At 50.4% G+C, this 126,440-nt stretch overlaps 7 protein-coding genes across 9 annotated transcripts; 6 read left to right on the top strand and 1 right to left on the bottom strand.

Moving 5' to 3' along the window:
* Positions 1-22,387: 22,387 nt before the first annotated feature.
* Positions 22,388-27,418, bottom strand: UTP11 (UTP11 small subunit processome component). The gene is made up of 8 exons (XM_071576667.1): positions 27,209-27,418; positions 26,793-26,854; positions 26,537-26,639; positions 26,179-26,292; positions 24,997-25,090; positions 24,645-24,775; positions 23,325-23,435; positions 22,388-22,667 (listed from the first exon to the last, which is right to left on the bottom strand). Exons 1-8 carry the CDS (start codon positions 27,269-27,271, stop codon positions 22,584-22,586), a joined length of 762 nt encoding a protein of 253 aa, XP_071432768.1. The 5' UTR covers positions 27,272-27,418; the 3' UTR covers positions 22,388-22,583.
* Positions 27,419-27,517: 99 nt separating this feature from the next.
* On the top strand, positions 27,518-52,491 carry FHL3 (four and a half LIM domains 3). 2 transcript variants are annotated; one of them, XM_071576666.1, is made up of 6 exons: positions 27,518-27,875; positions 47,599-47,783; positions 47,859-48,033; positions 48,669-48,838; positions 48,989-49,175; positions 50,091-52,491. In XM_071576666.1, the coding sequence occupies exons 2-6, from the start codon at positions 47,628-47,630 to the stop codon at positions 50,240-50,242; spliced, it is 840 nt and encodes a 279-aa protein (XP_071432767.1). In that variant the 5' UTR covers positions 27,518-27,875; positions 47,599-47,627; the 3' UTR covers positions 50,243-52,491. The 2 variants fall into 2 exon arrangements, with proteins under 2 accessions (XP_071432767.1, XP_071432766.1); XM_071576665.1 differs by having other exon boundaries at positions 27,800-27,875; positions 47,602-47,783.
* Positions 52,492-54,293: 1,802 nt separating this feature from the next.
* SF3A3 (splicing factor 3a subunit 3) lies at positions 54,294-60,984 on the top strand. Its single transcript, XM_071576913.1, has 17 exons — positions 54,294-54,431; positions 54,523-54,570; positions 54,884-54,936; positions 55,438-55,543; positions 55,923-55,995; positions 56,355-56,446; positions 56,583-56,665; positions 57,021-57,159; positions 57,491-57,559; positions 57,907-57,974; positions 58,316-58,423; positions 58,615-58,684; positions 59,119-59,283; positions 59,395-59,505; positions 59,895-59,985; positions 60,288-60,343; positions 60,685-60,984. The coding sequence occupies exons 1-17, from the start codon at positions 54,336-54,338 to the stop codon at positions 60,760-60,762; spliced, it is 1,506 nt and encodes a 501-aa protein (XP_071433014.1). The 5' UTR covers positions 54,294-54,335; the 3' UTR covers positions 60,763-60,984.
* Positions 60,985-61,950: 966 nt separating this feature from the next.
* On the top strand, positions 61,951-65,387 carry LOC139682284 (uncharacterized). The gene is made up of 7 exons (XM_071576467.1): positions 61,951-61,993; positions 62,853-62,912; positions 63,375-64,324; positions 64,542-64,640; positions 64,825-64,978; positions 65,169-65,233; positions 65,340-65,387. Exons 1-7 carry the CDS (start codon positions 61,951-61,953, stop codon positions 65,385-65,387), a joined length of 1,419 nt encoding a protein of 472 aa, XP_071432568.1.
* Positions 65,388-68,029: 2,642 nt separating this feature from the next.
* INPP5B (inositol polyphosphate-5-phosphatase B) lies at positions 68,030-83,626 on the top strand. Of its 2 annotated transcripts, XM_071576585.1 has the most exons (22): positions 68,030-68,359; positions 68,758-68,837; positions 69,324-69,421; positions 69,791-69,820; positions 70,284-70,394; positions 72,963-73,056; positions 74,355-74,525; positions 75,234-75,335; positions 75,701-75,815; positions 76,446-76,562; positions 76,889-77,076; positions 77,559-77,670; positions 77,825-77,934; positions 78,791-78,926; positions 79,438-79,548; positions 80,187-80,349; positions 80,506-80,741; positions 80,920-81,039; positions 81,376-81,460; positions 82,077-82,204; positions 82,459-82,570; positions 83,236-83,626. In XM_071576585.1, exons 1-22 carry the CDS (start codon positions 68,303-68,305, stop codon positions 83,358-83,360), a joined length of 2,601 nt encoding a protein of 866 aa, XP_071432686.1. In that variant the 5' UTR covers positions 68,030-68,302; the 3' UTR covers positions 83,361-83,626. The 2 variants fall into 2 exon arrangements, with proteins under 2 accessions (XP_071432686.1, XP_071432688.1); XM_071576587.1 differs by lacking the exons at positions 68,030-68,359; positions 68,758-68,837; positions 69,324-69,421; positions 69,791-69,820; positions 70,284-70,394 and adding an exon at positions 70,655-70,727.
* A 1,189-nt stretch (positions 83,627-84,815) lies between these two features.
* MTF1 (metal regulatory transcription factor 1) lies at positions 84,816-101,082 on the top strand. The gene is made up of 11 exons (XM_071576719.1): positions 84,816-84,884; positions 85,129-85,593; positions 90,226-90,464; positions 91,016-91,147; positions 91,675-91,748; positions 92,273-92,406; positions 92,956-93,033; positions 93,685-93,787; positions 94,324-94,880; positions 95,706-95,772; positions 95,869-101,082. Exons 2-11 carry the CDS (start codon positions 85,180-85,182, stop codon positions 96,261-96,263), a joined length of 2,193 nt encoding a protein of 730 aa, XP_071432820.1. The 5' UTR covers positions 84,816-84,884; positions 85,129-85,179; the 3' UTR covers positions 96,264-101,082.
* Positions 101,083-102,622: 1,540 nt separating this feature from the next.
* Positions 102,623-105,193, top strand: YRDC (yrdC N6-threonylcarbamoyltransferase domain containing). Its single transcript, XM_071576715.1, has 6 exons — positions 102,623-102,769; positions 103,065-103,260; positions 103,427-103,541; positions 103,847-103,966; positions 104,138-104,280; positions 104,582-105,193. Exons 1-6 carry the CDS (start codon positions 102,658-102,660, stop codon positions 104,643-104,645), a joined length of 750 nt encoding a protein of 249 aa, XP_071432816.1. The 5' UTR covers positions 102,623-102,657; the 3' UTR covers positions 104,646-105,193.
* Positions 105,194-126,440: the final 21,247 nt, after the last annotated feature.

Here is a 126,440-nt window from a genome sequence, read left to right on the forward strand (position 1 = left end):
TTAATACATAGAAAAATTTCTAACATCTCATATGTAACTCACTCTTAAAAATTTATACTTAAATTCTTCACTGTGGTTTGATTTTGTTGCATTGTGTGCCTTGGGTGGGGGTGAATATTATTCGTCTAAGCAATGATGCATTTGCCATTGATAATGTTATAACTTAACTGCATTCTCAGTGTCTCTTAAAATGTAGCTATTCTACATTGGCTAAATAAGACTATCAAGTTCTCATTCAAAATTCTAGTAAAGTAATTTTTGAGATTTTAAAATAAAGTCACTTTGAGCAGTTATTTCACCAAGTACTCTGTAAAGAAATGCTTCACTTTGTGGTACAAACAAGCTAGCAGATGCTGTGGGTCAGGTTATTAATAACTTCCCTTGTCACGCAGAGCATAATAAGAAATCTGAGAATTCAGTGTTTAGTTTGTATTTCACAGCTTTCGTTACAGGCTCAGCTTCCACTTTTGTAATGAGACTGGTTTTTGTAGAAGAGCACAGAATTGCAGGACTGTTGTAGAGATCCTGAATTCAGAAAGTTTTGCTGTTTTTACTGAATATTTACTAATTTCCAAATAGCTGAGCAGATGCAGTAGTAGCTTTTTACCTTCCAGTAAAAGGGTAAAGGAGGATGATGATTCAAGGGTTTGAGTCAACGTATGATGATGGCATTTTAATTAATTTCCAACTCTGAAAATTGTCCTTAGCTGTTCTTTTGTGTGTTCCCCACACATTTACCATTGTGTTTAGTGTTTTGTGATGCTGTAACTGCAGCCTTTGGTTAAGAATTTCTGTGTGACAGAAGGGAAGAAGAAACAAAATCATAAATGAACAACAGAGGGTTTTTTTATTTCCTTGCTTCTTAAAGAAAACAAACTCTTGTTACCATTGAATTATTAATTGTGCTGCTTTTCTATACTAGGAGTCTTTTCAGTAGCCTCTTCATTCTGAACTAACCTGGATGGCAAACAGGATTTATACTCAGAAGGGAAGGGTCAGTTTTCACATTGCGTTCTCCTAATGGATGAGATGTGCTGTGAGTGCTGGGGAGGACGAGCACCCTTGGGTTGTTCGATGTGTCAGGTTCTATAAGGCACTGGCAGCCCCACTGCATTTGCTCTTTCGTGCTGTTGAACAGCAAAAATAAAATACTCTGTATATCTCATTTCTGCAGTGCCGCAGTGCCCAGCTGTTCTAAAAATCGAATGCCCCAAAGGTTTGCCTCTCTTAGAATAACTTGTTAGTTTTCCTGGTCAGGGATTAAATAGCAATTACCCGAGGGAGACTTTCTTTTTTTTAGCTGGTTATTTCTCACTAAGGTAAAAAGTGTGAGCTCATACTGCTACAACAGTACTAAAGCACAGGGAAGGGAGAACTGTGGTGTTGCTGTATTAAAGAAAAGCAGGTGTACAAATACTTAACAATGCTCAAACAAAATGAATAGTCAGTATAGAAAGTGTAGATAAGGGATCGGAGTTGAGTGCATTGTCATTGTGAGAGGGGTTTAGATCTGTGCTGATGGGAAATCCTTGCTCTAACCCAGGAGCAGTGCCTGGCCCCAGCAGATGCTCCTCAGAGCAGCTTTTGCTCTTTCATTCAGGCTATGGTTAGTCCCACAGTGGCACTGGGCTGTGCTCACCGTGCTTGGGGCAGGTGCTCCTCCGGCGTGTCATCCATCACCAGGGGCTGGGGTGACCTGCTTGCATGGCCCACAGTTCAGAGGGGCTGGTGCCTGGCTGCTGACCTGGAGTTCACAGCTCAGGCTGGTGGTGGTGAGCAAGGGGTCTCTGGCCAGTTGGGGCGGTTGGCGCCAGGCAAAAGCATCCCCGGTGTGGGCTCAGCTCTTCTCATGCTCACAGAAGGGCACAAGCTGTGCTGTGCCACCTTTCCTGGGTTAGAGAGCCTGCCTGTGTGCTCCGGGTGTGTGGGAGGGCAGCCACACTTCCCAAATGCTGTCATCTTAAAAATTGGTCACTGGCAGTTTTAGGACGCTGCCATTTTCTGTAAGGCAGACAATATTCAGCAGGGTACCACTTCTTCCCCTTTTATTTTTAAAAAGGTGGATGTTGCTGCTCAGCTTTGCTGTGTGCTTAGGAAAAGATTGTGCTGTTGCAGTATCCAACTTCTTTCCAGATTTCTTGTCTTAGACTATTATTGCTGCCACTTGGAAGAGCGGGGAGTGCTTGCTGTAGAGCAACTGCAGAACTGACTACAGCACAGCAGTTTGCCTGATGAGGCACAGTCACTCGTAATTAGTGATGCCGTGTTCATCTTGCACTTTCCACTGAATCTGGTTTCTTCTGCCTGCTGCCCAGCCAGAGCTGGAGCCTGATCCCATCACAGTGCCACAATGTGACTGTCCCCTAATGAGCTAAAGCAGCAGCTGAAACGCTATAATCTCTTTATGTGAAAATTCGGAGCATCAGTGTTCACACTGTGGAGTCTTGTTCCCAATTCTGCTCTCCCCTGCTTGCTCTGTCTTCCAGAAGGAGAGATTTCAGTACCGTCTGGTTAAGCAAATCTTTTAATTCCATGCTAATGTTGTTTGCATATATTTGACTTTTATGCTAATTCTACCATTGGTTGGTTGGAGCTGGATCAGACCCAGGACAGCTCAGAGTTGTCATCTCACAGGTACTGCAAGCAGGTTTGGGTTCTGCCCCAGGGCAGAAGTCCACAACTCGAAGTGCTCCTCCTTAGCTGCCTTGTATTTTTCTTACAGTTGTTTGAAAGGAGCACATCCTGGCTGGTGACTTGGAGCTGGTCCTTGTGTGCTGAGGATGGGCACGTGGTTCCTGTGGGCTGCTGCTCCCTTTACTCTGGGCACAGATCAGCCCAGACAGGGGCAGGAGAAAGCTGAGGTGGGCTGGGGGATGCTCTGGCTTTTAACTGCTGCTAAATGTCCATAGATGACAGTGTCTGGTCCTGCTGGGCTTTATATTGCTGCTCAGGAAGACCTGGCCCAACACACCTTCCTGAAATGAGAGAAGCTCCAAGGAGCAGGTTTTCTCCAGGCTTACACCAGCTCTGAGTAGCAGCATCCCTGTTTTATATGTATGTGCCTACAGAGGAAAAACACAGGCAAGGAGCTCGTTAAAGTCTCTCATGTGAACCCCCACTGCACATTGCTGAGCTGATTTATGGATGTTCAGCTTCGCTCCCTCTTGTGATTTGTTGTGAGTGTAGGTGTGCATGTGTGCACACACAGCTCTTGCATGGGCAAAGCACTAGAGGTACAGCCAACTGCACTTCCTCAGGTGTTCTGCTGAGTTTTCCAAGGAAGCTCTGCCTGTAGAAGTCCCCCCTGCTTTCCGTTTGAACTAACAAGACCCAGCGACCATGCCGTGTGTGGGGATTACAAGGTTGCAAAGGCAGTGTTAAAGCATATGATGCTGTACACAAGGTCTAATGTGCATGTTGGATCAGGCCTCATGAATATTTCATGTTCCTTGATATCACATTATTTTTGGTGTTGGGCAGATCAAGTGTTATTTCTTGTAAGTCTTGCAAAGGTGTTCTGGTTACATGGGTACCGTGGCTCGTACACTGCTGAGAGTACTTGCTGCAATGAAGAATGCTGTTCATGCCAAACTTTAAAGGCATTTCTTTATTTTACTCTCTCCTACATTTCTTCTGGAGCATTCTGCCTGATTGAGGCATCTGTGGAGCACCACCAGCACCCAGGCTCTGTTTCCTCCTGGAGATTGGCTTCTCTCAGCTCCACAGGGGCAATCTGCTTTCCATCACTGCCAGATTCTCTAGGGCCAAAATGCTCAGCAGTCACCACAGCCACAGAACAGTATTTCCTCCAGAGTGTGTCCAAGCTGGCTCCTCTGTCAGCATGTTTGAGGAAGCTGGATGGCTCATGGAAGCCACTCGGCTCTCTCAGGAGCTGCACCTCAAACAGCTGCATCCTTCAAAGTAAATGAATGAACAAATGCACAGAAATCTTCCTGCAAATGTCACATATATACACAGGAGTGGTCAGGTCCCCTGTGGAAATGCCTGCTCTGCACTCTGGGATCTGTAGAAGGTATGAGACAGCCAGTGGGCAAATAGACATCATCTTATTTCACTGTTGTTTGTTGGGTTTCTTTGGGTTTGTTTTTTTTCTGTGGAAATTTGTCCTTTTTTCATCACCTGGAGCTCGCTGTGTAGTACCTTTCACACAAAAGGCTGTGCGACTTCAAGATTATGCTGAATCATAAATCTGTAGCCAGACAAAACTTTGGAAAATGAATGTACACATTTGCAGGACTGGTTTTAAATAGTCAGACCATTACATCAGATGTCTTTATGTTTTGAGGATTTTTTTTAATATATAATAAGTTTTAAATTGGAGATTATTTTTTAATCATGTTTAAGACTAACCTAGTGACAGACAAAAAAAAAACCCAGACGGGTGAGCAGCAGGGAACTGAAGTGCATGAGGGCATTTATCAGATGTGCTACAATGGAGACTTTCCTCTAAAATCCTACCAGAGCTCCTGAATTTTACTCCCAGGTCCCATATTAATTTTCTTGAGGACTATGAGAATTGTTTTGGGTTTTTTTCCCCGGTGTTTTTACATCTCTTGAAGTGATGTCATAAATCTTTCCTTAAGTTGCAAGGGTTAATTTGCATGGATTGTTGAGGGACCTCAGCAAAAAGAGCTGCAGCAGTGTGAGATGCTGCCTGTGCACACAGTGAGGGATGCAGAGGGATTTCTCTGTCTCGCTGGCGGGAAGAACATTCCTGTGTGCCAGGCTCGGTGGTGCAGGCAGAGCTGTGTGTGCTGCAGGGACCGAGGGCTGCTCCTCTGCTCACCCCTCTTGCTGCTCAGTCTATGGGTGTGTTCCTGGTCTGGGAAAAGTGCTCCTGTCCCTGCTGCCCAGGGGTGTGGAGAGCGGGACAGGCTGCTCTGTGTGTTGAGGATGAGTGCTGTGGGTGATGGTCTGTGGGAGCTGCGGATCTCCATCCTTTGCCGGCAAGCACAGCCGAGCAGGTCTCTGCAGTTCCCACAGACTTGCAGCAGCACGGGCTATTTTTGTGCACATGGCCCCTGGTGTGAATCTGGCAGAGCTGTGTGGAGGAGCACCAACTTGCCAGGGTGGCCGGATATTGTCCCCTGCCCTCAGCCCTGCCAGGTAAGGGTCAGGATACAACGCGGAATTTCTCTTCTTTAGGACGAAGGTCCGTGTCCCTTGTGCCTTAGTGCCCTCAGCAGAGCTGGGATTGCCAGGAGCTCGTGAATACTCAGCGTTCAGGATGGTTTTCATCACATCTTTTCCCATGCCTTGGCATGGGCTCAGGTGTCAGAGCATTTGGGAGCAAAGGGATTAAAACTTGCCAAACCTGACCTCACATGTTGCTTCCCTTGTCATCCCCCCACAGTTCTCCCATCGATGAGTCCAGGCCTGCACTGCAGGTCACAGGATGCAGCAACCATTTGGACACAGGGAGCAGCTTGGACCTGACAGCTGAAAGCTGCCTGTCCCAGAGCACTGAGCAGTTCTCCACCTTCTGCCTGGGGCTCTGCTGGTTCTGCCTTGAGGAGAGCTCTCTCCTCCCCAACCCTGGCTTGGGGGGCAACCTTAGAGGTTGGTCCAGCCTTGAAGGTGTTGGCGACAGGCACAGGTCAGTGTCATTAAGAGGGAGAGAATTGAATCAATACCTGGAATGTTTGATATTCTGCCCAGTGGAACACTTGTTATGTCTTTAATTACTATTTCTAAAAGCACCATGGAATGGAAAGCAAAAGGCAGAAATAAATAGCAAGGTGTGATCAATTGGGCATGAAACCCTTGTTATTGATCACCTTTAACCTCTGCTTAAACTAATGACAGAGCTACCATTTAACTGTCCCCAGGCACAAAGCACATCAATTGTACAAGTGCCACATAAATCATGGTGGGCTGTGGCGCATCGTGAGTGGCCCCTGGGGCCAACCTGCCCCTGGGGAGGGCAGTGTCCCCCCAGGGCTGCAGGGGGGCACTGCCAGGGCCAGGCTGTGCTGCTGGGGCACCCTCGACAGGTGTGCTCAGGTGAGCTGCTGCTCCATGAACTGATGTTTCGCACAAAAAAACTTCAAGGGCAGTGCTGCATCACAGCTCTGAGGGCAGCGCAGGGCTGGAGAAATTACAGTGTTTCCCCTCCATACCTCTTTCCCTATGGAGCTAAAATATTTATGCTATTAAAGATCCCCTTGATGCCTGCTCGTGACCTCTGAGTACCACAGCTGGGACAGACAGTTTGCAGAAAGAAAAGACAGAAACAACAAACCCATCTCAGCAAGTGTTGGAAGCAGCAGAGTTTGGGAAAGGGCTAACATAGGCACAGAGGGGATCACCTCTTCCCATATGCCTTCAGCTGGCTTCCTGACTCATCACCTGTGCTGGAATTGTCCATTCTTCTTGTTATAGGGGTAAAAAAAAATAAAAATCAAGATATGCAATGGGCAGCAGCGTGAAGTCAGCACAGCCTTTGGAGATAACAACAATAATAATCATTAAAATTCAATCTATAAATTATCCCTTGAAACCCCAGTCTGGAGACTTGCCAGTTCTTGACACACATTGATGTTGTGTGATAGTTTCCAGCACAACAACATTTCCAAGGCTGTGCTGGACATACGGCACCCCAGAGCCATCAGCTGTATGTCCCACCATGCCCAGGGGAAGGGCTGTCTGTGCCTGCCTTTTGAGGGGAATGTTTGTTTCTCTTTAAAACAGAATGCCTCTTCTGCAAATTCAGTTCCCCAAAGAATTAGGAGGGGTTCTTTTTCTTGGTGTTCCCTACTCTTCGTTTTGGTGAAAGCAGAGGGCTTTTGAGGCAGCCTTTGAAAAGCTGTTTGTTTCCAGACCTGTTTAGGAGACATTTGCACTGAGCCCTGGGGAGGGAAGCAGGGGGGAAAACCTCAGCATTTTGGAGGAGTCCCACTGAGAAACATGTCTGTCTGTTCGTCCCTCTTGGAGTGCTCTGAGGATCACTCCTGTCTCTGCAGGAACAAGGATAAGGTCCTGTCTCGTCTGCTGTTAAATCGGCTGCATGATGCTGAGCACATCCTCTGCCTGTGCCTGGCATGGCTGTGCACATCCCTGGAGGATTTTCTCAGGAGGCCCTGGATTAATACACACTTTGCCTTTGTGCTGCCATTTGGAGGGTTTCTACTGAAACCTTAAAAATCATTTGGGTGTCCTCATCCATCAGCTATTGGAAACATTATTGATAATACAATCATTCCTCCTCTGGTCACTCTGTTTCACTTTTTTTTCCCTGCTGCACATCCTGTAATTTGTCACTGCTGCTCCCCTGAAATGTTGAGAGATGATTGGATTCTGCCCAGGTGCAGCACAGGAACATCACAGAGGCAGCCCAGGGAGGGGAGTCCTCCTGCCTCCCTCACCACTCACACCCACAGCTGAGGGACAGTCTGACACAGCCCTGGCTCAATGTCTCCTCAAGTTCTGGTCGAGGCTGGGGCTCTGGTCTGTGCTAGGGGCCCCCCACTCTGCAGTGTCACTAGTTTGAGTCTCTGAAGCACCTTGTTCCCTCAGCTCCAGGTATTTTACAGAGACCTGGATGATAGTTCCCCAGCTGGTCTCCTGACCCAGGAATGGGGCTGCTGTGGCAGAAGTGAGAGCCAGCAGAACTCCAGCTGGCATTGCCCTCGTAGCCTCCAGGGATGGTGACTCCACCTCTGCCCTGGGCACCCTGTGCCAGGGCTTGTATTGATACGGGCAGTGCTGCTGCTCCTCTGTGAAGGAATAAGGCATAGGTCCCACTACCTTTAGGGTGGAAGTTGCTTCCACTCTCTAGGGGCTCCTAAGGAATCTCAGAACAGAGGGACAGTGAGTGCTGTCTCTCAGAACCCACACTGGGCACTGCTTCTGCCACAGAGGATTCACCCAGATGCTTGTGGTGGCCACAGGGGACACCAGTGGCTGCTCATCTAGCAGAGGGAGCATCTTGGTGCACAATAAAATCTTCTTCCATGTCAGTCCAGGGGGGCAGAGCTCTCCCACTGACAGCAGCTGCACTGAGAGCTTGGCATGGATTTGCATAGATGAAATGATTTCTCCTGCCATTCATTCAGTCTTTCTGTCTGCCAGCTTCCCTGCTCCTCTCTGGAATCTGGGGTCCACACAGGGAGCATTCAGCTGGCCACAGCTCTCTACTGAGCGTTGCTTTGCACAGATGTCCCCAAGCAATTCCATGAATTGTTGCTCTATAGTCACTAAGTTGTTTGGGAAAACATTTCAGATAACTGTCCTACGCATTGGGGTGACTGAATTAATGGCATTTGAATGGTCAAAAAGATAGTGTGAATTGGAAACAATGCTGTCCCTGTCACAGGCAGCAGGAGAATTCCAGCTGGTATTTTCATTGTTAATGAGCAAGCCCAGGGCGCTGTGTGGCCTCAATACCTTGGAAGGGGCTGGAGAAATGCACAAAACAGCCTGTCACTTCCCCTTCTGGACTTTCCAAATGCCAGGGAAGGAATGCTTTTCAAATTGTCTTTTCAGATTCCCACAAGTGAGACACTGTACCTCATCTGCAGGAAGGGAAGGAAAGGGACAGTGGTGGTGGTAGCCCAGGTGTGTGTTACCAGAGAACCGTGATGTTCACCAAGTTCAGAACTCACCCACCCTTGGGTGCCAAGGTAGCGCCTCTGCCTGAGGATGGACCCAAAGGTGGGAGCAAACAACCAGTGTGGTGGCAGGCACTGCTTCAAGAGGTGCTTGGCAGTCAGGAGAGCTGTGCTGCATTTGGGCTTGGCAGAGCACAGCCATCCCAACCATACATCATCCAGAGGAACGGGCACTTGGGTAACACATTAGAATAATACATCATTAGAGCACTGTTGCTATGGTGATGTATTAGGGCAATACATCATTAGATACCTTCCATTGATGATGTATTACTCCAAACGTGGCTCCTGCCAGCACCAGCACAAGGGCCACAGGGGAAGTCTTGTCTTTTTGCAAAAACTCTACCCTTTCCCTAAGGAAAAAAATCCAAGTGTAATGGCTTCATTGAGGGGACATGGGGCAGGGGCTGGCCCCTCTCTCCTGAGGCCCTTTACTGTCACTTGCTCCATGCTGAGCCTTATGCTGTTTTCTGGGGACCCACTACCTGCATTTTAGTGCATGTGGGCAAAAGAACCTGCCAGTGCCTGCCAGGCAGAGGGACTGGATTGTCCCAGGCCCTGCTGAGCTACAGGGCCTGAGGCATTCATGGATGTCTCCTGCATGGAGAGTGAGCCCCTCTGGCAAGGGGGCTGCTCTGGGTCTGTGCTCCCCATGCCCATCACACTGTGCTCTCAGCAGGGACTGGATCTGTATGGAGCCAAAACACACTCAAAGGAAAATTGTTCTCCCCTGCTGCCCAAGCAGTCAGACATGCTGGTGTCATGTGCTGGTGCCCAGGCTCACGGCAGAGGAGACAGATGGACCCAAAATGGAGCCCAGGGCACGGGTGACTGCTGCTGCTCACCTTCCCATGGGCTGCACTGTGTGCCATCAGCTGGGCTCGGTTCCCTTGGGATCACTTTCCCCATGCTCTTCCCCTCAGCCCTGGGGCCCCCAGCCTGGAATGACACCAAAAACTTGAGCCCAGGAAAGGTTCCAGCCAGCTGGGTCCTCAGCACCCCTGGGGTCTTTGCAGGGCTGCACTTTTTTCAGCTCAGCGGGCTAAATAAATTGCTTCAGAGAGCAGATTGGGAAAGCAGGTTGCTTTCACTGCAAAGTATGCAGTGTGCATCAGATATAATTTGATTTTAATTAGTGGACAAGAAAGTAGCATAGTTAATAAAGTATGCACTGCCTTTTGCAGGGATGCCAGTGCTGAACGCCTGGGAAATGCAACTCAATCAGAAAGACCAGCACAAGGTGTGCCAAGGCTGACTGTGCCTGGGCAGTGGTGTTGTAAACAGAGTGCCAGGAGAGATCCCCAACCCCTGTGATGTCCCATGGTCAGGATCACAACTGAAGTGTAGTTTGTGGAGCTCATGCTGTTATTTGGTGTGGAGACGCCCCAGCAGCCTCAGTCAAAGTTGTGTGGCATCTGCACCCAGGGGTTTTCATCTGGGTGCTAAGGAAGCATTGGCTCCCCTGCCTGCTCTGAGCTCAGGCACTGGGAAAGGTGCAGGTGCCCATTGCTTCTCTCCCTGTCTTTTCTGTGCCTTGGGGGATCTCAGTGCCTGCACTCTTTCCTTCATAGGGGACAGCTGTGACAGGGCTGCTGCTGGATCTTCCCATCCCCAGCTCTGCTTGGGGGGACACAGGTTCACAAGCAGCCTTGGATGCAGCTGCTCACACACACAAGCTTGTGTTTGGGCAGCAGGTCTTCTGGGCTGCGTTCCCAGCAGTGTGGGCTCGTGGTTAGACCACTTAAGAGCCAGGCTGCCCCCACATCACCCTGCAGATGCACACTTCCTTCCCCTGAAATCTCTGTGGGAGCAGAGTCTGCCCACTGAGGGCAGAGGGGCAAGAATAAGAGGTTGGTTGTGCAGACTTGAAGAATGATAAATAATATCCCCTTGAACTGCCTTGCTGCTGGTTCCCAGTCACCATAACAATGTGTGAGACAGTTTAGGAAAGCAAGCCTGTGCCTGCCCTTGATGCCAATGCTTTTAAGGGTTCAGTGTACTGCCCTGCTCCCAGGCACCATCTGCAGTGCTCTAAGCCAGGGCTGCTTTTAGCTTCTCAATCAATTGGATTCAATTAAGTGATAACGTGAGCCTATGGGTACAGCAGTGATTGCTTAGCCCTTAATCAGCACATTCTTCCCAGGTAGGGCAGAAGGGTTTGTGTCCCCCTGGGTGGGAGGTGGGGTGTGATCTGGTGAACCCTCTTCTACTGGGGCTCCCAGGAGAGGGGACGAGCCCGAGGTGGGGCTGGCTGGAGCAGCCACCCCAGGAGGCCAAAGTACTGTTTTTAAAGCACTGTTTTCACACATCTGGGAGCGAGTGTTTCAGGGAGGCTGTGGGCAACTTAGAGAAGCGGAGCTGGCTCTGCCGCTCTCCCCCTGCTCCGCAGCCCTGCACGGGGGCACCTCGGCTCTCTGAGGCCAGACCTGGCTGTGAGGGATTTCAGACATCAATAAACATCACTGTCAAAAAGGACAGGAAAAGGTTGTTTATCAGAAAGCAGGCCAAAAAGTAAGATTGCAGCAGGGGTGACGTGTGCTGTGGCCACGCTGCCAGGGCTGCAGCCCGTGGGGGCTCAGAGGGGTCAGAGCCAGCGCTGCATCCCCACACCACTGATCAGCACAGCTCGGCTCTGCAGCCCCACGCTGTGCCCGGGGCCAGGCTGGTGCCACCAGCCATCACAGCAGCCCGAGATTTCTCTCGCTTCCCCCGGTGCAATTAGGACTCTGTAGGAGTGACAGTCTCCTCGGAGCGAGCCAGGCTGAGGTTTCAAAGCAAGCGCAGCTGTCCTGGAGTGTTCCCACAACTGCTGGGCTCCTGGGCTCGGGGAGCTGTTGTCTCTGCAGAAACCAGGGGCTCTTTGTCTGCTGGGGCTGCAGGAAACTCTGTGTGTGTGTGTGAGCGTGTGTGTGTGCGACGTGGGGGGATTGGGGAACAGCGTTTTACAAAACGAGATCAGCCAAGGTTATTAATTTTCAAGGTAGCACCAAGAGGAATACTGAGTTGCTGTTGAATCATTTTCTGGTGGCTGTAGTAAAGATGTTCATGTGCCACGTTCACTTGTGGCCTCATGTACCTGCTCCACTGCCATGGGTGATGCGCAGGCAGTGCCAGGGCAGTGTGTGGGGCTGGCTGCAGCCTCACTGGTCTCAGCTGGGCTGAAAACGGTGGGTGGGGGAACAAGATGCCCCAGTGCAACAGACCTGGGCTCAGGAACAGTGCAGGGGACAGGCACAGCATGTCTGGTGGTACTCCTGATGCCAAGGCACATAAGGAAGAAGCACATAATGCACCAAGGCCTCAGGGATGCCCTCAGCACATGCCTGGCACAGCTGGGAGGTTTTGCATCCTTCAAACCTGTCCTGACGCTACAGTTCAAGGTACAACCCTAGTGCTCTACCCTCCCTCTCCCATCACCTACCTCTGATTAGAGTCCTCAGAACAAACCTGCTAATGCCTTTCCCAAGCTCTCGCCCCCACAGTTTTGCCATATAAATCACTATAATTAAAGTGTTTGGAAAATGCTTTGGGAGCCCAGACAAGCATCCCCACATGCTACACACCCAGCTCGGCAAGCCTGACTTCCTGCTGCACCCACCCCGCTGCCCCGGGCACTGCATCCCTTCCCTCCCAAAACACCCAGCAGGACAGGACACAGGACCGTTCCCAGGCTGTGCTCCCTCGAGGCTGCCTTCGGCTCAGCACCTGGCCAAGGCAGTGCACTGAGCAGAGAGGGACCAGAGAGATGGGACAGAACCCCTGGCACCCCCTGGCACCACAAGGCAAGGCTGTCTGTGAGGCGAGACAAGGGTGCTGGTACTCCTGGGGAATCACTGCTGTTCATGTCTCTGTCACCAGCTCAGAGAACCAGTGCTCTCTACTGGCTGCTGGCACACGGGTGTAGAGAAACCCAAGGAGAAAGCCCTGTCAAGAGGGCATGAAGGGCACAGCACACTTCACCTGGCACCAGCCCTTCTGCCAATCACAGGGGAATGAGCCCCCAGGCCCGCCCACAGCCCCCTTCTCGCTGATGCAGAGGAAACAGCAGAGGTGAGCCCTGGTGGAGCAGGCACGGCTGGTAGAGCCCGGACAGGAGGGCAGGGCTGCTCGGGGGACTGGCAAAGCCTGCCAGAATGGCCTGGGCACCATGATGTGGTCACAGCTTCACCATCCTGTCGTGCCCTGAACTGAGGAATGAGGAGCCCAAGAGGTTTTTGCCCATCTGTTTAACGTGGAGCAGAACAGTCCTTCAGGAGCTGGTGCAAGCCACCACCTGGGGAAGAAAAGCCATTTTTCAAGCCATGGGCAGCAACATCCATGAAACATTAATTTTTAACAGTGAGCCCCTGGAGTGAAGATCAAAGCAATTACGTGAGGAGACAAAGGCAAAAGCAAAGGGAAGGAGCGGAGCAGCAGGCAAGGAGACAGCAAGAGCTGCCTGTGTAGGAGCATCACGGGCATGCAGTGGCTCTCATGAGCCCCAGGTTGGGGCCAAGCAGGCACAGTGGCCCAAGCAGAGCAGTTCCTCCCACTCTGTTACACTGGCACCAGCTGTGCCCTGTGCCAGGAATATTTGAGTCACCTGGACTTTTCCTGTTTGTTCCCAAGAGCCCCACTGCTCTCCAGGTGCCAGACTGCAGTGAGGGCACCTTCCCACCCAACACCCTGGACACTGCAGCTTGTTGAGGGTGGGGAGCTGAGCACCCAGGGTTCAGCTCCAGAGACAGTGCCAGTTCCCGTCCAGCCCTGTGCTGCCTGGCAGTAGCTCGTGGCTGGGCTGCAGGCAGAACCTTCTGGCATGTGGCTGCAGTCCCAGGAGTGGCAGATGATCACCCCAGCCCCTGCCCACCTGCACCAGGATGGCTGTGCAGGGCACTGCTGCATCCCCTGCACCTTGACACTCTGTCTCTGCTTTCCCAGGCACCCAACAAAACCAAGACCCACACATGAGGATCTGTGACTGTCCTTGAACAGTGGCCATCGGAGGCATTTCTTTCACAGGCTGACAGACTGTGACCATGGGAAGGTCTGTCGTTTGCTGCCACTTTTCCTTTCCCAGCAGGGAGGGTTCGGCAGCCCCACTCTCTGTGCAGGCAGAGCTCAGCCCTGCTCCCAGCTCCTACTCAGCATGTATTTTTCACCTTTTAATGAAAGCAGCTGAACTGTCTGAAGTTGCCTCTCAACTCTTCTCTGGGGCTTGGATTGCCAAGAAATGATTGACGCGTTTAATAGAGGCAGTGGGTGCAGAGGAATTTGGCAGCAGCCCAGGCTCATGATACGCTGCTGTTCCTGCTCAGGTTTTCTGAGCTCCTGCTCTCTCAGAACACGCTGTCCTAAGCGAGGGTGCTGTGCTCTGGCTGGGCAGCTGTGAGCTCAGGAGCCCTGGGAACAGGGCAGGGGCTGAGCCGTGGGGATGGCAGGGGAAAGGCTTGGGACAGGGAGGGATGTGCAGAGGCTGTGCTGCATAATCCTGAGCACAGGTTAGGGAAGTTGAGCCTCTCTCAGTGCCTTTTTGGTTTTTCCACTGCTTTGAGCTGTGAGAGGTTTGTCCCCACACTGGGGGTGAATATGTACAGCAGATACTTGCCTGGTTCTGCACATACACGCTCTGTGTGAACCTGCATGTGAGAGAGGTTTTTTTCTTACATTTCCTGGAGAGAAACCCCCACTGCCATGCATAGACTAGTTTGGGACCAGCCCACACAGCTTGCATTCAGCACACATATCTGTGCATGCGTGCTCCTGAACACACTCACATGCATACATATGTGCTCACACACACCTGCAGGTGTTCACCCTGTCCGTGTGCCACACCTGGGAGCTGGCACAGGCCCTGTGACACCCTCATGGGGATGCAGGTGTCAGTCAGAAGGAACTCATCACTTGGCAGTAACAGTTGCTTCAGCCTCCCCTCCATACAGGAATGTGTCAGCCAACTCCAAGGTTTCGGCCAGTAGTGAAGGTTTTCCTCTCTTCAGCCTTCTGGGAGGTATCAGAGGGTGACCCTTGGCCATTTCCTAAGCTCAGGAGCAGGGTTAGGAACAAAGGAACAAAGCCGCCTGTCAGCGCCTGACCACAGGGTCTGACCTCAGTTTAGTTTTGTCCCATTGAAAGGCACCATGAAGGCAGTGCTAATATTACTAATATCTGTCCCGTGGGTATTTTTAGAGGGACACCCATTCCACATACCCCTAGAGAGTGATTTCCAGAAGCATGCTAGATAATGGGTTTCTTGTGCATTCAGTGTGTACATTGCTCATCCCCTGGAGCTTCCCTTCTCCTGCAGATATAAAGGGCAATTTGTAGAGCTTACAAAGGCTTATGAAAATATCATTGTGAAAGGGTGACATAAGCACCTGAACAGAAAAGAATAGAACATATTTGTCTCGTTAACTGGAGTCTTGTTTCCTCTTCCTTGTGCCTTCTTCCCATAGGAGGGTAACAGTCATTTATTATCATGTGTGGAAAGAAAAGCCTTACTCCTTGGAGGGTGTTCTGGTTTCTGTGGAGCTGCTGAGCCCAGCTCATGTTCTGAGGGCTGGGAGTGAGCGTGCCTGGTGCTTGGAGGCCTGGCACATTCCTTCTAATAACACCAAAAGAGCAGCATTATCCGAAAGCAGCACAGCCTGAGCCCCGTTTGTGTGGCCACAGCCAGTGTGGGCTGGAACACAGCGCGGGCTATTAGCATGTAATGAGCACAACAATTACTCTGTAAGGGGGAGAAAGGGTTAGGGCCAGGCAGAGTTGTAAGAATAAAGGCTTGTTTGGGAGAATTATTCACTGGGTCCCTGCTGTAGGTGGACGGCAGCAGATTAGAAGGAAACATTATCTCTCAGGGCAAGTTCAGAAGGACAAATGAAGCCAAACTGGCACGGGATGAGAGTCTCAATACATTATTCTCTTTGCTCTACAAATCTGTGAGAACAAAGTGCTCAGTGTAAATGCTCACCAGGGCCTTTTCTACCCCTGTAGGACCACAAAAGTTCAGCATGAGACGAGGGGCCACGTGTTGGCTATTAGTCCACTACAAAGACCATTTGAGTTTAGAATTTAGAGTCTCATAAAAACATTATTGTCTGCATCCTGGGACATTTGTTTGTTAGGGCAACATGGACTGAAAAAATGTGCCCCTCTGCACAGCTGTGTGCCCCACCAGCCTTTCCATGGCTGGCCCACCTCAGGGGCTACCTCAGGCCAGCCCCCCCTAGCCTGGCCTCACCCTGAGGATATCCCTGACCCTCAGCCTTAGCACCAGTCCTGTCTTCTCCGAAGGTTAAGAAGGATTGTTGCCCTAAAGAACTTGTGTCCTGATGTGTTTTATTGCAGCAGGAGGTTGCACCTTGCCCAGGGGCCTCTCACCCAACATGGAGTGCAGTGCAGGTGCCCTGAAGCCTCCATTGACATTTCTGGCTCTGCTCTGCTCACATGTGCCTGTAGTTTATGTTCACCAAGTTTGATGCAAGGAAGAAGTTTATGTCCGAGTGAAAATTCCAAGGACCGTAGAGGTCTTGACTTCCTGTGCCCCAGGGGTCACAGTCTGGCTCTCAGGAACACCCGGGCATCATTCCCCTCAGCACTTCTCTGCCATCAGGAAGCCCTGGGCTGGGGTGAACCTCCTTCCTGAGGCTGCTGTGGTTCATCCTCCCCAGGACTGAGATGCCAAAACCCAGCTAGAGCTTCTGGACTTGGCCTTGGCTCTGTGAGTGAAGCACAGTGGATGGCAGCATGCAGAACACAGGATGTGACAGTCCCTCCTGGACTTGCAGCCTGGAATAAACAAAATTGTGGACAAGCATTCACGAGTACATCTATGACACTTCTGGGTTGTAAGCTGCTTGCTGCCTTCCTGGTTTAGAACAGCTTTGACAGAAAGCATCCATATGATTTTGATATAGTTAAGCCCATGGCCAGGCTTTAGAAGATGCCTGGCAATCTGTGGGGCAGTTTTTAGAAGCATTTTGTTTTGCATTTGGTTTGTCTTCCAGCTAACAAGATGATCAGCTCTGGGCTTAGTCAGTAGTGGGAGGAAGGTTTTAAGGACTTTTGCAGCAGGAGACGAGGGACTCAGCAGGGCCACCCTAGGTCTGTGGCTGCCCCAGGATGCTGCCAGGAGCTGCAGGCACAGACAGAGTTCAGAGCAATCTGCATTCCCCTCAGACCTGTTTGTCCTCCCAGCACTCCAAGGCAGCTGGCACGAAGCAGCCACTGCTTCCTCCAAGTGCACAAGGAGCATGTGCTTTTAAAAAGGCTAAAATAAAGGTGGAATATATTATCTATTCACAAAATCATTGTAAATATTAAAAAGCCCATGAGGGGAAATGTCTCTGATGATGTCTTTTCAGGAGTGTGGGAATAAAATCCGTGCAAAGGCACTATTGAGGGGTATGGTCAAAAGGCAAGCGATGCTTTGAACTTGTTCGAAGCCACAGGGTCAGCAGTCTTCCTGGGACTGCAGGGGAAGCAGCTGCCCACCTCTCCTCAGAGTCAGCTAAAAGGTCACTTCAGCAAATCCACAATTTAAATAAAAGAAAGTAAATCCCAGAGAGAGCTATTTGAAAATGAAAGGCATCAAAGGTGAGATAGATGCATGTCTGAGTGGCAGAGAAGCTGGAGAGCTCTGGCTTAGAGAGAGAGTGTCTATGCAGTGCAGGGAGAGGACAGGTACCCCAAGTGCTTCTCAGGGGTGCACCAGCAAGCATCTGCTCCAGCAGGGATGAAAAGGGGACCCCATCCCCTTGTCTGTGGGACACAGAGTAGCCTGGGCACTGGGAGCCCCTCCTGCCCTGCTCCAAAAGTGCACCCAGGGCTGGGGAACCGTCCCTGCTGCCATGGTGGGTACCATGGCCAAAGAGAAAGAGGCATCTCTGAAGAGGCCAGCACCTGGGAGAGAGTCATGGCTTTGGGGGGACTCACCTACTCTGTTCCTGAGCTGTCCCAAAAATTGATAGCAGATCATTAAAAACTCTGAGGAGACACTGATTGGAAAGGCAGGCAAAGCAAGGCAGTCCATGGTGTTATGTAATGCAGCTCTGTTGAAACAGTGCAGGAAAGTTGCCTTGTGCCAATAAATCAGGCAGCGGCCATGGAGGAGCAGATGTGAATCACACCTTGCTTCATATGCCCTGCAGTGTTTTCACTTATTGTTCCAGTTTTAAAGATTAATGGCACTCAGAGATGAGTATTATCTACGCTTCCATTTCATACTCGTTATCAGAAGAGCTTTTTTCAGCATAATTAGCATGGATCAAATTTTCCAAGTGACGTGGCAGACTTGCTGCTGTTCCTTGGCTGCTGAGGATGCCTGGGACGTCCTGCTGCTGCTACTGGGCTTGCTGGACCCTGACTCCCCACAGCACCCTGCAGCCTTTAAACATGGAGGGAAAAGGGGCACCACTGAGATGGCAGCTGCTGCAGTCCAGAAATGGGGATTCCCTGACCTGGGCTGCCAGGAACCCCCCTGTTCTGACATGGAGGGGCTGATGCCCTCTCTGTTCCTAAACAGGAGGGGAGGAGGTTCAGACTGCAGTGGGTAGACCAGGATCAGGTGCTGGTGCTTGTCAGCCCAGGCAGCACCAGCAGCAGCCCTGGAGCCCCAGTGCTGAGGCACAGGCAGATCTCTGCTCGGGGCTGCTTCATGTTATGTGGGCACTGATGCTCAGCAGCAGATCAGGTCATGGAGCATTTGATGCCCGGAGGAGTAACAGAGGTGGGTTTCCTGTAGCAGAAGCCCAGACTGGCTGTGGGGCAGGAAGGCTGAGAGAGGGCGGAGGTGGCATGGGAAGGCTGGAGGAGGTGGTGGCTGGGGAAGGGAAACCTGCTGGCATCTTTCAGGGCTTATCTGGGACTCCCAGTGCGTGCGTGGGGCTCATGCTCCACTGTTTGTGGTGTGCCCCTCTGGGTCTCTGTGTGAGGGGTGCAGTGGCCTGAGCTGGAGGGGCTGTGTCTGCCTGGAGGGTGGCACTGGTGGGGAGCAGGTGGGCTGTGGGTGCTTGTGAGGGGCTGCCACTGGTCTGGAGGAGCTGAGGGAGCACAGTGCTGAGCTCCCTCCTACATCCGATCAATCCATGATCGTTTCTATCATGAAGATAAACTGGCCATTGTTGCCAAAAATAAATGTTAGTGTTCCAAATCCACACTTCAATAGCACCAGCTCATTAGAGATGCATATCATTTGGCTCCAGTCCCACACCTTCCAGCTCGTTATAAATATGCAGTTGCTGCTGGCTCTACCCCAATCATCTCTGCAATCAGAGCTTTTAATTAGGTTAATTAAATTGTATCAAACCTCGCAGGGACGCAGTTCACTGATGCTGATGAGGCAGCCAAAACAGACCTTAACTCTAGCTCTAATGAAGGCCCTGCTGCAGCTAATGACAATGCATAATAAATTAGCGCTTCCCTAGAAAGGTGCATCAGGGCTTGTGCTTCGGTAAATGATGATCTATATGCACTAACTCACTATTGCAGTCTTTAAGTCTGCCAAGCTGGGGACATCCTGGGAATATGTTCTCACTAAATAATGGGTTCCTGCCTGCTCGAAGCACTGCTGCTCACCTGGGTTCTCTCAAGGCGCTAACGGCTTCAGGTACAGAACTGTGAGATAACAAAGCAAATATTTGCCTCTTTCACCTTGCCCAGCACTGGGTCCACTCCTGATGCCTGGCATCTCCCAACGGAGGCAAGAGTAGGTACTTATTTATTTGAAACACTCTGTAATGGAATTTGGGCAGGAACAGTCTGTTTGGAGGGAACTGGGTGGTTGTGTCCAAGTATCTGGCAGCAGGAACAGGAACAGTACCCTGTGCCCAGGCTTCAAGGGCTTGCAGCCCCCATACTGCTCCTGACTGGGTGGGGAAAGGTCCAGGTGGCCAAGGAGCTTGTGGAACAGAGAGGTTTAGGGCAGCCATGCTCAGCAGCAATTAGTCATTCCTGATTTACATCCTGCTCTTTCCACTCCCTGCTGTGAAGCTGCTCAGGCTCGAGTGGAGGAACTCCACTGCGCTTTTCTCCTTGGTGCCCTTGAGCAAGACATCTCAGCTGAACCTGGCTGTAGGGTCCTAGTGACAGCAGGGCCAGGGCAGCCAGTCCTGCACCTGGAGACCACCATCCCATGGGTCACCTTGGAACAGCAGCATCCAGAGGGCTCACGGTGAGTGGAAGAGAACTGGCGGTGCAGCATCTGTGAGCAGTGGGATAGGGGAGGTCAGAGCCTGCTCTGCTGAAAGGAAAGGGCATGGGGGCCTCCAGAGGCTCTGTGGGTCCCTCTGGCTGCCACAGCACATGGGCACTGATGCAGACCCTGCAGTGGCTGTCCTGGGGGGCTGCTGAGCCTCCCCAAGCACATCAGCTTCTGTTGCCGAGCCCCAGGGATGGGGAAAGAGATCCCACTGTGGTCTCCTGTCTGGTTCAGGCTCAGAATTTGAAGCCTACAGGAAACCACCTGAGAAGCCTAAGGGCTGGTGATGGTAAAATATATTGTTGCAGCTGCCTAGAGATAATCCTGCAAATGTTTTAATGTAGTCTGCTATTAACTTTTATGGTCAGTCATTATTAATTGAGTTCTTCAGCTTGAACAAGGAATTACATGAAGTTATTATATGCCACAATATTATTCTGAGGCACCTGAAACCCGAGCTGTGAATCTGTGGGGTATTTTGATATCTGTATGATATCTGTATCTCTCAAGCTGCAAAGGATCTCCTTGCTAGAGAACCTGTTGGTTCAGCCTTTGATGCTATAATTATCACAAACAGAAAATAGCTGTGGGCAGTTTCTCGTGGGCCTCCCCATGAGGGCCCAGCTAGAGGATGGCAGATCCCACCAATGTCTATCTTCAAATACTGCACTGTGGACTAGTGGGCTCAGTTTTTGGTTCAGTCATAAGGTATCAGCTCTTCCCAGAACCTTACAGAAACATTTCAGTGCTTTAGGAGGAGGAAACCAAGCTAAAGGCTTTGGGAGTCAAACCAAGAGCAAGGTCTTTGAGAAGGTGCAGGGTTTTTTTCCCAGGTACAGCTGGGAGCTCTGCAGGGCAGCAGGTGTGAGTCAGCCCTGTCTGCTTAAGGGAGAAATTCAGAGATCAGCACCCACCAAATCCTTCACCATTGCAGGCAGGAGTAGGTGAAACATGCTCATGCATGAGAGCTGGCACCTCCTTCCCATCTGTTGTAGCCACAAGCTGATAAACCACTCCACAGCCCATGGGATCTGTACCAAGGGTTTGGTGGTCAGGGTATAGCAAGAAGCCTGCTCAGTGTGACACCACAGATGTGACAGCGCTCTGGTTTCCCTTTGTTAAGACATTCAGAGTTTCACAGAGAAAAGTAACTCGGAGCAGGCACTGGTTTTGCTCCCCAGATCCCACACAGTGACCACGAGGCTGTGTGTCCTGCTGGGAGCTCAGCAGACAGCACTGCCCCCAGGACGAGCAGCGTGGCCTCGACCAGTGACTCCTCAAAGACTCGCAGCTGCCACTGCATCCCAGACCTCACTCCCTACTGGGAAGAGATGCCTCCCTTCCAGGAACTGAGTCACTTGTGCCCATCCCAGCACTGGGGTGGAGGCTGATAAAGCACCGTCGGCATCAGGCAAACCCTGGGCCTGGCCGGGCTGTTGCCTTCCCATTCCCTCAGATTCTTCCAGTAAAATTCCTCCTCTTTCCCATCCTTCGCAGTAACACTCTACACAGGCAAAATTATTCAAGGACAAGGATCAAATATTTATCCTTTTAAATCTCAGCCTAAAATAGAGCTCTCCCTCTGCAGACAGCACCGGGTGCGGCGGGGACCCCAAGGTGGGCTTTAAAAGGATTAAAATGCCCCAAAACACAGAGGGTGGTCGGGGGGTCCCGAACCTCCCCCTCTGGGTCCCGCCGCGGGGCGTTGGCGCCCCCTGCCGGCTGGGCCCGGCCAGCGCCTCCCGCATTTCCAGCACTTTGCGCTTTTCCACTTTTTTCACGGGAAAAAAAAGGCTCTCCGGGGAGTTGGGTCGTTTGTGTGTTGTTCCCGTGAGACAGGACGAGGCGAAACGCTTTTTTGTTTTACCTCCCCGGTCCCCCTGTGGTTTACAGCCGTTACAGAGCCCACACACTCCGGATCCTGCAGGGATGCTTCCCTGGGAATTTCACCACCAGCTTGGGAAATCTTTGCAATGGCAGGAGTGCCTGAAGCTGCATTCAAGCATGTCAAAATGTCACGTTTCATCGCTGAGAAGCTGGGAAAGCTCCAAGGTGGGAAGGGCCTGAAAAGTGCATCATTTTCTTCTTACCCCTGTGCAGACCATGTGCTTATTGTTGGCAAGGACACCGAAAAAGATAAGAAAAGGAATGTTCACACCACTCCAAGACAATCAGGATGTGTCTGCACTGCAATCAGCACATGGAAAATGCAGGGGACAAACCCCTGTCCCACAATTGGCTGCTGCACTGTCTCTCCCTACACGGAATTTTGCTGTTTTTTTGAACTGAGGCAACTGTGGAGGCACAGCCCAAGCACACAACAGAGTAGTGGGAAAATGAGTGGGACGGGGAAGTACTGGGGGAGCAACTTGAGTGATTCACCTTTAACCTGCTTGAAAAGACAGCTGAAAAAGCTGAACTCTCATGGGTTTCGACAGGTAGTGGTCACCCTCAGAGCTGATGGTGACAGTCCCCAAGCACCTCCCTTGTCCCTGAGCTGTGCCCAACCCACCTCCCCACACTCCAGGTTGTTTATGGTGCATCTTACCGGGACACTCAGACACCTCTCGTGGCTCCCCACTGTAAATACCAAGAGAACAAACTGATTTATTAATCAATTAGTTAGATACAACACATTAGGGCTACCACAGGCCCATAGTAATTTGTTTCAACAAAGTGCTGGGCTGCAGAGAAAAGCAGGCTGGCACCAGCCCTCCTCCCAGGGAGAGGCCTCCTCCTTCCTGAGCAAAGACTGTAACAATTATTCCATGGAATGGCTAACGTTTCCGCTGAAACTTGAATTTGTAAATAGCTGGACCAGTTGTTGTCTCCTTCTTCACCTTTACTTTATGAGTTTTGTCCTGGAAAAAAGAAGAACAAAGTTTTGCTGGCATGCAAAAAATCCCCACTTACCCCCACATAAATCAGAAAGTCCCTGTCTAGGTCTGACCATTAGTGAAAAATGGTCACTTTGCACTGTTTAGCCGGGAATTATAATTTTATCTGCTCTTTTCCCCTTCAGGCTTTCAGGCACAATCTGGTTTGCTCACAAGCACCAGTGAACAGGAGTCTCCCATTGAGACAAGTAGTTTTTGTGGTCATTTGGATTTTTAAGAGCTTCTCCTAACCTACAGAAATGGTTCCCTGACTCTGACTCCTGGAAGTGTTCATTTAGTGCTTGAGAGATGGTAACTGTGTTTTGGAGAAGACTTGTGAGCACAACTTCACAGTTGAGTCTTTGTCCTTGCTGACAAGGTGAGACTGGGACTAGCAGATATAATTCACTGGAATGCTTCATTTCCTTGCTTTTTTCCATACTAGAAGAGGATTACTTATCTTTAGGAATTCTCTGGAAGTGTCACTATAAAACCACAGAATGAAGATACACATACAACATATATATATATATATATATATATATATATATATATATACACACACAGAACAACATATACAATACCAGCCCCAATGACCTTAACAGAACTGACTGGCAGAACCAGAACCACCAAATCCCTCACCAGGAGATCTTTCCGTGTCTGGATTTTCTGTGAGATGACAAACATGGCCTTCTCTCTCTCGATGCGCTGCCTCAGGAGGTCATACTGGTTCTTCCTCTGCTGGGCTAATTTCTGGAGATTAAAAAATAAAAGCTGTTTTAAGACAGAGATGAACAAGACACTGTGGTCTAAATCTGGGTTTCAATGTCAAGCACAAGAGAACATTAAACTGCCTAATGAAAACCACCTTATCCAGAGAGGGGGGAAATAAAAAAGGCCAGACCAGAGACCAATTCCTGAAGTGCTCAGAGACTGCTGAGGCCCCTCTAAATGCAACTTGTTGGGTCACGTTTGCCTAAGGAGAGTAGATGGCTTTCCCAGCACAGAAATGGTATTACTGCAGGTGTGATTTAAGTAATTAAATTAAGGAGAGCAGATCCCAACTTGTTTAAAATATGACTCAGACATTTAGAGGAGAGAACTTGTTAGTCTACGACTCGTCCAACTGCTTTACTGACAAGCCAAACTGAGACAGCTGGCAGGAGGAAAGGGACCACAGGCTGTTTGTTATCTGACATCTGAGTCAGAAAAAACAGGTTACAAACTTACCAGTCGGCAATTTTAAGACAACTCTTTTTACCTTACACACACCAAGTTATACTCAGAGACTGTCCAATAGCTCTGAACTAACTGAACAGTATCTACAGCCTTAAAGCTGAGTGTAGCAACTTCAAGGACAAAAGTGCTGTGACACTAAAGCATCAGAATGAAAGCTGATTGCATAAGCCATTCATGCTGAAGAATCATGAATCAATTCAAATTAAGAAAACCAGAAAGTGAGACTGTAACTTAAATGGCGTTAAGAAGGAAAGGGGGGAGACAAATCTCAAGCCACTCTGGGCTCAGAACCACACTGAAAAAGACTATAAGATCAGAAACCCAGCAACAGAGATATCTGTGTTGGAGTAAACTTCAAATACCTGTTCAGGTGTGGAAGGGGTTTTGGGAAGATATGAGGGGAGACTTAGCAGTGGATGCTGAAAAAAAAAATCATGCTTAACACTGCCTGATCTGTTCTGGACTGTACATCACAACTGGTGATGTGCAACCATGGACTGGGATGCATTGAAAGAGTTCTCCATGTCAGTCCAGATCTGACTGCAGGCTCCAGGCACCTGGTGATTGAGTGACACCCACTACTGCCTAGTGTCACCAATAAAAGTTTTAACAAAACAGAACAATTTTGTTCTCCTCCACAATGGTGCAATGAATTCTCTTTAGTGCTTTTTATGTAAGAGATGTAAAACATGAAGAGCCCTGTAATACTAACAGGGGCAGTACCTTTAGGTGGACAGGATCAGTAGCTCCCTTCAGTGTCTCTCTCTGCAGTGTTGCAACAGTTGGTCGGTTGTACACTCTGTCTACGAGCTCGGGAACAGTGTCCAGGTGAGTGGCAATATCAAACTCCTGGACTGTAAATAAAACAAAAAAATTAAGAATAAACTCCCATGGACCCATCTCCTCAGCAAAACTTCCACACTTGTTGCTACAGCCAGCAACAGGAGCCCCAGCAGAACTGACATCTCAGCTAGTAAGCAAAAATGATTTCCAGAGCACGTGAAAATATAGAAAGCCTCTTTTTATGACAGCCCGCAACAGAACTAGTTCTATGTCAGCCCTATCCAAGCCTCACCTTCGCGCTCGGTGTCCACGAAGAACAGGTGCCGGCCCGGGGCGCTCCCCGCCGCGTCCAGCAGGTGGAGCTCCGCCTTCAGCCGCTCGATTTTCTGCGAAAAGCCCAAAGTTTGGCCAAGTTCGGAGCGAGGAAAATCAAGTCTTCCTCCTCGAGGACATATCTGTCTGTTCCTCGAGGCTGTAAACACCTGAACTCCTCTATCCTTTCTCCATCTTTGAAAATACATCTAGTCTGTATTTACAACTTGTTTTCAGGAGCTTTCCAGGCAGGTCACAGAGATTCCTGCTGTTATCCAGCCAAAATGCACACGTTCACCTGCAGAACTGAGCTCTCTGTATGGCAAAGGGCAATGCTTGGCACAGAAGCACCAGCAAAAGCATGAAGGCAAGTTCAAAGCTGGCTTTCTTTGATTTTTTTAACTGCAGTGATGGTTTGAGTCTGATTTGTGCATCAACATCAGAGCATATAACATTTTCAGAAGATAATTGTATTTCCATGCATTTACTGCCTATCATATTCCAACAACCCACTTGATTATTCTCCTTAACTAAAGACCTTCTCACTTGTACAATTTCCTGACAGAAGGGTGGGGCCAGGTGGGAGTCAGTCACTTCCCTCATGTAACAAGTGACAAGAGAAGAGTAAACAGTCTCAAGTTGTGCCAGGGAAGGTTCAGGCTGGGTATTTTCAGGGAATATTTCTTCCCTGAAAGGGTGGCCAGGCAGTGGAACAGGTTGCCCAGGGAAATAGTAGAATCACCATCCCTAGGAGGGTTAAAAAACCATGTGGTTGTGGCACCTGGGGACACAGATTAGTGGTGACCACAGCAGTGCTGGGTGAATAGTTGGACTGGATGATCTAGAAGGGCTTTTTCATCCTCAGTGATTCCATGATTTCCTCATAAACATGCAAAGCAGGAATACATGTTTAATGTCTGAAATCTACATAAAAATCACTGTGTTTTATAATTATGCCCAGTGTAATTTTTTATAATCATCACATCTTTAGGTTCTGTATCCATAGAACTATCTACCACTTCTGGCATTTCCATTGTCCTTTCCAGTATTGTACAATTCAGATTTCACTAAACAAACACATTACACAGCAGCAATGATAAGAACAACACTGTAAACAAAATTCTGAGGAAACAAGAAAACACCAAAAAAGGGAGTTATTTACCTTGGCTTCTGCCACTCTTTTCATTTCTACGTATTTAATATCCTGTGTCCTCATCAATTTCACCTGCTCTGGGGTCACTTCATCCTTTGGCTGCTTTATCACATGGACTCCATCCTGCAACGAGATGAACAGAGCACTTACCAAGAGCCCATCCCACCTGGAGTGGACTGTGGGGACTGATGATAACAGCAGAACTTCTTTATCCTTTGCCCCTCATTTCATTCAAAGCCTTCCACAGGCATCAAACTACTTTTGCTAATTTACATCCTAATTCATAAATTAAAACAAGATTGGGGGAAAAACATGTTACTTAGAGCAACAGAGCATTATCCTGCTGGAAGGCAACAGGGCTTCTCACCTTCAGCTCTGAACGGATCATTTTGAAGTAGAACTCATCAGGGTTCTTGTCCAGAGCTTTCTTCTGCAGTGCCCTGAGAGCATTCTGCTTCTTGTGGTAGTCACTAGGGAAGAAAAAAAACCCCAACACTCAAGGGTTGTTCAAACAACAATGTGGAGTTCTCTGCGTTCACAGCCCCGGTGAGGGGTCAAGGATTTTCCCAGCGATGCTCCGAGCCTGGAGACAGCGCGGGGCAAACGGGAAAGGCCGCACTCACCGTGCGCGGAGCCGATAGTCCTTCTTCTTCTCCAGCAAGCCCAGCTTCGCTCGGGCAGCGGGCTAGGGACAGACCGGAGAGTGAGGGGGGACAGAAACGCGAGGGGGGACAGGGAGTGTGAAAGGAGACGGGAGGCCTGAGGGGAGACCGGGAGCCTGAGAGGGGACCGGGAGCCTGAGAGGGGACCGGGAGCCTGAGAGGGGACCGGGAGCCTGAGAGGGGACGGGAGCCTGAGAGGGGACGGGAGCCTGAGAGGGGACGGAGGGCCTGAGAGGGGACGGAGGGCCTGAGAGGGGACGGAGGGCCTGAAGGGGACAGAAATGTGAAGGGGAGACCGGGGGCCTGCGGGGGAACAGGAGCGCGGGGAGAGAGAGCGGGAGGCCCGCGCGGGACTCGGCCCGGCCCGGCGCACTGACCTGGGCCCGCTCGCGATGCGGGCGCTGCCGCGCCTTGGCGGCTTTCTTGAAGGCGGCCGACATGGCTCCGGCTCCGGCTCCGGCGGCAGCTCCGAGGGCCCGTCTCGAGCTGTCACTGCCTCTGTCGCTGCCGGTGTCGCTGCCTCTGTCGCTGCCGGTGTCGCTGCCGGGGACACGCGTGGCCGCGCGCGCCGGAACGGGCGGGGCCTGCGCGCGGGAGGGGCGGGGGCGGTGCGCGCGCGGCCCCGCCAGGCGGCGCTGTCTCCATGGCGACGGCGGGAACGCGCGCGCGGCCCCGTGGGGACCACGAGCACGGGCCGGGACGGGGCCGGGACGGGGCGGCACCGGGAGAAGGAGAGGGAGAGGGAGCGATCGCGGTCCCTCCGGAGCCCTCCCGCGGAGCTCCGGTCTCCGCCCGCGGACAGGGGCTCATCCCGGGCCAGGCGGGACCGTCCCGTAACCGCCCCGCCCCATCCCCATCTCCGCAGAGGTGGTGGCGGCGCGGCCCCTCCGACGGGGCGGGCACCGTCTGGGCCGCCCCCAGCCCCGCCCCGGGCCGGGCTCCGCAGTCGGGACTGGGCGGCAGAGGCGAGTCGAGCACAGCCGAGCGCAGCCGAGCACAGCCTACCCATCGCCGGGGCGAGCGCGGCCCCGGGACAGCCACCAGGTGGGTCGGGCCGGGCGAAGGGAGCCGGGATGGGGGGCTCGATCCGTGGCCCCGCAGCCTCGGGAGGGTCGGGGGGTGCCCTGGGGGGATGCAGGGAAGGCGCCGTGTCCCCGGTGCCGTCTGCGGTCGCGGCATCCCCCGGGGCTGCGCTGGCGGTGCCGGGATGTCGCTTTGCTGCATCGCTCCCGCCGATCTCCAAAAGGGAAAAACACAAAGTCTTTAGGCCGTGCCCCCTTTCCCAGGCTGAAGTTGAGAGCTTGAGGTGGGTTTTATGAAGAGCGCTGAGACTTTTCCCCAACCGACAGACCCGGGAGTAACTAAACTATAACCAAATTTTCCAACGTAGCGCGGGGAAATTTTCAACGCGTCCCCGAGTGTTTGGTTTTTCCAGAGAATCCCAGCGTGGCTATGGGAAAAGGCTGCTCAAACCCTTGCTTTGTGTGTGTGTGTGTGTGTGTTAGACAAAGACTCGGAAGTCACAGTTTGGATCTCGCATTGAAAAGCAGCTCAGGATCTTTGCAAATTTTAGGGGTTTTTTGCTCAGCACATTTGTGTTTCAGATCGCGTTTTCTTACAGGTAACGTTTTTAATGTTCTCTTTATCCATTTACACTTCTGAACATGTTACATTAATCACTTTGCGTCTTTCCTGGGAACTCGTGGCGATGTTGGATGCACGTCCCGAGGAGCCTGGGCGAAGCGTGGTGGTGGGAATTTCCATGGATTCAGCACAGATGGGTGGCCCGTGCCGGGGTTATGTATCTTCACAGGGCAGGATTTGATACTAAGGTCTCTGTAGTTAAATCTCAATTTGCTACATTTACTGTTTCCCAGTTTTGAGAACCATAAAAAAAGTGGAAAATCTATTCTAGGAGCAGAGGGAAGGGCAAAGCTCTGGTGGGTGCAGTGTCCTGCTGCCAGCACAGGCCTCTAGGGAAGAGTGGAGAGATTCCTTTTGCATTTCTGCTTCCTCTACCAAGCATTAGAAATCTGTGGCTCTCCTAGCTGCCCAGGTATTGAAAATGCCACATTTCCCTGATTTCCTTCGACAATGTGTGGTTTAACTTCCTGTTAGGCAGGACAGCAGGAAAGGGGAAGTCTGACACTTCTCCTGTCTTATTTTTGTGCCACCCTCTTTCCTTTTCTTAGGATGGAAACCATATGGTTCTCTTGGTTTTCTTGCTGGCCACTTCCTTAGAGACACAGATTTGCCAGCTGTAGTTTCATTCTTACCCAGCTGGGTCTGTAATTTTGTACACTTTTAAGAACAGTGTCATAGCACATGAGACAAAAATATAGGTGATATTGTTAGTTGTGGGCAGTAATTGTAGTGGATGCTCTACAGCAAAAGATATGTTTTGGAATAAGAACTCCTTAAACCTGTGCGTAGGGAGTAGTGGGACACACTGAAGGCAGGGTGGAGCTCAGAAACAGCCAGAATTCCCCAGCAGGAAGCCCTGTGAGCTGTTCCATGGAACAGTGTTTGCTGGTCAATCGATTTCCAAGGGATACGAGCTCAGTGATATTCTTTGCTGGGTTTGAACCCAGCAGCTTCTAAGACCGAGGTGAACCCTTAACTGATGGAGCCAGAACAAACTTCTCTGCAGGCAGGTTACCAAAATTCCCAGTTATACCAACTTTGGAAGCACTGGGTTCTGTTCACAGCCAGGATTTTCTCTGTTGCTTGCCAGGTGAGGTAGGATGGTTTGTGTTCCAAATTATGGCTGAGCTGGTGCTGTTACACAGCTGGTGTTTGAAATGCCAGCAGAAGATGGAACAAATTGATTACTCTCAGTGCTCAGAGTTCCACATCCCTGAAAAAGGACTTCTGTGGTGATTGCAGCACCAATGCACAAGATTTTCTTGGTGGGCCACCAGGACCTTGATTGATGTCTTTGGGATTTTAACTGCCCAAAGCTTGCATGAGGCCATGCTTGAAGAGCCCCGTAGCTTTAGGAGAGAGACAGGAGTTAAAAGTTTTTGCTCTACTTCACCTGTTTTGTGATAAAGAAGGTGTTTAAAGAAAACTGAGGGCTGGCTGGTCTCAATAAAACCCAAACTTCTTAACTGGACAAACAGCTTCATAATTCCTTGTAATTGCTCAAGTAAGAAACTGTTTTCCCTTCAGTATTCAGTTGCCCTGGTTGGCATGGGCTGTTCTCAGAGTGCCCAGGTGCTGGCAGGAAGGTGCTGTTTGCAGTTTTGCCCATGGTGCAAGTGGATACACCTCATTCCTCAGGGGACTTTGGCTGCTTCTGCTGAAATAGGTGTAATTTCTGTGGCCAGACTGGAAAAATTCAGAACTTGGCAGTGTTTTGCCTCTGTGATGTCATGACAATCAATTTCAATGTTTTACTCCTTAAAAAAAGAAAACAAACAAAAACCAAAACAAAAACACCACACCAAAACAAAACAAAACCCCCAAACAAACAAACACCAAGCAAACAAACAAAACCCCCAAGGGGTGGACAGCTTTAACCTTAGATATCAGCTGTATCTAGGAAAGAGAGACCAGCTGTTATGGCAGAGAAGCTTTGCCAGTAGTAGTTAATCTTCAGATTACTACCAAGAGTTTAGGGTCACTTTTAAATTGAGTGTGAGGGCTGGGAGGTTGCAGGCAGAGGGGCCCAGCTGCTCAGGCTGTGCTGGTTTCAGGGGTCCCTTGGCTCTGGCTGCTCTCTGGAAGCTGCATCCATGGGCACTGTCTGCTGGCACTGCCAGTGAGGAGGGGGCACTTCCCACGAAGACTATGCTGTCCACTCAGAAGTGGTGGAAAGGAAAATGCTCCATTCTGTGGAGATGCAGTTGCTGGGAAAAGTCCTTGGTCTTTGTTTCTTCTCTTCCTTCCGTTTTGCTCTGGTTTTGCCAGGTGTAAAATACAATTGTCAGCAGTTTGCAGGGAGGGGGAGTGTCAGTTTTCCTGTCGAAGAAAATATCAAGGGTCTGATTGTGAAAGGGGAAATGGAAGAATGCCTCATGGCTTACACCTTCCTGTATTTCACCCCAGCTGAGTGACCACTTTGTGTCTATTGGTAGTTGCTAAAGGAGAGCAGTTTTAACAAATGATTCTGCCCTTACTCACAGAGGCCCACCAAGAGGACAGTATTGCCCTGGAAGGAATCAGAGAGACATGTCCATCGGGGCTAAAGTAATAGTTAAAGAACAGTTATTTAGAAATGTCTTGACACAGAATCCAAATAGCAATGGAATAAAAATCCTGACATTTATGTTCTTCTTAGTTCAGTCTGACTTTGGCTTGATTTGGCCTGTGGTCATCTGACTGTTAACTCATTTCATTTTTTACTTGCCTCTGAATGTATTACTGCAGTTTGTCCCAGGCTTGCAAGCTGCAGATTCTTTTATGTGAAGTATTTTGAACTTCTCAAATCCAAAGAAAGTATTATTAATTCAGCAGCATGAATAAATATTAACTCTGGACCCTTCTGATTGGTTTTGTTGCCAAAACGAGAGTTTGTTGATGTTTATGCCCAACCTGCCCAGTGCCAGTTCTGTTCAGGAATATAAATTATCTTTCAGCACCAACCTGGTGCTGATGCCAAGGACATGGATCTTGACTGCTTCCTAACTTAGCTTTGAATGTCTGAGCTGTGAGGAATGTGCTGTATCTAACCTGGAGCTGTTGGCAGCCACCAATGTCATTAATCCAGTGAGTGGAGAAGCCAGCGCAGGTGACTGGACAGCTGGAGCTGTTTTCTCTACACACAAGGGGCAAAGGGACCTCTGAATAGCTCAAGGAAATGCTTGGTGTTGTTGGAACAGTCACAGATCTGCTTCCCTAGTGCTTCCTTCAGCACATGTTACACTTGACCCTGCCAGCGCTACACGCCAATAGGAGTCAAGTCATTGTCCCCAGTGGCAGATTAAACTGCTTGGCCATTGTTGAGAGTCCAAGATTTTCCTCTCTCACCCTGCTTGGATGTGCAGCCAAAGTAAACATGAGCTAATAAAAACTGTAGAGATAACACATGGAGGCTAGTTATGGACTAAATGTAGCACAAAGATGTGCAAGTTGTGCTGGCAGCTTTCTGCTTTAGTTTTGAAGCTCAATTACCTGAAAAAGAGGCAGTATGGATCAGGTATCACTTCCTTTCTATTGCAGTAAGAGAACTGTATTTATGTGTATCGTTGGAATAAGAAAGGCATCTGTTAGGCTGCTGAGGATCTAGTGCTTGCCTTGCAAGGTACTTCCTCACCTGAAAGCTGGAAGTGCTGTGGCAGTCCATGAAGCTTCAGAATGCTCTCCTGGATTTCACCGCAGTCCATTTCCTTGTTGACAATAAATGCATTTTCAGTTGAATTTTTCACTTGCTCAGCACATACTGAGATCCATAGCCTGAGACCCATAACACTGAGATCTATAGCCTGCTGGGGGTGAAAGGAGGTGAGATATCTACATGGCTCTTGGGGGTGCCTCAGCTTACGGTAAAGGGAAGAGCAAGACTGGGAGAGGATCAAAAATCTGTCTGTGTTTGGAGCCACTGTGGAGTGGCAGGAGGTGGATTGCCCCTGTACTGCTGTGATGCAGTGCTGTTGGACACTTGTGTTACAGAAGGTGTGCAATAAATAGCTGGAGAAGTCTGTAATTGTTTGGGAATAAAGGTGCTTTAGGTGCCAATACATTGCCAGCACACGTAATCACTCTGTGGCTGGAGAGGGCTGACCCACTGAAGTCCTTCTGCAGTGGCTTTCTTTGCTTTCCTCTTCCTCAGGTCTTTGTCTCTGGAGGGACAGTGTGGTCCTGCACCCCGTCCTTCAGCCCCTTCTGCAGTGGAATGGCCAGTGGTGACCAAAAGGTTAGAGAGGAACTGAGGGCTGAGAGTGAGATATAGCATTAAAGGATTAATGGCTGCTGGGCAGTAACTACCATAAATGATGCAGTCACGTCCAAATCTAGGAACAGTTTTTCCTCTTTCATCCCAAGCCAGTCATGGCTCATTCTGACAGCACACCTGGAAATGAAGTAACTGAATACTCTGCCCACATTGTTCAGATCTGCTGGGGCTTGGGCACAGACGTAGCCTGTGTTTTCCCTGCTCCTGGGCAACCTTTGTTCTCCTGTAGCCAGGAAGTCTCACTGATGAGATGAGACAAGACAGACCTCTTCTGTTCCTTTCTCGAGAAGGACGCTGCTAATCCACCTGTGGTGTGACTTCCCTGAGAAATTCCCTTTCCAGATGTGGAGATCTTGCTGCTATTGAAGTGTGAGACGGAACCACTTCCAGTGCTGCCCGAACATGTTATTTAGGTCAGTTGCAAGGAAGATGGCAACATGAATCATAGAAGGAGTTGGAAGAGAAGGAGAGTCATTAGACAGCACCTTGACATCCCCTGCCAATGTGGGGGTTTTCTTTGCCAGGTTAAAGCACTTATTCATTGTCTTGTGCTCTCAGGAAGCTCCTGGGACTGAGGAGCTGGACTGAGAGGCTGCAAAGGCAGACCTTGCCTTTATCTCTGTGTATCAACACCTGGTTCCTGGTGTATGAGCCAATCTCTCTTTCAGAGAGAGAGGGAGCAAAGTTTCCTCCTTACCCCTCTGGAAAACTTCATATATCAGAATCATGGCTCCGACTGCATTCGTTTGGGGTGAACGAATCTCCAGGAGATGCTTTCATGGAGGCACAATCACTGTGATGGCAATGGAGCACTGGCCAAACCAGCTCAGGGGATGTTCCTGGGCACTGGCACATCATGCCTGGCATGGGGAATACAGGAAACCCAATGCTCTGAGTGCCCTGGGCCAGTGCTGGGCTGAAGGCCTGCCAGTGATGGTGGGAAACCTCTGAAAATGCCCCCCTGGGCAGGGCCCTGCCCCACGCTTTGTTTCTCTTCCCAGAGGAAGCACCCTGAATTTACCCATTGCTCTGTAGAGACCTGTAGGCTAAAACAAATTATTTTTACACATTAGAAAACATTGGGACCAACCTTAACTGATGAAACAATTTGCCAGCTTTTAGCCTCAAGGTCTCTAGTCCCTCAGGGCTTCCCACTGTAATGGCTTGGGTTGGTTTCCCAGAAGATTCTCCTGGATATGTGCTGTTGCCAATACTCTGGCTCATTACTAGCCATTTTATTTTTCCAAGAGCCAGCTCTCCTTAGCTTCGTTCTCACAGTATTGTTTGCTTTCTAGAAGAAGCTTTTGCTGGCTCTCCTCAACTATCGCATGGGAATTGCTTACTAGCTTAGATTTTTTTTTGTTTGTTTTGACCCAAAGCTGCTCTTTGCTCCCCTCTGTAATGCTGCCAACATAATTTCCAGTCTCTTTTAAGCATATGTTTTGCAATAATATCTAAACTCTTGGCTCCAAATAACTGCCTTACAGAGAGAATAGTATCTTCTAACGAAGGAATTGAGAAGCAAATAGTGAGAACAAAAGCAGTATCTTGAGAGTCTGTAAGACTATCCTGACCTTTCCCAAAGGCCTCAGCCTGGCCCTCAGTGTTTAGCAGATGGCAGAAATCAGGGTGGACTTTGATTTGCAGAGGCCTCTGCGTCGCCGCGGCGTTTGCGGGAAATGTGCTCGGCACATTGTGGCCATCTGGGCTTGACTGTACTATTCTGATAATCCCCAGGGAGCCTTCTCAAGCAAAGCTCATCCCTGATGGAAGTCCTCTTTGGCTGACCTTGCAGGAGGCTAGTATTAGCAGCATGGATTTTTGAGGTTTGACAGCAGCATTCCTCATAGGAAAAAAATGGGCTTGGGAAATGCTTTGTCCTGGCTGGGAAGGAAGATGCCACTCACCAGGTGTCCAGCTGGGCACCCAGGTGGTGTTAGACAAGGGGGTGAGGAGGTTAGTGTTAGTGTTTTCTGAACTCCAGGGGGAAGTGCTACAGGGACAAAAAGGCCATCAGAAAACCAACTGGAAAATTGCCTTTGCTTTAGATGGAAGAACCAGATGTAGGGGGGGATGAACCTGGAGCTGAGTGATGAGCTCACAGAGAGAGACAAGAGTCAGTGAGGGGGTCCTGACAAGAGCTGGAATCTTCATGTGGATCTAAATGAAGGTCTGCTTTTCAGAGGAACTGAGCTGGCTTTGCCTGAAATCAAAAGACTGGCTTTGTGCTCAGCATCCCTGGAACTGAGGGACGGAAGTTCAGAAACAAGGCAAGAACAAATCCAAACCCCCTCCCAGGTTCTGTTCTGAGGCTGTAACTGCTCTGCCTCAGATATTCAGCATTTCAGGTGTGGGAGGGTGTACCCCAGCTTGAATGGCCAGTCCCGTGGGCTGTGCTGCCCTTGAGGAGCAGGGTCTGCACTCCCCTTTGCACTGTGCATCTCACAGCCTGTGCTGCAGACCCGTGTTTGCTTCTCATGACCCACTCACGATGGGCTGCTGAACCTGTGGCACCCATTTGTCTTCTGCTCCCTCCTGCCTGTCCCTGGCCACCCCTAATGAAAAGTCTCAGCTCTTTTCTCGGCCTTTTGCACTCTCCAGCTGTGTGCTGGCTGGAGCTCGCTCAATGCTGCTTGTGAATCAAACTCCCAGGGGAATTGGTGTGGTGGTGCCACAGAGGCTCCTCTCCACGTCTGTCTGTCTGTCTGTCTGTCCCTGTGTTGCCCAGGCAGAATGTGCTCTCCTGCCTCTCTTGCCCTGCTGGCTCTGCTGGCCAGCCCTCGTCAGCCACGCTCTTGAGAAATCTTAGTGGAGACTTAGACCTGGCAGATGGAGGCTGTTACCTCATTCCACAAAAATGCTTTGTTATTGAGAAAATGGAAACTGTCTGAGGTTTGGGAGCCGAATAGAGTCATTGGTGTCTGTTTTAACCGCAGTTCGGTGGTGACTGCTCAAAGTTCCCCTCTCTGAGCATTCCCTTTTCCTACACCCATAATCTTCAAGCCATCGGAGAGCTGCAATGACTTAACTCATTAGCTGAGCAAATGCTGAATGCTGTTGCATACTCTGCAGAAACTTTGCTAAAACCTCAGCATCTTCCAGCAAAAGAAAAGTGGCGAGCCAAGAAATAACCCTTTGCAAACTGTTGGCCAGAGAAGTGATTCCTACGAACACTAAGCCAAATTCAACCCTTTTTACAATCTCAGCTGTGCCTCTTATTTACTTGGCTTTAAAAAGCTGTATGAAGATTATGCAGGACCTTCTTGGAGAGAAAAGGCATGTTTGGAGATTTATGTCTTGTAATTCTTAAACTCAGGTATCTGAGCTGCAGTTCTGAAAAGAAATTTCGTTTCATCAGATTTTTTAGAAAACAGTTTGCAGTTTTCATTTGTGAGTATAGGAGCAAGTAGGGATGGAAGTGTTTGCAAGCTGGTTTTCATATTGCTGTGAAGAATGACTTGGGTTAGTCCAGAAGAGCATTAACCTAAACACAAGCCTTGTTTTATTTAACAGATATTTGTGTGCATTTGGGAAACTGGCATCTGATACCTCCTGTTGAGAACATTGCATAAGCATTATTCACCAGCACCCTAACAGAGCTGAGAGCAGCAGTGCTGGCTTTTTGGAAATAAAATGGACAGTTTATTTATGTATTTTTAAACTAATTAATCTTGGTGGGCCAAATAAATGTCTTCCAGCTGCTACAGATGGTTTTCACATGACTAAATATTTTGGTGCATAGAAAAACCTAGAATACTGGAACTGCAAGATATTAAGTATTTAATTATGACCCTGGAATGTAAATACGACCTTGATATTTTAAATTTGTTTGCCCAAATTTCAAGTGTTCTCTTAGAAATCCATCAAATAATACTATTCCGATCTTGTTATCTGTAAAGCAGAGTGACTACTCAGCATCTTCTCCAAGTTTATTGAAATATCTGAGTGGCTTTCAGTAACAGGAATTTGCTTGACTGGAGAAATAATCCCAGCTGCTTGAGGCAGAACCCAGGACTGGGGTTTGAGCTGTAACAGACTGGTTCTGTTCTAGGTCTCTGCTTTCAGTGGGATTACAGTGTACACCTAAAACTCCTTTCCAGGTTGTGCTCTGCCTCCTTAGGTCTTTGGGTGGGTTTTTTAATATAAAATGCAAATGTAAAAACAATTAGTAGTTGGTTTTCAGACTGTTTCTTACCAGTTTAGAGCCCATTCTGGCCATGTGTTGTTCCTGTAGCTGTAAAGCAACTGTATTTCTTGAATGATCCAAGCCCACAAGATTTCGCTCACGTGTGTCAGCACTAATTGCTGTTGTGGTCTGTGCAGCTGCAGGTTGTACACAACCAGCGTGTATACTCAGTGCTGCTTGTCAAAAATGCCTTTTTAAGGTTCTTCTAATGAAACAAAACAAATAGAATCATATAAAATATGTATCTGAGAGGCCTAACCTTCAGCATGGCCAAAGACAAAAATTCCCCTCTGAGGTCCATACAGATGGCACCATTCCTGGATATTGCTCAGGATGGGAAGATGACAAAAAAAGAACAGCAACAAAAATCATGGGTCCTGAGCTGTCCCTGAGAGCAAGGACTGCTTTTGTCAGCATGGTGAGCCCAGGTACCAGGCTAAACCTCTGACTTCTGCCAGGCTTTTGACCTCACCTTGCTACCCTGATTTAAGGAAGACATGGCTTTTTCCTTTCTTAAAAACTCACCCAGTTTGAACTGGTGGGTGACTGCTGGTGCTGCCCTGCTCGAGTCCCACCTGCCAGCTCAGCCTGCTCACTGCTAAAGCCCCAGGTTTAAATAGCAGGAGCAGTGACCAAAGGCACAGTGTGGGTCAAGAGATCCAGAGTCTGGATTAGCTGTACTTTGTAACAGCACAGCACTGTGTCTGTCTGTTAGAGAGTTGGAAGGGACCTTAAAGACCATTCTTCCTTCCCTTCCTCCCTTCTCCCCTGCTTGTCCCAGAGCTGGGGTTGTGCAATCTGCACACACAGGTCTGTAACACGCAGTAGGGGCTCACAGGAGGATGAGGATTTGTGCTGCATCTCAGAAGGAGAAGAAAGATGGGACTTGGATCTTGGTTCCATTTTTAGTTCTACAGGCTTTGCCTTGTGCCAGAACCCTCTGAGGTGCAAATCCCAGGAGGGAGATAACGTTACTCCCTGCCCTGCAGGTATTACAAGGGTAAATAGTGTTTTTGGTGGTGACAGCTGTTAGGGGAGCTGAGAAAGCCACAGTCTGATGAGAGGTGCGGGATGTCAGCTCTGTGGAAACTGAACACTCTTGAATTTATAGTCTTGCACTGGATCATCACATACATTACTTTTATTGGGAGTTCAGGGAGCTAAACTGCTTGCCAGGTAAAGAAACTAATCTTTAGTTTGTGTCCTTAAATGTGGATTAGTTATTTTCATCTGCCTCTTTTCTCAGCACATGGACGTTTTCAAATAGAGAAGTCAGCATTGAAATTTGAAGGCATTTCAGTGGCTCCCTCTAACTCAGTGAATATATCAAGAAAACTGCTGTGGTGCCTAAAGAGTGTTCTGGAATACTCAGAGTAGTAGTGGTGCTCACCAAGAGTCATGAATAGCAAAACGTGCACAGCGTGTTGCATGTACCTCAGCCAAGAGAAGTTTTATTTCCAGTATCTCTCAACCCTAGGCAAACACCATATAACTCACAGGGAGATTAAATCTGGCCCCATGTGCATGTTTAGAAGTCCTGGACGTGTTGCTCTTGGAGAGGCTGGAGAGCTGAGTGTGGGAAATCACAAGGGCATGTCAGGTTGGTGAAGATGTTACACCCTGTGCACAGACTGTTGTGCTTCATGCTGTGTGAAACAGCAAATTAACTGTGGAATGATGAAATAGTGTTTTCAGGTCTTTGACAGCTTTGAATTGCAGTTTTAAAAGAAGACCCAGAGCAGAACGTTGAATAAGAATGGAAGAGGGCAATGCAGAGATCTTTAATAACTGGACCCCAAGTAGATCATGCTGTTTTGAGTCACACTGGCCCTTTCCCATGGAAATCCAGAGTTCTGGTGTTCTCCTCGTTTGCACCTGACTTGGTAAGTCAGGCTAATGATATTCATAAACTTTTCACTTTCTTCTAGGAGTTTTGTTTATTCCCTTCTTTTTGTTTCTGTCATCATGACATTGACCAGTAGAAAGGGTTTGGAAATGAAATATATCTACACAAAACTGGAATTGGAATTCTTATGTCTCTTATGAAAATCTAAAGTAATTTGTGTTGCAAGTGTCCGATTTCCAGTCACAAGTAATGACATTTAAACCCCTGTAGGAAATGCAATCCCTGTGCTGATGTCACCCTCAATTTATGATGTGGCTGCTTTTGTTCCTGGGCAAGCACTTGAGTCTTTTGCTAGTGAAGTGATGATTAACTGGTGAGAGTCTGGCTAGTGGCACCTGCTGTGTGTGACCGAGGGGTGCAGGGCTGGGGGAGCCCCCCAGGCAGGAGGCTGCTGGGCTCACGCTGCTCCATCACCTTCAGCAATGCAAGGTAACACAACTGCTCTCACCTTTGGTTTCTGGGGTTTGGCACAAAGAGCTTGTAAATGGAGCGATTTTGTTACGATCAGAGAACAGAGGGAGGGGTTTGGGGGCGTTGGGGGTGTCTCCTTGCAGTGAAGCCCCTGATCCTCAAGCTTTGAGCTGTTTCCATCACTGAGCAAGCAGAGCATCTTCCCTGCATTGCTTCCTATCTGTTGCTTCAGGAGCTCAGACAGCAGCTCCTCACGGTCTTTACCCGAGAATCACCGGGAAAGGAGCCTCTCAGTGAAAATTCCAGCCTTTCAGTTCCTTTTCAACCTGTGAGAGCTGTGTGTCATGTAGGTTTCCTTGGAAATCGCACATTGGAATGAGAGAATGAGTCTGGCTAAAGGAGCCACAGACCTGGATCAAGGGCTCTCTGGTATTGTTACTTCTTTTCTGTTCGTGTGGGGCTTTTTTTCCTGTGAAAGAGCAGTTTTTCCTCTCAGTTTTTAAGCACAGTCAGTCCATGTGTTTACCATGTGTGTCAGCAGCAGCTCTAGTTCCTAGACAGACACGTCCAGTGGGCAGGGGCATGGATAGTGGAAACTCCATGTGTGACTGCATGGTATAGAGGCATTCATACATTTTGTGAGCATTTGTGCCTCTTAAAATAGTTGTTTCCATGTGATCTTTTGGATGTGGCACAGTTTTCCCTTTCATGGGTGCCACCAAAGACTGTCCCTGGGCAGCACAAACAGGAGCACGTGTTTTGTCTTACAAATTACTATTCAGAACTTGCAGGGAGTTACTTTTTAGAGATTTTATGTGAAACATGTGACAATTGCAGCTGATGGCATCTATTATTTAAATTGTGCAGTACTTAAGAGTAATTTGTAAAGGTGCCAGTGTGACTGGTTTGAAGATAACCAGCTCTGTATGGTGAAAGTAAATGACACGTGCTGACCAGATCATGTGGCAGGGAAGTCTTCAGCCACAGAAGGAAACTTGTTCGCTTCAATGCTGGCAAGGCAGCGGCTGGAAGAAGAGATTCCCCTCTCAGCGATCCCATCTGTCCTCGTTCTGCACTTTCCTGACTCGGGGAGGGTTCGGCTTGTGCTGCCCTTGAGGGAGGACTGTCTTGTTTGGGGAGGGTTTCAGCTGGCACACACAGCATCTCCCGGGCAACAAATGATCCCAGTTTTTGTTTCGGAGCACCTTCAAGCCGTTCCCGGGGTGGTAACGTGAGACAATTTGTCTTTGCCAGGATTCAGTCCTTCCCCAGATTTAGAAGCTGCTCACATGCTGCAGGGCTGGCATTGCCTCTGCTTGCAGGGGACACGGGCAGCTGTAAAAAGCACTTTATAGGGAAACTGTCCTTATTCCTTGGGCAAAGAGCCAGCACAGGTGGGGAGGCCCAGGGTTAGCGATCAGACTGTGGGAGAGTGTGCACATGAGTGTCACTGCAGTGTCTCCTGGCACCTTCCTGGCTTTCTCTTCCCTCTGACTTTCTGAGAGCCCCAAAAGGCACAAACTTCCAGGGCACTGATGTGTGTTACCTCTCTCCATCAGCAGATCTGCTTATATGCAAGAAACCAACTGCAAATGCTCATGTTTGAGACGCAAAGAAATCAAATCGGAAGAGGGAATATTTTGACCAAATTTGGTGAAAAAATTCACTTTGCCCTTTAAGTAATAGGCATGCATTAAATAAAGCATGTCTGGGTTATGTGTCTTTTCCTGCTACTGTAAGTCAAAGTTGCTTTGTTTATTGAAAAAAAAACCCAACCCTGAAGTTGAGCAGAGCCTTAATAAGCAAAAGAGCTTTCAGGGCTTGCTGTGGAGACAGGGAATAAGGGACTGGGTTCAGACTGTGCAGTTTGGTTTTCTGCACATGAGTACAAAACATCACAAAACGTGTTTGCTGGGACAGTATCCACTGCTTGAGGCAGCCCCTTTATGGGTAAAACAGAGGTATAATCTCATAAGTACCTTTTATTCAGAACTACAAAAAGCTTTGTAAACACTAACTTAAATTATGTATCACCTCAAATAAGAGTGGCTTCATCCGCAGTTGAAAAAGCAGCTGCCTCTAAGGGAAGGAAAAGTGCAAACTACAGCATAAGGCTTGAGTTGTGAGAGAATTTTAGGGAAATAGAGCAGAATTACATTATTTTACAGTGATATCTGCACTGAGATGCACAGGCCCCAAGAACTGGCAACTAGAGCAGTCAGATTATTTTTTCTGCATATAGGCTGTGATGTCTGTTTGAATTGCAAGATTCTTGTGTGCTGAGCAGATCCAAGATGAAGGTACATTGGCCTCAGTGTGCAGTTAGTCATTTCCTGTCACGCTTTCATGTTTGAATTCTGGTGTACTGGATATGACCTTTATTTCATGGGGCAAAGAGATTTTGAAATACTCTTGCCAGAGTACTGGGTTTGTGCAGTTGGATAAGCAGTGAGGCATTTATATGGCTGTGGGGTTACATGGGAATAAACCAATTCAGTCCAAAATTAAACTTTAAGTGCTAGCTTATAAATGCTCACAACACCCTTATTTGAGGCAGTTGCATGCCTGTTCTTTGCTCCTTTTTAAGAACTCTTGGGAGCAGCCTTTCCCCTGGACTGTGGCTCTTGCTCCTCTGATCCCACTGAAGCTCCTGGGGTCAGTCACACTGGGCTGGGGAGAAGTTTCTGGTGTGTTCCTGCCTTGCTCCTTTTCTCTTGGGCTTCCTCCATCAGTTAATGGTATGTTTGAATGTGACAGGTCCAAACTGCCCAAATGGTTTCAATTCCTGACTTCCTGTTGAGTGCACAGAATTTGCTTACTTTGTACTCATTTTGAATAAGATTAACAGCTGATCTCTTGAGCAAATATTCTGGTTTAATGTCAGCAGAATGACACAGGCTGCCTGCTCTGGGTGTCCCCATACAGCTCTGCTGCTGTTACCTGCACCTCTGAAGGACCAGGATTTTGGTCAGAACCTGAAATGGTTAATTAAGCCTGACAGATGTTTAGTAATGATTTTTTAACTCTGAAATCATTCCCTCCTTTCTTCCTGGGCAGTGTTTTTAATTTTATGGTTGTGTAGTAGGGACTCTTCAGCTTCTTTCTCTGGCCCTGGTAGAATTAATTTTCCCTAGAGAACGTAAGTCCAGAGCAAGGGCTGAGTTGTCTCTTGGGCCTCTGCCTGCACTGCTGGGACCTCAGGAGTCCAGCCTGGCAGTGGCTGGGCCTGGCACAGTGGCAGTTTGGCGTTGCTCACCTCGGCCCAGGTGTGGTGTCTGTCATGGCTGTGCAAACAGGGCAGGGCTTCCTGCAGGCGCCTCCAGGCAGGCTGGGGACTGGCAGCAGGGCAGATTTTCTTGGTTTAAGGGTAAAATCAGACATCTGTGGGACAGGTGTGCTTTTAGCACTTACCCTTTGTCTCTTTGTCAGGAGGAGTCTGTGTGATGTGGTTTTGCTCTTTGGATGGGGCACCTCACAGATTCCTTCTTGAACAATGGGAAACCCTGGTTTTGTCATTCTAAGTCTGGATTAAAATCATGCAACGGTTTAGGTTTTGTGGTTTGTCAGATGCTTTAAGAGATTCTGCTACTCTTCCTCCCAAAGCTGTGGGCATTTTCAGGAAGCTGCTTACTTTGCTGAGCCAGGGTGCTTCTGACAACACTCTCTGTGAAATGCAGGGTGTTTCCTGACAGCTGTGCCAGCCGTTTTGCTCAATCCATTGCAGAGCCTGAAGCAGCCCCTGCCTGCTCTGGGCAGGAGGGTGTCCTGCCCGTGCTTGGGGAAATGCCTGTGGTGCAGCTTGCTCAGCAGAGCTTGGTGCCTGCACACCTGTAAACACAACACCCCAGTGGTGCAGGAGGAGGCTGTGACCTCTACGCTCATCTGATGCATTTACCTCCTGCCTCCCAGGATGACTCTAAGAACCAAATATTCCCTATGTTTTCGACAAATGACGTGCAGCATCCTCTGGTTGTTCTGGTGATGGGAAAGCTGCCATGTGAGTTCAGTGGCTGTGCTTATGATCCCTGCAAAGACTCTGCTTCTCACCACGCCAGAGTCCCCCTTCATACTTGAGATTTCGGAGCTGTCCCGGGAGAGGCTGAGGCTGGAAGGCAGCTTGGAGGCAGAGCTGAGGGCAGGAAGTGACTCAGTGGTGCTTCGAGGGCGGGTGAAGACTTGATGCAACACAGCTCTTGATGGTTGGATGGTTGAGCAGGCTGGGTCTATCTGGGTCACCCTCAAGGAACCCTGGGCAGCTCTGCCCTGCTGCCTCCAGCTCTCCTCTAACAGCAGCGGGGATGCTCTTCCATCTGTGCCAGGTCTGCAGCAGTGCTGGTAGGTTTGGGAGCAGAGCCATAGGGTACAGACAGGCAGCAGCCTGGGAGGTACAGAGAAGCCCCCCCAGCACCCCAGGGAGCCGGCCCCCCACACCCCAAGAGTGCCAGGACATGCAGTGACCCTGCGTGGATCAGCAGAAGTGGTATCAGGAAACGTGGAGTAAAAACACTCCCAGCGTAACAGAGGGGCTGGAGCTGTTCCTCAGAACAAGCAGCTGGTTTCCCTTTTAGGGTCGGCAGCAGGCAGAAACAATTTCATGCAGATTCCAGGACCCATAAAGGTTCTGGAAAGGCAACAGGAACAAAAAGTGTTCTCCTCTGCTGACCTTGGAGCGCTTGGAGGACCGTCTTCCAAAGCTGTGTCGCTGTACAGTTTCATCCTTACATGGGGAATACTCGCCTGCCCCAGCAAGGTTGTGCTTTCTCTTCTGCATGTCTGTTTAGGTGTGAACTGCAACTGCTTGTAGCTGTGCTCAGACAGCCCCGGGGTGGTGAGAATAGGCAGGGACCTGACAGACAGTCAGAAGCAGGTCTATTCCTGTGTCCTGGAAAGATTAAGTGTTTCCCTAGGAATAGCCTCCTGGGTTGCTCTAGGATGACTGTGGAGCAGCTGGTTGCGACCTGACAACAAACAACAAACTGGTGTGAAGTTACACCGGGTTAGGGATTCACCACACATGCAAGACTGCACTGAAGGAGTTTATGGTGGCAGGAACCATCTGCAAAGGCCGGTTAAACTCTTCAGTGATTGCAGAAACCCAGATCATGGACTGTCTGTACTGTCTCCTTTGCATGACAAATCCCCAGTTTACCAGCACTGAAATTAATGTCATGATCTCCTGGGGCTGTTGCTAAGCCTCAGCCATGGGCTGTGGACAATGACACCGGGGTGGTATTGGGTGCATGTTGCTCTCTAATTAGAAAGTGGACTTTGCTGTTCGTCCTTGACAGATTGCTGACCTTTCCCATACGAGGCTATTCTGAGCTCTGCTCCAGACTGATCAGATTTGCATCCTGGAGCACTTTGAGTGTTGTTTGTGAGTGGAGCTCTTGTTCCCAAAGCTGGTTTGTTCATGGGCACAGGAGAGGAACTGAACTTTCTTTGCTCCATGAGCACGGCTATATCTGTCAGAGGAAAGAGTAGGCAGCTGGCAGGCATATATCTGTGTTTATTTTTGCCCTCCGACAGCCAGCGAGACAGCTGAGGAATACCCCCCGTCCAGCTCCACCACCCCTGTGTACAAAGGACCTGCTTTAGCAGACCTTGTCCCCCAGGACCGCAGCCATCTGACAGTGGCCAAACACTCTATTTGCAACTGCAAGCCCATCATTTTAGGGCAGCACCTTGGTTAGCATTTGAAGGCGTTCCTGACATCAGCCCAGCACACAGCTGATGTTTACAGGGTGGTGCAGACTGGGGAGGAGAACACATGCTCGTTAGCACTACAGAACAGCCTATATTGTACCTTCAACATCTGAGCCTCGGTGAAAGGGAGTTTTAATGCATTTAAAACTCCGCCTCTTTCTTCATGAATGGAAGCAATTTCCAGGTTCCTTATTGCAATCACAGTAAGAATTGTGGGCTTTTGTACTGTTATCTTCATTTCTTTTGTCCCACCTTCCTCCTCCCAGTACACTCAGTCTTTTAGTGCCACGTCCTCAGGGACAAAGATGCTGCGTTTGCTTTGGCGCTGCCCAGGGCTTTGACACCCCTGCCCAGCTCTGCATATGAGACCAGAACAAAGGGAGCACACAGCTTATCTAACACAAATAACCCTGAGCAAACTTCCTGGGCCTGTTCCTGTTCTGTGGAAAAGGCAGCGTGAAGTTTGCTCCCGTGTGCAGCCTTGGCCACATCAGGCTTGGCATGCAGCAGAAACTATTCAGAGTGTAGGCTAGGCTGCCCTGCTGCTTTAGGGTCCTCTTCAGTATATCGTTCTCAGAGGGTTTATGTTTTTCACGTCCTCTTCTGACAGTGCCAGGATCAGGGCAGCGATGCTCAGGAAGCTGAGTCCCTGTCACTGGTAAAACCCAGCCTTCTCCATTCAGGTTGTCTTTCCTTCCCTTGTGTTTTCTGATGTGCTCTGAGCCCCTGTGACAGGACTGTGGAGCTAAACCACAGACCACTGAGCAAACATGGAAGCTCCCTGCAGTGGCAGTACCGCAGCTCCCAGGGCAGGAGTGCTCATTAGAGGCTCTTTTATTACAGACACACCTTGGAAAGTTCCCTTCACCAGGGCTGGGAGGAGGAGGAGGAGGGTTGGGAATTCCATTTTGTTGCAGAGAGAAAGGTCCCAAGTGGCTTCAGGGAGCAAAGGCAAGTGGGGTGGCAGAGGAGGCAGCAGTGGGTGAGAAGCATCCAGAAGCTGTTGGGGGGCACAGAAGCTGCGGCCTGGTCAGGGGAGCACCTCGTGGGGTGCCCCAGAGGGAAGGGACACTAGGGGGGCCAGCCCAAGCTGGGAGCAGAGCTGGGGCAGCAGGTCCAGTTCAGCACCCTGGCACCAGTCTGGCTTTGCTGTGCAAACCACACCATGCCTGCCTTGCCTCCAGTAACAGACTGGACATTGCCTTGTTGTGCAGGCAGCACATGGAGCTGCTCTGGGCAGGCTTGGTGGCCTCAGCCCATGCTGCTCACAGGGACCTACCACAGCACTGGTCCCACAGCCACGTGGCCAGCTGGCCACACTGGAGGGCACAGAGTGGGCAGCATCGGGGCAGCAGCTGGGAACAGTGTCTGAAAAGGGACTTTGTTCCCCCTCGGTTGGTCACGTAGCCATGTGGGAACACTGGATTTATTCTCCGGCAGTCCTATCAGGCACATACCAGGATTGACAACAGCTGGGAGCTGTGTGGCTTGACCAAGAATAGCCCTGGGGAGCTCAGGGCTGTGAGTCAGAGCTGTCTGGATCGGCTTCTGCCCTGGAGGCTGCCTCCCAGCCTAGGGCCAGGGAGCCCGTGGAGAGGGGGTGTGGGGACTGGCAGGGAGCTCCCTGCCCCTTAAATGCAGAACTGCAGATGGAGCCATAATTGCTCTTTCTGAAGTGGGTGGGTTCATGAAGAACAGTGCAGTGTGGGGTGCTCTGCAGCTGACGGCTCAGATGTAATTCCATGGGCTTGTCTACACTTGACAGCAGCCTGGGTTAAAGAAGGGTGTGATTTTGCAAGTGGAAAACTCCTTATTTAGGAATAACCAGGTTAAACTAAACAGGAGGATGGTACTCTTGTTCTGGGGTTAGCACTCCAAAGAAAGCACAATAGTTCCACAAACTTGTCTGTGAGGGAGACAAGGGGCAGGGAGAGATGTCTGGTCTCTTGCATGCAAAGCCCCACTACCTCTGCTGCCTATGGAACACGCACCTGCCCTGACAGCTTCTCCCTGGAGAGCGTTTGTAGTTGGAGCAACATGTGCAGGATGGTTTGCTGGGACGAGGCTCCATGGCCAGGCACAGCACAGGGTGCCCAATTCCTGCTTCCCTGCGAAGCAGCTGTTAAACTCTGGAGAAGTTCCAGGGTTTGAGCCTTTGGCAGCTCCTCAGTTGGGAGGAATCCTGCCATGGGCCATGCTGGGGGCTGAGTGTGGGTTTCCAAAGGGCAGCTGGGCAGACAGGTCTCCCTCAGGGTGCCTGGCTCTCTGAAATGGCAGTGTACATGCACCCGCATGGCACATGCCTGGTCCTGGGTTTGGTCCCAAATCAAGACTTTTCATGAAAAAAATTTATGCCTTTTGGTCCTTATTTACACTTTGCTTTCCAGGACAACAGCAGACAGTGAGGAGCTCAGCTCCCTGCTGACGTGTCCAGGTTTTCTGAGTGGTGCTGAGATGCTCCAGCTGTGGAGTACAAACCTGAGGCAAGGTTCATTGCAGGCCCTGATGTCTGCAGCTCTTTGGGAAGTTTGTGCAGCCCCAGAGCAGGAATGTGGGTCTGTGCCCTGTCCTGGTGGTGGTCCTTGCCCTCTGGAAGTGGCAGGGTTGTGCAGGGACATCTCAGGCAGTACAGGCTGATACTGACCCACACCTGCCCTGACCTCAGCAGGTGAAGGAGGCCCTCAGACCAGCACCATGACAGAGTGCTTTGACTGTGACAACTGCAAGGAGTCCCTGTATGGGCGCAAGTACATCCAGATGGACAATGGCCCGTACTGCATTCCCTGCTACGACGCTCACTTCGCCAACACCTGTGACGAGTGCAAAGAGCTGATTGGCCATGACTGCAGGGTGAGTACAGGGCCCCAGCCACACAGGTCGGTCCCCAGGGCTGTCAGTCCCCTGCTCATCCTGCTGTGCTTCCAGGAGCTGTACTACGAGGATCGCCACTACCACGAGCACTGTTTCCGCTGCTTCCGCTGCGACCGCTCCCTGGCTGATGAGCCCTTCACCTGCCAGGGCGAGGAGCTGCTGTGCAACGACTGCTACTGCAGCGAGTTCTCCTCCAAATGCATCGCCTGCGAGAAGACCGTCATGCCAGGTAGGAGCGGGCGAATGGAGCGCTGCAGTTTGTTCCTGGTCCCTCAGTGTCACCTGGGGCTGCAGGTTCAGTGGGACAGCAGCAAGGGAGAGAGCTGGATCTCTCCTGTCCTGCCTCCAGAGGAGCATGGAGAGGGCTGGCCCTTTGCTTGTCCAAAAAGACAGCAGCGTTCAAAGCTGTGATCGCCACAGCAGTCCCATCTGTCTGTTACCCTTTTTCATGGGGAAGTGAGTGGGGGAGGAGATAACAAAGGGTTTCCTGGGCACTTTCTGCTGTGTGCTGACAAGAAGGGAAGGAATGACTGGAAGTACGTGAGCGTCTCTGGAGCTGGCCTGAGGCAAAGGCGTGTACGTCTTTGCTTGGCTATTCTGGCACCATCTTCAGCCGTGGGTTACATCAGTCATTTCTGCCATGGCCTGTGTGCACAAGGTGGTGTTCCCACAGCCCTCCTCTTGCAGCTAAGGGATGAGACTGGGGCTCCCTTTTCAGCTGCTCTTGGTCCTGAACTGCCATGGCAAAGGCAGGCACCTGGCCAGGTGTGCAGGACCACGTTTCATCCTGCCCAGCCCTGCCCTGTGTCCTCTGTGTGTGTGTGTGTGCTGCTCCCTCCTGTCACTGCAGGGCTCTCTTTGCAGGGTCCCGTAAGCTGGAGTACAATGGACAGACCTGGCACGAGCACTGCTTCATATGCAGCAGCTGCCAGCAGCCCATTGGGTCACGGTCCTTCATCCCAGACAAGAAGGATTATTACTGTGTCCCCTGTTACGAGAGCAAGTTCGCTCCTCGTTGCACTCGCTGCAAAAAGGTACGTGTGGCCTGACAGCCCAGAGCCCCCAGGGACAGGGAACTCTCCACTCCTGCCTGAGCCCCACCAGAGGAGGGTTCAGGTGCCAGCACACCAGCTGGGCTGTTTCCCCATGCCCATGTGTCACCAGCGTGTCACCTCTTCCTGCAGACCCTGACCAAGGGAGGAGTGACCTACCGGGATGAGCCGTGGCACAAGGAGTGCTTTGTCTGCACGGGCTGCAAGACCCCCTTGGCTGGGCAGCAATTCACCTCCCAGGATGACAACCCCTACTGCATCAAGTGCTTTGGGAACCTCTATGCCAAGAAGTGCAGTGCCTGCACAAAGCCTATCACAGGTGAGCAGAGCAGCTCTCCAAGGAGCTCTTTGTTGCAGTGCTCCTGGGACCACTTGTGTCCTTTCATCTGCATCTTTCAAAAGGGTGAGCTGTGTCCCATGGGAGGGATTCCCTCTGCCCGCAGTAAAGGCTCCCAAAGTGACCCCTCAAAGCATGACTTCATGTCTCTAGCTTGCCTTTTTTGATACTGGTTGTCATGCTCTGTGGAAAGTTTGCTTCCAGACTGGGAAAAGCAGACACTTCCAACCATAGCTGGAGCAGCATCTGGTTCAGGGGAGGCTGTACCTACCTAAGGCAGGGAAGTAGAGGATCCTCTTCTGCAGAACCCCCTAAGAGACCTCCTTCCTGCCCTCCCCCACTTGGTCTTCCATGTAGTTTCCAGTCCCTTGCTGCTGGGAAGGCAGGAGAAGCCGTGAATCAGCTGGTGACTCAGATGATGATTTTGGCTGAGGGCAGCTCCCAGGCACCCACTTCCCTCTGGTCCTTATCAGTTTGTTGCAGTCCTGGGGAGAAGGGGGTCACAGCCCACCAGCCCAGCTACTTCCAGCACAGGAAGGAAGCTCCTGCAGAGCTTCTGCAGGACTCTGGGCCTGGGCTGGTGGCAGGAGGGTTCTTCCCAGCATTCCAGTAGCTCTGTCCTCCTATGTCTGTTGCAATGGTGCAGCTCCACTCCCTGCTCCTCCCAGCAGGGAGAAAATGATGATTTTGGTCCGAATATCTCAACCCTGTAAAGGCTGCTGTGAAATTATTTTGGTGTTCTTCTTCCCCACCTGGGACAGGGTGTTTGGGTGCCACCACCAGTGCTGTGTGTGAAGATCTGACCCAGAGGTGAACAAGCCAGGGCTCAGTCTGTGCAGCAAGCTCAGCCCAGTCTCCCCAAGGGCTCTGACGCTGCTCTCTTTGTCCCTCCTTCAGGCTTTGGTGGTGGCAAATACGTCTCCTTTGAGGACCGTCACTGGCACCACAACTGCTTCAACTGTGCCCGCTGCAGCACCTCGCTGGTGGGGAAGGGCTTCATCCCCGACAACGACGAGATCCTGTGCCGCGACTGCAGCTCTGACCTATGAGCCTCCGAGGACACCGCGGGGCAGGGGCTTCCTCTGTTCTTCAGGGCCTTTGTGCCACGGCCCCCAGCAGCATTTCAGGGGCAGGGCACAAGGCACAGGAGATGGGGGATTGACCCTGAGCTGCGGTGTGTTCAGGAGGTTCCTGTGTCCCCTCCCTGAAGGCTACAGTATGCTGTGCTATGGCTCTGTGCAGAGTCAAAGCTGAATAAAATTGAAAAAGGAGCTTCAAGACCCCCCCATTATTTACTCTTTCTTTTCTGCTTCCAGCCTGAGCAGGCACGAGCTGAGCCCAGGGCCCCAAGCTGAGTAAAGGGCAGCTTCAGCGCTGGGCTGCTGGATCTGCACGCTGGCAGCATGTATTTGCCCCCTGGCACGGCGCTGACTTCCCTCTTTTCCCCATGTGGTTCCCTCACTCTGTGTAACACAAGGCAGTGGCTGTGGAGCTGTGCAGCTCGGCTGTGCTGGATTAGGGTTGTAACCACCACCACCACCATCACCACCACTGTAGGTGTGGCTGACCTGGACGTGAAGAGTCCTCTGCTCTGATTGGGAGCACTGAGGACACCAGTGTGGCCAGGAGAAGAGGATGTGTCTTGCCAGGTGGGATGCACCCCTGGAATTCTGTAACACCCTTTGCAGGCCAGACCCTTTGCACAGCACCTGCAGGGAGGTACTCTCTCAGCTGTGAATGAGGAACTTAAGTTGCAGGTACAGGGTATTCAACCCACCCCCTTCCCGCCCACCTGTGCCATGACCTCTCATGGCTGCAGTGGCTGAGCTGTAGCTGTTGCCCCGCTGGTGCTCCCCTGAGACACACCTGACAGCCCTGGAGAAGGGTGTGCTGAAGACTGAGAGCACTGAGGACTTTATTCCTGCTCTGTTCCTCTCATGGGGATCCATGGGAGGGGCACTGCTGTGTGGAGCCCAGTGTGGCACTGGGAACACCAGAGGGCCCATTAATTTGGGGAAGGGAGCAGTGCCCCCAAACATAAAATGTTTGCCTATTTTAACTTCAGAAGCAGCTGGCCATCAACTCACACAAAGCCAGGTGTGGTCTTTGGCGAATGGAAAAGAGTTACTCTCTTTCATGCCTCTATTACTGTGGACAGCACAAGTATCTTGCATGTCTTCTAGATCTGAAACTTACACATCATTTCCAGTTTGGAAGTTAATTCCTCCCAACACATAGGCCTTGCTAAAGTCTTTCCAGTTTTGTTGCTTAGTGTTACCAAAGGCCAGTTCTAGGACCATTTTAAGATCATAAAGGTTTTCTTTGGATGACCTGTTTATGTGTTTAATCCTAATTGGGTCTGGAGCTGCCTTCTCAATTCTGTTCACAAAACAAACAGGAAGGTCCTGTTCCATATTGTAGTTCTCCTATGTGCTACAATAATATCCATGTATTATTAAAAAATAATAAATTAATGAAATTGACCTGGCAAAACAGATTCCCTGTTCCAGAAGAGGCCAATATAGTGAAAGAGACATTAAGAGAAGCTGTGTTTGGTGGCTGCTGGGAGGGAGGGTCTGTGGGAGCACAGGGCTCTGGCGGGGAGGGCAGCTGAGGAGGAAGAAGGGTGTCCATGTCCTCCTGCAGCCTGCAGGGCATGGTGGCTCCTCCTGGCCATACTGTGTCCCAAATGAGAAGCAAAACAAAGGTGGCACCTGAGGGAGGGGGGGGCTCTGCAAAGCCCAGGTCCCTATGTTGGCCCTATCTGTGCGAAATAGGATGTCTTGAGCCATCCCAGGTTTCCACGAGGTTCTGAGCCACCCTTGCCCCATGGCTGAGCTGGCCCTGGGCTCCACTAAGGCCCCTCTGCAGTGGGGTGCTCACACCTGCCTTGTCTCTCCATCCTTCTCCTTCTCTCTTGCTGGGGCACTTATGCTGACCCTGCTTTCCTGCTTAGTCAGCCACGTGCTTTTCTGAAAGCCTGTTCCTGTGGGTTTTTTTCCCTTTTGTACTCATTTGTGATGAATATCTGTCATTTTGTACCCAACTACAGGAGGAAGGGGCTAAGCCCCCCCACCCAGGCTTCACTTAGGAACAGAAAATGTTATGCATGTTGAAGTGTTATTAACTTTGTATTCGGATCCTTGTTGAACGCTTGTTTGGAAGCTTTGATGCCAGCAAATGAGAGTTTGTGTGTTTGCTATTCTGAGGAGCTTGGAGCTGTCTCCAGAAGGAATTGTCCTAAACCTCAGCCTCCTCTGTATTTCCTACAGCTTTATACAATAAACTGTTTTAGTGATGTTTGCTCTCCTGTGTCTCTCCAACAGCAGGCACAGGGCAGAGCACTGTGTTGGGCTCTGCTCAGCTTTGTCTCGCCCCCAATCCCATCTTGGGGACATCCAACCTCCACAGGGCTCGTGCCTCCCCTTCCCAAACCACAGCCCAGCACCAGCTGTACCAGTCCCACGGTTCCAGCAGAGGAACAGCAGCTCCCTCCTCCCGCTGTGGGGCTGCAGGGTGTTCTGGGGCTGGACTGCCTGTCTGTCCATGCCTGCTGTCTGTCCAGGCAGGCAGTTCTGCGGGACAGGCCCCAGCAGGACTCTCCAGGCTGAATCCCTGCGGTCCCAGCCCATGTCCTGCCCTGCAGATGAGCCTCCCAAGCCCTGTGGTGGGCACAGCCCGGGGGGAATGTCGCTGTCACCTCCAGCCGGGGTACCCCTGCTCCCTCCTGGCACACGGTGTGCTCCTTACTCAGTGTTTATCAGCAGGGAGCCATTCATTCCCTAACACACAAAACTCTTTTTCCACAGATTCCCTTACATTCATTAACAGCTGCCACGGCTTCCTCTGCCCCCCTCTGGCTGCGCTGCCACCGGTTCTGCTCCAGTGGCAGGACAGGCATAGCCCACGTGGCTCCTGTGTGGGACCCTGGAACTGGCACATTCCTGACTGCTCCAAAGCTCTGGAAGCTGAGGGGAGTTTTTCCAGCAGGTTTTTTGTTGCTGTCGCTGTTCCTGCCCTGTGACAGCCCCACGCACAGCCCCATGCACAGCCCCACGGTTTCTGCCAGCGCCGTTTCCAGGGATTAACCACAGCTGGAATCTGTGCAGAAGGGCCCCTGGGGCTCCTCTTCCAGCCAACCTCAGAGCCTTCCGCTCGTAGCCAAAAAAGGCAATGACCAGCTGCGCACAGCGCTGCAACATCTGGATTTCATCGCGGTCATCAGTGGGTCACGGCTGCGCAGAGCCCTGAGACTGATCTGCGGGAGCGGCAGGGTGACGTCATATGTGACGTCATGTGCTATGATACGGGTGACGTCATGGGTAATGTCATGCACAGACATCTCCCGAGCCCCCGTGAGGGCAAGGCTGGAGACAGGCGTAGAAAATTTATTAAGCACAAGGAGCAGCACTGAGGGTGAAATAATATCATTAATATTAAATAATACAATAAATATAATATTGCATTGCAGAAAAACATGAATATTCATTATTATTAATTAGAATATTATTGTCAATAATAATAATTACTAGAATAGCACGACGAATATTAAAAACTATAATAAATATAGTATTATACATTGTGCATTGCAGAAAATATGAATATTATTATTGATTACAATATTGTTGTCAATAATAATTATTATAATAATTTATTAAGTATTAAATAATACAATAAATATATCGTGCATTGCAGAAAAGTATTACTATTTATTATTATAAATTAGAATATTGTTATTGTCAATAATAATAATAACTAGAATAGCACAATGAATATTAAATACTATAATAAATATAGCATTATAACCTGCACAGCATAAAATATGAATATTTATTATTGATTCAAATATTGCTATTGTTAATAATAATTACCGTAATAATATAATGAATATTAAATAATATAATAAACATATCGATGTACTATACTATACTAAAAATATAAGCTATAATAACATGGTATTATTACATTTAAATATAAATAATTAATACTAACGATAATAACAACAACAAGAACAACAACAACCACCGCAATGGGACCCGGACCTGACCGGAGGCGGAACCTCTTTGCGGGTCGCGCGCGCGCCCGGGCCCTTCCGGCGGGCACAGCGGAGCCGCGTCAGGGCCTTCCGCCGGCGGCGCCGCGATGGAGACGATCCTGGAGCAGCAGCGGCGCTACCATGAGGAGCGGGAGCGGCTCATGGACGTCATGGTGAAGGAGATGCTCACCAAGAAGTCTACGGTGCGCTCGGGGCCGCGGCGGTTGGGAGGGAGGGAGGGCAGGAGGGTGTTCGCCGCCCGGGCCCGCGCTCACCGCCCGCCTGTGCCCGCAGCTCCGCGACCAGATCAACTCGGACCACCGGACACGGGCCATGCAGGACGTGAGTGCGGCGGGAGCGGGGATGGGGATGGGGATGGGGATGGGAGAGGGAATGGGAGCGGGAATGGGACCTGGAGTGAGAGCAGGAATGGGACTGGGAATGGGAGAGGGAATGAGAGCAGGAATGGGAATGGAATAAGGCCGACAATGGAGAGAAAATGGGAGCAGGAATGGGGCCGGGAATGGGAGCAGGAATGGGGATGGGAGCAGGAATGGAATGGGCCCGGGAATGGGGATTGGGAGCGGGAATGGGGCCGGGCCTGTCCCCGTAACGGGCCCTACAGCGCCCGAGGCTTCTCCCTTGTCCCTTGCAGAGGTACATGGAGGTGAGCGGCAACCTGCGGGACCTGTACGACGACAAGGACGGGTGAGTGTGCCCCGGGCCCTCGTGTGCCTGAGCAGGTCCTGCTGTGAGGAGCCTGGGGTTCTCCTGAGTCCCTGTAAATACCTGGGGAGTAATGCAGGAATCAGGATCTGGGAACCAGAGGCAGGGCAGGCCTGGAGTGCACAGGGGATGTGTCCAAAATATAACATTCTTCAGATGTTTCAAGACAGGGATTAAAATATGTAATTGAATTATAAAATGTTTGCAGATGATTACAGCGTTTCCCTGCCTAAGACATGAATGTTGGAAATTGTAGCATGAGTCTTTAAGATGTCCAGGTTTTGGTGTGGCAAGGCCTGTCTTGAACTGAAAGTGTAACAAATACAAGAGGGACAAGTTTTGTTACTCCTGTGGCTCATGTGGGGAGGCCGTGGGTGCCTCAGGGTGGGTCAGGGCTGTTTGCAGCCAGACAGTGCAGCTACAGTTGTATCAGTGTCACATTGTTTTTGCCCTTTCCCTTTTAACCTGTCCCTGGACCCCCAGCCTGCGGAAGGAAGAGCTCAGTGCCATCTCTGGGCCAAACGAGTTTGCAGAGTTTTACAACAGACTGAAGCAAATCAAGGAATTTCATCGGAAGCACCCGAACGAGGTGGGTGGTTACTGCTCCATAGGAACAGGTGGGCTCTTGGGCCTCATCCCCACAGGAAACAGACCTTTTATTTTCCCCAGTTTAGTTGCCTTGACACACAGGCCCTGAGGACACCCAGCTGTCACTTGAGCACAGCTGGTCAGTGTGTGAGTGGGAGCAGTGCAAGACACTCACCGTGTTCCCTCCTTGGGAACATTCTGGGCTGGGGTTGGGTCTCTCCTTTCTCATGCTGGCTGAAGACACACTTTTCCCTTTGTGCAGAAGTGCTTTGGGACCCTTGCTGTTTGCAGTTTCCCTGTTTGCCACTACCTGTGATTTTGTGTTAGTTGCTCTGGGACAGGAGCTGAAGTAAATTCACTTTGTGTGTCTCCCTGTGCAGATCTGTGTTCCCATGTCAGTGGAGTTTGAGGAGCTGCTGAAGGCCAGAGACAACCCAAGTGAAGAAGCTCAGAGTAAGTTTGTAGTTTGCTGGAGCTCTGACATTATCCAGTGTGTTGTTTGATCTGTTTTGCACATTTCAGAGCCCCACCTCACTTCTATGAAACAATCTCTGAAAATTGTTCCTCTTTCATTTAAATCCTTGTGAACTGCAGTCCTTGCGATGTTTTCCAGTGGTGCTGCTGCTCCTGAGAATGTTCTGGTGCTCTTACAGAGCAGAAACTGGGACTGATCAATGAGTGCCCAAGGCATTTTAATGCCTTCCATAAGCATAAATGACTTCACAGCTAATCCTTTTCCAGTTTTAAAGCAGCTGTATAATAAGTAGGGAATATTAAGCTCATAATAAAGCTCTTCATGATCTTTCCTACAGATCTGGTGGAGTTCACAGATGAGGAAGGCTATGGACGGTACCTGGATCTGCATGATTGTTATCTCAAGTACATCAACCTGAAATCATCAGAGGTGAGTGGCTGCTGTGTCTGGGCACCTCCAGTGCTTGGCGAATCCCCAGCCCTGCACAGGCTGGGCCTGCTCTGTTCTGGGAACTGGATGTTAATTTGGCTGGGTATGAACTCTGACTCACATTTTCTTTTCTTAGAAATTGGATTATATCACTTACTTATCCACATTCGACCAACTTTTTGATATTCCTAAGGAGAGAAAAAATGCTGAATATAAGAGGTGAGCCTGCTTGCCTGCCTGCTTCCTTTATGGCACTTGGTGAGAAGGAATTTGCTTCTGGAGTGTTCAGCTGCTGAGATGATGATTATCAGCCGAACTTAACATAAATTGGGTTCCTGAGCTCAGTCGTATGTCTGAGCCCCAGGCAAACATGCAATGCAGCAGAGATGTGGAGAGCCACGTTCTGCTCTGAGAAAGGGCCTTAGTGTACCCTTGTAACTGCTGTGTCCAGAAATTCTGTGGAAAACTGTGCTGACCTCAGTCACCTCCCTCTGCAGCACAGAGGGTGGTGACTGTCCAAAGATGTGCTTAGAGGGTGATAGTGAATTACCTGTGCTTGTGATTCCCCTGCCAGGTACCTTGAAATGCTCCTTGAGTACCTGCAGGACTACACAGATCGAGTGAAACCATTACTGGACCAAAATGAACTTTTTGGGAAAATTCAGACGGAGTTTGAGAAGAAGTGGGAGAATGGCACATTCCCAGGCTGGCCGGTGAGCAGCCTGAGCCTGGGTGGTGCTCTGTGTGTGGGAGGGGGTTCTGTGAGGCATTCCTGGAAAGTCACTGCTGGGGGTGACCCTGACACGGCTGCAACTCTGTGTCTCCAGGGTGCAGGATGATTCCGACTTGAACTTGAAATCCAGTGTAGCTGGTTTGAAACGAACCCTATTTCAGCTTGGCTGATTTTGCATCTTTACTGTTGTTCTTTTGTCAGTTTATTAGTGAGGGGATTTTTCTCTGTGAAATGAACTGTTTTTCCTGAGGTTAAAATGTTCTGTGGGCTGAGGGATGTCATGCAGCTCTTGCATGTGGTTTTCTTGGCAGAAAGAGACCAGCAGTGCCCTCACCCACGCCGGTGCCCACCTGGACCTCTCAGCCTTCTCCTCCTGGGAGGTGCGTTTCCAGTGCTCTGCACTTACTGCCACATTTGGAGCAGGTGGAAGCTCAGACATTTGGTTTCTTTGCATAATTGTAGTGCTTTTGTCCCTGGCTCTGTGCTTTCTGGGTAAAACTTTGACGATGCTGATGATTTAATTTCACCAGTTGGGGGATGTAGCTTGAAATACCTGGTTATATTTGTCACATTCCTCATTTTCCACTGAGGAGGGGTGCACCCTTGACAGTCCTTTCCCAAACTCTTTTCATTGTTTTTTTATTTCTTGAATGAGCTAAAGTGGACTATATCCATCTTGTATGTGTTGAGCAGCTCATCTCTTACAGTGGTTTATTTCACTGAACAGGAATTGGCCTCCTTGGGACTGGACAGGTTAAAATCAGCTTTGCTGGCCCTGGGGCTGAAGTGTGGCGGGTAAGGTACAGTCTTTGTAGAGTTCCTTCCAGCTTTTGAGGTCTTCCTGCCTCACATTCCTTTCTGGGGCACTTATTTGGTCATCTCTGGTGTACTTGAATTACCTCAGTGCTGTTTGAAAGATAAAACCTTTTCTGTGGGTACTGGGATCTGCTGCTCTGACCAGGTCCTGTACTGGAGTCTCTGGTACAGAAAACTTTGGCTTGAGGAATAAAGGCAAAGATAATAGGAATCTCATAATCTCATAAAATCTATGTTTAGAATTTTGTTGCATGAATTAAAGTAGTCTCAGGAAATGTCAAACTATAGTCTGGACTAATACCCTCCCTGCTTCTCTGCAGGACTCTGGAGGAGCGTGCTCAGAGGCTTTTTAGCACTAAAGGCAAATCCTTGGAAGCACTTGATCCTTCCTTGTTTGCTAAGAATCCAAAGACAAAAGGAAGCAAAAGGTGAGTTCTTAGAGGTCATTCTGAGGCTGGTGGTGTTCTCTTGCATGAGGAGTGTTCTATAGTGGCCACTCCTGTGTAGTTGTGACAGATTGATTCTGGAGTATTAGAAGCTTTTCATGTTGGATCAAATAGGGCTGAACCAAATGTAAGATACCATGTGCATTTCATAAAGTTGCTTTATCTGTTTCTAGAGACACTGAAAGAAATAAAGATCTTGCATTCCTGGAAGCTCAGATTTATGAATATGTAGAAGTCCTCGGGGTAAGGATTTTTTTTTGTCTTTGAGCTTTTTATTTCAGAGCTGTTCAAAAACTGACTGGAATGGCATCCACATCTTTACCCAGTACTTTCACAGACAGCACCACATCAGTGTGGTGCACCACATCTATTTTGTACCTGAGTCACAAATAGATGTGTCTTGCTGCTTGCCTTTGGTTTGGGGTATTGTTTTCAGCAGAGTGGCTGCTGCTGCCACCTCAGAAGGGCTAATGGGGGTACAGGGCTTTTGGTTTTTGCAAGGAGGAAATGTCAGGGTACTTAAAAACTGGTGCTGTTTGGCTGAGTAAGGTGGGAGTTCTCTGCTTCATACTTCCATAACCCTCCTCTGTACACTGAGGAAGTTTCTCACTGCGAGAATTTGCCCTGACCTTGTTGCTGTCACAGTGTGTGGACAATCCCTTCTCCTCTCCCTGCAGGAACAGAGACACCTCACCCACGAGAACGTGCAGCGTAAGCAGGCACGGACTGGGGAGGAGAGGGAGGAGGAAGAGGAAGAGCAGATCAGTGAGAGTGAGAGTGAAGATGAAGAAAATGAAATCATTTATAACCCTAAAAATCTGCCTCTTGGTTGGGATGGGAAGGTAAGCGAGGCTGTCAGGCCTGGAGGGGTGTGAGAGGTCACCAACTCCGTGCTGTTCCCCTCTTGGAGCTGCTTTGCCATGTGACTAATCCTCATGTATCCTCTCTTGCAGCCCATCCCTTACTGGTTATACAAACTCCATGGTCTGAACATCAACTACAACTGTGAGATCTGTGGGAACTACACCTACCGAGGGCCCAAGGCGTTCCAGCGGCACTTTGCAGTAAGTGACATCCAGTGCAGGAACAGCCCTGCTGGCTTCAGACAGTCCTTCTAACGAGTCACTGGGGAGTCCCTGGAGTGCCTGAGCAGCACTTCTGACTCGTGGGTCAGGGCTGTGCAGTGAGACCCACAGATTGTGTAGAACACACTGATCTCTTCTGCTGATGCTGTACAGTCCCTGCCTGTTTGAACACCCTGCATGATGGGTGCAGGGTGCCTGTTGACAGCTGCTGTGGTGTCACTGTCCACAGGACAGGAAAAAATACTTCTGTAGGAGCTTTTAGGAGTGGTAGATTTGTACTTGTTCACATGTTAATGTCTTTGTGGTCTTTGGCATTGAGAAGAACATGGCATTCCCTCTCACACTGACCTCTCATCTCTTCCCTCCAGGAATGGCGACACGCTCATGGGATGAGATGCCTGGGCATTCCCAACACAGCACACTTTGCCAATGTCACACAGATTGAGGATGCAGTCTCTTGTAAGTAGTGATGGCAGAACAGGGAACATATGAAAGAATACCACCTTTCTTGAAGGAGTGGCTTTGGATGTTGGTCTCATGTCCCATCCACTTTAAAGCCTTGTTTGCTGCAGTTCTGTGCCTTTCAGTAACCACACAGAGGAATGATAACTTTGTAGCAGATGTTAGAGACATTCCTGAACTGCTGAAGTTTCTGTGTTTTAAAAAAGGAGGGGGAAAAGCTTATATGTGTATTTTACTGGATTAAAAACTATTATCTTGAGGGAAATGGCATCAGATCTTGTTTGACTTTGTGTTTGCAGTGTGGGCAAAGCTGAAACAGCAGAAGGCTTCAGAGCGGTGGCAGCCTGATACAGAGGTGAGCAGTGAGAGGCATTCGGTGTCTCCAGTCCTGTGTCCATGGGAATCCCCCATTCCTGGTGGGGGCAGTGTCCTCGTTACAGTGGTGCCTTTTCCTAAGCTTCTGTCCCAAGCCATGTTTCAACAATGTGCAGGGCAACTGTGGAAAAACAATCTCTAGTACAGCCTGTAATGACTCTGGCTCTGGATGAGCTCTTCTCCCAGGATCTGCTGGCAGATCTGTTGCTTGCCTTCCTGCACAGAGGTTCTGGCAGGGTGCTCCTCATGTTCAGTGGCTGCTGCTGGAGCCAAAATTCGAGGGTTGTGCCCAGTGTCTCTAAACCGTTGGTTCTATTCCAGGAGGAATATGAGGATTCCAGTGGGAACGTGGTCAATAAAAAGACCTACGAAGACCTGAAGCGCCAAGGGCTGCTGTAGCTGTCCCTGGGTAAAGGAACACACATCTGCAGAGTGAGTGGATGTGGCAGCAGCTCTGACTTCTTCAATTTCTGGATTTTGTATGTGCATGAATATAGATTTCAAGGCTACTTTATAGAGTCACTTTCTAGTAAACCCCTTGTGAAAAGCATACTTGTGGCATTGTTTTATATTAAAAACACCTTGAAAAATAAACTCATTTTAATTTAGGAAGTGCCAAGAGATTTGTCTCCTTTTGTATGCTGGAAAAAAAGAGGTTTGATTACAGTGTGTTTAAAATGCTTTTTGTGCAGTTAGAGCTGTCACAAACAACTCCTTCTTTCATTCCCACTCTGATGGAAATGTTTATGGTGAGGGTTGACTCTCTGTGAAGCACATGGACTTGGACACTGTGTGCAGCAGGTAAGGGTCCTGTTCTGGCTGTGAGTGTGTCATCTTCTTTGGGCTCCTTTGTAAGACAAACTCATCTGGCTTTCAGGGCTGCTTTTACCTCATGTCCGTTTCCCTAGGGAGCTTTGGCCACTGTGTTTTCAGGAAACTACCAAGTGAGCTGAGTTCAGGTTGGGTTGTGGGGGACAGTGCGTGGTGGTTCCTGTGGCACTGCTGCTGGCTTGAAGGACCTGGTAGGTTCTTGTGCAGGTCCTTCTGTGGTGCAGGAGGATGGAGATGGGAACAGATGACACATTTAGAGGTGACTGCTGTGACTTCAGGAGCACCCTTGACCCCCAGTGCCCTCTTTGGAGATGCCTGTACACACCCCACAGATTCATGCTGCTTCAGGAACTGCAGGTCCACTGTGCAGAGGCCACTTGTGTGACACATAGCAGTGACCCCTCAGCCCTTCTGGTGCAGCAGTTGCTCGTGTGAATCTCCAGTCTCATAAGCCATTTCTCTGTTGCTGTGCAGGGCCAGTTGTGTCTCTGCTGCTGTGGAGCCACAGGGAACACTTCCCCTGGGTGGTGGCTGGCAGGGGTGGGGCTGGGCTGTGGGGCCAGTGCTGCCGTACCTGCTCTCAGGTGCTGCAGTGCTGACAGTGGCTGCAGGTGCGGGAACACCAGACAGGTGAGTCAGTGCCGTGGGCTCTCCTTCCCCGGGAGGAAGGTTGTTCTGGGATGAGGCTGTGTCAGGTGGGTGTTGGTTCCTTGGCTGCCCTGGAGCTGGGCTGGAGCGGCACTGGTCTCAGAAGGGATGTCCACAGCTAGTCTGGGTGGTGGCTGCTTTGGTTTGGAAGGTGAGAGGCGCAGGCTGGCATTGTCTTCTCTGTCATGCTGAGCGAACAGCTCAGAGGTGGCTGCACAAGCTTTGGCCACTGCAGGTCCTGGGGGAATGGTGACTCTGCCTAAATCATAAAATAGGAAAGGAGTGTTACAGTTTTCCTTGGATAACTTCGCACTGGAGCTTGTTTGGAGTGACATCTCCACGGTTTCCTTAGAGAAACAGGTAAAGATTTGGACTGAAAGTAGAGAGATTCCTACAATGGAGAGCCAGGTCACATCCTTACTTGCAACAGCATCAGCAAACTGTTGTGTGGTGGCTGGTGCCACCATGTCACGCTGCCTCCTGCTCCCGAGCTGCCTGCAGGGCTGTGCTGCCTGCGAGCCCCGGGGAGGGTTGTTGCCACACCAACAGCTCCCAAAGCTCTCCAGGGCTCCTGTTCCCTGGCAGCAGCCTCGGTGAGTTTGGGGAGTCTCTCAAGAGGGAGTGACTGGTCGTGCTGAGGCTGAGCACCAGGAGCCCAGACCTGTACTGGCGTGTCCACCCTGTACCTCGGGGGACAGCTCTGACCGTGCCTCCTCCTGCCAGGTCCAGGTGCAACTGCTGGTGGATGATGATGGCTGGTCACCGATGGCTTGTGTCCCCTGTCCAAGGTAACATGGGCTCTGGTGCAGCACAGAGTGGTGTCTGACCCCCATGCTGGGTTTGTCCCTACCCCAGCTGTGCCAGAGGCCTCCCTGGGGCTCTGGTAGGGTGGGGGGTATCCCTGCACATCTGTTTCAAGGGTGAGCTGCCTGTGCTGCTGGGGGAGGCTCTTTGGGCTGTGGGTAGAGCGGGCAGCAGATGTGGTCTTGGTCATCCCCACTCCATTCCAGGCCTGCTGCTCTGCATCTTGGCTCTGCACCTCTGTCTCCAGGACTCTGTTGCTGCAGCAGGTGAGCTTTGTACCCAAAGGAAATCTGGGAGCCTGTGGGAAGCGGGGAAAATGCAATGTGGTGCAACAGGGACTTTGTGCCTCTCTCCTCCAAGCTGGGTTCTGTAGGACAGAGCTGCACTGAGGATCCTTTCCTCAAGGTTTTGCCTCTGGAAAAGCCTGTTCTTTCCCAGACGGGGTGGCTGGAAGGGGGAAGGAGGGGCTGTTGCAGCCTCTGTCCATAGTGCTGCTGTGGGGACTGCTGGGTCAGACCTGCTTCTTGAGCTGCCCAGTCAGTGGCTGCAAACAGGCTCTGTTTGGGATACCCCATCACTGACTGCCACCCACCTCCCAACCCCAGCGGGACAGATGCTACTTGTGGGTCCCTCTGGACTGTGCCATGGCTCAGGAAGGGACACAAGGCTCCCTGAGTGCATTTTTCCTTGTTGCTTCCTTCACCAAGGGGGAACTCTGTGTCTTTCAGAGCACAACGCAGTTGTCAAAACCACAGCAGCGGCTGTCAAGAATGCCTCAGTGGTGGCCACAGCTGTCAAAACCACTGCAATGGTGGCCACCACCAAGAATCCTGCAGTGGTGGCCACCACCAAGAATGCCGCAGTGGTGGCCACCACCAAGAATGCCAAGAATGCCACAGTGGTGGTCACCACCAAGAATGCTGCAGTGGTGGCCACCACCAAGAATGCCACAGTGGTAGCCACCAAGGATGCTGCAGTGGTGGCCAAGGATGCTGCAGTGGTGGCCACCAAGAATTCCTCAGTAGTGACCACCAAGGATGCTGCAGTGGTGGCCACCACCAAGAATGCTGCAGTAGTGGCCAGAAATGCTGCAGTGGTGGTCACCAAGAATGCTGCAGTGATGGCCACCACCACCAATGCATCAGCAGTGGCCACCACCAAGAATGCTGCACTGGTGGCCACCACTAAGGATGCTGTAGTGGTGGCCAGGAATGCTACAGTGGTGGCCACCACTGCAGCATCCTTGTTAGTTGCCACCAAGAATGCATCAGCGGTGACCACCACCAAGAATGCTGCACTTCTGGCCACCACCAAGGATGCTGTAGTCATGGCAAGGAATGCTGCACTGGTGGCCACCACCAAGAATGCTGCAGTGGTGGCGAGGAATGCTGCACTGGTGGCCACCACCAAGAATGCTGCAGTGGTGGCCAGGAATGCTGCAGTGGTGGCCACCACCAAGGATGCTGCAGTGGTGACCAGGAATGCTGCAGTGATGGCCAGGAATGCTGCACTGGTGGCAACCACCAAGAATGCTGCAGAGGTGGCCACCACTAAGAATGCCTTGGTGGTGGCCACTGCCAGCAATACTTCAGTGGATTCCATCAACACCTCATCAGTGGCCACCAGTAATTCCTCAGTGGCCACCAACACCTCTATGAATGGTACAGAAGAGACAATGGTAAGGAAAGGAATGGAAAGAGGGGCATTCCTGGGCCATTGCAGTCCTATGGACTCGTGAGAGCCAGGAGTGCCATGGGAGCATCCCCTGGGGTGGAAGGAGAGCACTGTGGGCAGGTGCCTCCTCCAGACAGCAGGGCTGTGTCTGGGGACAGCCCCGTGGTGCCGTGCAAGGAGACTGTGCTGCACAGTGACACCCTACTGTGTTCTCCCTCCAGCTCACCTGCCAGAGCTTTCAGTGCTCCGGGGAGAGGTGTTACCAGGATGAAGCCCATGCCAATGGAACAGTCACCTGCCATAATGAGACTTACTGTGAGGTATGGACATTCAGGGGGCTGCAATGGGGAAAGCCCTTTCTGTACCTCAGAAATCCACAGTGCTCTATTTAGTCTGTGTCCATCTCCCATTTTCCTGCTTTCCCTTACAGCCTGTCAGTCATTTCTGCTCCTTTGTATGGGCACCTCTTCACACTCATTTTATCCTTTGACTCTGCCATTGCAGCTTTATCGTTTCTCCAGCACGAACTACACAGCTGGGTGCAGCAGCAGGTGTGGTGTGGGGCTGTGCAGGACCAATGGCAGCGAGAGCAGGCAGCACTGTGCCCTGGAGTGCTGTGCCACCCCGCTCTGCCTGCGGCTCAACGCCAGCGCCTACGGTACCAGCTGGGAGGGACACGGGTGGGCAGAGCCCGTTGCAGAGAGGCTGTGGCTGCAACGCTGTGTCTCTTGCCCTGGGGCGCATGAGGGACAGTTGCCCCATGAGCTCATGGGGAATCTGTCCCTGTGTGGCTGTGGAGGGCCCCGTGTGCTGGGCACAGCCTCACAGGGCTCCTTGTGTGTCTGCAGGTGACCTGGCACCCACCACTGCACCACCCACGACCACCACCACCCACCGACCTCCCCCTGCAAATGTAGGTACCATGTGGGCAGAGGCTGCTGCAGATGGTGGGATGGCTGAGCTCCCACCTGAGCAGGAAACAGGGAAAGGTCCCTCCTGCATCTGCTTTATGGGCTCAGATGATGCCTCTGGAAGGGGAGCAAATCCTGAAGGAGCATTGCAAGTAAAGAGTCTAAGGAGCCCTGTCCATTGGTCCTTATCCCTGTCCACCAGGCCTGCTGCCCAGCCCAACACTTGCAACAGCTCAAAGTTTGACTCAAACGCGTGGCTGAGCCTTCCCACAGCTGCGGGGATGGCACAGGACCCATTGGAGTCTTCAGCCCTTTCCTGAGCCCAGTGAAGGGGCAGGGGCTTATCTTTGCAGAGCCCTGATAAGAGGAAGGAAAAGGAGGCCTGAAACATGTTTGCTCTGCTGATGTTTCAGTAGTTTCCTGCAGCTTCAGATGGGGCACTGATAGTCTTTTATCTCTTGATCTAAAATGCCTGAGACAACACAAATACACAGGGGGTAGATAGAAGCCCTCAGGAGCCAAGTGCTGATTGAAATGCAGTGTTTGCCCTGGGAGTCTGATGGTTGTATAGCACCTCTCATCATCCTCTCTCACAGGGGAAAGTGTGTGCAGCGTTCTCCTGCCACGGGAACGGATGTTTCAAAGGCAGAAAGACCATCTCGAGATGCATCTTGGGGCAGGACTTCTGTGAGGTACAGCCTGGGGCTGCAGAGCAGGAGGGGCCAAGCATCTGCCATTGTGTTCCTGTAATGTGAATACCGAAGTCTTGGTATGACCCCCAGGCTAATGTCTCTCTGCTTCTTCCAGATGAAGAAGATGGGCTTGAATTACATGGCAGGATGTAGCAAAGCCTGCAAGGCTGCCAAACCAGTCTGTACCAGTGGGATGAAGGTTACCTGTTACCAAGAGTGCTGCCAGGCCACCCCAAAAGCCAGCTGTCTGAAACTGGATGGCAAAATTCACATCAATAGCGCTGGGCATGTGACACTGGCCCCACTCTTGAAGGTCGTAGCAGTTGGAGTGGTCTTTCTCCTGAATTACAGGGTCTCTGCTTCCCTCTGGGGGTAGGCAGCAGTCGGGATGCTCCATGGCCTGCCCCTGCAGCACTCACTAGGATCCTGTTGCTCTCTGACTTCAGCCAAGGCCACTATCAAACACTCTCTGTCCTGTCCCTGTCACAGGAACAAAGTGTCTGGGGCTTTCCAGGCTCAGCTCCACTCTGAATCCTGCCCCTTCCCTGGGCAGACAAGTCCTGGTGTCTGTTTGGTGTCTTCTGTTTCAGTAAATTTTAAATACTTGAAATCGAGATTATCCCCTGCCCTGCCCTGCCCAAATCCTTTAGGCCTGAGGACCTGCAAGCTAATTGCAGATCCTAAGAGCTGTGCAGAGTTTGCCTCTGTGCTGCTGGAATTAGGGACCAGGAACGAGAAAGTGTTTGGCCTCCTTAAAACTCAAGAAAATTCTGCCTTGACTGAAGGCACAGGGGCTCCTCTAGTCAACTACCTGCTTGTGGTGCAGCCTCTCTGAATCCCCTCTAACCTCTTAGTTCCAAACTGCTCTGGCAGTGAAATGCCTCTTGCCTGAGGGGGGTAAAATAGTAACTCCATGTTTTGTCTCCATGTCTTATGCAGGAAAATGGGTTGACTCTAAAAGTGTCTCATGTTTTAGATGCTCCTGTTTCACATCTGCAGCTCTCTATTGCTAAAGGCAGAGCCCAGCCATGAGCATTAGCCTGTGATGTGAACACCGCCAGTGCTCCCCCAGCCTGTTCTGGCAGCACACAGAGCTGGTGCAGAGCTGGCTGGGCAGAGTTCCTGCAGCCAAGGAGTTGCCAGTCATGCACATTCACACGCTGCTGTCCCCTGCAACCACCCTCCTCTGCTGCTGCTGGCTCCTTAGAGAAAAGATTGCAGAACATTAAAACCTGTGTATCAGCCCTCTTGTCCCTGCTGGTGTTTTGAGTGTGGCTGAGCATGGTGTGACCTGTGGAAGGGCGAGAGAGCCAGGCTGGGCAGTTTGGGAGCATTGTATGCTCTCCCAGCAGGAAGGCCTTGCACTGCCAGCCCTGGTGGGCACTGCCAGCCCTGACGTGGTGCTGCCACCCGAGCAGCAACGGAAACGGATGTGGAGCTGGATGGAAAATGCCTCACTGTACCACAGCCGGCCCTTCCCACGTTACAGCCCCTGTAGTGGCGCGGCGAAACCACAGGGCGTGTGTTTAGTTTGATCCAGGCTACAGTGACAGCAAACCCGTGGCAAGTGAAAAGAGGCTGAAAACTGGGGTCCTTCTACCCCAAAAACATCCCCCAGCACCGAGTTTCTTGGAAGGTTTGGTGCTTACAGCAGCTGTTTCAGACTGTTCTCTCGTCCATTCTGGGTGGGTGCCGGAAGGGGGAAAGATTCAGCAGAGCTGTCACTCTCAGAGTCCACTCGGATTTTCCCTCTTCTCTGGACCTACATCCCCAGCGCCTGCAAAAGGAGCTGATTTAGGCCAAACTCTGTTTCTACAGTACCAGAGACTAGTGACGTTTTACAGCACCTGCTCCCACACTCTGTACGAATTTATTTGCATAATAACCTGGCAGATCAGAAGTTGGCTGCTGTGCTGGGTTGTCTTGAAATTCAACAACAACAAAATAATTCAAGGTGCCATTGGAAAAAAAACAAAGGGATCTCAGGATTTTCCTTGGAAATGAACTTTCTCCCTGTCTGCCAACCCCAGGGCTTCCTCCTCTCCCTCTCCCTTCCTGCCGGGAGGGGCCAGCCGGAGGCCGTTCCTCTCCCGCATCCCGCCGTGCAGCATCCGCTCGGCCGCCGTCCGTCCGTCTGTCCATCCATCCCGCGACCCCTCCCGCATCCCGCCCCGTTATTTCCGGCGGCTCCGAGTCCCGCCTGCCGCCGGTCCCGGCGTGGAGCGATAACGGAGCGGAGACGGTGCGGCCCCGGGGGCCGGAGGGGCGGTCCGGAGGCGCCGTGTCGCATCGTGTCGCGACAACCGCGCTGAGAGCGCAGCCGCCACCGGTGAAGCCGCCGGGTCCCGGCCCCGGGGAGCGCCGTCCGCCGGGGCGGAGATGGACCAGTCGGTGGCCATCCAGGAGAGCCTGGCGGGGGGTGAGACCTGCAGGATCGTATCCTTGGATCGGCCCCCGGTGGCGCGGAGCCGTGCGGGGCCCCGATCCCCGATCCCGCGGGTCCCTCCGGTTTGTCCCCGCCGCTCCTTCCAGCTGTGCCCGCTCCCTCCGGTTTGTCCCCGCCGCTCCTTCCAGCTGTGTCCGCTCCCTCCGGTTTGTCCCCGCCGCTCCTTCCAGCTGTGTCCCCTCCCTTCGGCTTGTCCCCGCCGCTCCTTCCAGCTGTGCCCGCTCCCTCCGGTTCGTCCCCGCCTCTCCTTCCAGCTGTGCCCCCTCGCTCTGGCTTGTCCCCGCCGCTCCGTCCCACTGTCCCAGCTCCCTCCAGTTTGTCCCCGCCTCGGTCCGGTCTATCCCCGCTCCCTGCCGCTGTCTCGCCGTTCCTTGACCCGCGGCCGCAGGCGGTGCAGGGTCTCCTGGCCGCGGGGGAGAGCGCGGAGAGCCGGCTGCTGGGCCTGGTGGAGCACCGCGGGCAGCACGCGTGAGTGCCGGAGCGGAGCGGGCGGGGAGAGCATCCCAGAGAGACAGGAGCTTTTCGGGCCCTTCACGGGGAGAGCATCCGAGAGAGACGGGAGCTTTGCGGGTCCTTCTCGGGGGGAAGCATCTGAGAGAGCGACGGGAGCTCTGTGGGGCCCTCAGGAGCCACATGGGAACCCTCTCCCATCCCAAGACTGATCCAGAGACAGTCCTGTAGGGCAGCAGTTTGAAGGCATGATGCACTGATGTTATGGGTGGTTGGTGAGAACCCCCAGGCCTGTGAGCAGCTCTGCTCTGCTCTGCCAGTAGTGTGAAGTTGTTATTTAAGTGATGGGGTGAGCAGGTGGTTGGGTACGTGTTTGAGAAGTTACTCTGGGGTTTGCATGACGGTGTGCTAGCAGGTGCTGCTGGGTGGGATGGGGTCTGTGTGTGCTTGCAGACATGCCAGTGCTGAGGAGGCTTTGCCTTCGTGTCTGTTCTGTGCTTGCAGGATCTACGTGTACACTCACCGGCGGATGGCCATCACAGCCGAAGATGTCTGGCTGGAGCGAGTGATCCCCATCACAGATGGGTTTGCAGTGGAAGAAGGTACTGAAACACAGTGGTGGCTCAGTGGCTGCCTCCAAAGAAGAGGATGAAGGAGTTTGGAGTCCGTATTTTGTTGTTCTACTTTCTGAAATTCGGGATCTATTCTGCCTTCAGATTTTTTCTTCAGTTTGTAATCCCTGGTGACATTTGTGTGTCACATGGCATTGCTGGCAGGGCTGTGTGAGGAGCACCTGTGTCCCACCAGGCCCCAGCCACGGCCCCTGCCTGGCAGGTTTGCTTTGCTGGCTCTGTTCCTGCAAGGAGTGTTTGGGGCTGGAGAACTTGCTGAGCTCTCTGTCCCTCAAAGTATCAGCACAGTCTGCAAATCTGTTGCTTAGCTTTCAACTGAACTTTGTTTTACTTTTGCAGTTGTACTTGACAGTGACCTTCACGTCATTGGTGAGTTCTGTGGTTGCTTTGGTTGCTCTGGGCCCTGTGCCAGCTGCACACAGTGGGGCAGGAGGGGGGGCACTTGTCCCGTGGGAGCTTCCCAGGGCTGGGGAGTTGCGTCCTTCTGCTCTTGGAACACTTGCCATGCTGTTGGCCATGGTTACTTAGTGCTCACGAGCATTGTCAGCCCCATTCAAACAAGGGAACTATTTTTCCAAACACTTTTAAACTGCTACTAAGAGATTATTGTCACTAAAAGAACAGAATAAAAGTTATTATAAATGGTCGGGGTTTTATTCTTAAATGGCATTGTCATGTAAAATGTGGGAAACGAACTTAATAAGAAAGCATGGGGAGACGCTGCTGAAAGCTGCAGGCTTGTGTGCACCCGCTGCTGTGGAGTGGAGAGACACTCGGTTTCTGAAGGGTTGGCAGCACGACCCACGGGAGCTCTTTCTCCTGATGTCCTCAGGCTCTGACGTGACTGTGCAGATCAGCTCAGCAGAGGACCGGCTGATCGTGCGGCTGCCTTTCGGCTCCCACACGCGCACGTTCCTGCAGGAGCTCAGCAGGTGCAGCCCAGGTACGCGCTTGGAATGTTGCTTTTGCCCGGCCCTTCTGCGTGCGCAAGAGCAGCTTTTGGTTGTGCTGAGCCTCGCTCAGCACTCACTCTGTCCCCCGTGACGATTCCCCACCGCCGGGCAGCTCGGCAGCGACCGTCGGTGTGTTTTTGGGGGGCCGAGGCGACTGCTCTGTGCCGCAGCCAGGGCTGCTCTGCGGGGCCGCGGCCGAATGTGCTCCCGGGGGCGGTCCGGGGCGGTCCGGGGCGGGCACTGAGGCCGTGCCGGGGCCGCGCGGGGGCCGTGCCGGCGGTGCCGAGCTGCGGCGATGTCCGCGAACGGGCGGCCCCGCCGAGGTGAGCGCGGGGACCCGCCGGGGCGGGCGGGGGTGCGGCCCAGCCCGGCCGGCGTCTGTCCGAGGGGGCGAGGCCGGGGCCGGGGGCGGGAGGCGGAGGGGCAGCGCCAGGCACGGCTCCCGCTGCTCCCGGGGCCGCCCCATCGCGGGAGCGGGCGCGGAGCCGCCGCCGGGCGATGCCTGCCGGGACCGCCGGGGCTCCTCGACCCGGTGCCCGGTGGCGTGTCCCCCTTTGCAGGGCGCGCGTGTGAGAAGATTCAGAGCTAAAGCAATTCCTGGAAGTCAGTGCGGGGTTCGAAACCTGGATGTTGCCATATCTGCCGTACCCTGCTTCGTTTAGGCTGGGCTCGTCTCGTTGCACAAAGGCTGATTTAAGTCTCACTTTTGGACACTAAGCATGGGTCCTGCTTTATCCAGGAGATGTGATACGTTTTCCTGCTGTATAGCAGTCCTGTAATGTCACTGCACATTCATCACAGGAATGCTTTTATTACTGCTTAAATCTCACTTAGCTGCAAATACTGTCCAATTGAGACCTGCTGTAATCTCTGCACATAGCTCTGTATTTCCGTGCTCAGTTCAGTTATTGAACAAGGTCATTATTCCACTTCAGAGTGCTATTGTATAAATCCCTCTGGCTACAACGATCTGTGGCTAGATACACATTTATGAAAAGGAAACAACCCTTTTCCAGGGCTAATCTCTTTTATAAGAGAATCCTAAGCTGATTTCCACCCATTAGGTTGGACTGCAAGGTGTGATGTGTGACCGTGATCTTTGGATCACGTAGCAGCTGTGTCAGCAGCAGGCTCACACCTCTGCCCATTCTGCACTGATGCCTTCTGCATGCTGGTGAGTGGCATCATGCCACATGGTAATAAAGCCTGGGATTCTGCTCCTTCCCTGGCACAAAAGTAACCATTGTCTGTTGGTGAAAGGTGAAAGTTTGGGTTGGTTCCTATCACTCTCAAGGAATGTTGCATGGCTGTTTATTGGGAGAGCTTGCAGAGGTTCAAGGAGCACTGGTTGAGAACTCAGTGCCCACAAAGAAAACGCTGTGTCCCATCTCCCTGGGCCCTCCCAGGGCATCTCTGTGTGCTTCTGGTCAGTGCTACATGACTTGGGCTGTGTGATCTACAGTGAGGCTTAAGTCACGTGCATCCAAGCTCTGATAAATCCTCTTACACAGTCTATTCTCAGAGGGTTCTTGGACAGAAGAGGCTTTCCAGGCTGAGAGTCTGGATACCTCTTGCCAGCTTGTTTGTATCCCAAGGGCCTGGGTGAAGTACTGCGAGTTCTATTTCTGGTTTGTGCTCTTGTCCTGCAGAATGTTCTATGACAGCGATAACATCTTAATTCTTTCTGGGTTGTGCTCAAAGGAGAAGCTCAACTGAATGCTTAAAATCTGACAATCTTTAACAATTTCTAGTCATCATTAGATCTGTATGCTAAGGAGCATGATCTGAATATTGATGTTTGTGCATCTTAAACATGGAGGCCCACCCCCAGAATCTTCTTTTGGAACTGTTATTTTGCCACTTATAGGAGCAGAATGTTATAAAATACTGAAAGACTGGTCAGATTTTGCTAAGGTAGAGTGATGTGATTAGTGTCACAGGTGGCGAGTTACATTTCTGTGGTAGAAGCCCCACTACTGTTTTAGGAATGTGCAGTTTGATTGAGGCAAATGTTTCTGCTGAGGTTCAATGACTCTGGACTGCCCAGCCTCAACGTGGGGAGACACCTGTGCCTTGCTGGGTATTTGCAGATGGGTAGAAACGGTTTAAGTGGTACTGTGGGGTTTGTTTGTTTGTTTTCCCTTTATTTCTTCCTTGCTTTGTACTTCCTGTCTTGCTTCAGAAAGGAAAAATCTGTTATTAACATACATTTTTCAGATTCCTTGGGTAAAGCCCTGGATTTTGTGCTGCTAAGTCCTGCTTTGGCTTAGCAGTAAGGGAGAGCCAGCAGCAAGTGCTCCCACAGCAGGCAGTGGTTCTGCTGCTCTCTGTGGCTTCTGTCAGTCCTTCCTCTGCAGAGGAAGCTGCATCATCACAGAACGGTTGGGTCAAAGTAAGCTAAAACTGTCAGATAACTGAAAGAGAAACTGTGGGGCACTTTGTTTTTCCACACAAATCTAAATTGTATTCCACCCACAGTATTTTGCCAGTGTTTGCATAAATGTGTTGATAAAATGAAGAATACTTTGTGTTTAAAGGGATACTTTTTTTTTCCCCAGAAGTGGCTGGCTCTGAAGGTGTCAAACAGAATGGAAAAAAGGCTGCATTCAGTGAGAGCTGCAGCCAGGACAGCACTGATAGAAGCTCTCCCAGGTATGGGATCTCCTGTGGAGTGCAGATGAAGAGAACTGTGCACATCAGCTCTTTGTCCAAGGCTGAGTGAGGAGTAACAGTGGTGGCCACATTTCTGTGCCAGTTCAGCTGTGCCTCCCTCCTTAGAGGGTCTCTGTATCATGACAGTAAACACAGAGAGCACCAAAGCTCTGGGTCCTGATTGTATATGGAATGAAGGATGGAATGAACTGGAGTGGGCAACAAGGATGTCTAGAGGAAGAAATAGAAAGTGCAGAGGACTCTCTGAGCTTCCTGGTGATCTGGGTTTCCTGGAGACTGAGAGGGGAAGCTGATGTTCCTGGTGCCTGCTCTGTAGCCCCACATTGCAATCGTGTTACCACTTCCATCAGCTGGGGCTGTGGTGTGTCAGTGCACAGAATGGGGGGTCTAGGGCAGGACTTGGCAACTTTTTGAGATGAGAATCTATAGATTCAAGTTAAGAGAGAAAGAACTTCAGCATAAGCATGCCATCAAAATGTTAGTGGAAATTTCATCCCAGTCCCTCAGAGATAGCCCTGCTAGTCCCCTACTTGGGCGTATTTTGGCTGTTTAGTGGGACAGGACCTGCTACCATTGTTTATTTTGAACTCAGAGAGCTTTGGCATAGCGCCACTGTATCTCATAGATACACTCTTAAAACATTACAGTTTCATTTTCCAGTTCCCAGGACTTTGTGGACCCCACTGTGTATCCTTCAGAGTCTGTCCCTGTGCTGTCCTTGGCACGGGTGTGCAGGTTCTGACCTTAAAGTTATACTATCCACTTTCTGGTGGGAACTCCCAATCTGTGGCATTATTCCTGTTGCAAAAGCAGTTTGCAGAACCAGGAGACACAAAGTAAAACCACCTCTACCTCCACCCACTCTGGGCAGAGCTGGAAGTTTTCCACCAGGAGGCTTTTTAAACAAACACCTTCTTCATTCTCCTGCTGAGGTCAGAAGGGCTGAGCAGAGGCACCAGGAAATGAGATTTCCATCTGGTTGCTACAGTAAGCAGGGAAAGTGAACAGGTTTTGTATCAACATCTAGGTGTGAGTAAGGCCTGCTTTGCATCAACAGGCTGCACCAGGATAGCAAAAACCATTTCTTTCAGTGAGTCAGACCGGTTTCATCTCAAGATCTGAACCCTGCTAAGAAATACTCATTTCAGCCTTCCAAATGTTATCTGTCTTTAGTGAACAGATAGAAAAATGTGAATCAAGGCCTTGGTGGCAGAAATAAGTTAGTTAGGGTGTATGGACAGCCTGGACTTCATCTGCAGTTTTGCTTTCCTTTGCAGGCAAAACAAACTCAAGCCTGAAGTGAGAACTGAACGAGTTCGGCCCTCCCACGTCATGGCTTCGAACAAGGCCTCGATCTTATCAGAACCAAAGTTTGGACTAAGAGATACTATTGTTAAATCTCAGCTTGTACAGATGGAGGATTCCTACACACACATCCAGAACTACAGGTAATGATCATTCTTGAGAAGAATTTATCTTTGTGAGTTGTAAGTTGGCATCATCTGTCAGAATAACTCATGTCTGTTATTTCATCCTGTGTCCCTGCAAACAGGAAAATCTGTGGAAAAGTATGATCCATACTTTCCAAAACAGTTTTCTTTCCTCATTTAGGCATTAGCAGAGCAGTCAAGGCTTGCCTCATGGTTCTTCTGGAGAAAATGGCCTTTTTGAAATCACTTTTTTCTGTGCTTATTTCAGACAGTGTCTGGAAGTGCATCAGCTCTGCTCACTCCAGCCTTCTCCCTCTCCACTTCTGTCCACTTCTTATCCATGTAGTTGCTCCAGTATGTGCATAAGAGCGAGCTTGGGCAAAATATATAATTAGGACCAAAACTTTACTGTGCTTGAAATCGTTTTATGCAACTCATTCTGTGAATTTACCATTTCAAACTGCTACTGCACAGCTCTAGTCTTGTTTTTATTTCTTTGCTTTAATACTCTGTGTCTGCACATCACAATGTGTGTCCTTCTGTAACATGTGCCTGTAAAGATGCTGCTGTTGTTAAATCATTTTAGGGATTTAAACTTTGTCACGTTTTCCTTATTTCTGCTGGAAACATGTTAATTGTGTGCACTGTTAAGTAGCTGATTAACAGCAGTGGTATCTCCTGTGCTCTGCAGTTTGCAGTGCTGGGATTCAGTCCCTGTCTTTGCAGGGTTTTTGTCGGGACATACAACGTGAATGGTCAGTCGCCCACGGAGAGCCTCCAGCCTTGGCTGAGCTGTGATGCCGAACCTCCAGACATTTACTGCGTGGGGTGAGTGTCCCTCCCTGGCCCATTCTCCCAAACCTGGGCTGTGCTGGTGGATATATCACATGGAGGAGCTCTGCCAGGACACCACAGGGATGTTGGCACTGCTCCAGGACAGGTGTGTGCATAGCCAGAAAGGGCTGTTGGTCTGGTAGGGTTTGGCCTCTCAGTGTTACAAAATCCTCAGTGCCATTTGATGTAATGCTGGCAGTAATTTAGCTTTACATTTAACATACCTCTACAATCAGCATAACTGAATTTGAGTTTTCAGTTATAAACTGAGTATGAATTGATTTAGTTCTTTCCCAGAGGAAAGGGTTGGAGAGTTTTAAACAAGTGCTTGCATCCATGGGTTCCTTCCTCTAACACAGTTTCCAGGAGCTTGATCTGACTAAAGAAGCCTTCTTTTTCAATGACACACCGAAGGAAGAGGAATGGTTTAAAGCTGTAACTGATAGTCTTCACCCAGATGCCAAATATGCAAAGGTAAATGTGGCTTTTGGGGAGACCTGAATGTGGAATCATTTTCCTCTTGGGCCTCTTTTCCCTTTGCTTTCTGTCGTTCTCAATGGCTGTGTATTCCAGAGGCTCGTGGCCTGCAGGCTCTGTAGGTGCTGTAGGTAGTGTTGCTGTGCAGGTGCTGAGGCAGGGGCAGGACAGGGACCAGAGCCAGGCTTCCCCACATAAGGGGAGCTCCTGCTGTCTTGGGGGAGGAGAACAGGAAATTCCATAGCTTCTTCCATGTCTGTCTCCACAATGCATGGTGGAATGGGTTGTGAAGGTATTTTGGTAGGAACACTGCTTATGTTTTGGCTCCTGCTCCTTAGGTCTGCTTCATCCCTTGTCTCTGTTGTAGAATGAAAGCTCCTTTCACAGGCTTATCCTTGTGCTGTACCTCTTGCTTTGGGATTTATCTTCCTCTACTGGGGTGTGGTGCTCCCTGGTCACTTCCTGGGCTGTGCTGCTGGGGGTCTGTGTCCTGTGAGCCCAACTGGTACACTGGATGAGCCTGGAACTCTCTTCTTGGTGACCCATGTTCCAGATGGGGAGTCATGTGCCTTCTCTCAGGAAACCTCTTCCACTCCAGCATTTAATGGACCAGGGTCTGTTTTTCAGGTGAAACTTGTGCGGCTGGTGGGAATTATGCTCCTCTTGTACGTGAAGGCAGACCTTGCTTTGAACATCTCTGAGGTGGAAATTGAGACTGTGGGAACTGGAATCATGGGGAGGATGGTAAGAATGGCACCTGTGCACAAGAAATGGTGAGATTTGGAAGAATCCCTCTCCTTGGATGCCATGGTTGTACCTCCAGCTCAGGGCTGTGACTGCCTTTAGAAGCAGATAGCCCTATCCTGTGCCAGCTCAGGGTGCTGTGAGAGGGAATTGTCATGTGCTTGCCAATGTTCAGAACAATAATCCCCAACTGGCATTTTCAGCCTTTTCCTTCCTCTGGAATTAAGCAGCTTGCCTCAAAGTCTTCTGGCTCTTCCACTGCCAGTAACACATCTGTGGGTTCATCTGCAGTGTAGAAGCTGCTGACCAAAGCCTTTGTCTTTCAGGGTAACAAAGGTGGCGTTGCCATCAGGTTTAAATTCCACAACACCAGCATGTGCATTGTGAACTCTCACCTCGCAGCTCACATGGAGGAATACGAGCGGAGGAACCAGGACTTCAAAGACATCTGCTCTCGGATGCAGTTCTGCCAGTCGGATCCGAACCTGCCCCCTCTCACTATTGGCAAGCACGAGTATGCTTCCCATCTGCCTGTGGGAATCATGGCACGTGGCAAGGGAGCACCTTTGTGGATGTGCTGAGGTTGAGGAGGGGAGCCCAGTGACCTAAACGTCATCTGGGAATGGCCAGAAATGCTTTAGCTTGTTTGGAGAGTGCTCACCCTCGTGGTTCTGACAGGCTGCTTGTTACCTTGTGCTCTCCCAGGCCTTGCTTTGTTCTCAAGTGTGGGGTGGGAATGGGGCAGTAATAAGCACTGATGTCCCCAACTATGGAATTCAGTCAGTGTGGAACAGTAACAGCACCAGTTATTAAGGGGTAGTGACAAACATGCAGAACAGTGTCAATAAATAATGGCAAAGGTAGAAAATCTCTCTCAGTTCTCACTCTGGTGAGAGCAGCCACTGTGCCCACGGGGTTGTGATTGGGGAGAGCCCATGGCCAGGCTCTGGGGTGGCCTCAGGCCTCTGCACATTCCTGGTGTATGTTCTCTCTCAGTGTGATCCTGTGGCTGGGAGACCTCAACTATCGGCTGGAGGAGCTGGATGTGGCCAAAGTGAAGCAGCTCATAGAGGAGAAAGCGTTTCTAGAGCTTTGCCAGTATGACCAGGTACTGATGTCTCACCTGCCTGGACGTGGTGCTGAGGGTGTGTGGTACAAACTTGCACAACTCCTCAGCCTTCTCTGTGCTCGACATCTCCCTTTTAGCCCACGTGGGAATTGTGCATCCAAAATGAAGTTTTTCATCTTTGTTTCTTTTGTAGCTGAAGAGGCAAATGAAGGCGAATGCAGCCTTTGAAGGCTTCACAGAGGGAGAGATCTCCTTCCAGCCAACATACAAGTATGATGCTGGCTGTGATGACTGGGACACAAGGTACAGTGACCATCTCAGATGTCATCCCACCTGTGGCTGATGTTAGCTCTGAAGGCAGTAAAAACAAGGCTAAAAAAATTACAGGTCTAAGGGCTGTAAATAGGAACGAGATTATTGCCGGTTCCCTCCCTTGGCTCCAAAATCCATCTCTAGTTTACATCTATTTATGCTGCTTTTCTCCCACTGCTGCTGTCAGATACTCCTAATCTTTTTTTCCCCCAGGAATAATCCTATTGGGTTTCCTCTTAGTTAGAGGTGCACAAAATTAAGGAATCATTTTAGCTTGTTTAATTCTTTTTGTCTAGTCTGTTGGGGTTTTTTTTCCCAAGCAAAATCTTTAGGGTCTCTTATTTGCTGATCTCTGCTATACCTGCTCAGGGAAGACGAGTCAGGGTTCACATGAAGTGTTTGTGCTGTTCTCCAAAAGCATGTGAAAACCTCAGTTCCTGTAATGCTCTACACACAGAGCAGCTCACCTGTTCCTGGCAAACCAGGAACTTCATCTGCAAGTGCAGGAATGAAATCTGGTGCAGCAGTTAGTGAAAAAATAAACGGAAACCTAAAATGTAGAGCCTGAGTTCTTATTTTTGTGGCTCTTATAAGCAAAAATATCTGAAAATTGCTGTGTCTGTTAATTGTATTTTGCATTTTCGAAGAAGTAGGAAGTAAAGCATGAGGTAGAGATACCTCATAGTAGACAATTAAACTTTTTATATCTACTCAAAGAAACTGTTAATAGTATCACTGATAGAGAACGAGCTCCAGGCCATGGCAGGAAACCCCGAGACTCGTGTGAGAGCAGAGTTACTGCACCTGAACTGTGCCAGGAGACTGTGTTTTTTCCCCTCTGTTTCAGTGAGAAGTGTCGTGTTCCAGCGTGGTGTGATCGGATACTCTGGAAAGGGCAGAACATTGCCCAGCTGAGCTATCGCAGCCACATGGCCCTGAAGCTCAGTGACCACAAGCCAGTTAGCTGTGTCTTTGATATTGGGGTAAGTACATCAGTGCTGCAGGGAATAGCTCTGCTGACCTTGTCCTCTGTGTGGGGAGGGAGGAGGGAGATCCTCCTGCTTTTATGGCATCCCCAGAGAACAATGGCTTGAAAGGTGGGCTGGATCAGATACAGAGATGGGATTGTTGGTCAGAGTAAGCAAGGGCTGTGTAAATGATACCCCAAGTTAAGCAGGACAATGCCTGAATATCTGTCGGTGTTCTCTGGGAACACAGCAGTGCATTGTCAAACCTTTTCTTTTTTTCTGAGAGAACAAAGAGGCTGATCTAATACTGACTGAGTGGCTCTTGTTAGTTATGGCAAGGTCCTTTATTGTTGGATCCTGAGTAGATCTTGGATCATTAGTGCTCCAAGTGGCTCTGCCCACTACCTGGGTTCCATGCTCTAATGTGCTGCTAAAATCAACTCACTTCCTGTGTTTCCAGCTGTGTCCCAGCTGCCCGGCAGAGGCACAGCAGGTGCCAGCTGGTGTGGTGTATTGTCCTTTTCAGGTGAAGGTTGTGAATGAGGAGCTCTATCGAAAAGCTTTTGAGGAAATTGTCCGCTCCCTGGATAAGCTGGAGAATGCCAACATTCCCTCGGTGACGCTCTCCCGCAGAGAGGTGGGACATGGTCCTGTGCCAGCACTCCCTGAAGGAACTGAGCAACCCTAGACCCCAGCAGTAGAAGGTGGATTTTAGAGCCTGGGGTCTGGTTCCAAAAAGTAGAATATTTTGACTTCCAGCTGCTCTCTGTTTACAAACCCCAGGAATCTTTGTTTCTGTTTAGGTGCTGGTAAATTCCATTCACAGCCCAAGGCTGCAGGGCAGGGTGTGTCACTCCCTGAGGTGGGGAGAGAGAAAGTAAAAAGGTGGTTTGTGACCCTTGCTCTGACTTGTTCTTTGAAATGTAAAATGTAAAATCTGAAGCATTTGGGGAAGGTCAAACCCAGCATTTGTTTTGTGTGTTGGGGACTACAAAGATGAGCCCCGGAGATATCTGAAGCTACAGCTCTTCATTCTCAGTTTCACTGTGGTTATCTCAGGGGAGCATTTGTTTTAAGCGGCCCACTGTGCAAAGGACTTTGGCATTCAGAGTAGGCAAGTGTGATCCTCTGGAGTCCTTGGAAGAGGGAGGATATGGGAGCAAAGGGTTAATACGGGTGTCTTGCTGCTTAATGATTAAACCATGGGAAGAGAATTGCTGCTGGGGCTGGGCAAGGTGGAATGGCTGATGATGTTGACTGACATTTGTTTTCTAGATCCATTTTGAGGATGTTAAATACATGCAGCTGCAGGTAGAGAGGTTTACAATCCGCAATGGCCAAGTGCCCTGCCAGTTCGAATTTATCAGCAAACCAGATGAGAAAACCTACTGCAAGGAGTGGCTGATTGCTAATCCCAGCAAGGGCTTCCTGCTCTCAGGTGAGCTCCTCCTTGTTTGTCTCATGTTAATGAGCTGATATTGTCCACTTCTGGCCTCGTTTTCTCTCCTCTTCTGAGAGTGCTGTGCCTGTTTGCAGGCAATTGGTTTAATACCAGTTGTAACTGAGTCTGGATTTTTTTATCATCTTCTGACAGATGCTGAGATCACAGTTGAGCTGGAGGTGTTTGTTAATAAATCAACAGCTACTTGCTTAAACTCTGGAGAGGAAAAACTCGAAGATATCTTGGTCTTGCATCTTAACAGGGGGAAGGATTATTTTCTGTCTGTAACAGGCAACTATTTGCCAAGTTGCTTTGGGTCTCCCATCCACACGCTGTGTTACATGAGGGAACCGATCCAGGACATGTCAGCAGAATCCATTCGGAGACTTGTGAGTTAAAGACACAATTCCCTTCCAAACCCTCAAGAGCCATTAAAACCAAGGCCTGTTATTGTTATTAACAAGTCTCAATTCTCGGGTTTAAACTTTGTGAAGTACTTTTGCTGAGCTGAATAAGAACTTGCCTCGCTGTTTGTTTGTCTCCCCTCCCCACACCGCCCTCCCTCAGACCCTGATGCCACTAGAGAGGAGTGATGATCCCGATCCTGCTCAAGGTGAAAAGCCCATGGACATCCCAAAGGAGCTGTGGATGATGGTGGATCACTTGTACCGCAACGCTTCCCAGCAGGTTGGCAGTGTTGGTACTGGAAACACAAAATGGGTTGTTTGTGTCAGGTTAGTTTTGATGAAGATACTGGTGACAGCAGTGACTGTGAGCTGTGGGTGTTTGGCCATCAGAGATAAGTGATCCTGGTGCCTCAGGGTGCACTGTTTGGTGCTGTGTCTGTGCAGCCCCCAGCAGTGTCCTCCTGCACTGCTCTCCCTGCAGTGCCACAGCCTTGTGGTGAGACTCGTCTGATAACCCCCAGTCTGGAGGGATTTTCCAGGCAGATTATAAGGACATTGCTCTATTTACCCAAAACCCTTCTATTTTTCTTGGACTGACCAAGGGTTGTCTTTGCAGGAAGACCTGTTTCAACAGCCAGGCCTCAGATCCGAATTTGAGCAAATCCGAGACTGTTTGGACAAGGGAATGCACGACACCTTCTGTATCCTTTTAGGGGATGTCCAGGAGGGGTCACTATGTTGCAGTGCTCAAAGCTGAGGAAGGTTTTTAACTTGCTCTCTGTACTCCAGGGGCAGCTGAACTCTGCACTTCTTGTAGCTCTGAAAGCCTCTGCTGCCTCCTTGTGATGCTGCTGAATTTCACAAGTGTCAGCTGCCAACAGCACAGCTCACCGTGTGGGATTAACCCAAAGCTGTGAGCAGCAGGAGAGTTCCTGGAGACCTAAGCAAAGGCCATGTTTCAGCAGAAATCATAGAATCAGTTGGGTTGGAAGAGACCTCTGAGATCATCAAGTCCAACCCTTAATCCAACCCCACTCTGATCACCAGATCAGGGCACTGAGTGCCACGTCCAGTCTCACCTTAAAAACCTCCAGGGATGGGGAATCCACCCCCTCTCTGGGCAGCCCATTCCAATGCCTGACCACTCTCTCTGTAAAGAACTTCTTCCTGACATCCAACCTAAACCTCCCCTGGCAGAGCTTAAGCCCCTGCCCTCTTGTCCTACTGTTGGTTGCCTGAGAGAAGAGACCAATCCCCACCTGGCCACAACCTCCTTTCAGGTAGGACCAGCCTTTTCCTTAACCATTTTTGGATCAGTGGGCAGCAACCACTCGGTGGCAGAAGCTCTGCTGCTGTTCCTGGAGAGCCTCCCCGAGCCCGTGATCTGCTCCAGGTTCTACAGCACCTGCCTGGAGAGCGCCAGCAGCTACGGGCTGAGCAGCCAGGTATCCCCCCCTGCTTCCCTGAGGGACCAGCTCTGATCCCAGAGGGAGGGGAGGCAAACTGTCCTCTGCCACCACTCACAGGGTTTTGCTCTCAGTAGCTCAACCAACTGGTCATAGGAAGGATCTGGAACTGGTGCTGCTGGGTTGGGAACAGCTCTTGGCACCTGCAGACAGAGAGGAGTGTTGGGAGAGGGTAAAGCTGGAAGCCATTTGTGTTCCTCTGGGATAAATGTGGTGTTTTTTCCTCTCCTCAGATTATCTCCAGCCTGCCAGTGTGCCACAAAAACGTGTTTGAATATCTGATGGCGTTTCTACGGGAACTGCTGAAAAATTCGGGGAAGAACCATTTGGATGTGAATATTCTTGGTGAGGAAATCCAAACAACCTCCCTGCTCTGAGGGGTGACAGAACCCTTCCCACCCCAGTGGCCTGCACTGCACTGAGGCTTCCAATAGTCCATGGAAAAGTCTGGAAAGTGACCCAGAGGCGTGGGGGTTATGAGCTTTATCCCATGCCAGACACTCTCTCCTGGGATTGGGGTTGGGGTTGTGATGGGAATTGGGATGGAGGTTAGGATTAGGGCTGGGATAGGAGCTGGAGTTGGGATTGGGATGGAGGTTGGGATTGGGGCTGGGATAGGGGCTTGGATGGGGATTGGGATGGGGGTTTGGATGTGGGTTGGGATGGGGGTTTGGATGTGGGTTGGGATGGAGGCTGGGATGGGGGCTGGGATGGGGGTTTGGGTTGGGATGAGGGTTGGGCTTGGGGTTGGGGTGGGGATAGGGGCTGGGATGGGGGTTAGGATTGGGGTGGGGATGAGATTTGGGATTGGGATGAGGTATGAGGGTTGGGATGAGAGTTGGACTGGAGTCTGGGATGAGGGTTGGGCTGGGGCTCAGATTGGAATGAGGTCCAGGATGGGAGTTGGCATAGGGGCTGGGCTGGGGGCTAGGCTGGGGGCTGGGCTGGGGCTGGAGGGGCAGCCCCCCTGTCCTGCTGCCCTCACCGTGCCCCTGTGGCTCTCCCCACAGCCAGCGTGTTCGGGGGGCTGCTGCTCCGCCCCCCTCCTGGCCAGCCCAGCCCCGACATCGCCGACAAGAGGAAGGCCCAGCAGTTCATCCGCCAGTTCCTCCTCAGGGACGACAATTCCCCATGAGTTCAAATGCAGCTCACCCTGACTTTTTAGATATTGAATTACTGTAAAAAAAATCCTTTTTTTTTTGTACATTTTACCGGCTTTTTTTGGTTGTTTTTCCCCTTTTTTTGGGTTGTTTTCCCCCTTTTTTTGGATATCACAGTATTTTATACAACCTGTCTCTTTTTAAAGGCACGGGCCAGGCCCTTGATTTATGTAAAATACATAAAACTTCTAAACAAGCTGTGCATAGATGGGCAGAAAAACAATACAAACACTGATATTTATGCCGTGTTTCGCTCAACTTGTTTGAAAACAGGCACTCAGCAATAGGACAAGGGGGCACGATGGGCTCAAGCTCTGCCAGGGGAAATTGAAGGTGGAGATCAGAAAAAATTCTTTGCAGAGAGAGTGCTCAGGCATTGGAATGGGCTGCCCAGAGAGGGGGTGGATTCCCCATCCCTGGAGGTTTTTCAACTGAGCTTGGCTGTGGCACTGAGTGCCATGATCTGGTAAAGGGACTGGAGTTGGACCAAGGGTTGGACTTGATGATCTCAGAGGGCTTTTCCAACCCAATCCATTCTATGATTCTATGGATGTGGCACTGAGTGAGAATCCAACATCAAGGGTTGGACTTGATGATCTCAGAGGTCTCTTCCAACCCAACTGAGAAGAGAAGAGCAACAAGGCTGGAGAAGGGACTGGAGCACAAGTGCTGTGGGGAGAGGCTGAGGGAGCTGGGGGTGTTCAGCCTGGAGAAGAGGAGGCTCAGAGGTGACCTCAGCACTGTCTGGAACTCCCTGAAGGGAAGTTGTGGCCAGCTGGGGGTTGGTCTCTTCTCCCAGGCACTCAGCAATAGGACAAGGGGGCACGATGGGCACAAGCTCTGCCAGGGGAGGTTTAGGTTGGATGTCAGGAAGAAGTTCTTTACAGAGAGAGTGGTCAGGCATTGGAATGGGCTGCCCAGAGAGGGGGTGGATTCCCCATCCCTGGAGGTTTTTAAGGTGAGCTTGGCCGTGGCACTGAGTGCCATGATCTGGTAAAGGGACTGGAGTTGGACCAAGGGTTGGACTTGATGATCTCGGAGGTCTTTTCCAACCCAATCAATTCTATAATTCTGTGATTCTGTGGATGTGTCACTGAGTGAGAATCCACCATGTCTTGATCCAACCCCACTGTGAGAATCCACCATGTCTTGATCCAACCCTACTGTGATCACCAGCCCAGGGCACGGAGTGCCCTGGGCTGGTGATCACAGTGGGGTTGGATCAAGGGTTGGACTTGATGATCTCAGAGGTCTCTTCCAACCCAATCCATTCTATGTTCTATGAAAAGTCGGGATTTTGGCGATGGAACAAGAACCCGCTCCGGGCCCTGTTGGCGCTTTGGGGCCTCGCCCGCCGCCAGGGGGTGCTGCGCTCCCCTCCCGTCAGTCCCCGCGGCGGGCGCGGCGCTCCCGGCGGGCGGCGCGCGGTCGGAAGCGGAAGTGCAGCGGCGGCGATCATGGTGCCGCTGGGGCGGGGAAGGAGCCGCCGCCGGCACCCGGTGAGCGTGGGGGGAACCGCGGAGGGCTCGGACCGGGGCAGCCCTACCGGGGCGGCTCCGAGGCTCAAGTGGCACCCCCGGAGCTGCTCTGCGTGGCGCTGGGTTGGGCGGGAGTAGAGCCGCGCTTGGGGCGGGGATGGCGGCGCTCGGCCCGGCCCGGCCCGGCCCGGCCCGGCCCGGCCCGGCCTGGCCTGGCCTGGCCCCGGGGCTCCGCTTGACCCGCCGCCCGTGCTTGTGTTTGCAGATGAGCCGCTGCGGCCGGAGCTCGCGGTAGCGCGCAGGGAGGCGCGGAGCCATGGGCGAGAACAGCCCCGAGGGCAACGTCGTGTACTATGAGGTGGAGGAGGACGATCTAGCGCAGGATGAGAGTATGATGAGGTTCGCTGACAAAAACGGGCTCGTGCCCTCCTCCTCCGGGACGGTCTATGACAGGACAACGGTGCTCATAGAGCAGGACCACAGCGTGCTGGAGGAGGAGGAGGATGAAGGACAGTGCGGGGATCACTTGCCTTTTCTACCGGAGGGTCACGAAGAAGGATTTCATTTAATAGCAGATCATGAAGGAATGTCCCAGGGTTATGTGCAGCACATTATCTCTCCAGATCAGATTCACCTGACCATAAATCCTGGGTCAACCCCCATGCCGAGGAACATCGAAGGAGCAACACTCACTCTGCAGTCTGAGTGCCCAGAAACCAAGCTCAAGGAAGTGAGTAGCCAGGGGGCATTCTGGGGTTGTGCTTCTTGGCAGGGCTTTTCACCTGGTGATCTCAAAGGTTTGACAATGTGTTTTTTTCCAAAGCTGTTTGCTGGAGGACGGGCAGGAGTTTTGCTTGTTCTCCAAGGTTTTTGTGCAGTAGAGTGAGTTGCTCTCCACTAAATCTGCTCTGGCTCTTGGCCCCAGGTGCCAGGGCTGTCCCTTTTCCCTCTTGACACCGCGTGGGAACCTGCCAGGAGGCACTTTGAGACACTGGATGGCAGAAGGGTGTGGCACTGACACGTTATTTGCCAGTGGTGTGTGTGATTTTGTTGACTTGCTTTTCTTCTGGTTGGGTCACTGTTTCCTGAGTTCAGAGGTAACTGCAACGCTCTGAGCTCTGCTGCTCTTTGCTTGACCACGTTCTCCAGAGGCACATCCAGGCCACACTTAAGGGCCAGGCTGTTGGTGGGAGCTGGAGGACCAAACTTGAGATGCCAGACTTTAAATTACTTCTAGTTTTATTGTGTCACTCACAGGGAAACAGAGAAGAAAATAAGGGAGACATTTAGGTGCCTTCTGTTGTATTTTGAAAGCTCAGTTCAGCCTACACAGTTTAAATGGAGTTTACTCATTAATTCTGTTTCTGTAATGAGTTTTGCCTGCACACACAGTGGTGAGAGTTTATCCTGGGCTTCTTGCTTTTTGGGTGCAAGAGCAGAGTAAAGTTGGCTGTGACACCAGCACAGGGTGCTCCTTTTTTGTCCTTCTGACTTAGGCAAGGGGTGATGTGTCCAAGTGTCTGTGGCAGTGGCAGCGGCATCAACTCCTTGTGTGAGTGAGAGAGAATGAGAGAGAGAGGGCACTGAGCTGTGCCCCCCCGAGCCCTGGCAGTGCCCCCCCGAGCCCTGGCAGTGCCCCCCCGAGCCCTGGCAGTGCCCCCTGAGCCCTGGCAGTGCCCCATGAGCCCTGGCAGTGTCCCCCCGAGCCCTAGCAGTGTCCCCCCGAGCCCTGGCAGTGCCCCGTGAGTTCTGGCAGTGCCCCGTGAGCCCTGGCTGTGCCCTGGCTGTGCCCCGTGAGCCCTGACTGTGCCCCCTGAGCCCTGGCTGTGCCCTGGCAGTGCCCCGTGAGCTGTGGCAGTGCCCCGTGAGCCCTGGCTGTGCCCTGGCAGTGCCCCCTGAGCCCTGGGTGTGCCCTGGCTGTGCCCCCTGAGCCCTGGCTGTGCCACTGGGTGATTCCCCTCACCTCAGAGCCGTTGTTATCATGGTGAGGAAATGGGGCTGGCCAGGGTCAGCTCTGCAGTTCTGGGGAAGTTCTGGACCGAGGCATGTCCAGCCAGCCCATTTGGGTCTTCTTTTGTCAGTTCCTCATGTCAGCAGCTGCTGCAGCCCCTGTGGCTGCTGGAGAGTTTCAGTTTCTCTGGAGTGTTTCACTTTCTTGGTCATGTCGGTACTTTCTGTCCTCTCTGTGGGACACAGAGCAGGGGGTGGCAGCTCAACAGGGTCACTGGCTGCACGTGCAATTAAATTTGCCTTATTTTTTCACCCCCTCCTTTTTAGAGAAGGCATGTAAGACCTGGAATTTCCCAATAAAATCCTTCATCTGAGTTTGTTTTGCACTTCTGGAATTAACTTCCCAGAGGACACTGGCAGTGGGCCCCGAGCACGTGTGTCTCTTCCATCTTGTGAAAGGCCTTTTTGTCCTGCTGTTTCAAAGGCCTGATTTGTCTGGAGATGGGGAGGGGAAAGCTCTAAACCCTCTGAACATCTGGCTCATCTCTGAAAGTCAGCAGCCCAGTTCTTTTGTACTTCCAAAACATCTGCAGCAGTTCTAACACTTGAGATAATTATTTTAAAGTCTTGAATTTTCATGTCAGTCTTAGATATTTGTGAAGCCAAAGGGTGTTTTGCTCTTTAGTTACCTTTAACTTTTTGTTTCCTTATACATCACTCACTGTAATTCTGTTGCTAAGAACAAATGTGATTACACTTTTATATTTCAAATTCACTAATTCTTGTTTCAATGACACAGAAAAATCAGCCATTTAGGGGGAATGTTGTAAGCTCAGGAGGAGTTAAAGGCGAACTGAGCAGTTACTGTAGACTTTGGTCCAGGGTGTCAGGTTGCCCCAGTCCTCTTGGTTATTGCACAAGTTCCTGTTTGAGGTAAATGCTGGATTACAGCTCTGCAGCGTCCCCTGTGTCCCTGCAGAGGCAGCAGCTCACTGTCCCTTGGCCAAAAGCCACAGCCTTTGGCCTCAAAGCACCTCGTCCTTGTCCTGCTGTCCGGGCTTGGCCTGTGCTGCCTTGTTTGTTTTCTGTTGTGCCTGAGTGCTGAGAGAGCCTGAAGCTCTTCCTTACTGTACCTACAAGGCTTTCAAACCAGTCTCTGATGATTTTGTGTGTATAACAAGTGCCCATTTGATGTGCTGCTGTGAAAAGAGAATTAAATGCTTCGGTGCTTCACAGAAAGGTTTGTTTTGCTCGGAATCGGCTGCTGCCTGTGGAGTGCTGGAGGGATTTGTGAAATGAAGGTTTAGGCTGTGAGGGAGGGGGAGCCCTGCAAGGCCTTTGTCAGAGTTCAGGTCATTAAACCTGTACATATGGGCAGTGACAGTTGACACCAAAGCCTTAATCTGTATTTAATATTCCCCATTTTCTTCTAGACCTAAATGTAAATACCTAGAAAGCTTAGCAGACCCCTCCCTTGTGTTCCATGGGAAATACCGTGGAGAGTGTCCTGTAAAGTGTTAACTTCCAGCTGCCTGAAAGTTCTAACAGGGAACATTTACATCAGTACTGACAGGCAAGTTGTAGTGGATCTGGTGATCCCTGGGGAGGGTAATGTACCCCTTCTGATCCAATAAAATGTGCTTCCTGAGCTTGGTGTGTTACTGGTCTGTGCTCCTGTGTTGTGGCTGACTCAGCACAACCAAACTTCCCATTTGTCTTGTAACTGTGCTGTAGTGCTTGGGCATTTATGGGTAACTTCTTCCTGATTTGGATTATAAATTAAGAGCAAGTTGCTTTACAGTGAAATGTCTGTTGCCTTCTCTGATTGGTGCATCTAAGAATGCTGAGTGACCAGATGAAAACGTGAAGGGATGAATTCCCCACTTCCCCTGGAGGGCAGGAGCTCAGCCATGCCCAGGACAGTTGGGCTCTGGCACACCTAACAGAGACTTGGGAGCACAAAATGTCCCCTTTCCTCCTCCTTCCCCAGTTCCATGTACTGAGCGTGACATCACGTGGTCTGGGATATTCCTGGATCACTTTGGGTCAGCTGTCCCAGCTGTGTCCCCTCCCTGTGCTCCCCCAGCCCCTCCCTGGCAGGGCAGAATGAGAAGCACTAAAAAAATCCATCTCTGTGTTATCACTCCTGTGTTCAGCACAAATCCACAACATGCCCCATGCTGGGAAGAAAATTAACTCTACCCCAGCCAAACCCAGCACATCACAATATCTCTGTGCTTTGTGTAAAGGTCCCTTGTATGTCTCACCTGCTTTAATGTTCTCCAAATATGAAGGTTTTATTGAGAGAAGGGGAAGGTGGATGCCAGTCTGTTGTAGGAGCAACAAGAGATACATGAAAGAATGTTCTTGATGACAGTTTTGTCTCCTACAAAATAGGTTGGAAGTAACTGGAAAACTATTCCTCCTTCCTTTTGGAGAGTTGTCTAGAACCCAAATTATGCCTGCTGTGACTTGCCAAGTCCTTTCTCAGGCTCCTTGATCACTTCTGATGTTGAGGTTTTTGAACTGCAACAGTCAAAGAAAAGCCATCAGTCTGATAGTGGTGAGGATAAATTTTTTCAGGCAGATCAGGTGACCTATTCCCTCCACTTCACAAGAGAGGATGAGGTTTCATTGGGTGTTACCACTTGCACACTGGAAGCTTCTACATATTCCCTTGTGCCTGTTGCAGAAGGGGGGAAGGTACCAAAACTAGTTCCATGTGAAACTGTGCTGGGGATCTTGGTGGCTGGCTGGGAAATCTGTGACACCAGTCCTTGGGTGTAAAGCACCTGGTCTGCTCTGTTACACTTCGGGCACTCAGTGTTTCAGTGACCACAGAAGAGGAGAACAAAGCTCAGTGAAGGCTGTTTTGGGGTACATTGAAGTAATAAATGGACTGATGGTTAAATCATGAGAGGTAATGAAACCTGTGTTTCTCATTCGAGATGTTGTTGGGAATCCAGCACACGGGGCAGGGGTTTTGAGGGTTGTGACAGTACATTTTTCCTTGTCTCCCCTCTCCACAAGGAAGTAGCTCTGCTGGGAGTGCCAGAGTGAAATGCAGGCGCCACACATGGGGTTAGTGGACAGGCTTGCTGGCCCCCTAATGTCCTTTCCAACTATTTTATCAGATTTTTAGCTAGAAACCTTTTGAATTATGTTCTTCCTTTTCCCCCTTCTGTTATATTCCTGTTCTGCAGGGCCAGCTGCCTCCCTGTGTGCCACTCCTTCCTCACAGAGCGCGGCAGAAACGTTATCTGGGAATTGAACAGCAATAAATTTTTCCTTCCTGGGCTTCGGGGTCAAAATCTGTTGCGTTGTCTTTGATGTCTGACTGCAGTTCTCCTCTGCCTCGGTTCCAGAAATGATTAAAAGTTACTAAGCAATGCAGCATTTTGTCCCTAACTAGGTGAAGCGCTACCAGTGCACCTTTGAGGGCTGTCCCCGCACCTACAGCACCGCCGGCAACCTGCGCACGCACCAGAAAACCCACCGTGGGGAGTACACCTTTGTCTGCAACCAGGAGGGCTGTGGCAAGGCCTTCCTCACCTCCTACAGCCTCAAAATCCACGTCCGAGTGCACACCAAGGAGAAGCCATTCGAGTGTGATGTGCAGGGCTGTGAGAAGGCATTCAACACACTGTACAGGTGAGAGGGCGTTCAACACACTGTACAGGTGAGAGGGCGTTCAACACACTGTACAGGTGAGAGGGCGTTCAACACACTGTACAGGTGAGAGGGCGTTCAACACACTGTACAGGTGAGAGGGCGTTCAACACTGTACAGATGCAAAGGCTCCATCAAGTTCAGTTGTAGGTGTGGCTGTTGCTGTTCTCAAGTGGCATCTACTTTCTGTCTGAATACAGTTGTTTTACTTCTTCCAGGTACAGGTATAATATAAACCCCTCAAATACGGCAATGCTGTCCCAAGAGTAGGATGGCAGAACTGTGGTAACAAGCTTAACTTCTTTATATTCCAGTAGCACTGAGGTTGGTGCATGAACACAAGAGATTCTCAGACTTGCTGGAGGACTTTGGAACTGATAGCAGTCACTTTCATGAGCTCATTACCTTCTGCTCAGGATATGTTGGGCCTTTGATCCTGTCCTGTACATTTGAAGGAATGGCTTGCTCGCCTCAGGCCAGGGCTGTCTCATCCTACCAGTCCTAAGAGGGATTTTTTTTGGCATGTTTTTCAGGTTGAAAGCACATCAAAGGCTTCACACAGGGAAAACATTTAACTGTGAATCAGAAGGCTGCAGCAAGTACTTCACAACGCACAGCGACCTGAGGAAGCACATTCGAACACACACAGGAGAAAAGCCATTTCGGTGAGTTTGCTGGGTGGCAATTCTGGCTTCTTTGGGTCTCAGGTAATGGGGTACCTGTGCCAAAAGGCAGTTGCTACTGCTCTGAATGGAAAGGTGTTCTTGTGAGAGAGAACTTAGGGTGGCTGGCTGGCACTGGAGCATGGTTGGTTTCGAGCTCCCACAGCTGCCTGTAATGGTGGGTGCAGAGAATGTCCTAAAAGATGGGAATAGTCAAGGCATTTTTTTAAATGTAAACATATGCCATGGTAAGCATCTTTTAAAGCACATTGCTGCTCTTTGCTGGGATGCAAAATGGGTGTATTCCATGAAGGAGGCCTCTCAAATGCTGACTTCATGCTTGGATTTTAAAGTCCTGCTCAAAGCCCTGTGTAGAATGCACAGCAGTTGCTGGGAGGTGCCTTATTGCTGGCACAGTTTAGCTTTGGGGCTGCTTTTCAGAGTCCTGAGACTGTGCAAAGCATGATCTAAGGTTGTAGCTAATGCATCAAATCAGGCTGATGCTGACTCTCCTGTGATGCCTCATTCAGGTGTGAGCATGATGGCTGTGGGAAGGCTTTTGCTGCAAGCCACCACCTCAAAACACATGTTAGGACACATACTGGTAAGTCCTAAGGGGTTGTTTGTTTTTTTTATGAGCTCATTCAGTTTATACTAACACTCCAAATCTTAATATGAATTTATAGTTACATATACTAGAGGGGGGGCACTGAGTGAGTGGCTCAGGTGACATGCATGAAGGAGAGGACAGCATTTAGGGGGACCTTTGCAGGCTGGAAGAGTGTGCCCAGGTGGAACCTCATGAGATTTAGAAGGCCAAGTGCAAACTCCTGTATCTCCATCAGGCCAATCCCAGTATTACATTTAAGCAGTTATATTTATGCTTGACAGGTCCTGAATTTAATGGATGTGTTTCACAAATGTGCCAGTAATGATGCATAACAATTAAATACTGTGTTGTGTGTCAGTTCCCGTGGTGAAATGGAAGCCTTCACCTCCAGGAATGATGAATGCATGAAGGGGCATTAAGTGTTTTGTTTGTGTGAAATATTACTGCCCTCCTGGGTGCTTTATCTTGTCTTATAGGATGTTTGTAAGTCTATTAAATGTGTTTTGTGCTGCCTGTAGGGGAGAAACCCTTCTTCTGTCCCAGCAATGGCTGTGAGAAGACTTTCAGTACCCAGTACAGTCTCAAGAGTCACATGAAAGGTCATGAGAAGGGACATACCTATAATGCACTTCCCAATAACAACGTTTCTGAGGTTAGTAGCACTTCTGCCTAGTGCTTCTATATTAAGTTGTTATAAACCATACCTTAGGGAAGACATCATTTGATCTGCAGCTTGTTCTAGAGGTATAACATTTAAGACTGGGATTTTCAAAGGGGGTTGTAAGTACTGGCTTTGCCAACACGCCATGGGCAGTTGTATCCATCAGCCTGCTCTTCCTGTGTGTGCTTTGGTTGGAATCACTACTGTGGGATAAGTGTGTGAAGTAAAACAGAAACTAACTGTGAAGGTTTAAACTTTTTATTTTCTATAGGCTGATTTCTTCCTGTGCTAATTTAAAATTCTAGGTTATATGACTTTTTGGAAGTAATGTGACAGAGATGTTTAGAATCCTTGATAGCTACTAAATATCCTTTGCTTAGAAATCTTGCTCCTTTGATTTTTAGAACTGAGACCCGAGTTCCATATAGGTAAAAAAATTATATGTGGGCAAAGTTGTATGGACTCTAAAAAGTAATTTAAAACATTTCTGACATTATTCTTTTAATAACATAAACTCAGATTATTTTTTCTTTTTTACAGGATACAAGCCACTCACTTTGTCTGAGTGATTTAAGCCTCATATCAACAGATTCAGAATTGCGGGAGAACTCTAATCCAGTGAGTTACTGTCCTGGAACTGCCTCATCCTCATTGGAGTTTTGCTTTTTTACTCCAGGTTGTGCAGTGCTTCTTTCAACCTGCTGTTGAAGGCTCTGCATCTGATTTTGCCATAATAATTTTCTTGCTTCTTGGGAACTGTTTACTGAGCTTAAATTTTACTTAGGGGAAAATTAGATGCTGAGGAGACTTTGCCATTTTGTGGGAGCAGGGTGCAGCTCTTGTGTACGTTCTGTTCCTTGAGCAGTGTGGCTGACTAGAATTGCATAGTCCAGGATATAATCTTAAGTAAAGCTACTTTTTTTTTCTGGTCTAGAAGAGGTTCTGCAAGCAGCCAAGACCAAACGAATGTCTATTTCTGTTTCTGACCGAGTACTACAAGAAATAAGGGTTAAACTAAATGTGGATGCAGAGGAATATATTTTACTTTTGAAGGAGTTATTTATTTTTGTAAGATATTATGTTGGTAAATTTGATTATGGGTAGTGAAAACTAAATGTCATTTTACAGCAGGTGAGTAAAATAAGTTGCCTTACCTGAAGGTGGCTGGTTCATTGGAGAATTGTTTCTGACATGCACACGCTTGACTGGGGTTTTTGCAGAGTTTCTGGAGAGCTGAGTACAACATTGTCTTTGTTTTCTCTTTGGCAGACACATGGACAGGACCTCAGCACAATCTCACCAGCAAGCATCTTTGAGTCTATGTTTCAGAGCCCAGACCATACTGCAAATCAGGATGACTCTCAGCAGACAGGTACCAGTTGTATCTGCACTGCTGTAAGAGAAGTTTTGACAGCTCTCCATGTATGTGCTGAATTTAGCATTTCAGACTGAAGCTTTGTGCCCAATGTAATTCCAAGAAGCAAAAACAACTTCAGTGTTGAAGTTGGTTGGTGTTGGGATGTACTGTGTGCACAGACTATGTGCCACTCAGTGACAGGGGAGGTGACACAGCACCTTGTCCTGCATTGGAGCTCTTAGACAGCCACACCAGCCTCTTTTCAAGGTTCTCTCTTGATGTCACTGCACAACCAAGATAATAAAAAGCTTCTCAGAGAGAGCTGATGAGACTGTGTGTCGGACTCAGTGGTGCCAGTTTCCTGAACTGACACATACTTTGAGATTTTACTGCCTAGGGTTGTTTTTGAGCCCTGGTCTGAAGATGGGAGCACGGTAATGCTTTACTTGGCAGAAATCCATCAGTTAGCTGATAAGTTCATTGGAAAAGCTGCTTGTTCAGACCTTGTGAGAACTGATGTGTTTGTGTTTTTTCTGTTTCTTTCCTGGTAGCTGCCTTGATTGAAGGGTTTAACGGCGACACAGACTCTGTCGCTGCGGTCCCTCCCCCAGCAGGAGACGCAGCGTCGCTGTCCCTGCCCCTGGTCCTGCAGCTCGGCCTCTCTGAGCCCACACAGTCAGCACTGCAAGCCTCGGCAGCACCCGCTGCTCCCTCCTCCATAGCACCCAGCTCACAGCCAGCTGCATTTGGGAACCCTGCAACTGTTTTACAATCCCCAGAAGTGCCTGTTCCTCACAGCACACAGTTTGCAGCCAGTCACCAAGACTTCCTGCAGCACACCCAGCCGCCGCCGCAGCCCATCGTGCAGGGACTGTCCGTGGTTGCCGGGGCTCCTGCCCCCACAGCCCCCAGCGCTGCTGAGCCCCTGCCAGCTGTGGTTCAGACTGTGCCTGTTGGTGCAAACCCCGTTCTGACCAGTAACCCCACTATAACCATTACTCCTTCTCCAAGCGCCGCCATTCTGCAGTCCAGCATTGTCATGGGAGAGCAGAACTTGCAGTGGATCTTAAATGGGGCCACGGGTTCACCACAAAGCCAGGAACAAATGGTCAGTACATCCAGCATGGCTTTGGAACAGCTCAAGCCATCCCTTTTGGAAAAGGGAGAGGGTCAAACCCATAACTCTTAAGATAAACCCCAGGATGCAGTGCTGTGTAATGCTTGTCATGTTACTGTGTAGAAACATGTCACCAGTGCAGCCCCTGGAATAGACAGAGAAACAAACAGAGCACAGAAAAGCCCAGGGTGCAGGGAAATCTTGCTTGCTTCTTTCCCGCAGTGATGTGTTCCTGCCAGTGGGTATCAGCTTGGTTTATCCAGAACAGGGCACCACCTGACCTGAGGATAATATGTGTGGGGCTTAATCTGTTACTTTTGGCACATAGAAGCACAAAAGATTCTGTTAAGGCTGTGTTTAGGCATTTTGTAATGTCTTGTCTAATGTAGCCTGATACAGGTAATGAAAAGGATGGTTTCTTAAAAGAGAATGTTTCTGGTTCTCCAGTAAATTTGGATAGCTGAGAATTCAAGAGTTTTCCCTTTGGTAATGTTGATGTCACTTTGGACTCTCAGCTGCAGGTGCACACAAGTGAGTGGCTGCAAGTACAGGCAGTGGGAGCACACACAGCAGTGTTTAGGAATTCACTTGTTCAGTTGTCAAAACCCACAAGCTGAGTTAGCAAGCACATCATGCAGAGGAGGATACTCTCCATCTTTAGGATCACTGAAACAGTATTTTGGGATAACCAGAACTTAGACCAGTTTTTCTGTGTGTTCCCTTTGGAATATGTGTATAGCTGTTGAGAATTTGAACAGTAGAAATTTGACTGGAGTTAATTCACACATTTTTCTTGTTGTTTTTTTTTCTTTAAAGCCACAAGTTCCAAAAGTAGTAGAAAAGGTGTTTTTTACCACTGCATTACCAGTAGCTGGCAACACAGGTAAGTGTGACACTGAACTAATTTAACAAACCCAGTTTGTCTCCCTGCTGTGAAATTATGTAGTTCCATTGTGTTTTGTCTTTGTTTCACCTTCAGGAAACCCTGTTCAGCAGATTGGTCTCAGTGTTCCTGTCATTATTATAAAGCAGGAGGAGGCCTGCCAGTGCCAGTGTGCCTGCAGAGACTCTGCCAAGGACAAAGCCACCACCACTGTTAAGAAGGAATGTTCCTCACCTGATTCAAAAGCTTTGGAGCAGCCAGCACCCCAGCTGCAGCCTCAGACCTTTCCTTCCTCCTCAGCTCCTCCTTCCTGTGGGCAGAGCAGTCAGATAGTTAACCCTTCAGACTCCCAGACTGAAACATTAAGTGCCATGGATGTATCAGACTTCCTGTCCCTCCAAAGCCCTGAAACCCCGTCTAATATAATTCCAATCGAAGCACTACTGCAGGGTGAGGAAGAAATTGGTTTGAATAGCAGCTTCTCTAAGTGAAGATGTTCCAGATTTTCCTTTGCACCTGAAGGGTAAAACCCTTCTCCTTAGAAGCAGAAACTGAAGGATCCATTCTTATTCCTTCTTCGTTGGAAGTTTTGTGGCTTATTTCTGCTTCACAGATGTCATCTTAGTCACGTCCCAGGTACATCCACCTTTGAGATTCTATCTAAAAAAAAGAAAAGGTAAAAAAAAAGAAAAATCTAAGTTATATATGAACTGTTTTGGCTGCACTGTCTGTCACTTTTGCTTGTCATATGTGAACACAGAAGTTAAGGTTACTTGTGTGCAAAAAGATTTTAAAAAGGAAAAGGGGGGTTAGTTTGTCTCCAATTGCACATCACTTTCATTTGGGATTAAGGTACTGGCAGCAAGTGGGTCTTTGTTACAACCTCTTGGGTCTCTAATTTTCTCCTCTCATGTCTATACTAACCATGCACTAAAGGGGAGCCCAGGAAAGGAGGCTGCTGGGGCAGGAAATGGCATTGCTGTGGGAGAGGATTTACCTACAAAGTGATTGGAAATGCGATTGTCACATCCCTGATGGGGAGCTGGTGCCTGGGTTTGCTGTGTACTAATGCTGTTACTAAAGCCTGCAGGAACTTGGGGGGAGTTTTTTTCAGCAGGGCACAAGTACCTTTTTCCCCTGATAGATCTGTTCATTTAATTCCATTAGGACTCAAGTGTGTTGCAGACACTGTGTCACAACATGGAAGCACAGTTGGAGCCGTTCCTGGCTCCGGCTCCAGAGTGTTTCTTGTGCCTCTCCAAAGGGTGCAGTGAGTCCCAGGTGTGGTCAGGTTGGTGCCTGCTGCTCTTTTGATTTCTTTGGCTCTGTTCAGTAACAAATCATCATCCTAACCCCGGGACTTTTGTATCAGGAGCACGGTGCCTTTGCTGGTTACTCTCATCTTTTGTGAAGAACAACTCTAGGAAAATTTTCAGAAAGATTCAACATAAATTCATTTTGAATTCAGTGAGTCTGTCCTCCAACTGTCCATAAATGTTTCCTTTTTTTCCTGGTGAGCTATATAATTTCTGCCTGTCTCCAGCCTACTGCAATGCCAGCTTTTTGTGCACGGGGCTATTTCTTGACTAAAAGATGTTACACAGCAGAGTAGTTTTTCATATTGAACTGAAGAGTCTATATTCTAACCTACTCAGGGTAAATCAAATCCAAACCCCCCTTCCACCAAAAAGCCTGTAATGTTGCAATAAATGCAGTCTCATTCTAAATGGTTTATTTATGCTGCATTATTTTAAGAGATGTAATTTTATAGTGTTTTATCCATCTTTCTGGCTTTGGCTGTCAGTCTTCTTGTGTTAAAGGAAAGAATATTAAATAGTCTTTATTCAGTTTACAGTGTTGTCATTAGTGAGATACAAAGATAATGACTGTAAGCCAATTAGTGGGGAGTGTCCCTGCACTCAACTTAGGAATGCAAACTCTAGTGGATAGAGATCTTTCACTCTTTGTGTTTAATCAGAGCTGCTCTCTGTACCTGTGTGGGAGAGCCCTGTGAGTGCTGCCAGGTGATCAGCAGGTGTTTAAACCCTCCTGTGTCCTGCTCTTGTAGCCTGAGGACACCACTGTCACCCTGAGGTAAGACAGTGGCTTCAGCGACATTAGTGCCATTCCCTTGGGAATGTCCTGCCCTGGCATGGGTGGAAAGGGGCTGAAGGGAACTTCCCCTTCTTGGACAACCTGCTTTCAGTCCATGCAGGAGGGTGAAGCTGTGTTCCATGAGGGTGAGCCAGGAGTGCTCCATGCCTGGAACATGCCATGTGGCTGTGCCAGGGCAGAGTGCTCGGTGTTGGCAGTTGCAGGGACAAACTTGGGGGCACTAGACATGATGGTGGTGTTTCCTCTGAGTGTGTGGCAGTGCTGTCATTGTGGGTCCTGCAGCAACAAGGTTTGCACCCACAAAACACAGGTTAACAAAACATTTTGTTTTGTTCCTGTAATGGCAATCCCTGGAGGGCAGCAAGATGTGGACCCCTTTGCTTTCCCCCTACAGCTTCATTTTGTGCTGCAGTTGGGTTGCACAGCAGCAAGGACTGCTTTGAACACAAAAAAATAGTCCCAAGCCTGTGTGGCTGGGATTTCTCTTGCAGGGATGAGTCTCCTGCCAGCTCTTGTGCACAGAGCTCCACTTGGGAGGGGGATGAGCAGCGCCTGGAGCTGCGTGGGGGTCCCTCTGGTGCCCCTGCCATGGCCTCATGCCTTCCTTTGGCGTAGTGCAGAAGGGGTGTTTGAGGGTGAGTGGGTGTGGGTGTGTGCCTGGGGGAGACTGATGATGTGGGAGTGTCCCATTTGTGGCCTGCACTGTGACAGCTGAGGGATTTAGCAACCTTTTCTAAGCCTTCAGGGAGGCATTTTTATTTTTGCTACTTGTGACTTAGTCAACCTAAAACACTCTTTTGGTTGGACCAGAGAGCATCTTCAGGAACTCTTTTGTGACAGAAATGAGTAGAAGAAACTACCAAAGTCTCTGAACTGGGAAGCTCAGTGTGGAGCTGTCGTGATGGACAGCAGTGTGTGGGATCAGCGTCTGCTGTTTCTCTTCACAGCTACTGTTTTCTTTTGGTGTGTTTCAGGAAAAGCCCTGTGTCCTGCTGACTCTTTGGTGCATTGGGTTTGCCGTTGCCTTCTTGTAGGTGCATCAGGCAGGCTGCAATTCAGGTAGAACTGGTTAGAGCTTGTAATGAGGCAGGAGCGTGTGATTCTCTGAGTGCATGGGCTGTGCACCTGCCCCACTGTGTTGTACAGGTGTGTGCTTTTGTTGTTCGTCGTTGATCTGCTTTCCAGAGTGTTTGTGCTGTGTGTCTGAGATGTTTTCACATTTGCATCATCCCCAGTGCTGTGGGATCAGACGTTGTGCTCTGGGGCTGTCGGTGGCGGGCTGGGATGGGAGGAGATCCAAGGGCAGCTGCAGCAAAGCCCTGAGATTCCACAAGGCCAGAACATTTCCTGCCTTCCCCTTGCTGCCCCAGCGTGTGGCATATTCACAGTAACGTGGTTAATAAAGGGGAGAATTGCAGATCTGGTGAGGCATTGGATTCCCAGAAAAGGGCACATCCTGTTAAGTGCCCACCTCTGCAAAATCTGCATGAACCCTTTCAGTTACCAGTCAGAGAGCAAAACTGCACTGCTGTGGGTCACCTGTGATAAGGCTTTTGCTGGTTTGTACTAGTGGGGATTTACTTGGTCACACAGTTTCTAGATGAGGGCAGAAGCTTAAACATATAGAGTGGGTCGAGCTGCCAGTGTTGGTAGCTCTGGTCACCGAGCAGGGACCCGAGTGAGCAGACCTGGTGTGCAGCTGAAGGCTGGAGAAGTTGCTTTTCATGCTTGTAGGTGGTGGAGGGATGGAAAATCAGCACTGATTGAATGCTGGTACTGAATTACACAGAACAAAGTACGAGTTGGGCACTTGGGTAGTGCTGAGTGTGCCCAGGAAGACTAGTTTGCAGAACCTCATACTGGTATCTAAAATGCACTTTAGGTTATTTTATCTTTAACCCAATTGCTGCAATTTCTTTTGTATATACTTTCACAAAGTTTATTTTTGCTCTGAGTAAAAGTTAACAGGGGTGTGCAAAGATGAGCACTTAACTTGGTGCAATACCTGTAGCTAAAGATCCTTGTCCTGCGTGGTCTGTGTGTGTCTGTCTGACAGAACAGGTGTGGTTGGTGCCGTGCTGCCCTTCCCCCATGCCCCAGACAAATTATGCATCATTAGCAAACGTCCAATCTATGCAAATACCCCACTGAGAGCACTGTGCTTCAGCAGCCTTTTCTCTCACGCTTTCTGGGGGCTGCTTGTCACTCCTGTTGGACACACTGTGTCCCTCAGTGTGTGTCTTTCCTCCCCTGTCCCCACCCTGCCCACCCATGTGGGAACACAAGTGACAAGCTGCTCTCAAACAGGCATGTTGCACCTTTGAAATTTGTCTTTGAGATGCTTTCTGATGTCCTGTTACTGCCTTATTTCCTGGGGGTGGCATGGCCACAGCCACCCACAACATTGTCCTTGACCTGCAGCAACGCTGTGACCTGTTTACAGCACTCCTGCTCCAGGATAACCCGGAGCCAGCGACCCATGTGGAGCTGCAGGAGGGAGCTGAGCTGAGGGTGGTTGTCCTTTGGGGGTGGTTGGAGATGAGCAGCTGTTCCTGGCTTGGTTCCTGAACTGAGGCAGCCGGGGTGGTGGGGCAGAGCAGGCCAGGTCTGGTGTCGTGTTCTCGCCTCCACCACTGGCCAGGACACACCAGGCAAGGCACAGAAAACCTCCCCATGAAACAAGGACAGGGGAGTTGTCTCTGTGAAATGATTTGAGATCTGTGGGTGAAAAGTTCTTGGCATGAGTGATCTGAGCTAGCTGGGCAGAACAGTTGGGAGTCAGTTTGGACTGTAAGGCAAAGAAGAAGAGCATGTCTTTAATAAACCCTATGAATTTCTGACTGCAGAGTTTTTAATTGTACACTATTTTTTCCGTAACATATTTTGGAAGCAACGTGAAGTTTTTATAAATGTTACCTGTAGTCAATATTCATGGACAGGGCTGAACTTTTTACTTTTTTGTGTCTTGTCTTGATACCTATCACATGTTCTAGAAGTTGGATTCTGTGTCTGCACTGAGAAATGCAAATTAAACTGGATATTTATGTAGTAGTGTAGATAGTCTGAGTGTGTGTGTTCTTGGAACTAGGTGACGACCCCACCCCATGCTGTGGTGGTGTGGAAGCTGGCCAAAATTTGGTTCATTATGCAGTGTACACTTTCTCAAATAAATGCAGTTTCTACTCTTTCTTAAAATTTTGCAATTTTTTTTTCACATTACCTTTCCCAGCAGACTCGAGGGTGTGTTTGCAGTGCTATAGTTGCCGTTTCTGATGTTTCTGGTTTGTGACTTGTCCTCCCACTGCTCGGGCTGACCCTGCTCTGTTCTGCCTCCCCCAGCCCAGTGCTGGCAAAGCCCAACCTGGCTCCACCCTGGGGCCTTGAAGGTGGCTGAACTAAACCCCAGTTTCTCAAGAATGTGTGTATTGTAATAAAGAAATTTATTTAACTCTGAAACATGGGAACAAATGTGCTTACATTGAGCAATGTGAAGATGTTAGTTACAGGTACAGTACTTCCAAAGGAAGAGCATCTCCAAAACCCAAAAAAGAGTAAATATGAATTTGTATTTTTTGAAGAATGTGAAATAATGGTGTTTGCTTAATTGCTCATTTTGTATGAAGTTAATATTGTACTTTGAAATATCTGCAAAGAAGTGGAAATTAACCTTTTTGGAATTGAAAGCAATATTAATACTAATGGAATCCTGATTAAATGCTTATTTAAACATTGTGTTATAATAGTTTTTCCTGTCAGTATTCTGTGGGAGAGGAGTGTGAGCATCCTGCCCTGCCCCCTTAGGAAGAGATCGGGATGTGGAATTCCAACCCTGAAAGGCAGCGTTTGCCTTTGCAGCCTCTTCCCTCTCCCAACACTGCCCTTCACCTTCCCCCCCTCCGCTGCCCTGGGGTGTGTGGGGGGGGTTGGAACCCACCCCAGAGCTGCAGCCTGGACCCCGGAGCCGGTTCCTTCGCAGCTCCTGCCTCTGGCTCTGGCCGTCGCTGTGAGCAGGGGCTGAGCAGCTGCCCCAGCTTTTTGTGCCTCTGGAGCGTGGGCTGAGGCTGGTCCTGACCCCGGGCGATGCAGACCAGACGACACAGAGCAGGCCCAGCCTTATTTCAAAGTGTACATTTAATAACGCGATAAGGCACCAGCAAAGCGACACCGAGCGAGCTCCAAGGCCGCGCCGGGGGCTCGGGTGTCGCCTTTATTATCCATCCTTGGGTTCCCGCGGCACCGCCCGGGCGCTCCCGGAGCCCCAAACCGAGCGCAGCCTTCGGTCCCCCCGGGGCTCTTCAGGGTTCCGCGGGGGCTCTTCGGGGTCCCCCGCCCCCCGGACCGGGTCCGGGGCTCAGCGCTGCCCGCAGCGCGGCCATCGCCGCCGTCAGCTCCTCGCAGGCGGCGATGCGGGACCGCAGCTGCCGCTGCCGCCGCTCCAGCAGCTCTCGCAGCATCCGGGTGTCCTCCGGAACCTGCGGGGGGACACGGCGAGGGGCAGCGGTCACGGACAGAGCCGTGGGTACCCCTCCCTACTCCCCTTACCCCCCGATCACCCCGCGGTCCCTCCCGACCTCCCCCGTTACCCGCGATCCCCGCGGGTCCCGCCACTCTCCCGCCACCTCCATCCCTCCCGTGCGCGCATCCCGCGCGCCGCCGGTCGCCATGGCAGCGGCGGGACCGCCCCGCTCCTCTCCGCTCCTCCCTTCTCCTCCCCGCTCCGCCCCGGGATGTTGCGTGCTGTGCCGGCGCCGCGCTCGGAAGCGGCCCCGCATGGCGCGGGCGGCGCGGGCGCTGGCGCGGGTGGCGGAGGGAGCGGCGGGGCCGGGGCCGGGCCGAGCTCGCCCGGTGCCGCTGCCGCTGCCGCTCCCGCCTGATCCGCACGGTGCGTACCGAGAGGATGAACCGGGGGGGAGGATGGGAGGACCGCGGGTGGCGGAGGGAGCGGCGAGGCCTGGCTGGGCTCACCCGGTGCCGGTGCCGCTCCCGTCCGACCCGCACGGTGCGCACCGGGAGGATGGACCTGGGGTAGGATGGGAGGACCGCGGGTGGGGATGGGATAGGATGGAATGGGATGGGACATGACGGGACGGGACGGGATGCGATGGGATGAGGTGCGATGGGATGGGGTGCGGTTGGATGGGATGGGTGTCCCCGCTGACCCCCTGGATGTCTTGCAGGCTGGAGGGAGGCGGTGGCGGCCGCGGCGGGCGCGCTGCAGGCGGGCGGGCTGGTAGCGGTGCCCACGGACACGGTGTACGGCGTGGCCTGCCTGGCCCAGGACTCGGCCGCCGTGCGCAGCATCTACAGCCTGAAGGGGCGGAACGGCGACAAGCCACTCGCCATCTGCCTCGGCGACGTGGAGCGGCTTTACAGGTGCGCTCTGGTAACCCGCCAGGACCAGCTCCGGCCACCAGCGGGAGAGGCTACACGGAGAGCCCGGCGGAGCCCCGTGGAAGGGAGGGAAGGGTTGGAAAGGCCGTGCCGGGGCTGCCCCAAGCCCGATGTGCCTGCCCTGACCCCCCTGCCTCCGCCCTTGCAGGTACTGCCACGTGAACGTGCCCGACGAGCTGCTGCGGGACCTGCTGCCCGGACCGGTGACACTGGTTCTACGGCGTTCAGAAGAGCTAAATAAGGACTTGAATCCCTTCACATCGGTAGGTCTTGGCTACAGGATGGATCTGGGGGCTTAGGGGGCAGTGGGCTGGTGTGGTTCTGCTGCTGTGGTGCTTGTCCTCACCTGTCCCCCAGGCTGGTCCCTGTACTGTCCTGCTTGCCAGGACTGACCTGGACACGGCATAACTCAGCCTTAGGACCTGATTTAGATCTCATGTTAGTGCTGGTTCAACAGATGTAAATGTGTTTATTCTCTAAAGCATCAGCTTTAAGCCAAGAGGGCTTCAGGCAAAGCAAAATTAAAACCAGTTTCTGTGTGTAAAACCCTCCTCCTCCTTCCTTGCAGCTGGTTGGTGTTCGTATTCCAAACCACCCCTTCATGAGGGACCTGGCACGTGCCTGCTCAGGACCACTGGCTTTGACAAGCGCCAACATCAGCTCGCGGGGCAGCACCCTGACCGTGTCGGTGAGGTTCCTTTGTCCCTCAGGGGCAGCACTGGGGCAGTTCCACAGAGCCCCAGGCCCTCTCACAGCTTTACCAATAAACCAAGGATTGCTCTGTTGCTGTATTTTAATTTTTTTTTTAAATGATACTCACAAACCACCATCAGGACTGTTACCCACAGCTCTCTTGCAGGAATTCCAGGACCTGTGGCCTCAGTTGTCCTTGGTCATCGATGGAGGCCCCATAGGGGACATCCAGAGCCCAGAGTGTCGCTTGGGGTCGACTGTGGTTGACTTGTCTGTGGCGGGGAAGTTCTCCATCATCCGTCCTGGCTGGTGAGCACTGCTAAACCTTTTGCTTTGCTTCAAATGAAACAAAGCTTTCGAGTGAGAGCAGGTCATGCTTTGCTTTGTTTCTCACCTTCTTGTTAATGTTGTTTAACTTACTAGCACACTCAGAAATCCTAAGGAGCTCTCCAAATTCCCCTTTATCACAGCTTCTGTGTGAAACTGGGAGTTTCTGGAGTTCACGGTCTCCTTGGTTCTAAGTGCAGTTTTGCATCTCACTGATCTTCCCCAGAAAATGCAGTTTAATCCTCCATACCTTTTGTTCTGACAGTTGTGGTTTTCCCCACAGTGCACTGACACCCACAGTTGAAATCCTGAGGCAGAAGTATGGCTTGGAACCGGAATCTTCCTAACCCTTGGGACTGGGAGCTGGTGGAGCTGGGCACCATGTGCCTGTGCACTCAAGTGGGTGTTCATGGCCTTGTTTAATAAGGTCGATGGGTTATATCAAGGTTAATAAACAAAATATTAAAAAAATAATTAAAACCCGTTTTTGATCTCTCTGTGCTGCTGTATCATTGCCAAATGTCTGTTCTGTTATCCTGATTAGGTCTTGTGAATACACTGGTTGGAATGTTGGACTGAGTGCTCACACCTTGTCAGTAGTCATTGCATCTGCACTGCAAGGAAAGCAAACACGGAGCAGAGGGGTTTGGAGCTTTCAGGGTGCCACAGCTGTGGTGTTCTCTGGCTGCTTCTCTCTGTTCTAAATGTGATCAAAAGCTACAACTGAGATAAAACTGTCAGTGCTTTTGAAAATTCACAGTATTCAGGTAACCTGGAGCTGCTCAGAACAACCTGCTTCTTCCTAATGCAGAGAACAAAACAAACTCCTGGCAGGATGATCTTCCTTTGTTTAAATGGAATTCCCACTCTTGATTTTTGCTCTCAAATGGTGCTAAGCTGAAGTAAAGAGGGAATGGATGAAGGTGTGTGCTGGTATTTATTATTCTTTGAAAAGTGAAGCCATTGGGAAGCAAGGAGCAGGCAGTGCAGGGTATGGAGTTGGGGTCCTGTGCCAGGGTGGGACAGCTCTGACTGGTCTCCAGTTCTCCCTGTGTGGGATGGTTTTTCCCAGTGTCTAAGGGCCATGGAAGGGTTTTTTGATGCTCATGGGTTGCACTGCACACAAAGCTGCCTCCAAAGTCCTCTCCACACAAATTCCCTGTCTGGAGCTTCTGCTCTAAAATCCCCAAAGCACCAAGCTGGGTGAGTTACTGTTGTCTGCAGAGTGTGTGCTTGAGGGGTCTCTGGGTGCTTCTGCTTCTCTGCACCTCTGCTCTTACCTCACCTTTCCCAGTCAGGTATCCTGGGGGATGTAGGACCCGAGGGAAATGTTACGGATTTTCCTTTCTTCCTTTTCTCAGTGCAGGGGAGGGAGACTGACTCTGTATTGGGCAGCTGGCATTTTGCCAGCTCAACCCAAGGCAGAAATCAGAGGCTTCACTTCCTTTTGCCTGCACAAGATCCCCTGCCCTGCCTGCCTGCCTGCCCTGCAGCACTGACAGGCACTGCTCCAGGCAGAGGGTCTTACCTGGGATGGGGTGTCAGGGGTCCCTCCTTGGGCCTTGGTGGGCAGTGGATCTGGGCAGACCCTCATTCCCACCAGCACTGAGCAGAGCCAGAACTGCCTGGGGGGTTGTAAAGGCTGTTTGGGGCTTGCTGTAACCTCCCACCAGTGAGCAATTTCCCTGCTGGATTTGCACCATGAGCTCCCCCTGCCTCACTCCTCAGCTCATCAACTATTCATTGATCCTTGGCCAGGCTCCTCCAGCTCTCATCCATCACTCTCACACCTGCCATCCATTTCCAAAGGTTTCCTGTTTTTCTAAAGGTTTCCTCCACACGGTGCCAGGAGCCACAGGGGACATGGTGGTGCTGAGTCACTGGGACACTGTGGGCTGTCTGCTGGGACATGGGTTAAAATACACCCCAGCTGGGACACGGGGATCCCCCACAGCTTCTGCTGGATGGGGAGGTGCCTTTGGAATTCTGGTGGGTGGAACTCTAAACACCTTCATAAACGAATTCACAGACCAGGGTGACCCTTGTGTTTGCAGCCCATGTGGAAATCACATTGGCATGAGCACTCAGAGCAGGAGTTACATGGTTTGCATTTTAATTAGCACTTGTCCTCCAGATGAAAATGCATCTTTAGAACCTCATTAGCAGAGCCAGTTCAAACTCATGAAGTGATAGTTCAAAGGAGCAGCACCAGGCCAGGCCACCTGGGCCAGGGTTGGTACCAGACGTGAAGCTGCTCAGTGTCTGACCCTTTCCAGCCCTATTGAAGCCATTGCAGATCCTGCTGTCTGAGTTCAAGAGCCCCAGCCAGGGTCAGGTTTTCTTCCATCACCACAAATAAGAGATCTGTGATGATGCTGCTACTGCCCTTGTTGTGTTTCCCAACACAACAAAACCCAGACTTGGGCCAATTGAGCTGGAAACATAACGTTGCCATTCACAGCTGATTAAATCTTTCAAACAATATTTATGTTAATCTCCTGATTTATTTTCTTGTAATGCCTTGTCTAGGAGATAGCCCACTGCGTGGGGAGATGCTTCCAGATGGAGCCCAGCCCACCCTGCCAGATGCTGGGAGCTCACAGTGAGGGTTTTCACTGGCTGTGGTTACAACCAGGAGAGATGATCTTGTCTGTCTGGGCTGGGTCTGTGCTGAGAGGGGAATGCTGAGCTGCAGTTCTTGTTGCTGCAAGAGTGAATCTGTCTGTGATAAGAGAGGGCTGTGAAACACCACATGGGAAGGGACATCTAATGGGACAGGTCTTGGCTGAGGTAGTTCTGTCCTGCACCTCCCCAAAAGGGCTTTGCTGTCCCACAAGGAGGCTGCTGTGAAATGCTTCTTTGAGTTTATTCCCAGAGATTCTAGAGACCTACTGCAAAAACCCCATTTCCTTCTGCACAGTGTGCATGCACATCCACTTACACTGTCCTCCAGCCCTTCTTCCAGCTCCAGAGTTGGCAGAATGCCTGGCAAATTTCCACAGGATTCTGATTTAAGGAATTAGTCTGTAGAAGCGTAGATGATAGAGACAGAAGGGACCTTGAGGCCATCTGGAGAGTCTGCTTCCCCAGTCAGCATCCCCTCTCCCAGATCACCCCAGGCACATTTGTCAGGTTTGCTCTCGGCTCCCTTTTCTGGAGGAAATTCTGCCGGGCTGCTCTTTACCTTTTTCCTATTCTCCAGTTCCTTAAAAAAATATTTATTTGGACTGCAGTTTTTCAGGGGCTTAAAGGCAACATGGTCTGTGTACACCCACTTCTCTGTTTATTCCCTTTTTCAGAAAGGTTGTGGTTTATTTTCCCTGGTCTTGACACCCTGGGGGTGGCTGCAGGGAGTCCCTGGGGAGGGGGCTCTGGGCAGCACAGGTTGAGGTGGGACAGGGGTGCTGTGGGGTGTCACCACTGCTGGAACTATGGACAGCTCTGTCATGCTCCAGAGGTCAAGGGATTTTCATTGTGGAATTGTTAAATTAACTATTAATTTAATTTTGATTAAATTAGATGCTCTCTCTTTTTTTTTTCTTTTAATTTCACCAGCAAATGATTCTCTGCATAATTAATGCTGGCTGAGCCTGCTCATTCCCTTGCTGCTGCTGCTGCTGCTGTGGGACAGACCATTGTGTTGCAGTCCGAGACACATGCTGGATTCCAGGAGCTGCCCTGCAGGAAAGCCACACATGGCCCTGGGGAACACTCCTGTCCATGGGGAGCATTCTTGTCCCTGGGACAGGGAAAGCACTGAATCAGATCCCTCCTTGAAATGAAACTATTCATTTTTATTGACAAGCCTGATCTTCCCTGTGCTCTGGGGTGATGCTCTGCATGAACTCTTCCCCAAGGGGCTGGGAGTGGCCTGGCTGTGGCTCTGTCAGGTGCAAGTTCTTCATTACTCCCTGATGCAAATGGTCATCAGCTTGTTTGGGTGAGATTTCTGGGGAACCAGGAGCTCCTAAGCCTGTGGGAGTTGCCTGCCCACCATGAGAAGAGGAAAATCTTCTGGCATTTCTCCTTGGTGTATGATTGCATCCTCTAAACACCCTTCAGACACTGACAGACTTCCTGAGGCATAGAGAGCACTTCCCTGCCCCCAGGTGTCTGAAGGCAAAAGAAGTGGAGCATTCACAGGGGTCTGCTGTTTTAATCATGAAACATAATTTTTAAAACCCACAGCATGAGCAGGACAGTTGATTTCATTATTCTGAGCATGTTTGGCCAAAATCCTGTGCCTGTTACCAGCCATCCATTCCCCTCTGCTGTGCGGCTGCAGTCATGGGGAGACAAGTGGTGGGGCAGGGACAGAGATGGGACAGGAATCGATGGCAGGGAAGGAACCACCATGCCTGGTTGACCTGGCAGCCCCAGGGCTGGCAGGAGGAGCAGCTGGTGGGGCTCTGCAATGCCTGGCTGAGGATGGCTGGGTTTGCAGGAAGACTAAACTCAGCATCCAGCACGTTCTGTGTCAGTGGTGTTGGGACAGGCTGGTCCTGCAGCCACTGGGGATGTCGGCAGTGCTGGACAGCTCGGCTGAATTGAGCATTTGGTGCTGAGACTGTGTTTGCTCTACTCGTGCCCTCTGTGGTTAACGCTCTGCAAGTAACTTCTTGGCAATGACTCCAATTAGGCCAGCACATCTCCCTGTAATCTGGATCCCTGTTGTGCTGTCAGACTCAATTCAAATTTAATTTGTCGAAAGTGTATATCGGGCAGCGTTTTTCCTTAGCACAAAACTGAGGGGAAGGTACCATTGATGGAAAAAATAATACAAGTTCATATTCTTCTCACCTTAAGGAAGGAAAAAGAGGTGCCAGAAAACTTGGCCAAATTTACATTTTAATGGGAAATGTTCTGACTGTCTGCTCTGGGAGACACAAATTGCTTTCCGGATGGGACCCAGGCTTTATACCAAAGTGCAGGGAATTAAATCCAGCAGCCTCTGATGAGATAAAAGGGATATCTGGAGCTTCATCCCCTGTCACCAGTGGTGAAGACTGGCTGGGTGCTGGTGGCAGGGCCAGCCCGTTGTCCCCATGTGCTGGGGACATAGGCTGGGTGGCTGCTGTGACTGATGGCTCCTGGTTCCTGGGGCTGGAGCTGTGCTGAAGGGGCTGTTTGCAGAGAGAACCTGTGTGTTTCAAACACTGGGGGAGCCCTGCTGATGCACCCCAGCCCATTTTGGGGGTGCTGATAGAGGGAGGGATGGTTCAGAGTGGGCTGTCCTCACTCCTGTGTGGTGAGGTGGGGACTCAGCAGCAGAAGTTGTGCTGGCACAAGCAGCACTTGGGTTGTTCCCACTGGCAGCTGTGGCAGGACCCCCACAATCTCCAGGGTGTCTCTGCCCTCTTGTCTAATTGTCCCTCACTGGAGGAGCTCTCACTTGCAGACAGGCTCCGGCAGTGTCTGTGGTGCCAGCCTGGTATCTCAGACCCTCATGAAGCCAAAAGCTGTGCACAGGAGAAGCTGCTGTTGATTTCTTTGCATCTTGAAGCTCTTTGAGGATGAAAACACAGCACAGTGCTGCATAGTCTTATCTCTGGCAGGGCCTGTCACCTGCAGCTGTTTCTGGCACATTCAAGAGCATAGCAAAGACTTGTCCCTGCTGGGACTGAGTTCCTGGAGTGTGTCCTCTCCCCATACGGTGCTTTTCCAGTTGTCAGAGCTGTTGTGTGCAGTGGATGGGATGTAAATTCAGTGTCGTATGGCAAAGGCATCACTCAGACAAGGAGACAAGATGCTTATTGGGGATGCTTCCAATCCAATAAAATAAGCAAAATCATCCCTGTTAGAGGCTCAATCAGAGCAGATGTGCTGGCACCCATGAAGTTGCTTCCCTGGGGGAAACACTGTCACTATCTGGGAAGCAAAGCAGTGATAAATCATAGGTGACCTTCAGTAATTTGTTTCTGCCTTGTGTGAAACGCTGCTGCTCCTCTGGGCCAGTCCTGGGCATCTGCCTGGGATCGCAGTAATTCCAATCTTTACCATCTTAATGGTTTTGTCACGGGTTAGACAATGACAAAAGGCTGAGTATGCAGGGGAACACAGACATGGAGGTGCTGGAAGCAGAGCAGAGTGTGCACCAGCAGGAGGTACCACCGGCGCTGTGGGAAGAGCCCTCCCAGCTGCCTGTTTGTGCCACAAAGATACTGTGGACTTGGCTGGAATGAATGTCATTTCCCCAAAAAAAGTCACAGTGAGACAAAAGACCTCCTAAAAGCAAAACTTCCCATGATACTTCAATTGTGAAGAAAAATTTACATTTTGATTTTGGCAATCAATGGCAATTCACAAATAATTCCCCTGTGCTGCTACGGGTCATCCATCAGCCTTGGTCTCTGCTCGATAGGAGCCATTAAGGGTTTTGTTTGGTTGTTTGTTCAATATTTGTGGTTTATTCAGCTGTTCTCCATGTCGGTGTGGAAATGACAAATTAGACTCTTCTGCTTTTTTTTCCAAACAGTCTTAGAAAATGCAGATGGATGACATCATCACAGTGCCCCTGAGCCAACAGCTGGGCTGAAGCAGTGCTGGGGAGGGCATGTCCCCATGCAGGTGAGCACCAGATGAGCCAGTCATGGAGCACAGGCTGGAGCTCTGGGGTGGTGGCTCTGGCACAACAGCTGACCCCATGCTCCTCATCCTCCCCACTTTGTTTATCCTTGTGCCCAGCCACAGTATGGAGGGAGCAGGGAAATTTGGGGTCACTGCTGCTTCCCTGCCATGCTCCATCCCTTGCCTGCATTTCCATCCCAGCTCTGCTGAGATCACTTTTGCTGGTCATTCTTCAAGTGACTCATTTGTGACACTCCCATTGTGATGTGCTGGAGGAATGTGTGCTAGGTGGTGGTGGGCTGAACTGAGTGCCCTTTTGTGGCAATTTTGGGCAGTGGAACAGCCTCAGGGGGACAGAGGCATGTCACAAGTTGGGATAGGAGTCCCTCAGGAAGTGTCTGTGAGCCCAGCATGGGATCTGTCCCAGACCCACTGGGCTCTGCAGGTGCAGGGCTGCTTTCCAGCACCAGGTCTGTGCTATTATGAGTAAATTACCTGTGGAACACCTTTTTAATCCTGAGGGAAATAACTTGATTAGTAATTATTGGTGCAGAACACTTGGGGAGTCTCTGCAGAGGGTGAAGACAGCCTGTTTCACTGGAGCTGCCTGTCAGTTTTGTCACCTAATTATAAGACTGTTCCGTGCCAGGACTCTGGACAGAGAGAGGAAAAAAACCCCTCAGTGTAATTGTATTGGTCATATTTTGTAGCCACTAATGACTTGCTTCGCAATTAGCGTTTTCTCTGGCTGGCTGAGGAGCTGTCACAGCCCTGGCTCACAACACATGGCTCGATGCTTCCCATGGCACAGCTTCCAGTTGCTGGCAGGGAAAGGGATCAGCCTCTGCAGCCCCACAGCACAGGAGGGAGAGCAGGGCTGGCAGTCAAGAGCGCAGGTCAGGGAGGTAATGGTGTCCAAATCTGGGACAAGGTGCTGGGCCTGGGGTTGATGGCCCCACCTGAGCTCAGCTTGCTCATAAATCAAAACCCTGATGTGAACTTTAGCAGCATCCATAAATTCTTCATTTATCACTATTAAAGATATGTCGACATTCAAAACCTGATTTATAGCTGGTAATTTAGATTGTGGATTGTCTCTGATACAGTAAATATTCCTGTCCAAAGCCCATCAGGCAGTTTTCTACTTATTAGGAATTAATGACTCATAAAGCAGAGCCAGAACAGGCTGTTGGTGTGAGTGAAGGGAAGGCTGTGGCTGTTGGAGTTTCCCTCCTGAAGAATTATGAAGGGACCCCAATAAATAGTTAATTGGGTCCATTCACCCCTCTGAGCAGACCCTGGGCTGGGCTGTGTGTTATGATGGGTCCTGGTCCTGTGTGGAATGTGGGGGCTCAGCTGTGCCAGCCCTGCCAGGCTGCACCACCAGGTACTCTCCTCTTAAATCTTACAATACATACGTTAACCCTCCATCCAGTTCTCTCTTGCACTGGCAAAGCTTTGAAATCCTTCATGTCCAGGAAAGACCATCTGCTGCTTCAGCACCATGGAAACAGCTTTCAGCAGATGAAAACTTCAGTTTATTATTTTGATTCAGCCCCAACACCACAAAGTCAGTAATTTATTGTGCTGTTTGCAAGGTGTTTCCCCAAGTCCCTGTATGGCCGGTGTTCATTTGGGATGTTGTAGGGATGTGGAATTGGTGCAGGTGCTGCAGAGCTGTGATATGACGAGAGAGCTCGTCCCATCTAAAGCCACCCTGAGCTGATGTGCTGAGCTGTGTTGACACTCCTCCATAAACAACACATCAAACCCTAAACTAAAACTCTTCTAACAACAAAATTAATTGGAGTCAAAGCTTAAATCAGCAGTTAAATGCATTTGCAGGCGTGGTGCTGCCGTGGGCAATGGGGCTGGCACAGCAGCAGGAGCTGCAGCCTGGCATGTCCTCCTGGGGCCCAGAGAGGCAATAGCTCTGAGAGGGGTTCTACCAAATTGTTTGCCCATTTGTTGGTTCATTTTGGCTTTGCAGAGGAAGTTTTGCATCCCAGTGCCTGATTTATAGGACTTCTGCTCACCCACTGGGACAAACTTGTATTTTGGTTAAAACATTACAGAGTGATACCACTGTGATAGATTGTGCAACGTTATCTCTAATTAGCAATTATACTTCATAATATGAATTAATTAAAACTTTACACTTAAACCAAGTAGCTAATTACAGACCTTTCAGCTTAATAAAGATAGAGTGTGGGAAGGGATAATATAAATGGTAATTATTGAGTTAAGCAGAATGTAATGTGCATCCGGGGCTCGCCTGGGACATCTCAGTCAATACTCAATTACTTCCCTGCTCTCTGAGGTCTGCGTGGCACCTGAATGCTCATCTTGTGCTCCCCTCCTGTGACACCATCACACTGTGGTGTGCCCTGGTGGGTGAGCTGGTGGGTGAGCTGGTGCCAGGGCTAGAGGACACATCTCTTGGGGTTGATGTGCTGTGGTGGGTGGCAACCAGCTCTTGTCCATGCCCGTGCTGTGCCAAGCTGCCCACCTGCAGCCCAGCCATCCTTCCTGTGGCACACTCTTCTGGCCTGGCTCTGCCTGGCTCTTCCTGGCTCCTTCCCAAGGCCATGGACATCACTGGGTGCCGGTTCCCCATCCTGCAGAACTCCTTGAGCCATCACTCTGTTCTACCAGGAGGCAGAAATGTTCATGGTGATGCCTAAGGATTTTAATGTGTATTTTATAGATTTTTATAGAGTTATATAAGTTTAACAAGTTTTCCTGAGTTTCTCACATTTTAGGTGGTATTTAGAAGTTAGTGTGGGCACCAGGAGAAATGGTACCACAGGGTGGCTACAGATATCGAGTGTGTTAATTACTGAAAGTTATAAAAGTTGTGATATTTGGCTGACTTTGGCATAATTTTAATGTGCACCTTAGAAGCTTCTAATAAAAGAACTACTCTATCTATCTATCTATCTATCTATCTATCTATCTATCTATCTATCTATCTATCTGTCTGTCTGTCTGTCTGTCTGTCTGTCTATCTATCTATCTGTCTGTCTGTCTGTCTGTCTGTCTATCTATCTATCTATCTATCTATCTATCTATCTATCTATCTATCTATCTATCTCCACTAATGTTTTTTCAGAGTCTTTTGCAGGAATTTGGTCCTCAGTGGTGGGGGTCTGTGCCCTGGCAGAGCCTCCAGCCCAGTGCAGCCTGGCAGGCGGCCGTGCCCCCGTGAGCCCCGGTGCTCTCCCGGCGCGCCGTGATTGAGCTCCATTCCCGGCACGGCACAGCCCTTACGGTAACGCAGAGGAGAAATTCATTTAGCAAGGCTCGAGGTCAGATTCTGAGAGTTAACAGTTATGAGGTCAGGAACAGAGATCTACAGGAGGAAACAGAACACAAGTGTCAGCCCCATGCGGAGTGCAGGGGCCAGGCTGCTCCCTCGGCTCCGGTCTCGGTGCTGCAGGGCCCTGGCAGCTCCAGCCCAGTTTTAGTTATATTTGTGGCCAGTGGAAACAGATGCAATTCTCCTCCTGGGATGGATGGGAAGCCATCCCAGACCCAAATGCCACATTCTCTTCTAGGGATGTCTGGAGAGGCTAAACCTTTCTGCAGGCATGGAAGAACCCTGGAGAGCTGTCAGGGCTGACCACAGCCATCCTGGCACCACAACAAGGGGCTGACAGCTGATGTGAACTTAATGACTGGATGTGAACATAGTGACTGGCAGGCACTGGGACTCGCTGGCTGGGAAACTGGAACTTGACACAAAGCCAGAGGTGTCTGGCTGGAAAATTCTGGCTTGTTTGGGAAAGGCCGCTGTGATGCTGTAACACTTGAGCTAGCTGGATTGTGAGCAACTCCAAAAACCTAGCAGTAAATGGAAAGTGGGATAAGATGCCCTGGGGGTTCTCAGCAGGTGATCTGGGCAGGTTGGAGGTGAGCAGTGTGGCAAGACTAGCCCTGAGAGTGGGAAGACAGGATCCAAACCTCACTTACTGCAGCCAGATGTGAGACAAGGTGAGCTGAACTGAGAGCAGGGACATGGGGCAAGGAAAGGCTGGGTAAGGATGGCAGCTGTGGGCAGCTCAAAGGTCTTTGGGCTTGCTGTGTTGAGGGCTCTGTCCCATCCCTGGGCACAGCTGTGGCCAGGAGAGGTGTCAGAGGGATGGTGGCAGAAGAGTCCTGCTGGTTGTTGATGTGCTGGAGATGGTTCTGCCAGCCCCGAGCCCTGCAGCAGGAGGTGGCACTGCCTCCACCCCTTCAAAGGCAAAATGCTAATTTCTGTCTGAGCAGGAGGAACCACAAATTGTGTGTCAGCCCCTTCCTGTGCGTGCTCCACACAGCACTGCTGTGAAGTGCTTGAACAGGGGTGAAAACCCCCTGTTAGGAAGACAGGCTGGTTAAGTACCTGACTATGGCACTGGCTGGCAGCTGCTCCGGGCCTGCAGTTGGAATGACAAAGCCTGGGGTGCCATCAAGGGAAGGGAAGAGCTTCTTTAGAATTACTAGCACTGGTATTTTGTGTTCGTTTTGGTCCAAGCTGATGTTTGCTGAAGGATATTGGAAGAATTAGTAGATCTATTTCTCTCTAATCCTGTCCCAAGTGACAGTGAAATCAAACTAAAAGACAGGAGATCGTGTGTGCTGTTGTTTTAGGCAAGAGCCCAGTGGTGTTAATGAAGGGTTTTATCATTCTGGGGGCTGTTTGATTTAGAGAACAAGATATCCAAGGCAACAAAGCTGAATGAATTAAAAGCTTAACAGCATGAAAAGATGTTAGAGCCCCACAAACTCTTCAGGGAATTTGTCTGGACTAAACCTACTCCTTCTTGAGACCAGTGACCCTGCCAGCCAGCACTGTCCTTCCCTCAGAGGCTGTTCAGTGCTTGGTTGCTGGATTTACCCTCTCTAGGAAGGAGATTTTAGGGACAGGCAGACAGTGGCTTTTGGCAGGGATGCAGAATTGTGGGGCTGTTGGGGGTTCAAAGAGCCAGGAGACAATTTCTCACTGTTTTGTGGTTTGGTTTATATTTGATGAGCTGGGGGATATAAATAAATGGACTGTGTTTGGAAGGGTGATGCTTCTGTATCTCTGCCTGGCACAAACAAGGGCTGTGAGGGAGAATAGTGGGCAGGGATGTTTCTGAGAATCTTCTTCAGTCTTTGCTCTCCTTTCCTGGCAACATCAGCAAGCTCTCCCGCACCTCTGCTCTCTAATCTAATCAGTCCTGGGGAAACAGGATTTGCCGCAGTGTCTGACCACTTAGATACCCACCGGCAGAGTAAATACCAGACATGTTCTGTGAGAAGAGTCAAAAGCTATTCCAGCCCCTTTTTGCAGAGACAGGATCTCTCAAAGCTGGATGTCTCCCTGCTTTGTGCTGCTGCTCCAAATTCCACCACTGCTGGCTTTGAACAAGACTCTGCAGGTGGGTTGGTCGATACAGAGGAGGATCTGCACATGGGGAACTTGAAGCAGGAGGTTTGCAGCCCCTTCCTCCTCATGAGCATTTGTGGGTGCCTTCCAACGTTTTCTCCTTTATGATTCTTGATTAGTAGATAAAAGGCCCATTTCTTCTTTTAATGGAGTCTCTGATGTTAATGGCCTCCCTCCAGTCAGATTAAGGTGCTTTGGTCCATTTTACTCTAATAGAGGATGATTGAGAAACGTCTGGTTCACAGCTGGCTCCTGATGCTCTGGCTGTGCTGCTGCTTCCACTGCCTGGGAATAAAAAGCTGGAGAAGCTCATCCCCTTCCTTCTCAGGGGCTCCAGCACCCCTTCCTTCCAGTTTCCTCTGTGCTGTCGGCACAGCCTGGGTCCATCCCAAGGAGCACACGAAGAGTGGGGGAAAGGCTGTTCTGGGGCTGTGCCCACCCCTTTGAGCTCTGGGGCAGCTGGTGCTGCAGGGCTGCCCTCCCCTCACGTGGTGGGAGCTGTGCTGCCCGTGCTGCCTGGCCCTGCCCTGCCTGGCCCTGCCCTCCCTGCCAGCCTCTGCCCTGTGCCACAGTCCAAGGGCAAAGCAAAGCGCTGGAGCCTGCTGGATAATCAGAGCTATTAGAGGCACTCGTGTGTGCAAGAGGGTGTGAAATGCAGATGGATGGAGGACCCTGGGGAGCAGGAGAGAACAAGTGGGGGCGTGCCCATATCCCTGCTGAGGCTGGGGAGGATGGAGCACAGGCTATGGGTCCCTGTGCCCTGCTCAGCCACAGGCATCTCTGACTTGCACAGAGCAACTCCTCAGGCTGTGGTCGGTGCCATTGTATTAACAAGGCACCATTTCTGCATTTTAAGTGTGTGCTCCTTGATGTTGTCCTGCCTCTAAACGATCCTGGAAATGTATTGTCTACTTAACTACTTTTTAATTAAAAGTCAGGGATATTAGAAAAGCGAAATCAATTCCTGTCACAATTAAGACTTGGTTTGAACAATTGCTGTGTGTTTCAGTGAAGGATCCTCTCTGGACTTATTGATCTGTATTGTCATAATGTCTGCGTTATTGCCATGGCTCAGACAGTCTTAAATGAATATTTCGCCTGAATTATGTATGTTATCTGGCAGGCAGAGGAGGCTGCCTCCTGTCACTCAGAGTCTGCAGTGCTCCCCAGGCCCCTGTGCCTGCTGACCAGGGCTGGGATGAGCACCTTGTCCCCCTGCAGTGCCAGGCTCCTTGGTGCGGGTGATGCTCATGCCAAGGGTCTGGTGGCTGCTGAGACAAATGGGGCAGTTTCAGGGTTTGTAACCCCAGGAACCATTTCAAAGCTCAGAGGCAGCCATGGGGCAGCCAGAGGCACCAGTGGAGCAGGAACCTGTGATTGGCAGTGCCCGGGGAGCATCCTGCACCCAGCATGATGCTACATCTCCCCAATGGGAGCAGGAGAAGAACCAGGAGAGCAGGCTGGCACAGGGGCTGAAGCCTTCCCTGCAGGTGGCTGTGGCTCCCTCAGCTGCTGAAGTCTCCCTCTCCTTATCCTTCTGCCTTTCCCTCTCCTTGCTCCTCTCCCTCTCTCTCCCTCTGCAGAGAGGGGCTGCCAGGAGGTCTCCAGTGTTTTCCAGTGTGGAAGTGATGGGACAGTAGGAGGCTGATTAATCAAGATAAAGGACCTTTTTAAAGGTAAAAGATGTCCCCGTTATGGTTTCTCTGTCCTTTAAAAGTTCTTGAAAACTAGGGGGTCTTGGAGGAAGGAGAATTGATTTCTCATGGTTTCTCTTGTACCTCGGGGCAGAAAGTAAATTCAAAGGGGCCCTGCCATGAAAGGTCAGAGTCTGCTGCTGTGGCTGATAATGAGATCTCTCACAGATAAATCAAAACACTTGGACTTCACCACAGAGGAGCTACTGGTTTAACCCAAGATTTGGGATTAGGAGGAAGAGAGGGCATGTGCTTGCTGTGGAAGCAGAGATGGCAGTACTAATACTGCAGCCTCTGTTATGCTGGAGCTGGGGCAGTTTCCTGCTGCCTGGTCGTGCCTGGCACATCCAACACCTTTCTGTGGTTTGTGCAGAACCTCCAGCCCCCATCCAACTGCTTCTCACACCACCACTGCCCCCTCACATCCTGTGGTACATCGGCAGCAGCTCCTGCAGCTGCTCTCCTTTCTCCCCTGTGCTCCCCCCAGTCCTGAGAGCTGCATCCCCACACTTGGGGGCTGGGGGAGAGAACCTCAACAGCCCTGGTAGCATTTCTTATAAGCCAACAGCTGTGGCTTCCAGGGCTGCAGCCCACTAGATCCCATTTGCTTTCTGATAAATAGGATTCACATAATAATTTCTGACTCTTATTAATGCTTTTAATCTGCAGACCTCAGGAAGAGGTGAGCCAGAGAAAACCGGGAGAGAGATGCTCAGAATAAAAGGAAAGAAGCAGAGAAAAGTGAGTAGGATGAACTCTTTACCTTTCTATCCCATTAGCACATTCACCACGGATTGCAAAATCCTGTTAGGCACAGGCAGCCTGCAGAGCTGGAGGCAGCACAGGCTCTTCAGTGGTGCCTGGGCTCTCCCCACGTGCCAGTTGCCCTCAGGGTGTCAGGAAGGGCTCCAGCTCAGCCTGGCCCCAGCTCCAAGTGCCTCCCCCTCACTGGAAGCCCCCGGCTCTGATCTTTGCTGCTCCTGTGTTTGGGTTCAGTGACTCTCAGGCTCCGTGTTTGTGCCTTTGCTGTGTGACTAATTGGAGAACTGTCTAATCCTGTCCTCCACCGATGTCACCTTTATGCAGCCCATGATTAAACATGCTGTCAGCTGCTGCTGTTTACAGATAATAACGCTGCTTTCTCTCATTCCTACACTATCAGACTCATTAGGAAGGTTTATGGAGAAATTAGGCAGTCTGGGATTGAATGTCTGAAATGCATGCCCTGAGAACTGCACCCTCCTGCTCTGAGTGGTCAGATGTGATGGTGACCTGAACTGTTGCATGGGGCAGAGACTCAACCCCACACCAGGGTGACCCACAGATCTGGAGCCTACCTGCTGTCCCCATGTAGTCTGTCTTCATGGAGACCCTTTCAGGGGTGATCCCACCACTTCTGGCAGCAGGCTGGAGACAGAAGTAAGTGTCTGGTTGATAAAATCCTCTCTGAGGCTTCATTACATCAGAATCAGCAATACACACAAAAGGAGGTTCTTTTCCCACTCTTCTTGCATGAAACACTCATACATTTCCAGAGAAAGCTCCTGGAAGGCTTGGTGCACGGCTGCTCGGATACAGCGGGAACAAACGGCAGCTGCAGATGGGAACAGGTTGTTTCTGCCATTTGTTATTCTTTTCCCTAATTATGATGCAGATTGGATGCTCTCTCCAGCATTTCCTCCCTTTCTGTTTATTTAAGCAGCATTTTTGTGAACCTACATGGCAATCTTGCCCTGGGCTGGAGGTGCACCTTAAAATAGAGCAGAATTTATTGCTTCCCTGAGCTGCAGCCCTTTCCCTGACCCCCTTCTACTTCTGGCCGGCACTAAGCCAGGAGGGGAGCAGGGCTGGGCTGCATCATCGGGCCAGAGCTGTTGGGACCCCCATGAGAGGCATCCCAGGGGCTGGTGGTCCCTCTCTGGGGCTGCATCCCACCTCAACAGGGTGGTGGGGGGAGCAGAGGTACTGCAGGCACAGAAAGCTGTCCAACTCTCTGCTGTGCACCGAGCACTCTGTAATTACTGGAGAGCTTTAATGGAGCTGGACATACCATGCTGGTGCCTTATTTAGAGTCTGCCCGAGTGCTGAGTCCTGGAGCGCAAAATGCATCCAGGAATTAGCCCCAGCTGGAGTAAATTGCTAATTATCATTTGCAAAGTGTATTCACCTCTTCTATCATGGGCAAATGAAAAAGACTCACTCTGTGTGACTTCCCTGTCACCCTCACCCCGTGACTGGAGGATAATTGGAGAATGTCTTGTGGTGATTGAGTTACGGAGTGTGTCCTGAAGTGTCTTTCCTCATCAGTGTGTCATGCAAGTTGCATCTCTGATTGCCTAAGGAGTAGGAGCCAGAACAGCATCAATCCAGTCCACGGAAATCCACATCAGCTCAGTGCCACCAGTTCGGTGCCTTTGTGGCTAAAGGGCATTTACTGCCAGTTTATTGAGGGGCCAAGACACTTAGAAACCTTGGTCATGGATTTTAAATGGTGATCAACACAAAGACTTCAACAATAAAAGGCTTTTAATAAATAGGGAAAACACCATGAAACTGGAGAATCCATGCCTGAGGTGCACTGGCACTTTGAGGTTCCCCTTTAGGGTGCACAGGGATGTTCCCCTCAGGAGCAGCATGAACCAGCCTGGCACTTACTTAGTGTTCACATTAACCAAGCTTGGGTTGCAGATTCAGTGCAGTGCTGCCTGGAGCCACCAAGGGAGGTCTGGGAAGATCTGGGGCTGTGGTGGGAGCCTGGCACCAGGGCAGGCACTGGCCTCTGCTGTGACCACTCTGGAGCTCCTTCCCTGGTGCTCAAGGCTGGACACTCACCTCAGCAGCCACATGGCCACCAGGACCAGCCTGTCTGAAACGCCTCTGACCATGAGTGATGGCCACATGCTGCAGATCTCTGTGAAATGTAACCAGCCTGCTGTAAGATCGTTTCCAATGCCACTGAAAATCCTAATGACAGCACTTCAAACAGAACTGCTGCAAATCTCTGTAAGTGGTTTTAATGAAACCAGACAGGAAGAGAAAGAGAGCAAATCAAAGGTAGGACAACTCCTTTGTTGAAATTACCTGTAATTGGTATCAAAATTACTCTAGTGGTTGTTTGCAGCATTATACTTGAGGTACATCCTCCTTCCTCCCTTGGCTCTCAGGGGCTCTCACACCTGAACTCTCACTCTGCACCTCTGCCTTTCAAGCAGAATAAATAGAGCCATAGCAGAGGGGCAGGCTAAGGGAGAAGCAGCCTGTCTCTGCAAAGATGGGGGCACTGGCATCCTGCCCTGTGCTCAGCATCACTAGCAAAGTACCTCTGCAGGGCAGGACCTGCTTTTGTGGGGACCTGAGGCTCCCTCTGGTTGGGCCCCCCAGCTCAGTTCCTGTGCTGCGCTGCCAGCACTGAAGGGGCAGAGCAGCTCCAGAGGCTCCAAGTCCTGTTGGGAATGGGGTGGAATCAGCCCTGGTTCTTGTGCTCACTGGCCATGCAGTACAGTTCAGTGTTTCTGGTTGCGCTGCTCAGAAGCGACTGACTGGGGAGAGCAGGACACAGCCCCAAATTCAATACATTTACTTTAACCAATTAGACTTTAATTAGCACTGAATTACGGCTGGATTCCTCTGGAGCTCTAAATTACTTTTCTATTGGCACCAAACAGTTTCCCCTTGCTCGGTGCCACCCTGATGAGCGTCAGCACCACGGTCAGTAGCTGGTCAGCAGTGACAGGACCGGGGCGCTGGGGGAGATTCCCTCCCACACTGGGGTCCCACTCCCTTTCCCCTTGGCATAGCAGGAGGCACAGCACTGTGTCCCCGCCACGAGCCCTCCCGCTGCTCCCAGGGCACGGCAGATCCCACTCATGCTTTCCCACCCACGACTCCTGAGCTCAGTGTGTGCCTCGATGTGCCCTTCAGGCTCTGTCACCAGATTGCAGTGCCTGGATCCCTCCTATCTGGTTCTAATTAATAGCATGTGGTAATTTGTCTCTGGTTGAGCTGGAACTTGATACCGAGTGGATCCGTGCCCCAGGCAAAGGCTGGGTTCATACTGATGATGACAGAGAGGGGTGTGACTTATATAAGTGTAATGATCTTACACTGCCTGGAGCTCTGGATTTTCTCAGCGTATGACGAATGTGAGGCATTTAAAAAAATTAGACACTTACTCTATTTTACATTATTTTCTAAAACGTGGATCTCTGTGGGCTGCCTGGAAATCCATTAGCAAGAAATGTAAAGATGCTCAAAGGCATTTACCCAGATTAGCTGCCTTTATGCAGTCAAGGGTCTTTTATGTGATTACCTTAAAAGCTAAAGAGCTGCTGCAAAACATTTATAGTGCAGAGATCCTGAAGCAAAGAGTGCACATCTGACAGAAAGACTGAGCTGTTAAAAACAACTGCACAGCTCTGGTTGCTTTGTATTTGCAGACAAACAGCCTAGAAGGTAGAAGGGTTTTCCCTTTGCAGCCCTGAGGCTGGGCTGTGTAGCTCCGAGCATGAGATTTATGGGGAAGCTTTACATTAATTCTCATTTTTACTGTGATTTCTACCTGTTAGCAGGAGATGTGATGTTAGCAGGAATGTGAGGGAGGGTTGTGGCCCTGGGAAGAGGAGTCTGAGCCCTGGGATCAGCTGGGAGTGATGGGCTGGTGAGGTGCCAACAGGACTGGATCATCTGAGCCACTTTCCTCAGTGGGATATTCCCTAATGCCATCCACACTTGTGCTGTATTGCTGTTGCCTCCTCCGCTCTGGCTCTGCCCTTGTCACAGCAGAAGCAGCAGAAGTCCTGGAGCATATTTGTGTGACATGCCCAAAACAGTATGAAATTGCACAAATCCCTTGTTTTCCATTGTAGGAAAATCCTTTCAAGTGTGGAAAAGAAAGGAGAAATGTAAAAGCTTCCATGAGGTTTCTACCTGCTCTGTCTTTTGTCAAGGATTGCTCTTCCAGCCATACATCGAGGCCTGCATCCTCCAGGCTCCTTTGTCCTTTAGCATAAAAAGTAATTTGTCAGCAAAAGAAGCAAAGTTTTGTTTTTCAGTCCAGATCTGGCTGTCCTCCCACTGAGACTTTCAGCTCTTTATCTCAGGAATTGATGGTCTCAGATTCTGATTCTCTTTCCTCTGTGTTTGTATTGATTTTTTTTTTCCAGGAGGGTTATTTTCACTGTGGTGTCAAAACTATCTTTCTGTCTCCACTTACAGCAGGTAATAGCTCAGCTCAGCCAATTACGTGTTTTCTGGGCTGGCCTCGCTCTTTGCACAAGTTCCCCTGGATATCTGGAGCCTGGATGACCCAGTGTCTTTGATTTCCTGCCCTTGTCTCCTCAGGCTCACCCTGCAGCTGTGGCAGGTAAGGGCAGCAGCCCCAGGGCTGGATGTGAGCACCTGAGGTGACCAAACAACCTGGGTATTCCTCTTCCTTCTCCTGCAGAAACTGGCCCCTTGTTGTGCTGTTGGTGCTCAAGGAGTCCTGTCTGCTGCACTATCTTGGGGACAGCACCCCTCTGCTGTGTCCCCTGGCCCCAGGGGACAGCATCCCTCTGTCCTGCTCCCTGGCTGGGCCCTGCTCATCCACTGTGCCTGATAGTGCAGAAATCCAATAGTGTCCATTAAAGGCTGCTCTGTTTCCTTCCCCCCAGGAATGGCTTTTAGTCATCTGGTGTTGCCAAAGAAAAATTCATGAGATCATTTCCCAAAAAAACATGATACTTCAAAATCTTAATTAAAATACCTCTAGCTGATCTAATATGAAAATTTTATAAGTGCTTGGAATAAGGTTTCAGGTAAGTGGAAAAGTTGTGTACAATGTTAGCATGACAGACCCTTCTTCCACTGAAACATATCTAACATCAAATTCTCCAAATGCATCCAAAATCCTCTTTCCTGCTTGGCTCCTCAGTGAGAGCAAAGTGTGCACATCTGAGGGGCTCAGCAGTGAATGGAGCTGCCCCAGGAGCTTGGACCGATTGGCTTCATGACATTGATACCTTCCACTGTCCCAGCAGTGAGACCCAGAGTGTGAATACTAAACAGGAGCTGCTGTGCCTGAAGGCAGGCAAGAGAGATCCTCTATATTACACCGTGAGAGTTGTGTGTCATATTAGAGCAATCTGGCTTTAAAGGGCATCTTTCAGGCACAAACTAGCTTTTTCCCACACTTGACTGATCACACAAATAACTGTGATTAAAGGTCAAGTGCCTGGGTTTTTCTATTTTACTCCTTAAAAATTTATATGCGAAAGAAAACCTAGAAGTTAACATAGCATGAAATTGTTATGCAGTTCTGAGCCTTTAACGACAACTAAATATCACTTTTCTTCCTGGGTGGCTTGAGAAATCTCCAGTAATAACGGGTCACTTCTTCTGGTTTCCACTTGAGGAAGATTATAAATAAACCCTGTCTTTTGCTTCCCTGCCCTGTAATGTGATGGAGGGAGAGTTTTGATCATATGAACTTGTGTCCTCAGTCAGCAGGGCTGTTCCTGGGCTCACTGAGAGCTGCTGGGCTGCAGGTGCATGGCAGGAACAGAGGCCAAGCTCCAAGTGCTGGTGCAGCAGCACCCAAAGCACCAGCCCATGCTGAGCTCTCCTGGATGGGAAAAGCATTGATAAATGAATGGGGACGTCCTCACCAGTCAGGTTAACACAGAGAGAAAAGGTAGTGACTGTCTCCAGAGGGGCTGAGAAATAGAGGGAGAGCTGAAAACACCCTCTGTCTCCAAGTCTCCTGCTGGGCTTGGTGTGTGGTCCAAGCAGGGGTGCCATAGCCTGGCTGGGCTGAGTTAGATGGAGGCTCAATATTTTTACTCCAGGCTTGCAGTGTTTTACATTTGACAGCACATTATCACAGCAAAGGGAACATTCCACAGGAACAAATGTAGCTACAGAAGCAAGCTTTGATGTCACGGTATCCACCATCAGGTGGGAAAGTGGCAGGCGTTCAGCCTGACTAAACTTTGCAGGGACCTGCAACACCTACAATTAGTGATAATCAAACCTTGTCAAGTTCCTCCCCCAGAGCAGGAGGCTGTGGGCCTCGTGGCATGTACCTCATCTGCAGTGAGCCAGGAATCACCACCCCCAGCTCAGGAATCCCTCCTGCAGCCTCCCTGTGCCGTGCCTGCTGCCACAGCACTGTCCTTGGTGCTAGTCTGGCAGGAGCATCCCTGCCTGGGCCTGCCTTTTCATGGGGTTTCTGCACAATTTTGCTTTTACATCAGCTGCTGGGCTTGGAGGACCTCAAGGTGAAGCTGAGAATCAAATTTCAACCCTGAAAGGCAGGACAGAGAGCTCAACATAAAACTGAGATTCCTGGACATTGCTTGCAGGCCAGGGCAAGAACAACATCTGTCCTGCTGCTCTCCTGGGCCTGTGCTGCAGAAAGGAGGCTCTAACCCAACACTCCTGCCTGCTGCCACCAGCAAGGAGCAAACATCATCTGGGAATGGGACTGGGGCTAGCACAGCACTGCTAATTATGGCCACAAAGTCTCAGCATCAGCAAGGGCTGCCCATGCTCCAGCCCTCCTTTGACTTCCATGGGGAAGTGTAAGGGTAGAAGACCCTCCTGGAAAATTTGTTACAAGGAGGTCAGAGCTTATTTCACTTAGGAAGACTTTCCTGCCTGGAAGAGGCATCTTTCCCAGAGACAGTTTTAGATGTTTTCTCCTAGTGCATCCCAGAGAAACTGTCGCTGGTATGAGAAAAAGGCAAGTCCTTGCAGACAAATCTGAAGACTCTCCACAGTGGGGTGGGGACTGGGGATGATGAAACCCTGAGAAAAACAGGGGACATGACTTACTTCAGGGCCCAGTGTTTGAAACGCTGGTAAAGGTTAATAAGGTTCTTTAAGTCTAGAATTCTCAGCAAGTTCTATGACAAGCTGGGGTTGTTCAGCCTGAAGAAAAGGAGGCTCAGGGGAGACCCTTCTTACTCTCTACAACTACTTGAAAGAAGGTTGTAGCAAGGTGGGTATCGGTCTCTTCTCCCAGGCAACCAGCAGTGGGACAGGAAGGCAGAGTCCTAAGCTGTGTCAGGGGAGGTTTAGGTTAGACATTAGGAAGAAATTCTTTACAGAGAAAGTGATCAGATATTGGAATGGTCTGACCAGGGAGGTGGTGAATTCACCATCCCTGCGGGTGTTTAAGAAGAGACTGGATGGGGCACTTAGTGCCATGATCTAGTAGCCAACGTGGTGTTAGGTCAAAGGTTGGACTGGATGATCTCAGAGGTCTTTCCCAACCCAGCTGATTCTGTGTACGACTTCACAAACGTTATTTCCCTTCCTCCGCCTGGCATTTCAGGGGTACCTCCTGCGCGTTATCTTTCTTTTCAGAAGGGCATCCCCTGCCCTGGGCAGTAGTTCCCAAAGCCCAGGACGGTTGCGGGCAGCCTGTCCTGGCAGGACCCAGCTCCGGGGCTGCGGCGATGGGGCATCGACCGGGCGGGCGCTGCCGT

Source organism: Pithys albifrons, chromosome 24 (assembly GCF_047495875.1).
Source record: "Pithys albifrons albifrons isolate INPA30051 chromosome 24, PitAlb_v1, whole genome shotgun sequence".
NCBI classification, from domain to species: Eukaryota; Metazoa; Chordata; class Aves; order Passeriformes; family Thamnophilidae; genus Pithys; species Pithys albifrons.

Excerpts from the sequence above, each read along its gene's own strand:
- MTF1 (XM_071576719.1), top strand. The coding sequence starts at position 85,180 with ATGGGCGAGAACAGCCCCGAGGGCAACGTCGTGTACTATGAGGTGGAG. Across the intron at positions 90,465-91,015 it reads GCATTCAACACACTGTACAG|GTTGAAAGCACATCAAAGGC; the intron begins GTGAGAGGGCGT and ends CATGTTTTTCAG. Across the intron at positions 92,407-92,955 it reads CCAATAACAACGTTTCTGAG|GATACAAGCCACTCACTTTG; the intron begins GTTAGTAGCACT and ends TCTTTTTTACAG.
- LOC139682284 (XM_071576467.1), top strand. The coding sequence starts at position 61,951 with ATGTCCACAGCTAGTCTGGGTGGTGGCTGCTTTGGTTTGGAAG. Across the intron at positions 62,913-63,374 it reads GGACTCTGTTGCTGCAGCAG|AGCACAACGCAGTTGTCAAA; the intron begins GTGAGCTTTGTA and ends TGTGTCTTTCAG. Across the intron at positions 64,641-64,824 it reads ATAATGAGACTTACTGTGAG|CTTTATCGTTTCTCCAGCAC; the intron begins GTATGGACATTC and ends CTGCCATTGCAG.
- YRDC (XM_071576715.1), top strand. The coding sequence starts at position 102,658 with ATGGCGCGGGCGGCGCGGGCGCTGGCGCGGGTGGCGGAGGGAGCGGCG. Across the intron at positions 103,542-103,846 it reads ACTTGAATCCCTTCACATCG|CTGGTTGGTGTTCGTATTCC; the intron begins GTAGGTCTTGGC and ends CCTTCCTTGCAG. Across the intron at positions 104,281-104,581 it reads TCCATCATCCGTCCTGGCTG|TGCACTGACACCCACAGTTG; the intron begins GTGAGCACTGCT and ends TTTTCCCCACAG.
- SF3A3 (XM_071576913.1), top strand. The coding sequence starts at position 54,336 with ATGGAGACGATCCTGGAGCAGCAGCGGCGCTACCATGAGGAGCGGGAG. Across the intron at positions 54,571-54,883 it reads GGACACGGGCCATGCAGGAC|AGGTACATGGAGGTGAGCGG; the intron begins GTGAGTGCGGCG and ends TGTCCCTTGCAG. Across the intron at positions 56,447-56,582 it reads TCAACCTGAAATCATCAGAG|AAATTGGATTATATCACTTA; the intron begins GTGAGTGGCTGC and ends TTCTTTTCTTAG.
- UTP11 (XM_071576667.1), bottom strand. The coding sequence starts at position 27,271 with ATGTCGGCCGCCTTCAAGAAAGCCGCCAAGGCGCGGCAGCGCCCGCAT. Across the intron at positions 26,293-26,536 it reads TGATCCGTTCAGAGCTGAAG|GATGGAGTCCATGTGATAAA; the intron begins GTGAGAAGCCCT and ends ATCTCGTTGCAG. Across the intron at positions 23,436-24,644 it reads CTGATCCTGTCCACCTAAAG|AAATTAGCCCAGCAGAGGAA; the intron begins GTACTGCCCCTG and ends TTTAATCTCCAG.
- FHL3 (XM_071576666.1), top strand. The coding sequence starts at position 47,628 with ATGACAGAGTGCTTTGACTGTGACAACTGCAAGGAGTCCCTGTATGGG. Across the intron at positions 47,784-47,858 it reads TGATTGGCCATGACTGCAGG|GAGCTGTACTACGAGGATCG; the intron begins GTGAGTACAGGG and ends CTGTGCTTCCAG. Across the intron at positions 48,839-48,988 it reads GTTGCACTCGCTGCAAAAAG|ACCCTGACCAAGGGAGGAGT; the intron begins GTACGTGTGGCC and ends CTCTTCCTGCAG.
- INPP5B (XM_071576585.1), top strand. The coding sequence starts at position 68,303 with ATGGACCAGTCGGTGGCCATCCAGGAGAGCCTGGCGGGGGGTGAGACC. Across the intron at positions 78,927-79,437 it reads GCTGTGTCTTTGATATTGGG|GTGAAGGTTGTGAATGAGGA; the intron begins GTAAGTACATCA and ends TGTCCTTTTCAG. Across the intron at positions 82,571-83,235 it reads TTTGGATGTGAATATTCTTG|CCAGCGTGTTCGGGGGGCTG; the intron begins GTGAGGAAATCC and ends CTCTCCCCACAG.